At 38.0% G+C, this 143,015-nt stretch overlaps 2 protein-coding genes across 7 annotated transcripts; both read right to left on the bottom strand.

Moving 5' to 3' along the window:
- Positions 1-22,262: 22,262 nt before the first annotated feature.
- LOC309795550 (uncharacterized protein) lies at positions 22,263-53,789 on the bottom strand. Of its 2 annotated transcripts, XM_082607983.1 has the most exons (5): positions 53,678-53,789; positions 44,573-44,658; positions 43,014-43,140; positions 41,121-41,213; positions 22,263-23,940 (listed from the first exon to the last, which is right to left on the bottom strand). In XM_082607983.1, the coding sequence occupies exons 2-5, from the start codon at positions 44,579-44,581 to the stop codon at positions 22,583-22,585; spliced, it is 1,587 nt and encodes a 528-aa protein (XP_082464109.1). In that variant the 5' UTR covers positions 44,582-44,658; positions 53,678-53,789; the 3' UTR covers positions 22,263-22,582. The 2 variants fall into 2 exon arrangements, with proteins under 2 accessions (XP_082464109.1, XP_082464110.1); XM_082607984.1 differs by lacking the exons at positions 41,121-41,213; positions 43,014-43,140; positions 44,573-44,658; positions 53,678-53,789 and adding an exon at positions 25,279-25,314 and having other exon boundaries at positions 22,263-23,932.
- A 17,478-nt stretch (positions 53,790-71,267) lies between these two features.
- LOC309795553 (uncharacterized protein) lies at positions 71,268-132,357 on the bottom strand. 5 transcript variants are annotated; one of them, XM_082607998.1, is made up of 7 exons: positions 131,969-132,357; positions 104,409-105,151; positions 94,720-94,792; positions 92,021-92,195; positions 91,384-91,510; positions 90,985-91,083; positions 71,268-73,324 (listed from the first exon to the last, which is right to left on the bottom strand). In XM_082607998.1, the coding sequence occupies exons 4-7, from the start codon at positions 92,099-92,101 to the stop codon at positions 72,300-72,302; spliced, it is 1,332 nt and encodes a 443-aa protein (XP_082464124.1). In that variant the 5' UTR covers positions 92,102-92,195; positions 94,720-94,792; positions 104,409-105,151; positions 131,969-132,357; the 3' UTR covers positions 71,268-72,299. The 5 variants fall into 5 exon arrangements, with proteins under 5 accessions (XP_082464124.1, XP_082464126.1, XP_082464125.1 ...); XM_082608000.1 differs by having other exon boundaries at positions 90,985-91,080; XM_082607999.1 differs by lacking the exon at positions 131,969-132,357 and adding an exon at positions 107,232-107,316.
- Between the last annotated feature and the right edge of the window lie 10,658 nt (positions 132,358-143,015).

The following is a 143,015-nucleotide window of genomic DNA, read 5'->3' as shown; positions in this document are numbered from 1 at the left end:
TTTTTTATGTATTAGTTCATAGATGGAAGGATTTTTCCCCTCTCAAAAAACTTTAGAAATTATCTGAAAATATCTAGGCTAATCTTAAATCTCATTTTTCGAACAGTAGAATATGTATGAAGTAGGAGATACATGAAAACTGCGATTGTGGATTTGTCTATTTCTACCTTTAGTTCATTCAGTTTTTGCATCATGTATTTTGAAGCTGTTATTATAGTATACGCACATTTATGATTGTTTCTTCCCAATGAATTGACCCTTCTATTATGAAACATTTCTCTGTGTCTCTTGTCTTGACATCTGTTTTATCTAATATTAGTAGAGTCACTCTAGTTTGCTTGTGCTTACTGTGTGCACAAGTATATCCTGTTCTACCTTTTTCCCTTGAACCTGTGACTACATTTAATATACATTTCTGGTAGATAGCATGTAGTTTGGGTTTCACATTTTTTATCCAGTGTGGCAGTCTTGGGGCTTTTCACTGAAATATGTAATCAATTTATATTGGTGTAATTATTAATTTGTTTGGATTTATGTTTACTATTTTGTTGATTTCTATTTGCCACATTAAAAAAATTAACTATTTCTCCTTTCCTGCTTTTTTTTGGGGGGGTTGATTAATTTTTTCTGGTATATTTGAATTCTGTTGGCTCTTCAGCTATACCTCTGTGCATCTTGTTAGAGGTTGCTCCAGGGCTTAAATATGCATCTTTAATATAGTTTACACTAGAATTAATATCATACCACTTCATGTAAAATATAAGAACCTGTAACAATATCATTTCATTTGCACTCCTCATTCTTTTTTTTTTTTTTTCAGCCACACTATGGGGCATGACGATCTTAGTTCCCCAACCAGGGATCGAACCCACACTCCCTAGGGGAAGCATGGAGTCTCAACCACTGGACCACCAGGGAAGTCCCTGAACTTTTTATTCTTTGTCCTACTGTTGTCATTTCAACTACATACCTTATAAAATCCACCATACCATGTTACATTATTTTGCTTTAAACAGTCATATATTTTAATAACATTTAGGAAAGAAAACAAACTTTATAGTTACCCACATATTTTCCATTTCTGATACTCTTCTTTCCTACCTGTTGGTCTTTCCTTCCTGTTTCATCCAATGTCAATTCCCTTCAACCTGAAGAACTCCCTCTAGTGTTTTCTATACTACAGTTCTACTGGTTATGATCTAAATCTTCATTTATCTGAAAATATCTTCATTTCATCTTCATTTTAAAAGGATATTTTTCTCTGGGGGTAGAATTCTGAATTCACATTTTTTCTTTAATACTTTAAAGATGTTATTCCATTGTCTTTTGGCTTTTATTGTTTCTGATTAAGTCAGCATTATTCATATTTTTGTGTCCCAATATGTTATGTATTGTTTTTTTCTATCTGATTACAGGATTTTCTATTTATTAGATTTGGGGGATTTTGGTCATAGTTTTTGTTCTACCACATTCTATCAATCCTCTCATTCTAGGACTCTATTTACAAGTACAGTAGGTCACTTAATATTGTTCCATAAATATCTTTCTTTTTTCAATCTTTTTCCTTTTTGTACTTAAGATTGAATAATTATCACTGATCTATCATGGAGATTACTGACCATTTCTTCTGATGCCCCCCATCTGTCCTTATGCTCATTCAGTGAAATTTTTGTTTGTTTTTTCAGCTATAAAACTCTCATTCCCAATTCTATTTTATCATTTCCATTTTTCTGTTGAAGTTCCTGTCCATTTATTCATTAGGACTATATTTTCCATTAAGTCAATAAACATATTTATACTACCTCCTAATTAATTCCAGTATCTGGGTAATCTCAAGTTCTGTTTCCATTGGTTGCTTTTTTCCTGCTTATGGATCACATTTTCCTGCTTTTTTGAATGAGTAGTCATTTTTGATTGTATGTTGTACATTGTGGATGCTATGTTGTTGAGAGTTCAGATTTTGTTATCTTTCTTTAAAGATTATTGATTTTTTTATAGCAGCCAGTTAATTTACTGGCAGAACAGTCTGATCCCTTCAAGGCCTATTTTAAAACTTTCTTCCCGGGCTTCCCTGGTGGCACAGTGGTTGAGAGTCCGCCTGCCGATGCAGGGGACACGGGTTCGTGCCCCGGTCCAGGAAGATCCCACATGCCGCGGAGCGGCTGGGCCCGTGAGCCATGGCCGCTGAGCCTGTGTGTCCGGAGCCTGCTCCGCAACGGGAGAGGCCACAACAATGAGAGGCCCCCGTACTGCAAACAAACAAATAAAAACACCTTTTTTCCCTTATCTGGAGTAGCCTTTGCTTAGGGCTAGCATAACCGTACTCTAAAGGTGTGGCCTTTTTAGGGTGTGAGCTGACTACTAGGGTGTTCAGAAGTGTCTGTCCACTCTGAATGTTTGGAATTTCCTTTTTCCCAGCACTTCTAGAATCTCTGTGCAGCTCATAACTCCCCAGCAGCTGTTCTCTGCTAGGCTTTGTGGAGTCTCTCCCTGTACATGCACAGATTAGTATTAATTAAAAATGTAAGAAGATCCCTATGCACAGTTCTGAGACTCCTTCTTTGCAGAAAACTATTCTCTTGACTCTACCCCACTAATTCCAGCCACTTAGCATCCCCAAACTCTTAGTCTTAGGCCAAATTCTTAGCCTACTCCGCTCAGTGAGACCCTGAGTTTACTTGAGCTATACCTCTCCATACCATGCTCCAGAAAGTAGCCCCAGGCAGAAAGCAGAGACAATCATGGGCTTACTTCATGTTTTTCTCTTCTATAAGTGATCACAGTCCGGCACTGCCTATTGTCCAAAGTTTGAAAACCATTGCCTCATATATTTTGCCTAGTTTTATGATTGTTTTTGGCAAGAAACCTAGTTTGATATCAGTTACTCCATCATGGTCAGGAGGCTTTAAAATTTTTTAAATTCCTGGAATCCGTACCTCTCTTGTATTTCTAGTTCACTAGGATTGTTGGTTGGAGACTGAACCAACATCCTTTGCTAGTTCACAACCTTAAGTAAGTTAATTAATTAATCTTTTAGTACATTTGACCTATCTAGCACTTAGGAATACATTGATTTTATTACAGTGCTCATGATGTACTTGATTGGATTCAAGAAAAAGAATCTGCAGTTTCGGGCATCTCAGTGGAAAAATGAAACCGTGTCCGGTAGTGATCGTATTTTATTTTTTTAAATCTAAGATAGCTGCATTTTTCTTTTACTTTAATGAGACAGTTAGGCTTTTGATACCACCCTGTCTTTAGGTGTTACTTTTAAAATGTTAATACTTTCTCTTACTCACATTTTACTGAAAGAAAGTCCTTCATAATTTATTCACCAAATACTTATCATACACATAGACCAGGCTTTTTTTTTGGAGGGGGCCATGCTGTGTGGTGCAGCATGTGGGGTCTTAGTTCCTAGACCAGGGATCGAACCCGTGCCCCTTGCATTGGAAGCACAGAGTCTTAACCACTGGACTGCCAGGGAGATCCCAACCAGGCATTATTATGCATCAGATACATTAATTAATTAATAAGTAAAATCACACACAAAAGCCCAGTTTCTACCCTCAATGAGCTCACAGCCAAGAACTGAAAAATGACCATTTTATTTTTTTAATTTTTTTGCCTGCATCAGGTTTTAGTTGTGGAATGTGGGGTCTTCCATTGTGGCATGAGGGCTCTTCGTTGTGGTGTGTGGGCTTCTTTCTAGTTGTGGTGCACAGGCTCAGTAGTTGTGGTGTGTGGGCTCTCTAGTTGTGGCACACAGGCTCCAGAGTGCATGGGCTCTGTAGTTGCGGTGCATGGGCTTAGTTGCCCTGCAGCATGTGGGATCTTAGTTCCCTGATCAGGGATCGAACCCACATACCCTGCACTGGAAGGCAGATTCTTAACCACTGGACCACCAGGGAAGTCCCTGAAAAATGACCATTTTAACACAGTATGTTAAGTACAAAATTAATCTGACAAGACTGGCTTGATCAGGACTCTTATTCACCATTTTATCAGCAGCATCTCACCTAGTTCCTGGCAAATATCAACTGCTTAAACATATGAAAAATGAACACATGGAGACACTAGGGTATAAAAATCTCCTTCTATGATTTGAGTATATAGTATAGTCAATTATTGGGTGAGAATGTTTACATACACAATTCAGATATCAGTTTGTTCCACTGAGAACAGTAGATATTTCTTGACTATCGATTTTGACAACACTGGTAGATTCTGGGCATAAAAATTATAGAAGGAGATTATATTCATATAAGTGCAATAATCAAGTACAGGATGCAATGAGAATTCAAATGATGGGTAAATGGTTTCTAGACCTTATGTTTGAACAGAATCTTAAAGCACAAGTATGATTTTTTCAAGAAATATATATGTTCCAACCAAAAGTATGGAGTTATATAAAAAGATAATGTTTGGAGAACTCATATTACTGATTTCAAGACTTTCTATAATGTAACAGCAATTAAAACAGCATGGTATCAGTAAAAGCATAGATAAAATATCAGTGATACCAAGGAGAGAGCCCAGCAATAGATCCACACAAATATAGTCAACTAATCTTTGACAAAGGAACAAAGGAAATTCAATGGAGAAAGGATAATCTTTTCAACAAATGGTGCAAAACAACTGGATGCCCATATGCAAAAAGAACAAAAAGCAAAATAACACAAAACCTTGATAATCAAAATGGATCATAGCCCTAAATATATAACACAAAACTATAAAACTTTTAGAAAAAAATAAGAGAAAATCTGTGTGACCTTGGGATGGTTGATGAATTTTTAAGTACAACAACAAAAGCATGAGCCATGAAAGAAAAGATCAATAAGTTAGACCTTATTAAAAATCAAAAACATTTGTTGTGTGAAAGACACTAAGAGAATGATAAGCCATAGACTGGAAGAAAATATTTGCAAATACATATCTAATAAAAGATTTGTATCCAGAATATATTTTTAAAATCTTAAAACTCAACAATAAGAAAATAACCCATTTGAAAAATGGGCAAAAGCTTTGAGCATATACCTCACCAGAGAAGATATACAGGTGGCAAATAAGCATATGAAAATATTCTAAACATCATTTGTCATTAGGGAATTGCAAATTAAAACAACGAGATATCACTACTATCTTAGTTTGGGCTGCTATAACAAATTAGGATAGGGACTTCCCTGGTGGTCCAGTGGCTAAGACTCCATGCTCCCAGTGCAGGGGGCCCGGGTTCAATCCCTGGTCAGGGAACTAGATCCCACATGCCACAACTAAGAGTTCGCATGACACAACTAAACATCCCACGTGCCACAGTGAAGATCCTGCACGCGGCAACGAAGATATCGCGTGCCAAAACTAAGACCTGGCGCAGCCAAATAAATAAATAAATAATTATTTTTAAAAACAAGGGGCTTCCCTGGTGGCACAGTGGTTAAGAATCCGCCTGCCAATGCAGAGGACATGGATTCGAGCCCTGGTCCAGGAAGATCCCACATGACGTGGAGCAACTAAGCCCGTGCGCCACAACTACTGAGCCTGCGCTCTAGAGCCCGCGAGCCACAACTACTGAGCCCATGTGCCACAACTACTGAAGCCCACGCACCTAGAGCCTGTGCTCTACAACAAGAGAAGCCACCACAATGAGAAGCCCACGCACCACAACGAAAAGTAGCCCCTGCTCGCCACAACTGGAGAAAGCCCACGCAGAGCAATGAAGACCCAATGCAGCCAAAAATAAATAAATTAATTAATTAAAAAAAAATTCTTAAAATAAATAAATAAAACAGCTGCTCCGTATAAAATAATAAACAAAACCCCAAACCAAATTAGGATGGACTGGGTGGCTAAAACAACAAACACTTATTTCTCAAAGTTCTGGAGGCTAGCCAGCAGATCAAGATCAAGGCATAGGCAGATTTAGTGTCTAGTGAGGGCTTGCTTCCTGGTTTGCAGATGGTTATCTTCTTGTTTCATCTTCACATGGCAGACAGAAAGAAGAAAGAGCTTAAGCAAGCTCTCCTGTCTTCTTATAAGGGTACTAGTCTGAAAAGGCTACATACATACATACATACATTTTATATGACATTCTGAAAAAGGCAAACTATTCAGACATTAAACAGTTCACTGATTGCCAGAGGTTTAGGGATTTGGAAGAGTTGAACATGTGAAGCACAGGGAATTTTTTAGAGTGGTGAAACTATTCTGTATGTTACTGTGGTAGTGGATATATAACACTATGCAGTTGTCCAAATCCATAGAACATCACAGCACAAATAGTGAACCTTAATGTTTACTCATTAAAAAAATTAGGGGCTTCCCTGGTGGCGCAGTGGTTGGAAGTCCGCCTGCCGATGCAGGGGACACGGGTTCGTGCCCCGGTCCGGGAGGATCCCACATGCCGCGGAGCGGCTGGGCCCGTGAGCCATGGCTGCTTAGCCTGTGTGTCCGGAGCCTGTGCTCCACAATGGGAGAGGCCACAACAGTGAGAGGCCCACATATCGCCAAAAAAACAAAAACAACAACAACAAAAAAAAATCAATTAGGGATCCCAGGATGAAATTCAGACAATGACAAAAAATCCAATTCAATCCAATTGAATCCAGTTGTATTAAAAATGTATGCTAGGGGCTTCCCTGGTGGCTCAGTGGTTGAGAGTCCGCCTGCCGAAGCAGGGGACACGGGTTCGTGCCCCGGGCCGGGAGGATCCCCCATGCCGCGGAGCGGCTGGGCCCGTGAGCCATGGCCGCTGAGCCTGCGCGTCCGGAGCCTGTGCTCCACAACGGGAGAGGTCACAACAGTGAGAGGCCCGCGTACTGCAAAAAAAAAAAAAAGTATGATAAACCTCATTGAAGAATATGAGGGGGGGAAAAGATGACTTAAGTAACTTTGGGAATGACTAGAAACTGTAAGTCTAAAGACAAGTGTACATAAACGGTGTATGGGTAAACAATTCTGAAACCACTACATGTAAACAAATAAATAAATGGATGAAAGACAATGAAAGCCAGGTTCCTCAGTCTTGGAGTGGGAAGTTCCAGACCACCCAAGGCAGGGAGGTAAGAGGGCTCTAGTCACCAATTACAATGTGTGCCACCAAGCAATTTTTGGACACCAGCTGGATGTCCTACAATTCAACCCAATTCTGACACCATTTTCCCAGAGATAGCATCAGATTCCACAGGCTGAGGGCTCAGTCTTATAAGACTGCCCACTCCTCACCACTTCGATGCCAATTGCAAGCCCAGATTGTTACCTGTGCTTCTGACCAGTTGGAAGCTAGGTTGTTACCTGTTTCTCACCAATTGGTTATGTTCTCATAACCCCTTCTTCAGGTTTGATTAATTTGCTAGAATGGCTCATAGACCTAAGGAAACTCGTTTACTTACTAGATTACCGATTTATTATGAAGGATATTAAAGGATATGAAGGAACAGCCAAATGAAGAGATATGGAGGGGAACATCCCAAAGGAGCATCTATTCTCATGGAGTTTGGGGCCGGGCACAGTGGCACATGGAAGCATTCTGGTTCCCTAACTTAGAAGCTCTCTGAACTCCCTCCTTTTGGGTTTTTATGGAGGCTTCATTATATAGGCATGATTGAACTCAATCTCCAGCTCCTCTCTCCTCCCCAGAGGTGGGACGGTAGTGAAGGAAAGGAAAAGGGGGACTGAAAGTTTCAACCTCTAATCACAAGGTTGGCTCCACTGGCTACCAGATCTCATCCTTAGGTGCTTTCCAAAAGACACTTCCTTAACAAAAGACACCTTTGTCACTCTCATCACGTAGGAAATTTCAAGGGTTTTAGGAGCTCTGTGCCAGGAATGGGGTATAAGACCAAACATATATTTCTTATTATAACACAATATCACAGAAGGCAGAATGAACTATTTGTTACTGGATTAGAGTCAGAGGAATCAATATGAATTCATATTTAGCTTAATACATACACATATATAAATAATATAGATTTGTATATATATCTGAGTTAGTATACACAAATATATGTTCTCTAGCTCTGTCTGCTGAGAGGGCCTAGAAGCAATCCCAGAAAAAATATGCAATCCCTATGCCCAGCATTTGGTTTCTAATATCATTCAACAATGAAAGAAGTGTGAAATATGAAATAAAATGGAGTCACTAATGTCAAGGGGTTTTAAAATGGAGCCAGAAGGCCATTAGAAGGTGGACCTTATGCACGTCCTCACCAGGTGAAGCCAGGTAAGGCCAAACCACAGATATTCCAAGGACTCTGCAAGAACACCTGCAATTTGTCAGAGTAACGGACTTTTACCTCCCTGCAGTGGTAGCCTTAGCACTCAATCATGTTTAGCCAAAACTAGCTTCTGCCTCCAACTCCAGTTAAGAGTCTGTAATGCAAACTTCCTTTCTTCGCCTTTGAAAGTCCCCGACTTTTACTCCCTAGTGGGACACTGGGTTGTTACCAGAATCTATGTGCCTCAAATTGTAATTCTTTGATCCCAAATAAATGTTTTTTTGCTTGATTATTGCCTCCCAAGTTTATTTAGGTTGACAGGAACCAGAACTCCTTGGAGAAATGGCTGATTCTAAGGCTGGGCAGGAAATATACAAGAAGAGCCTGCAATGTCTTGTAGCACCAGAAAATAAAGGAAGTATTTCAAAAAACAAAATGATGGGGTATGTCAAAGGGACACAGGAGCCAACTGAAAGAGCTCACAATAGCCAAAGCTGGAACAATTTGAGAAAAACAAAAACAAAAATACATAGTATTGAATTATAACCCAAAGTATAAAATAAATATCAATGAGTCCATCCTGACATAAATAAATAGTTGAATAAATAAATGGAGGAGATTGACCAAATCTCCCATATAGAAGAATTCTAAATAATTTGTGTGGATTACCCCTCCTCGAGTAGTTGAAGCATTACTCCCCACCCCTTAAGTGTGGGCTGTGCATAGTGACTTCCTTCCAAAGAGCATAGTCTGGGAAGAGGGATAAGATAACTGTACAGTGGAGAAATCTGGCAAACACTACCTTGGCTAGGAATTCAAGGCTAATATCATCAGTGATAAGTTATGTTGATAGCATATACCTCTAATATGATGTTGTAAGAATGGCAGTTAGTGTGGCCTACCTCCCCCAAATTCAAACCCCCAGTCTAACTAGGAAAAAAAATTAGACAATCACAACTTCAGGGACATTTTATAAAACAACTGACCAGTACTCCTCAAAACTGTCAAGGACATCAAAAGCAAGGAAACTCAGAAACTGTAACAGTCTTGAGGAGCATAAGGACACAGAGGAATAAATGTAATGTGGTATCCTGAATAGGATTCTGGAACAGAAGGACATTAGGTAAAAACTAAGGAGGAAATTTGACTGGAGTATGGGCTTCAGTTAATAAGAATATACAAATATACCATAGTAGTATAAGACGTTAACAAAAGGGAAAACTGGGTGCTCATTATTCGGGAACTCTGAACTATTTTTGCAACTTTTCTGTAAATCTAAAACCATTCTAAAAGAAAAACTTATTTAAAATAAAGTAGGGACTTCCCTGGTGGTCCAGTGGTTAAGAATCTGTCTTGCAATGCAGGGGATGCCGGTTCGATCCCTGCTTGGGGAATTAAGATCCCACATGCTGCAGGGCAACTAAGCTCGCATGCCGCAACTACTGAGCATGTGAGCCACAACAAGAGAGCCCGCGCACCACAGGTACTGAGCCCACTCGCTCTGGAGCCTGCGCACAGCAATGAAAGATTCCTGAGTGCCACAACTAAGACCTGACGCAGCCCATAAATAAATAAATAAATAAATAAATAAATAAATAAATAAATATTTTAAAAAGTAAAATAAAGTATGAGACTATAGAACAAGACAATGGGTGCAGGAAACTTGCATTAGATGTTTTAAATTAAGGAGTAACAGTGAAAAGTGAGATTTATATAACTATACTAGAGTGTTTTAAGGATCCCAATGGCAAAAGAGTGGCTGGACCTCAAGAATTTGGAACAGAACTTTAAAAACTCAATTAGGTCTCTGCCTTGCCCCCCACCCCCGCCCCCCACCTCACTTCTTACCTTATGAAACACCAGAAAAGAAAGAGTATGCATAAACCCAGATTAGGCTTTTCTAAAATCAATCTACTTTCTTGGAGATTAAACACATGAAGTAAATAACTCAACAGCTTGGCTGAATAGTAGAATTAGAGATATGTGGAAGAGTAACTATAAGAATAGAAAAATCATGCTTAGAGTTTCTCCCAAAATTCTGTACAAAAGGATAAAAGTGGAAAACATGAGAGAAAATGATATGTGAAAGGCAGTGCCAGAAATTCTAATGTCTGTCTAATAGGAATTCTACAAGGAGAAACCAATAATACGGAAGAAAGGGGAATTTTAAGAAAAAAGGAAGACAGAAAAATTTTTGGAGGTGAAAAAAGACAAATTTTCAAGTAAAAATTATAAAAGCTAAAATTTAAAGTGCTCTCGTTTTTTTTGGCGGTATGCGGGCCTCTCACTATTGTGGCCTCACCCGTTGCGGAGCACAGGCTCCGGACGTGCAGGCTCAGCGGCCATGGCTCACGGGCCTAGCCGCTCCGCGGCATGTGGGATCTTCCCGGCCCGGGGCACGAACCCGTGTCCCCTGCATCGGCTGGCGGACTCTCAACCACTGTGCCACCAGGGAAGCCCTAAAGTGCTCTTTCTTTTACCAGGCCTAATTTTAAGAATGTTACATGCATTAATTATTTTTCATAACAATCCCATCATGTGGGTACTATTTCGATCCTCGTGTAACAGACACAGAAATACAGAGAGGTGAAGCGACCTGTTCAACATCACAGAGCAATTAATGGAGGAGGCAGAATGCAAACCTGCTTTCTTTGTTAATGAAACTTTTTATTTTGACATAATATCAAATGTACAGAAAAGTTGCAAGAATAGTACAAAGAATTCCTGTATACCCTTCACACAGATTCTGTAAATGCTAACATTTACTGCATTTATTTTACAATCCTATTTTTTTCTGAACACTTGGAATTTCATTCAGAAAAGTCAGATGCCCACGTAAGGCTCCTTTACCCCTAAATGCTTCAGTGTATACATCCTAAAAGCAAAGACATTCTCTCCCGTAATCTCCATAATTACAATGATCAAAATTATGAAATTTACAATGGATATACTTTTATTTTAATATTTACCTATTCAAATTCACAATTGTTCCAATAAAGCCTTTACAGAAAAAAAAAATTTCTGTTCCAGTGTCATATATCACACTTGTCATGTCTCTTTAGTCTCCTTTAACCTGAAACAATTCCTCAAGCTTTGTCCTTCTTGACCCTGACATTTTTGAAGAGCAAAGGCCAGTTATTTTGTAGAGCATTGCTCAATTTGCATTTTTCTGTGATTTCCTTATGATTAAATTCTGGTTATGCCTTTTGGCAGGAATATCACAGGAGTCGCTCTGTTCTGGAGGAACAGGATGTCATTTTGTGCCACACTGGTTTTGTTAACTTTGATAACTGGTCAAGATGCTGTCTGCCAGGTTTCTTCACTGTAATGTTACTACTTTTCCCTTTGTAATTAATATTTGTGGAGAGAGACTTTACAATGGTATCAAATTCTGTTTCTCATCAAATTTTCACCCATTAGTTTTGGCATACATTGATGATTCTTACCAGAATCAATGATTACTGTGATGGTTGATTGATGGTGATTTTCTAATTTCACCATTCCTTCTACATTAGTAAGTTGGCATTCTACTATAAAGCATGTTTCATGGATTCTTCTTTTAGTCACTGTGTTACTCAATGGTTTTATTCAATCTGCTAGTATTATGACCTGTTTTGATGCTCAGATTGTCCAGATTTGGCCAGTGAGAACTCCTTGAGATACTGTGACTTTTTGACATATTTCAACCATTTTTTGAGCACTTCCCTACTTTCTACCCCCTCAGAATGTTCCAATCTCATCTTGTGTTTCCTCTGCTCAGTGTCTTATGCTATTTCTCCAAGGAGTCCTTGTTCCTGGGATCTGGGTGCTGGATATTCTCATTGCTATGGTGGTGTAATTGCTTCTATGTCCTCTCTGCTACGGGGACATACATACACACACCTTTATATGAATTTCTAAATTTATTTTTATTTAAAGCATGACTTTGTAGTGATACCTCCAATTGCAATCCAACACCACAGGGTTCATCCTAGCCTCCTGCTTTCCCTATTGCAACGCCCTTCTCCAGCAACAACAAACTTGGCTCCCATTATATTTATTTACTCCCAAGTACAGTTACTTTTTTGCTTGATTCTAGAATACATGAAATAGTTCCAGAATTACTAATCTATATCACTGTGTAAATCAATCCTACTAACAAGAGTTAATTACTTGTTTACGGGTTTTTTTTCCTTCTTCTGTTTTTATCCTGAGGGGATATGGTCAAATTGTCTTCAAAAGTTGCTTGCCTTTTTTCCCCCTTTAATGTGAAGGAAACTTTTTTTTTTGCTTATATTTCAATTTAGGTTCTCTCCTCTGTTATTCACTTTTTTAAAAAATTGAACTATAGTTGATTTAAAATATTGTGTTAGTTTCAAGTGTATAGCAAAGGGATTCAGTTATACATATATATTCTTTTCCAGATTATTTTTCGTTAGAGGTTATTATAAGATATTGAGCATAGGGACTTCCCTGGTGGTGCAGTGGTTAAGAATCCGCCTGCCAATGCAGGGGACACTGGTTCGATCCCTGGTCTGGGAAGATCCCACATGCCGTGGAGTAACTAAGCCTGCGAGCCACAACTACTGAGCCTGCGTGCCACAACTACTGAAGCCCACGTGCCTAGAGCCTGTACTTCTCAACAAGAGAAGCCACTGCAATGAGAAGTCTGCACACCGCAACAAAGAGTAGACCCTGTTCACTGCAACTAGAGAAAGCCTGCGCACAGCAATGAAGACCCAACGCAGTCAAAAATAAATTGATTTATAAAAAAGATATTGAGTATAGTTCCCTGTGCTATACAGTAAATCCTTGTTGTTTATGTGTTTTATATATAGCTGTATGTTAATCCATACTCTTAATTTATCCCTCCCCACTTTCCCCTTTGGTTGTTATTGACTTCAAAAATTATTTATTTATTTATTTATTGGCTGCATCAGGTCTCAGTTGCAGCACACTGGATCTTTTGCTTCAGCGCATGGGCTGTTTGTTGCAGTGCGCGGGCTTCTCTCTAGTTGTAGCATCCGGGTTCAGCTGCCCCACAGCATGTGGGATCTTAGTTCCCCAACCAGGGATCGAACCAGTGTCCTCTGCATTGCGAGATGGATTCTTAACCACTGGACCACCAGGGAAGTCCCTGTTACTGACTTTTAAAATTTGTAAAACATTAAGATGGTCCCTAAAGTAAAAAAACACAAAAAATAAAAAATAGAATGTGTCACGTCCCTGTCCCTTTATGTACTAAAATCCCTTATGTATTTGGGTCTATTTATGGAATTCTGTTCTATTCCACCGGTCTGTTCATGCATGAGTACCACATCGTTTCGATTATAGGGACTTTTTAGTATTTTTAATTATCTGGTTGGACTAGCACCACTTTGCAGCTTTTCCTTTTCAGTGTTAGCCTGGCTATACTTACATAAAACCTGTATTGCTACCACCATAGATACTGTATACACTTCAGATGAAAAGATTAACTGAATTGTCCCCCTCCAGTAATTCTCCTTCCCAGTATCTTTCTCTTCATGACCCTTATCAATATGTGAAGTTTTCTTAGTTAGGTACTCACTGGTTGTCTGCTTTCCAGATTTTCCTGGAGATTGGGGATCTTGTCTTTAATATCCACTAGCATATTGAAATAGCCAGAGCACACCATGGCACCCTCCAGGTATGCATTATGCACAAGCACTTGCACACATTTTTTAAATTAGCTATTCTGGTGGGTGTACAGCCATATCACATTGTGGTTTTAATTTTTCCATTTTCTTGATAATTAATGAACATGAGCACGGTCTGATATCTTTATTGGCCATTTGGATATCCATTTTTTGGAAGTGCTTTTTTTTTTTTTTTTTTTTTTTGGCCATGCTGCACGGCCTGCAATGGAAGCACGGAGTCTTAACCACTGGACCGCCAGGGAAGTACCCCCATTTCTTATTTGGTTGTCTGTCACTTATTAATTTGTAGTGGTTCTTTATATATTCTTGGTCAAATTTATGTATTGTGAATATAGTCTCCCAGTCTGTGGCTTGCCTTTTCACTTTAATGGTGTCTCTTGATGAAAATAGATTTTTAAATTTAATATAGTAAAATTTACTTTTTTTCTCTATATGGTTAGTGCTTTTTGTGTTGTCTAAGAAATCTTTGCTATCCCAAGGCTAGAAAGATATTCTATGTTTTCTTCTAAAGTCTTTGTCGTATCTTCTACAATTACATAATTAACGCATCTGGAATTGGTTTGTGTGAAGTGTAAGATAGGAGCCAAGGTTAATTTTTTATTGATATGGATATGAAATTGATCCAGTGCTACTTATTGAAAAGAACATCACTTCCTCTGCAACCACACTGCAGAGGAACCTTTGTCATAAATCAGATGACCACATGTATGTAGGTCTGTTTCAGGGCTCTTTATTTTGTTCTGTTGGTCTACTTGTTCGTTTTGCATCAGTATCATGTTGCTTTAATGACCAAAGTACACCTTATCACATTAACAAATTTAAGAAGGAAAATATATCAGTGTGCCAAAAAGGCATCTGACAATATTCAGCAGGCATTTTTAATTTAAAAAAAAGTTAAATAGGGACTGAAGGAAACAAGTGAACCACACAAGGTCTGTTTACCTCAAACATAGAGCAAACATTACACTAAGTGATTTCCATTAAGTTGGGAAAAACAACTAGATGCCCGCTATCACCACTAATCCTAAATCTTGTTCTGGAAATTATTTCTGTTAGAATAAGAATAATAAAATAATCACTATAAATATTCAGGAAAAAATCATATCTATTTGTAGTTAACATAACTGATTGCCTAAAAAATCAAGAGTCTAGTAAAAAATGAATTTTAAAGGTTATTGGGTAATAATGAAAGCAATGATTGTATCCATATTTAAAATTTTAATATGACAATATCACAATAAAAACAAATAAGCCACAGTCTGGGAGAAGGTGAGTCCATCATAATACTAGGTAAAGGATTACTATCTAGAATGTTATTTTTAAGAATCCCACTATTTTTTTTTTTTTTTTTTTCTTTTTGCGGTATGCGGGCCTCTCACTGTTGTGGCCTCTCCCGTTGCGGAGCACAGGCTCCGGACGCGCAGGCCCAGCGGCCATGGCTCACGGGCCCAGCCGCTCCGCGGCATATGGGATCCTCCCAGACCGGGGCACGAACCCGCATCCCCTGCATCGGCAGGCGGACTCTCAACCACTGCGCCACCAGGGAGGCCCAAGAATCCCACTATTTTTATATGAATGTTTTTTAAAAAAAGGAACATGGGCAATACATATGAATTGGCAAGCTATAGTATTTAGCAATAAACATATGTGAAAAGATGCTCAACTCATTATTTACCAGGAAAATATTAAAGCACATACCAGAAGTGGGGATATAAGGAAATAATATTTCACTGGTTGAAGGGGTTGTAAATTGGTACCATAAGGATGTTCTCCTCTTGCAATATCTAGCGAGGTTGAACATGAACATAACCTCTGACTTACCAATCTCACCTTTTGATAAATACCTCAGAGAAACCCTTGTTATGTATAGCAAGAAACTCAGATATTCAATGATATTTTTCAGTGAGAAATTATATATAACCTAAATATTGACCAATAAAAGGCCTCAATACATATGGTGTATTTATATAAAGAAAAGGACTAGGGGTTTTCTATTCTACTGAAAAGAACCATGTTAAATCCAAAAAAAAAGCAAGCAGCTGATTGGACAGCATGCTGAGTTGCTTGCCTTGCTAGATAACCATACACCTGCCACTATGCTGACATTTCTATCCTTGAAGCCTCTCCTTTTGGTTAGGGCAACATCTGCCAAAGTGGAATTACATCTACAATACGTATTGGGAATGGGAGCTCTATAGTGAAGTATGAGATACATTGAGTTAGATAAAATGAAACATTTTTGATAGTCTTTTGATAGGCACTTAATGTGATTTTTTTCTCCCAAGAAATATAGAATATAGAGCTTGCATGCTTGTTTGGCCACAAAATCATTTTCTTCAAGAACCATTAAGTACTGGTGCTTCGTGGAACATACTTTAAGAAATTTTGAGTTAATGTACTGTCCCCAAAAGACTTCAGTTAACAAGAAAATGTTACCAGGGAGAAGAAACACATAATAGCACTTAAAATGCTCATTGTGTATGTTACATTTTTGTGTAAACACTGTGTAATGTCCACAAATTAAAAGCAATTTGAAATCATGAGTAGAGATTTATTATTCTAGATGGTGACTGATTATTCAATGACATCTGCCCAATCTGCCCACTCTGAGCAAAATGGACTTAGAGGTACAAGTCAGTGTATGACAGTGACATTCATTTGGTTGAAAATAAAGTGCTGTGGCAATACTTGTTTTTCTTTTGTAGAAGGTAATAACTTTTAAGTATTGAATGCCTATTTTTCAAATAATTTTTCATTCCTTTTATAAAATTGAAGCTAAAATAAACGAGAAAAAGAAGAGAAACAATCTAACAATGCCTAACTAAATCAATCTAACAATCTAACAATACCTAACTAAATCACAAAAGGTCAGGCCCTGGGTATTCCTGGTAAATCATTTTATGTTTTATAACTGTTTTATTAGACTACTGAGTTCAATTTACTGAACTTTACTTGGAATGTCTGCATGTATCTTAAATGATACTGGTCTAGATTTTGCTTTTTAGGGATTACCCTCGTCTAAAATTTTATTATTGGGATATCTGCCTTATAGAATGATCCTGCAAAATTTTGTTAGAGGTTATCTATTCTTTAAAACTTTATTGCCTGAAAAACTATCGATTCTAGTTTTTAAAAAAACAAGAACATAACTCCATTTAAATTTCCTTTGTTTACAGATCTCATACATTATAAAACTATAAATTATAAAATCTATAAATTATAAATTGTTTCAAATATAAAATAAAATATAAAATCTATAGATTGTTCAGCCTTTCTATAGTCTCTTGAGTCAACTTTGATCATTTTGGTTTCTCTAGATAGCTCATTCTCTATATTTTTATACATACTGAAATATATGTATATAGTAACACATATAAATTTTAAAACTTTTAAATCTCTTTGATATATGTACCTATTTCACCATTCCCATACATAAAGCTGTAATTGAATCATCTTTTGTTCTTCAATAATAACTGCTGGGCTTCCCTGGTGGCGCAGTGGTTGAGAGTCCGCCTGCCGATGCAGGGGACACGGGTTCGTGCCCCGGTCTGGGAAGATCCCACATGCCGTGGAGCGGCCAGGCCCATGAGCCATGGCTGCTGAGCCTGCACGTCCAGAACCTGTGCTCTGCTACGGGAGAAGCCACAACAGTGAGAGGCCCGTGTACCGCAAAAAAAAAAAAAAAAAAAAAAAAAATAATAATAATAATAATAATAATAACTGCTGATTCTATATTAATGGTCTTTTCAAAGAGAATATTCTTGGATAAAATCTACTACTTTATTAACTATTCTTTTACTTTAAAATTATTTATTTATTTATTTATTTATTTTTGGCTGCATTGGGTCTTCGTTGCTGCATTTGGGCTTTCTCTAGTTGCAGTGAGCAGGGGCCACCCTTCGTTGCAGTGCGTGGGCTTCTCATTGCAGTGGCTTCTCTTGTTGCGGAGCACAGGCTCTAGGTACACAGGCTTCAGTAGTTGCAGCACACGGGCTCTAGAGTGCAGGCTCAGTAGTTGTGGCTAAGTAGTTGGGCTTAGTTGCTCCGCAGCATGTGGGATCTTGCCAGACCAGGGCTCAAAGCCATGTCCCCTGCACTGGCAGGTGGATTCTTAACCACTGCACCACCAGGGAAGCCCCTCTTCTACTTTTTGTAAATTGTACTTTTACCTTTATTGTATGAATTACTTCTTGCTATTTACCTTAATTTTAAAAAAAGGGGACTTCCCTGGTGGCACAGAGGTTAAGAATCCACCTACCAATGCAGGGAACAGGGGTTTGAGCCCTGGTCCGGGAAGATCCCACATGCCAGGGAGCAACGAAGCCCGTGCGCCACAACTACTGAGCCTGCACTCTAGAGTCATCGAGCCACAACTACTGAAGCCCATGCGCCTAGAGACCATGCTCCACAAGAGAAGCCACCGCAATGAGAGACCCGCACACCACAACAAAGAGTGGGTCCCGCTCACCGCAACTAGAAAAAGCCCGCGCGCAGCAAGACCCAATGCAGCCAAAAATAAATTAAATAAATAAATAAATGTTTTCTGGGAATTCCCTGGCAGTCCAGTGGTTAGGACTCCATGCTTTCACTGAGAGCCCGTGTAAAAAACACGTTTTCTGTCTTAAGTTAATGCTTTTTTTCCCTAGCACTTTTGTTAACTGCCTGCTATGTGACAGGCACGGTATGTGTGGTAACAGAGTCGTGAACTACCTGCTCAATCCAGGTTTTCTAAATGCATTAAGGTTGTTAACTTCCTACAAAGTAGAGCTATGGTGGCTTCCCACACATTTTTTTAAAATTTATTTATTTAATTTATTTATTTTTGGCTGCGTTGGGTCTTTGTTGCTGTGCGCAGGCTTTCTCTGGTTGCGGTGAGCGGGGGCTTCTCATTGCAGTGGCTTCTCTTGTTACAGAGCACGGGGTCTAGGCGCCCGGGCTTCAGGAGTTGTGGCTCATGGGCTCTGGAGCGCAGGCCCAGTAGTTGTGGTGCATGGGCTTAGTTGCTCCGCTGCATGTGGGATCTTCCTGGACCAGGGCTCGAACCCGAGTCCCCTGCATTGGCAGGTGGATTCTTAACCACTGCGCCACCAGGGAAGCCCTTCCCACAAATTTTTATCTGTAGGGATCAAATTATCATTTATCACTAAGTAGTCTAAAATTTCAGATTTTCTACTTAAACAAAAACTTTATTATGGAAGTTTTCAAATATATGCAAAGTAGTAAGAATAGCACAGTGAACCCTATGTACCCATTACCCGGCTTCAACGATTTACAGCATTTTTCTGATCTTGTTTCATCTATCCTTCCCATTTTTTCTTTAGTATTATAAAGCAAATCATACATATAATTTCATCCTTGAATACTTCAGTATGGCTCTCTAATGCATAAGGATTTATACACACATAAACACACCCACTCCCATGCCATCATCATGCCTAACAAATGAATAATAATTATTTAATATAATTTAATACCCACTCTAGGTTTACTTTTTCACAATAATGTAAAAAGTTGTCTTTATTTGTCCAAATCAGGATTGTATTGCCTGTATTTTCTTATTTTCTGTATTCTTGATGCTCTGGCATTTGGGGACTTCCATCTTGGAGAGACTACCACTTCTAGGGCTAGCAAATTCCTTGACATACGACCCTCCTGGCGACCCTCCTGGCAAGCATGCCATTGATATACAAACCAACCAATCCGAAGTCCACACCCCTTTAACAAACATCTCCTTTATCAAACTCTCATACACCAAGCCAATATTCCTCCTGCCCTAAATCACCCCAGGGCCAGGTACTGGACAACTGAGGACCACCACTGGAGCTCAGAGCCCACAAAATTATTCAATCTACCCAGTCTTAAACTTGCTCAGTGTACCTACCTGGCATCACGTCACCCATTCCTTCCTGGGAAAACTCCAGTAAAGGTTCTGAGTCATGCTCTGCCCTCTTCCGCCTTCTGCCTCCTAACAGGACTAGGTGCTCCTTCCATGTTCTCCTATGTATACTCGGTTCCTCCTGTTTGCAGAAATCTCCAAGTATAAGCGTCTTCCTTCATGATAATCATTTCCATGTCTTCGTGACTTACCATACCTGATTAAAGCAAATCCTAGGTACATTTGAACACAAGAATCTCAATACATTCCATACACTGTATTTAATTAATATGTCTCAAGTCTCTATTAATTTGTAAAATTCTGTTTTTATTCTCTTAACACATATTGGTTAAGAAACTAGGCCTTTTATTTTGTGGAATTTCCCACATTCTGGATTTGGCTGTTTGCTTCTTTGTGTCATGAATTTGTTCATTTACTTCCCAAGTTTCCTGTAAACTGGTAGGTTTAGAGACTAAATTATACTTTTATTTTTTGCGGTACGCGGGCCTCTCACTGTTGTGGCCTCTCCCGTTGTGGAGCACAGGCTCCGGATACGCAGGCTCAGCGGCCATGGCTCACAGGCCTAGCCGCTCCGTGGCATGTGGGATCCTCCTGAACTGGGGCACGAACCCGTGTCCCCTGCATTGGCAGGCGGACTCTCAACCACTGCGCCACCAGGGAGGCCCTAAATTACACTTCTGAATCAATATTTTGGACAAGAATACTCCACAGGTAGTATACATCCATTGCATGACATCAAGAAGCACACAGCCTTGCTGATTTAATTTAGAGATGTTACTATAGGTTAGCGGGTTGTCATTCTGCTCTGTCCTTTAAAATCTTCGAATAATCTCTCACCTAATGGTTTTCACATCCACTGATACCATCAAGATCCATTATTTCATAAATAAAAAGTGTGACTTTTTGGATTCTATCATTCCTTTGACCTTTATTAGCTAGAATTCTCTAATAATAAAGAACTTTCCTTCACCAACTTTTGGTTGTCTTGAAATATAGTTCATAAAGGAAAGGCAGGATAAATGCTCCATTTCCCCCCTTTATTTATTAATAAATGCCCTAATGTGCTCTGTAGCTGACCAATGCATCTTGTTAGAAAGAAAAGAAGCTATCACAGGCTACAGTAATCATGACAAAAGGACATAGGATCCAAACTGAGGGGATTCCCACTGGCCGAATATAGGACAATTTGAGCATTTTTTTAAAAGGCTACAATGGATTTTTAAAAATTGATTCTGGACTTATAGGTGATTTTTAATTTCCAAATAGTTTCTTTTTATCTTATTCTTTGTTAATTTTATTTATTTAATTGAAGTATAGTTGATTTACAATATTGTGTTAGTTTTAGGTGTACAGAACAGTGATTTGGTTACATATACACATGTATATGTATATACATACATACGGTGTATATATATATATATATTCATATATACAGTGAATATATATACATATATTCTTTTAAAAAATTATTTTCCATTATAGGTTATTACAAGATATTGAATATAGTGCCCAATGCTATACAGTAAATCCTTATTGTTTATCTATGTTATATATGGTAGTATGTTATCTGTTAATACCATACTCCTAATTTAATTTATCCCCCCCACTTCCCCTTTGATAATCATGTTTGTTTTCTATGCCTGTGAGTCTGTTTCTCTTTTGCATATAAGTTCATTTGTACTATTTTTAGTTTCCACATACAAGTGATACAATATTTGTCTTACTCTGTCTGACTTACTTCACTTAGTATGACAATCTCTAGGTCCATCCATCCTCTGTTAATTTTAAATCAAATTTATACAGAGGCCAGAGAGTATAGATTGTAGAATATCTTCTTTTTTATGAAAAAATTGAAAAAGGATTTCTCACTTTCACTATTTTAACAAGAGTAAGTTATCTGACATTCAATAATGGATGAGTGTTGGTGGAAGGCATTTCTATATTCACTGTGCCCATAGTCTTTCATATGGATTTTCAAGAGAGTAATATTAATGATGATAATAGTAAAACAATAGTTAGTAGCTTAAAACAACAACCATTTAATTGTATCTCATGATTTTGTGGGTCAGGAATTTGGGCAGGGGCTCAGTTGGTGGATTTTTCTGTTCTACATGGCATCAACTGAGGTTATTCACTGGCATTGAGTTGATGGCTGGTTTGGAGGATCCAAAACTATTTCACTCAAATATCTGGTGTTTTCATGGGCAATCTGGAAGACTGGGCACAGCAGAGTGCCTCTCCTTCTCTATGTAGTCTCAGGGCCTTTCCATGTGGTCTCTTCAGCAGAGTAGCCAGACTTTTTAACATAAAAGTTCAGGTCTGAACTTGAGTGAGTATTCCAAGAGATGAGGCAAAACCTACCAGTAAAGTCCTGGTCCAGAAACTAGCACAGCAGTACTTCTGCTATTCTACTGGTCAAAGTAGTCACAGTCTGCCCAGATTCAAAGGGAAAGGATGTGGATTCCACATCTTGATGGGTGGAGTACCAAAGAATCTGCAGTAATCTTTATTTTGCCACAGTATTATAATTTTATAAATGAAGAAATTATAGCATCAAGCAGTTAAACATCCTGTTCAATATAACACAGGTAGGAAAGTGATGGGCTAGAAATGATGATAAGCATCTTTCCCACATTTGTTATATTAATACGATTAGTTTCTAGAATGAATGTGAAGATTCTCAGGTCTGAGTGATGGTGGAATATATTAAATTAACACATTCTTTTAATGATATAAACCCCGTTATGCCAAGTCAGGTGCATGGAGGAAGCAAAAGGAACTAATTACTACATTCATAGACTAAAAAGGCTTTCTTATATTTTTACATTATGAATTTTCAGATGATGGGTAAGGTGTGAATGTTGTCTAAAGGCCTTCTTACATTCCTTACATTCATAGGGTTTCTCACCAGAATGAATTCTCAGATGCTGAATAAGAGATGAATTAAGCCTAAAGGCCTTCCTACATTCCTTACATTCAAAGGGTTTTTCACCAGTATGAATGCTCTGATGTAGAGTAAGTTTTTGGCGCAATCTAAAGGCCTTCCCGCATTCCTTACATTTATACGGTTTCTCACCAATATGAATACTCTGATGTTGTGTAAGTTGTGAGAGTAGTCTAAAGGCCTTACCACATTCCTTACAGTCATAGGGTTTAACACCAATATGAATACTCTGGTGTGAAATAAGTTGTGAGTAACGACTAAAGGCCTTCCAGCATTCCTTACATTCATAAGGTTTCTCACCAGTATGAATTCTGTGATGTAGAATAAGATGATAACCACGACTAAAAGTCTTTCCACATTCCTTACATTCATAGGGTTTCTCACCAGTATGAATTCTCTGGTGGAGTGTCAGTTGCTGTCGTACTCGAAAGGCCTTCCCACATTCTTTACATTCATAGGGTTTCTCACCAGTATGAAGTTTGTGATGTACCCTAAGGCCAGAGCCACACAAAAAGGCCTTCCCACATTCTTTACATTCATAGAGTTTGTCAGCAATATTAAGCTTCTGATGTCGAGTAAGGTGTGCATACTGTCTAAAGGCCTTCCCACATTCTGTACATACATAGGGTTTCTCACCAGTATGAATCCTCTGATGGAGAGTAAGTTGTCCACGAACTCTGAAGGCTTTCCCACATTCTTTACATTCATAGGGTTTCTCACCAATATGAATTTTTTGATGTACTCTAAGGTCTGGGCCACATATGAAAGATTCTCCACATTCCTTACATTCATGGAGTTTTTCACCAGAATGAAGTCTCTGATGTCGAGTAAGATGTGCAGTCTGTCTAAAGGCCATCCCACACTCCTTACATTCATAAGGTTTCTCACCAGTATGAATTCTGTGATGAAAGGTAAGTTGTTGGCGTACTCTAAAGGCCTTCCCACATTCCTTACATTCATAGGGTTTCTCAATAAAATGAATTCTCTGATGTGAAGAAAAAGATGAGTGTTTTTGGTAAGAGGACACTTTTTGAGATGTAATTTTCACTTGATTGAAATATTCCTCTTGTCCTTCAAATTTTCTTTTGGACTCCCAATCATTTTTTAAAATGAGTCTCTTAAGGCCATGGGTTTTAATTCTCTCCATTACTTTCCACTGGGATAAGTTTATTTCATGAATGTCATTTTCTGAAGATAACTTCTTGGCCTCATAGTTGGTCTCCAAATCTGAAAGAAAACAAGAGAGCAAACATGTAGCTCTCTTTTTCTAAAAGAAGTAAAATTTCTACAGTAGAAGTAAAAGACAACCAAAGTACTACCCAATGAAATTCTAAAAATAGTTACATAATTTAAAAAAGCAAAAGGCGGGCTTCCCTGGTGGCGCAGTGGTTGAGAGTCTGCCTGCCGATGCAGGGGACGCGGGTTCGTGCCCCGGTCCGGGGAGATCCCACGTGCTGCCGAGCGGCTGGGCCCGTGAGCCATGGCCGCTGGGCCTGCGCGTCCGGAGCCTGTGATCCGCAACGAGAGAGGCCACAACAGTGAGAGGCCCGTGTACCAAAAAAAAAAAAAAAAAAAAAAGCAAAAGGCAACACCAGGAAAATGAGAGTTCATGCAGGAAAATGAGATTAGTGACTAAGTAAATATTTTAAGTCAGTGGTTCTCAAACTGAAATGTGAATCAGAATCACAAGGGAGCTTGTTACAAATACTATGATTTAGACACCACCTAAACCACTTGGATCAGATTCTACAGCCCTGGGCAGTCCTATATTTAATATTTTCCATACGATGATTTTGATGGAAATGAAAGGTTGGGAATTCATACTTAAATTCTTTCAGCAATTTCTCTTCATTCTTAGAATAAAATCAAACTTGTTAAAAGGCCTCTGCTTACCTATAACACATCATCTCAAACCACTATTCTCTTTACTGCTACCTGGAGAGGCCTCTTTTCAGATCTTAGAACATGTTCCCACTTACTTCCATTGGACTTTTTAGTCTGCTCTATTTCCCCACAAATCTTCTGTTTGGGCTCTTTGCATGGCTGGCTCCTTCTCACTCTGAGGTCTTAGATTAAGTTACTTACTCTATGGCTGAATCTACTGACAGTACTTAAAGCTATGTGCTTATTATACAGTTGACCCTTGAACAACATGGGTTTGAACTGTGCAGATCCACTATACATGGACCTTTTTCAATAAATATACAAACATATATGTGTAGAACATCGTGCGCAAGACTCGTATCGAAGTGGATAACCTATCCTTACATAGGCATAAGGTGAGTGATATTTAATATAAAATTAATAATGTGCTAGCTTTCTTACTGTTTTACAACTTTGCTTTCAAAGAATCACATTACTATACAGTGTGCTTCTCTCTCTTGTGATTGGATAAACTGCATATCAGCCTATCATCACAGGTAAGTGGTTTTTTAAAAAATGTAACAATGTTTCCAATACTGTTTTATAAATGTGACTGTAATATTGTATGCCATAAAAGTTTTATGCTGATTCATTCATTACTGTATAGGCTAGGCTACCGTGAAGCATTCATATCGATTACACTAGGTTATCTTAAAGCAATCATATTGCTGCTTCTTCATTACCAATGCATGAGTCATTATATCTGTAAATAAATATAAATTTTTTCCACATTATCTTTTCATTTCTGATGTCCAGTGTTAGTAATACATATAATATGTAATGTGTTTATCATATAAGACAATATTGATGTAGGTACTGACAGAAAATTTATCTTATAAACATACAACATAAACTTATGGTATCAATAAATACAGTACAGTACTGTAAATGTATTTTCTCTTCCCTGTGATTTTCTTAATAACATTTTCTTTTCTCTAGCTAACTTTATTATAACACTACAGTATATAATATATATAATATATGTGTTAATCGACTATTTATGTTATTGGTAAGGCTTCCGGGTCAACAATAGGCTAATAAGTAGCTAAGTGTTGGGGGAGTCATATGTTATGTTATATGTGGGGACTTCCCTGGTGGTCCAGTGGTAAAGAATCTGCCTTCCAACGCAGGGGACACAGGTTTGATCCCTGGTCAGGGAACTAAGATCCCACATGCCACGTGGCAACTAAGCCCATGTGCCACAACTACTGAGCTCATGCACCTCAAAAACAGAGCCTGCATGCCACAAACTACAGAGCCCACATGCTCTGGAGCCTGCGCACCACAAATAGAGAGAGAAAACCCCCATGCCACAGCTAGAGAGGAGCCCACATGCCACAAAGAAGACCCAATGGAGCCAAAAAAATAGAAAGAAAGTAAATAAATAAAATAAACAAATATTTCTTTTAAAGTTATATGTGGATTTTTGCATACGCTGGGGGGGCAACACCCTAAACCCTGTGTTGTTCAAGGGTTAACTGTATATCTGCATAGTTATTATACATATATTATATACAACATAGCTCTAGGTTGAAATTATCTACTTATTAATTTTTCCAATTGTTATTCTGCTTATTTTCTTACCCCTAAACCTCATTAAGGGCAGAAACAATCACTGCTTTACTCTCCATTCAATAATAAATCCAGAGCACAAAATAGATTTCACTCATTTAATTCCTATATTTATATATTTATTCTGAATATATTTCTCAGCCTCTAACCTCTCACATCTTACTATAATGATTAAATATTTCCTTTATTCATTCAAGCTAGCCCAGCTGACTATATAAATGAAAAATGGTGGTTGTATTTTCCTGTACATCCTTCCATTGCTTATACCCTTATTTATGCAGTATTCTCTACATTGCCATTCCCTCCTTCACATAGCTATGGGTTGCTCTTTCTTTGTCTCCACATCACAACAAAGCCACTGAGAAACTCTACGTACTTCAGCTCCCTTTAAGCTTATTCTATTACTCATCCATTTTGCAAATGCTCAGTGGGTTTTGTTCCTTCATCCCCTTATTCTGGTCTCCTCCCTTCCGTCCCCTCAGAGGCAAGACCATTCCTTATTTCCTAGAAATGTGACTTTCAGACAGGAAAACATGTTTATACCTTACTGAAGTTTATGAAATCCTTAGCAAAAAAAAAAAGATGTAATTTGTAAGTAACTCACTAATAGGGTCAAAGGGTTTTGCAGTAACTTGAGTGTGAAGAACTAGCTAACAAAGGTCATGATATACGTAAACCAGAGGATAGTAAGCCAGGAGAAGAAATAGCCAGAGGGGAATTTAAGTGCTGAATGAGCTGTGTATGAGAGAGAAAAATGATAATGTTTTCAAGTATTATAATATAGTCTGTATAAGAAAGCTGGAATCATATAGTTTCTACTAAAACTGGGAATTAATAATAACAACAAAAAAGTAAATCCACTTGGAATTTTAGAAGTCTGTCTTAAATAACTCTTAGATCAATACAGAAATAAGATCCCAAATGGTATTTGTTTAAAGAAAACAATAGTAACAATAAAAAAACTACATTAAATTACCTGTAAAACTGTAACCACAGTACTTAGAAGAAAATTCAAAAACTTAAATACATGGGACTTCCCTGGTGGCTCAGTGGTTAAGAATCCACCTGCCAATGCAGGGGACATGGGATCGATCCCTGGTCCGGAAAGATCCCACATGCCGCGGAGCAACTAAGCCCATGCGCCACAACTACTGAGCCTGCACTCTGGAGCCTGAGAGCCACAACTACTGGAGCCTGCGCACCTAGAGCCTGTGCTCTGCAACAAGAGAAGCCACTGCAACGAGAAGCCTGTGCACCACAACAAAGAGTAGCTCCCGCTCACCGCAACTAGAGAAAGCCTGAGCACAGCAATGAAGACCCAACGCAGCCAAAAATAAATAAATAAATTAATTAATTAAAAAAAAACTTAATACATACAGCAAAAAATGAAAGAAAAAATTAACTAAAAATCCCACTCAAAAATATTAGAAAAGCAAACTGAAACAAAGCAGAAAAAAGAAATTAACTATATAAAAGCAGAATTAGAATAGTTAGAAAACAGAAAAAAAGAACTAACACACAAAGTAAAACCAGATTCTTTTTTTATAAATGAATCAGCAAAACAGATAACCATTAGTTAATATAATAAAAATAGCAAGAACGCACAGACATAGAAATTAAAAAATGGCAAAGTGAAAATAATCATGATTAAATACAGAACATAGTTGGAAGAAAGATTACTTTGCCAATAAGTTGTAAAACACAGCTAAAATGAATAATTTTCTAAGAAAATATAATTTACCAAAACTGACCACAAAAGAGATACAATGTTTCAACAGATTAATTTCCACAAAGCAAACAGAGATTGTAGTCAGACTTACCATCTCCTTCTTCAAGGAAAAAGCTTAAAAAGGTTATTAAAGCTTTAAAGAACAGGCCATACAAATTCTGTTTAGACTGAGAACTAAGAAAAAGGAGGACTTCCAAACTATTTTCATGATGTAATAATATCATACTAAATCCTGTTCATAAAAAGAAAACTAAAAAAAAAAAAGAAAACTACACACCAGTTTTCTGAAAACTGATGTAAAAATTCTAAACATCTAATAAACCAGTGTGTCAAAAGACCCAGTGTTGTTTATTCAAAGAATGTTAAAGAGGTCCAGTATGGGGAAATCTATTAAGATAATTCAACACATTTAATACAGCTGAGGAAAGGGAAAAATAAAAATCACATGATCGGGGACTTCTCTGGTGGTCCAGTGGCTAAGACTCCGTGCTTCTTATGCAGGGGGCCTGGGTTCTACCCCTGGTCAAGGAACTAGATCCCACATGCCGCAACTAAAGATCCTGCACGTGTCAACGAAGATCCTGCATGCCACAACTAGGACCTGGCACAGCCAAAGAGATATATTTTAAAAAATATTTATTTATTTGGCTGTGCTGGGTCTTAGTTGTGGCTCACTGGCTCCTTACTTGAGGCATGTGAACTCTTAGTTATGGCATGCATGCAGGATCTAGTTCCCTAACCAGGAATCAAACCTGGGCCCCCTGCATTGGGAGCTTGGAGTCTTAACCACTGCACCACCAGGGAAGTCCCAGTATTTTTTTTTTAATTCACATGATCAACTCCACAGACACTGAAAAGGCAACTAAAAAAGGGAAACATTCCTGATTTTTCAAAAAAGCTCAATAAAGGAGGAATAATTACCTCCCTAAAATGATAAAATATATATTACCTTAACAAAAAGACAGCTTTGGAGTTATTAGTCAAGACACTTAAATATCAGAAAAAAATGAGCAGTAGTCTTAAGAATTTAAACGAAGAGATAAAACTATTTTCAGATGATAATTCATAATTGGAAAACTTAAGAGGTTTAAATAATATAAATGATAACAGAAGTTAATAAGGTAGGAGGATATAAAAAACAAAAACTAATAGCCTTTATACATACATTTAATAACAAAATATGATGGAGATAAAAAAAGATTCCAGTCACAGCAGTTTTAAGAGTAAACTTAAAATGTATATATAACCTTTATGAAGAAAACACTGAAACACTCATGAAGCATCTGGCATTAGATTTTCTAAAGATATCACACATGAAATCACAAGAGGCAGATTACTCTGCACAAGGGGACAGCGGTCTATCAAGGGTGTTCATGCTGAGAAGCTGAGAAGCTGAGAAGCTGAGCAGGTATGGAGACAATGGCAAACAACAGGGCAAATTCTGTATTCAATGTAGCCAGGTATATCGAATCCTGCAGATTATCACCCCTGGGCCAGATAGCAACTTCTGTTGTCTGCCTGCAGAGTAGGCAACAGATATGCGGGCTAGGGCATGAGAGACAGGCCAGTGGCTGGTCACGTCCAGGGGATATGGCCCCCTCCACAGGCCCAGTTGACAAAGCACTCTTATCTCACAAGAGTTAACTGCGTTTGCTCCAAACAAGTTTAGGCCAGTTTCACATTTTCCTGAAAGTACCCAATTTAATTAAACAATATGTAAACTTTTAAGTAACTATGAGAAGAGATTGGTTCTATGAAAATGAAATTGAACACTTTGGAAAAACTGGTCACAAATACATTGTTAAAGATCATGGCTGGGCTTCCCTGGTGGCGCAGTTGTTGAGAGTCCGCCGGCCAATGCAGGGGACACGGGTTCGTGCCCCGGTCCGGGAAGATCCCACATGCCGCAGAGCGGCTAGGCCTGTGAGCCATGGCCGCTGAGCCTGCGCGTCCGGAACCTGTGCTCTGCAACGGGAGAGGCCACATCAGTGAGAGGCCCGCGTACTGCAAAAAAAAAAATTATGGCTAACAGGGACATCCATGGTGGTCCGATGGTTAAGACTCTGTGCTCACAGTGCAGGGCGTACAGATTTAATCCCTGGTCGAGGAACTAAGATCCTTCATGCCACATAGCACAGCCAGAAAAAAAAAACAAAAAAACAAAACATGGCTAACAAAAACTAAGTGTGGGAGGGACAACAGTAAAAGATGGGGAAAACATAATAATCAAGAAGCGTTCTGTACTTGTTGCAAATTTGGTTCTTGTTCTACTTAAAAAATTTTTAACTAGAAATAGTAATAGACTATAAATTGTATGTGTGGTTTAGATGAAAAATTAAATAAGAGACACAATGAAAAGAAAGCCTTAGACACATGTCAAAAGTACTGACAAAGAGCTACATTTTAATGTTGAGAGTAAAAATATTACTTTTATGGTATGTACATAAAATACCTAACCCTTTTTTATGAATAAACAAACCAAATACCAGTCCCAATTCTGTTGGACCAAAGAATTTCTATTCTATTACACAATGTTGATGAGAATATAGAAAAATATAAGCCCTTTCTTTGATCAGTTAAAAATATATAAATATAAAAAATCACAAATGTGATTCCCCTGTTTCAGAGAACCAGCTTTAATTAAATGGAAAATGTCACATAAATTACCTGAACTTAGTACTTAGTCTGTTTAGGCATTTTATTATTAACCACCTTGCTTTGTTGACACAAGAAAGACTAGGATATAGAAGATTTGGTTCCAAGGTAATCCTATTTGCATTTCAACACTGTGGACAGAGTACAAAGATCTGAAAATAATAAAACCTAACATCCAAGGAACTGTACTTCTGAAGTATCAATTTTAGTCACATCCTGAATAAGGCCATAGTGAATGCTACCATTGAATAATCCTCATTCTATTCATGATCATCTTTCTGATTTCACTGGGGAAATAACAATAGAAGAATATGCTGTCCTCTCTCCACTACCCAGACCAACTTACTTGCATTCATAACTATATTGTTTTCCCTTTAATTCTCTCTTGTTCCCTGGATCCTATCCCCTTCTTCCACCCCCACCTCAAGGACACTGCTTCCAAATTTACGCTCTCTCTACTGCATCAATTTCCCCCACCTACAGAATCATTCCCATGGGCACACAAACATGGTCTATAATTGCACACCATAAACTACACTGCTTATAACCCAAATCCCCAGTGTAACTACCAACTCTATTGCCCAGCTTCCTTTCATACATACTTCTTCCAGAGTTGTCTTACACCCATCTCATCACTGCCTTACCTACTCTTTTTTTTTTTTTTTTTTTTTTTTTTGCGGTACACGGGCCTCTCACTGTTGTGGTCTCTCCCGTTGCGGAGCACAGGCTCCGGACATGCAGGCTCAGCAGCCATGGATCATGGGCCTAGCCGCTCCGTGGCATGTGGGATCTTCCCGGACCGGGGCACGAACCCGTGTCCCCTGCATCGGCAGGCGGACTCTCAACCACTGCACCACCAGGCGAGCCCTAGGTACTCTTATTAAGTCACTCCAATCAGGTTTTCACCCTGACTCTACTAAAATCTCTCTTGACAAGGTCACCAGCATTCTCCATCTTGCCAGAATCTGGGGTCAATTCTCATCCTCATTCTCTACCCCTTCCATTTTGAAACATTTTCTTTTGTTTTTATCAGTGGCTGCTCCTTCTGCATGTCCTTTGCAGCCCCCTCTTTCTAACGTCTGAATAGGGGAGTACCCATGAATCAGTCTTTAGGTCTCTTCTCTTTATCTGCTTTCTTCTACCTGCATGTTTTCCTTAGATGAACACATTCAGACCCAGGATTTCAATTTTAACCATAAAGTGAAGACACCCAGATGGACATCAGGCTGTAACCTCTCCCTGAGCTCCATGTGTATATACATATTCAGCTGCCTACTCAACATCTAAAACTGGAAAAATAAAAGACAATTTAAACTTAAAATATCCAAAACAGAAACTCTCACCGTCTACCTGCCAACCTGTTCTTCCTATCTTCCCTACCTCAGTAAACTGTGCTTCCATTCACCTAGCTGTTCAAGCTAACACCCTTATCTCCTCCTTTGATATGTCTTTTTTTTTTCTTTTGCGGTACGCGGGCCTCTCACCGTTGCGGCCTCTCCTCTTGCGGAGCACAGGCTCTGGACGCGCAGGCCCAGCGGCCACGGACCACGGGCCCAGCCGCCCCGCGGCATGTGGGATCCTCCTGGACCGGGGCACGAACCCGTGTCCCCTGCATTGGCAGGCAGATTCCCAACCACTGCGCCACCAGGGAAGCCCTGATATGTCTTTCTTACTTACTGCATTTATAAGTCCATCAGCATGTTCTTTTGGCACTCCCTTCATACATAACCTGAGTCTAACAGCTTCTTACTACCTCCTACGGCTGCCAGCTTTATCCAAACCACCATTACTTCCAGTCTGAACTGAAACTGCTTCCACACTGGTCCTTCCTACTTTTGCACTCGACCAGAGGGATCATTTTGAAACAGAAAGCAGACTATAGCTTCCAATTTCTCTTAATGATTATATTATGTGGCCCTTGACTAACTCTGATCTCATCTCTTATTACTTTCCCTTCCTCTCCCCCATGTTCTAGCCATAATGGCTTTCAAACATGCAAAGCTAACTTCTTCCTTAGGCCTTTTCTATCTGCTCAGAATGCTCTTCCTCTAGAGTCAAATGGCTTGAGCCCTTACTTCACATCTCTCCTCAAATATCGTCTTCTCAAAAAAACCTTCTTTCATTTGTCCACTTTTCTATATGCATTTATACTTCAATAAAACTTAAGGGCTTCCCTGGTGGCGCAGTGGTTGGGAGTCCGCCTGCTGATGCAGGGGGCACGGGTTCGTGCTCCGGTCTGGGAAGATCCCACATGCTGCGGAGCAGCTGGGCCTGTGAGCCATGGCCACTGAGCCTGCGCATCTGGAGACTGTGCTCCGCAACGGGAGAGGCCACAACAGTGAGAGGCCCACGTACCTCAAAAAAAAAAAAAAAAAAAAAGAAAGAAACAAAGAAAGAAAAGGAAAGGAAAAAAATAATGACCTTGTTTAAGATGTCTAACTTTGAATCAACAGTTGTTATTTTGGCTAAGTATTTCCTGACTAAACTGATATTATCTTATTCACTTGGAACCACTGTATTTCATTATTTTTGTAGTATTAACAGTTGTAAATATCATTTAATCAAATGATAGAAAATAAGTTAGGATTGGGAAAACAGCATATTTTTCTTTCCTTTGGTAGAAAGTGAATCAGAAGATATAACCTTATAAACAGTATGGGCACTGAAATGGCTCTGGTGTTACAAAAGAACTTTTAGCCTAAAATGAGTCTCCTCTGTCAGACCTGAATATAACACAGAGCAAAATATAAAATGACAACATATATCTCTATATCAAGAGTTTTAAGGATCTTTCTTTAACAAAAGGTCCAAAGAGAGATGAAAATAGCACAGAGGTAGAAGCTAAACCAAGGGATCATTTTCCATATAGTCTATTACATTCATGTTTCTTCCTGACGTGAAGGTAGATATATACATACACGGAAAAAGGTAAATAAAAATGATATTCTGTAAACTAAGGATCTATCTTCTAGAGTAATTCACATGAAACTTCAGTTGCTGATAAAACGTAAGATATTATTACCACATCAAGAACACTCATCTCGAGGGAACTTCCGGGGAAGATGGCGGAAGAGTAAAATGCGGAGATCACCTTCCTCCCCACAGATACACCAGAAATACAGCTACATGTGGAACAACTCCTACAGAACACCTACTGTATGCTGCCAGAAGACCTCAGACCTCCCAAAAGGCAAGAAACTCCCCACGTACCTGGGTAGGGCAAGGCGGAGAGATTCCCGCACAGAGGATAGGTGCCGACCGGCACTCGCCGGCCCGAGAGGCTTGTCTGCTCGCCCGCCGGGGCGGGCGGTGCTGGGAGCTGAGGCTTGGGCTTCAGTTGGAGCGCAGGGAGAGGACTGGGGTTGGCGGCGTGAACACAGCCTGAAGGGGCTAGTGCGCCACGGCTGGCCGGGAGGGAGTCCGGGAAAAAGTTTGGACCTGCCGAAGAGGCAAGAGACTTTTTCTTCCCTCTTTGTTTCCTGGTGCGCGAGGAGAGGGGAGTAAGAGCGCTGCTTGGAGGAGCTCCAGAGACTGGCGCAAGCCGCGGCTGAAAGCGCGGACCCCAGAGACGGGCGTGGGACGCTGGGGCTGCTGCCGCCTCCGCGAGGCCTGTGTGCGAGCGCAGGTCACTGTCCACGCCCCCCTTCCGGGGAGCCTGTGCGGACCCCAGAGACGGGCGTGGGACGCTGGGGCTGCTGCCGCCTCCGCGAGGCCTGTGTGCGAGCGCAGGTCACTGTCCACGCCCCCCTTCCGGGGAGCCTGTGCATCCCGTCACTGCTGGGGTCCCGGGATCCAGGGACGGCTTCCCTGGGAGAACGCACGGCGCGCCCCGGGCTGGTGCAACATCATGCCGGCCTCTGCCGCTGCAGGCTCCACCTGCATTCCGTGCCCCTCCCTGCCCCCCGGCCTGAGTGAGCCAGAGTCCGCGAAGCGGCTGCTCCTTTAACCCTGTCCTGTCTGAGCGAAGAACAGACGCCCTCCGACGACCTACACGGAGAGGCGGGGCCAAATCCAAAGCTGAGACCCAGGAGCTGTGAGAACAAAGAAGAGAAAGGGAAATCTCTCCCAGCAGCCTCAGAAGCAGTGGATTAAAGCTCCACAATCAACTTGATGTACGCTGCATCTGTGGAATACATGAATAGACAACGAATCATCCCAAATTGAGGAGCCAGGAGTCAGTGCTGTGCCTCTGAGGTGGGAGAGCCAACTTCAGGACACTGGTCCACAAGAGGCCTCCCAGCTCCACATAATATCAAACGGCGAAAATCTTCCAGAGATCTCCATCTCAACACTAGCACCCAGCTTCACTCAACGACCAGCAAGCTACAGTGCTGGACACCCTATGCCAAACAACTAGCAAGACAGGAACACAACGCCACCCACTAGCAGAGAGGCTGCCTAAAATCATAAAAAGTCCACAGACACCCCAAAATACACCACCAGACGTGGACCTGTCCACCAGAAAGACAAGATCCAGCCTCATCCACCAGAACACAGGCACGAGTCCCCTCTACCAGGAAGCCTACACAACCCACTGAACCAACCTTAGCCACTGGGGACAGACACCAAAAACAACGGGAACTATGAACCTGCAGCCTGCAAAAAGGAGACCCCAAACACAGTAACATAAGCAAAATGAGAAGACAGAAAAACACACAGCAGGTGAAGGAGCAAGATAAAAACCCACCAGACCTAACAAATGAAGAGGAAATAGGCAGTCTACCTGAAAAAGAATTCAGAATAATGATAGTAAAGATGATCCAAGATTCTATTTCCAAGATCCAAAATCTTGGAAATAGAATAGACAAAATGCAAGAAACAGTTAACAAGGACCTAGAAGAACTAAAGATGAATCAAGCATCGATTAAAAACACAATAAATGAATGAAAACTACTCTAGATGGGATCAATAGCAGAATAACTGAGGCAGAAGAACGGATAAGTGAGGTGGAAGATAAAATAGTGGAAATAACTGATGCAGAGCAAAATAAAGAAAAAAGAATGAAAAGAACAGAGGACAGTCTCAGAGACTTCTGGGACAACATTAAATGCACCAACATTCAAATTATAGGGGTTCCAGAAGAAGAAGAGAAAAAGAAAGGGACCAAGAAAATATTTGAAGAGATTATAGTTGAAAACTTCCCTAATATGGGAAAGGAAATAGTTAATCAAGTCCAGGACACACAGAGAGTCCCATACAGAATAAATCCAAGGAGAAATACGCCAAGACACATATTAATCAAACTGTCAAAAATTAAACACAAAGAAATATTAAAAGCAGCAAGGGAAAAACAACAAATAACGCACAAGGGAATCCCCATCAGGTTGACAGCCGATCTCTCAGCAGAAACTCTACAAGCCAGAAGGGAGTGGCAGGACATAATTAAAGCGATGAAGGAGAAAAACCTGCAACCAAGACTACTGTACCCAGCAAGGATCTCATTCAGATTTGATGGAGAAATTAAAACCTTTACAGACAAGCAAAAGCTGAGAGAGTTCAGCACCACCAAACCAGCTTTACAACAAATGCTAAAGGAACTTTTCTAGGCAAGAAACACAACAGAAGGAAAATACCTACAATAACGAAACCGAAACAATTAAGGAAATGGGAATAGGAACATACATATCAATAATTACCTTAAATGTAAATGGACTAAATGCTCCCACCAAAAGACACAGATTGGCTGAATGGATACAAAAACAAGACCCATATATATGCTGTCTACAAGAGACCCACTTCAGACCTAGAGACACATACAGATTGAAAGTAAGGGGATGGAAAAAGATATTCCATGCAACTGGAAATCAAAAGAAAGCTGGAGTAGCAATTCTTATATCAGACAAAATACACTTTAAAATAAAGACTATTAGAAGAGACAAAGAAGGACACTACATAATGATAAAGGGATCGATCCAAGAAGAAGATATAACAATTGTAAATATTTATGCACCCAACATAGGAGCACCTCAATACATAAGGCAAATACTAACAGCCATAAAAGGGGACACACTCATAGTAGGGGACTTTAACACCCCACTTTCACCAATGGACAGATCATCCAAAATGAAAATAAATAAGGAAACACAAGCTTTAAATGATACATTAAACAAGATGGACTCAATTGATATTTATAGGACATTCCATCCCAAAACAACAGAATACACATTTTTCTCAAGTGCTCATGGAACATTCTCCAGGATAGATCATATCTTGGGTCACAAATCAAGCCTTGGTAAATTTAAGAAAATTGAAATTGTATCAAGTATCTTTTCTGACCACAATGCTATGAGACTAGACATCAATTACAGGAAAAGATCTGTAAAAAATACAAACACATGGAGGCTAAACAATACACTACTCAATAACGAAGTGACCACTGAAGAAATCAAAGAGGAAATAAAAAAATACCTAGAAACAAATGACAATGGAGACACGACGACCCAAAACCTATGGGACGCAGCAAAAGCAGTTCTAAGGGGGAAGTTTATAGCAATACAATCCCACCTTAAGAAACAGGAAACATCTCGAGTAAACAACCTGACCCTGCACCTAAAGCAATTAGAGAAAGAAGAACAAAAAACTCCCCAAGTTAGCAGAAGGAAAGAAATCATAAAGATCAGATCAGAAATAAATGAAAAAGAAATAAAGGAAACAATAGCAAAGATCAATAAAACTAAAAGCTGGTTCTTTGAGAAGATAAACAAAATTGATAAACCATTAGCCAGACTCATCAAGAAAAAAAGGGAGAAGACTCAAAATAATAGAATTAGAAGTGAAAAAGGAGAAGTAACAACTGACACTGCAGAAATACAAAAGATCATGAGAGATTACTACAAGCAACTCTATGCCAATAAAATGGACAACCTGAAAGAAATGGACAAATTCTTAGAAATGCACAACCTGCCAAGACTGAATCAGGAAGAAATAGAAAATATGAACAGACCAATCACAAGCACTGAAATTGAAACTGTGATTAAAAATCTTCCAACAAACAAAAGCCCAGGACCAGATGGCTTCACAGGCGAATTCTATCAAACATTTAGAGAAGAGCTAACACCCATCCTTCTCAAACTCTTCCAAAATATAGCAGAGGGAGGAACACTCCCAAACTCATTCTACAAGGCCACCATCACCTTGATACCAAAACCAGGTAAGGATGTCACAAAGAAAGAAAACTACAGGCCAATATCACTGATGAACATAGATGCAAAAATCCTCAACAAAATACTAGCAAACAGAATCCAACAGCACATTAAAAGGATCATACACCATGATCAAGTGGGGTTTATTCCAGGAATGCAAGGATTCTTCAATATACACAAATCAATCAATGTGACACACCATATTAACAAAGTGAAGGAGAAAAACCATATGATCATCTCAATAGATGCAGAGAAAGCTTTCGACAAAATTCAACACCCATTTATGATAAAAACCCTGCAGAAAGTAGGCATAGAGGGAACTTTCCTCAACATAATAAAGGCCATATATGACAAACCCACAGCCAACATCGTCCTCAATGGTGAAAAACTGAAACCATTTCCACTAAGATCAGGAACAAGACAAGGCTGCCCACTCTCACCACTCTTATTCAACTTAGTTTTGGAAGTTTTAGCCACAGCAATCAGAGAAGAAAAGGAAATAAAAGGAATCCAAATTGGAAAAGAAGAAGTAAAGCTGTCACTGTTTGCAGATGACATGATACTATACATAGAGAATCCTAAAGATGCTACCAGAAAACTACTAGAGCTAATCAATGAATTTGGTAAAGTAGCAGGATACAAAATTAATGCACAGAAATCTCTGGCATTCCTGTACACTAATGATGAAAAATCTGAAAGTGAAATCAAGAAAACACTCCCATTTACCACTGCAACAAAAAGAATAAAATATCTAGGAATAAAACTACCTAAGGAGACAAAAGACCTGTATGCAGAAAATTATAAGACACTGATGAAAGAAATTAAAGATGATACAAATAGATGGAGAGATATACCATGATCCTGGATTGGAAGAATCAATATTGTGAAAATGACTCTATTACCCAAAGCAATCTACAGATTCAATGCAATCCCTATCAAACTACCACTGGCATTTTTCACAGAACTAGAACAAAAAATTTCAAAATTTGTTTGGAAAAACAGAAGACCCCGAATAGCCAAAACAATCTTGAGAACGAAAAACGGAGCTGGAGGAATCAGGCTCCCTGACTTCAGACTATACTACAAAGCTACAGTAATCAAGACAGTGTGGTTCTGGCACAAAAACAGAAAGATAGATCAATGGAACAGAATAGAAGGCCCAGAGATAAACCCACGCACACATGGTCAACTTATCTTTGATAAAGGAGGCAGGAATGTACAGTGGAGAAAGGACAGCCTCTTCAATAAGTGGTGCTTGGAAAACTGGACAGGGACATGTAAAAGTATGAGATTAGATCATTCCCTAACACCATACACAAAAATAAGCTCAAAATGGATTAAAGACCTAAATGTAAGGCCAGAAACTATAGAACTCTTAGAGGAAAACATAGGCAGAACATTCTATGACATAAATCACAGCAAGATCCTTTTGGACCCTCCTCCTAGAGAAATGGAAATAAAAACAAAGATAAACAAATGGGACCTAATGAAACTTCAAAGCTTTTGCACAGCAAAGGAAACCATAAACAAGACCAAAAGACAACCCTCAGAATGGGAGAAAATATTTGCAAATGAAGCAACTGACAAAGGATTAATCTCCAAAATTTATAAGCAGCTCATGCAGCTCAATAGCAAAAAAACAAACAACCCAATCCAAAAATGGGCAGAAGACCTAAATAGGCATTTCTCCAAAGAAGATATATAGGCTGCCAACAAACACATGAAAGGATGCTCAACATCATTAATCATTAGAGAAATGCAAATCAAAACTACAATGAGATATCATCTCACACCAGTCAGAATGGCCATCATCAAGAAATCTAGAAACAATAAATACTGGAGAGGGTGTGGAGAAAAGGGAACACTCTTGCACTGCTGGTGGGAATGTGAATTGGTACAGCCACTATGGAGAACAGTATGGAGGTTCCTTAAAAAACTAAAAATAGAACTACCATATGACCCAGCAATCCCACTACTAGGCATATACCCTGAGAAAACCATAATTCAAAAAGAGTCATGTACCAAAATGTTCATTGCAGCTCTATTTACAATAGCCCGGAGCTGGAAACAACCTAAGTGTCCATCATCGGATGAATGGATAAAGAAGATGTGGCACATATATACAATGGAATATTACTCAGCCATAAAAAGAAATGAAATTGAGCTATTTGTAATGAGGTGGATAGACCTAGAGTCTGTCTTACAGAGTGAAGTAAGTCAGAAAGAGAAAGACAAATACCGTATGCTAACACATGTATATGGAATTTAAGGGGAAAAAATGTCATGAAGAACCTAGGGGTAAAACAGAAATAAAGACACAGACCTACTTGAGAATGGACTTGAGGATATGGGGAGGGGGAAGGGTAAGCTGTGACAAAGCGAAAGAGAGGCATGGACATATATATATACACTACCAAACGTAAGGTAGATAGATAGTGGGAAGCAGCCGCAGAGCACAGGGAGATCAGCTCGGTGCTTTGTGACTGCCTGGAGGGGTGGGATGGGGAGGGTGGGAGGGAGGGAGATGCATGAGGGAGGGGATGTGGGAACAGATGTATATGTATGACTGATTCACTTTGTTATAAAGCAGAAACTAATAAAAAAAAAAGAATGCAGTGCTGTTAGTGCTATAAAGAAGCCTCATGAAATCAAAATATGTTAAATGTTATTCCTCATGACACTGATTTTTATATTAAATCAGCATTGCATGGACAAAAAAAAAAAGAACACTCATGTCCATAGTCTTCTATTTCCATTTTAAATTTTATGAGAAAAGTTAGGGAAGAAAGGCTTTCCTGACCATAACTAAAACAGTTTTCCCATCCCATCCCATTCTCTATTCCCTTACTGTGCTTACCTTTATTCGTAGTACTCCCTTATTACCTAACATTATATTTTCTATTTACTTACAGTTACTATGTTTCTGTAAATCAGGGTAAATCCTCGTAGGGACAGGGATTCTAGTGGTTTTATTTACCAGTGTATTGATGGTGTCCAGCATAGTGCCCGGCTCAGAGCCCAGTTGGTCGATCAATCTATGTCTGTCTGCCTATCTATCTATACATGCAAAAGAAGAAATTAAAATATAGATAGAATAATATTGGGAACAGAGAGCACCTTTCCATACCTCATGCCCCCTTTAAAGGGGAGGAAAATTAGAGAGAACAACAACAATAAAAAAAGGAGAGTGGTAAACAGGATACAGTAATACTATTAGTAACCCCAGCTAAGTCCTTAATTTGCTCCCAGGGTCTCAGACCTTTTCTCCTTAGGCCATGGTCTTTCAAAGTGGGTTTTCGAAACATCAGAAGGGTGTGCCTCTTCCCTAACTAGCAGGGCAGTTTTCTCTGGTGATGGTTTCCCCTACCCTATTGGCCCTCACTTACCTGGATATCGTCTTCTTCCTTTCCTCACTACTTTCCAGGGCTCTTTTCCTTGCTCCAATAAGGAAATCACATCTGGTTTAGAAACAAAGCATCCTGGACAGAGGAAAAGAAATGTAAGGTAACATGGAAATAAAAAATAAATTCAAAATTACTTTGATTCAGTCTTGGTTAAATTTTTAATAAACTATAGGTCAAATGGTAATTGATAAAGACTTTAGAACAAAGAAAAGTGAGATGATTAAAAAACATCATGTTAATATTACATAAGAAATGGAGATTGCAGAGGGAGGGAAAAGGTCTTATTTTCATTTATATTCACACAAGTACTCCTTTTCTTGAGAGCAATAGTCGTTGACAGACGTCTGGGTTCAAATTTTGCCTTTGCTTTACTTTCCTCACCTATAAAATAGGGATAATTATAGTACCTATCGTACATGATTGTTGTGCAGGTTATATTAATATATATCCATATCTAAACATTGCCTAGAATATACACTGAGTGCTACATATATTTTATTAGCTATTATTTACTATAATTGGTTTTTTTAACATCTTTATTGGAGTGTAATTGTTTTACATTGTTGTGTTAGTTTCTGCTGTATAACAAAGTGAATCAGCTATACATATACTTATATCCCCATATCCCCTCCCTCTTGCGTCTCCCTCCCACCCTCCCTATCCCACCCCTCTAGGTGGTCAAAAAGCACCGAGCTGATCTCCCTATGCTATGCAGCTGCTTCCCACTAGCTATCTATTTTACATTTGGTAGTGTCATATGTCAATGCTCCTCTTCCACTTCGTCCCAGCTTACCTTTCCCCCTCCCTGTGTCCTCAAGTCCATTCTCTATGTCTGCATCTTTATTCCTGTCCTGCCCCTGGGTTTATCAGAACCTTTTTTTTTTTTTTTTTTAGATTCCATATATATGTGTTAGCATACGGTATTTGTTTTTCTCTTTCTGACTTACTCTGTATGACAGACTCTAAGTCCATCCACTTCACTATAAATAACTCAATTTCATTTCTTTGTATGGCTGAGTAATATTCCATTATATATATGTGCCACATCTTCTTTATCCATTCATCAGTCGATGGACACTTAGGTTGTTTCCATGTCCTGGCTATTGTAAATAGAGCTGCAATGAACATTGTTGTACATGACTCCTTTTGAATTATGGTTTTCTCAGGGTATATGCCCAGTAGCGGATTGCTGGGTCATATGGTAGTTCTAGTTTTAGTTTTTTAAGGAACCTCCATACTGTTCTCCATAGTGGCTGTATCATATAATTGCTATTTTAATGAGAGGAAAATAAGAAGTTTCCTGAGGCATTTACTGTTTTTTCTTAGGATATTCATACAATGTTACATGCAAAGTTCTTGGATTTTTAGCTTTTAATCATAAAAGTAGGTTGGAGTGAATATGTTTGTTTATTAATATAAGACATGAGTTCTCCTGAACCGTAAATAAATCCGGTTGATACCACTTACCACTAAAAAAATTATGTGTTCATCTGAAAGTCAGAGAAAAACCAAGAAATAAGGTCTAGCTATTTTCCTTATAGGTGTACCAACAAATAACAAAACACCTACAGCAATTCTGAGTTCAGATACAAAGTGAAGCCTGCTTTCTTTGACACTGGTAAGCTTGTAAATCACCCAGATTTCAAACCCAGTCCTTTCATCATTAAGGAAGGCCTGAAGGCCACATAAGGTTGGGAAAGATGAAGATGCTTAGTAAAGGTGCTCACTTCCAAACAAAAAAAGCTCAAACCATTCCCTTGAGAACAGGGAGCAGAAATTTAGATAGTTTCTTGAAAGATATTCCTGAAATTTCCAGAGAAGAAAGCTAACTTTGCAGAGAACAGAGTCTAAATTTCTAGAGGCAGATAACCTTACCCAATGAGACCAAGTTGCTGTAGTTCTCCAACATTACATCTCTATACAAATCCCTCTGTTCCAAGTCCAGGTAGTCCCACTCCTCCTGAGAGAAGTCTATGGACACATCACTGAACATCACTGATCCCTGAAATGACAAACCATACAACTGAAATTAAAGAATATTTGTTTTAAGATGGGAGAAAAAAATGGAAGCGATATTGCAGGAAATGGATCATAGAGCAAGCAAACAGGCTTGGGCTGGAAGCCCATAACACAGTAGTTAGGAAATGAGTGTGCTTGAAGCAGGATGCCTATATGTTCCTGAAGGATCCTGTTGCTATAGATACAGCCTCTTGTATACTCTAGCATACTTAACTATCCAAACACATCTGGGAAAAAAAATAATCAGTATGTATGTATGTATGTATGTATTTATGCTGTGCCAGGTCTTAGTTGCGGCATGCAGGATCTTTAGTTGCAGTATGAAGACTTCTCAGTTGCAGCATGCGACTCTTAGTTGCGGCATGCATGCGGGACCTAGTTCCCTGACCAGGGCGCAAACCCAGGCCCCTTGCACTGGGAGTGTGGAGTCTTACCCATTGGACCACCAGGGAAGTCCCTCAGTTTTCTAATTAAATGAAATACTGTGTATAAGCCTTCTGCCTGTTGTATGTCTCCCTCACAAATTCTCAAAAAATGTGTTCTTCCACCCTTTCCCCTTAAAGAACAAGATTTAAAAAAAGTTTTCCTATGATATCTCTATGTTGGAAAAGGATCTGAATACAATTAAAACTTTCTTCCAAGTTCATCATTGAATCAGATCATAAACATTTCCCCATTTATGACAAATTCTTTAATGAAATTTTAAAAATTGGTTGTATAATAGTCTATGAAATAGATATCTGCATGATCTTCTTATCTATCATTTTCCATCCCTCACTGTATGCATTCCTTATTCCTGAGTTAGAGGATACTGATGTAGATTCTGGATACTGGTGATCCAGAATCACAAAGATGTCATTCTAGACTAGCTCATCCTGTTCCAATATAAATGGTATACAACTCTTAGGGATTTCCAGAGAAGATACTTGATCTCTCTGCATGCACGACCCAACCATAATCCTACCTAGTCCTAAAAGCCTCATAAAGCATGAGATCTCATCATGTACTGAGGCTGAGGTCAACCAACAGCAAACCTTACCTACTTGGAAAACTCAACTTTGGAAAAATTTAGCGTTTTCCCATGAGCAGTCAAATGGGCCCATACTCTCTCAACTACTCAAAAGAGATGGTGAAACGTCTCCCTAAAGGGATTTCATTTCTGCTCCACTGCAGCTTTTAGCAGAAGACTGAGCACATATAAGAGATGCTGAATGATTTGTTCAATGAATACATGAACAATGACGGGAAAAAAGAGGACTCACAAGAAGGGCATTGTACTATTTATTTGGCCTCATCTCTCACTGGATTTGGAGGAAATGGGTCCTTAGATAGGGCTCTGATAAGTAAGAAGTTTCAGGATAAAGAAAAGTTTATAGGACCTTAACTTCCAGAAGGTGAAAGAAACAGCAACTTACATGGGCCATGGTTTAGAAATTCAAGAACTGGTTAGTCCTCCTTGGGGTTTACTTGTCTGGAGAAGCACACTTCACAGAGGCCAGAGCTAGGGGGAGAAAAAGGGGGCCATGAGATAGGCCTCAGAACTCTCTAAACGACTCAGTTTAATATATTCTTTCCCCTCCCTGGACCTCCCCACCACACCCACCCACCCACCCACCCACCCACACACACACACACACACAAACACACGGAAATTTGGGGAAGTATAGACAAATCTAATCCCTACTTATAAATTTCAGGGCTGATAAGGGACCACATCATCTAAACCAGAATCTCTTTCAAAACCTCACAAGCCTGCTTAAATTAAACAGATACAAAGAGAGAAATTCATAGGACCAATGCTAGCAGCCGTTACCACTGAGAAATTACTGCACTGGCAGCTCTGCCTGCCTGCAGTCATAACAGTAACTTCCAGAAGCCTCTGGGCTCATCACTATTTTCAATCAGAATCATCCACATTGCTTTCCTGGATGACTTCATTTGTCATTCTGTTTCTTACAACCTAGGCTGAAGAGGTGTGGATTCATGTTGTCAGCAGTTAGACAATAACACATATCTATTTATCAAGACTTTTCACAAGAAAATGAAATAAAAGGCATCCAAACTGGAAAGGAAGAAGTAAAACTATCTCTATTTGCAGACATGATATTATATATAGAAAATCCTAAGGACCCCACAGGAAAACTGTTAGAATAAAAGAATTCAGTAAAGTTGCAGGATACAAAATCAATTTACAAAAATCAGGTGCACTTATATCTACTAATAATGAACTATAAGAAAGAGAAATTAAGAAAACAATCCCATTTATAATTGCATCAAAAGAATAAAATAACTAGGAATATATTTAACCAAGGAGGTTAAATAGACTTGTACACTGAAAACTATAAGACACTGATGAAAGAAACTGAAGATGACACAAATAAATAGAAAGATATTCAATGTTCATAAATTAGAAGAATTAATATTGTTAAAATGTCCATACTGCCCAGAGCAATCTACAGATTAAATGCAATCTCTATCAAAATTCCATTGGAATATGCCACAGAACTAGAACAAACAATCCTAAAATTTGTATGGAACCACAAAAGGCCCCAAATAGCCAAAGCAATTGTGAGAAAGAAGAAAAAAGCTGGAGGCATCATGCTTCCTGATTTCAAACTATATTACAAAGCTACAGTAATCAAAACAATATGATATTGCCCCCCCCAAAAAAAAACAGCTATATAGGTCAATGGAACAGAATAGAGAGCCCAGAAATAAAACCCATGTGTACATGATCAATTAATTTACAAAAAGGAGCCAAGAATATACAGTGGGAAAAGGACAGTCTCTTCAATAAATGGTGTTGGGAAAACCAGACAGCCACATGCAAAAGAATGAAACTGGCCCACTATTTCATACCATACACAAAAATGAACTCAAAATGGATTAAAGACTTGAATGTTTAAGACCTGAAACCGTAAAGCTCCTAGAAGACAACACAGGAAGTTAAGTGCCTAGACATAGGTCTTGGTGATGAATTTTTGACACCAAAAATAAAGGCAACAAAAGCAAAAATAAACAAGTGGGATTACATCAAACTAAAAAGCTGCTGCACAGCAAAGGAATCATCAACAAAATGAAAAGGCAACCTACTGAATAGGAGAAAATATTTGCAAATCATATATCTGATAAGGGATCAATTCCAAAATATATAAAGAACCCATACAATAGCAAAAAAATATATCTTGATTAAAAAATGGGCAGATCTAAATAGACATTTTTCCAAAGAAGTTATAACAGATGGCCAACAGGTACATGAAAAGATGCTCAACATCACTAATTGTCAGGGAAATGCAAACTGAAACCACAATGAGATATCGTCATACACCTGTTAGAATGGTTATTATCAAAAAGACAAGAAATAACAAATGTTGGCAAGAATGTGAAGAAAAGGGAACCTTTGTGCACTGTTGGCAGGAATGTAAATTGGTACAGCCATTATGGAAAACAGTATGGAGGTTTCTCAAAATATTAAAAATAGACCTACCATATGATCCAGCAATTGCACTACTAGGTATTTTCTGAAGAAAATGAAAACACTAATTTGAAAAGATTTATGCACCCCCATGTTCACTGCAACATTATTTACAACAGCCAAATTATGGAAACAACCTAAATGTCCATCAATGGATTAATGGATAAAGAAAATGTGAAACACACACACACAGGAATATTATTCAGCCATAAAAAGAATAAAATTTTGCCATTTTCAGCAACACAGATGGACCTTGAGTGCATCATGCTAAGCGGAATAAGTCAGACAGAGAAAGACAAATACTGTATAATCTTGCTTATATGTAAAATCTAAAAAACACAAACAAACAAACTCTAACCAAGCTCACAGATACAAAGAACAGATTAGTAGCTTCCCGAGGTGGGGGGATGGGAGGGGTGGAGAGGGTGATATGGTTGAAGGGGGGGCAAAGGGACAAACTTCTAGTTTTAAAATTAATGTCATGGGTTGTAATGTATAGCATGGTGATATAGTTAATATATATATAATATAGTATTCCATATTTGAAAGTTGTTAAGAGAGTAGTTCTTATCACAAGAAAAAAAAATTGTAACTATGTATGTCCACAGATGTTAACTAGACTTACTGTGATCATTTTGCAATATATGCAAATATCAAATCATTATGTTGTACACTTGAAACTAAAACAGTGTTCTATGTCAATTATACATCAATTAAAAAAAAGAAGAGAAAAAAAGGACTTCTGTATGATAGGTATTTTATATGTTAATTGTATCTGCAGGATTGCTATGTAGTATCGTAATTATCCTATCTATGCAATGGATCAGAAAATTCACACTAAAAGAAGTGAAATCACTTGCAAAAATTCAGTTAATAAGTAGCAAAGCTGCATTTGGAATCCTTACTTTTCTAACCACAAAGTCAGCTCTCTTTCACCTCTAGCTCTTGCCCCTGAAACCCAGAATCTCTTGTCCCAGTGAGAGAAACATGAGGTATGACTCACTAAAAAATAGAAATAACACATCAAATTACCTAAAGATATTAAACCTCATTTTAAGAGTACTGATGCCCATATTAGCAAGTTTGTAAGGATATGAACATTCTAACCTGTAGACTGCACAAAATTTAAAGTAGGTACAAGCAGCATTTAAACCATGAAAACCCTTTGATGCAGAAATTCTAACTTATGGGATTAAAGAAAATATTAAATAATTGTATATATGGACAAAAATGTAAAAGTGTGCTGACAGACATTATTCCTAGGGGAAAAAAGCTTTCCAGAACTGAAGCATCCTTCAGTAGAAATAGATTTAATAAATTATAAAGCATCCATAGAGTGAAAAAACTTTCCATTTAAAAATTATGATGTAGGGCTTCCCTGGTGGCGCAGTGGTTAAGAATCCGCCTGCCAATGCAGGGGACACGGGTTCAAGCCCTGATCCGGGAAGATCCCACATGCCCCAGAGCAACTAAGCCCGTGCGCCACAACTACTAAGCCTGCATGCCTAGAGCCCGCGAGCCACACAACAAGAAAAGCCCCCGCAATGAGAAGCCAGCGCACCACAATGAAGAGTAGCCCCCACTCGCCACAACCAGAGAAAAGCCCACACGCAGCAACGAAGACCCAATGCAGGCAATATAAAATAAATAAATTTTTAAAAAAATTTTTAATAAAAATAAAAAATTAAAATTATGATGTAGATCTTAAATAGGAAAGATGGAAATATGTTTACTACATGTTGCTGTGTGAAGAATGCAGGTAACAACAGTTGTGAGTACTGTGATCCTGTCATGGCAGGTAAAAACACCTATATGTATCTATATATTCATGTATGTGCAAAGTAATCACTAAATGCTAACCTTTATTATTAAAAATTTTTTTTCAATTGAGGCATAGTTGATGTAAAATATTATATAAGTTTAAGCTTTAGAAAATACACAGACATAAAAAATATTCAAGATATGCAGTCTTTAGAAAAATAAAATGAAATGGATGTAATTATATTTGTAAAGTATACATAGATATTGGCATAAAGAGGTACTAACAGGCATCAACAGACAGAAAAAAATCTGCAAAGATTGCTTATTTCTACATTGTGATCTTAATTTTCTTCTTTTTGCTTACATTTACTTCATAATTTTATATGGCCATATACACCCTTGAAATATATATATATTTTAAAAAATTTTATAAACAGGAAGTTTTTCTTCAAGTAGGTGAAAGAGATTTTTTAAAGCAATCATCCCTTGAACTTGGAGGAAAAAAGCTTCTATTTTTTAATTTATTTCAGCTCCCAATATCTGAACCAACTCTATGATTTCTAAGTTTCTGCTGCCTCTCATAACTTTTTGACTGATGAATTTATCTTGGTTCTGAATTAGTCATTTTAGTCACGATGCCCTCCAAAGAGCTAATGAATTGTCTTTTCTGTTGGTCTCGCCCTGCATCAACATCATGAGGAAAAAATAAACTGTGAGACAAAGCTTATTACATAAAATCCATTGACCTCCACAGAAATCTGATGGGTTTGGTACTATTTGGTCACAACCTGATACTGCTTGCTATAATCAGATGATGTTTCCTTTCCAGGAACTCCCAAGCCATGCCATCAGACTTCTTCATTGACTTTATTTTAGTCTTATTCCTGTAGAGGTTTATCTACCTTGATAGATAAAAAGCAACTTAAGGATTTTAGTTACTGTATTTTCCCCAAGCACTAACACAGGATCTGGCATGATATGAGTTCTTTTTAAATGTCTGATAATTTAACCTAGAAATTCCAATTCTAGGAATTTATCCTTAGGGAATATTTGTAAAAGTATACACAAAGAAGTATATGCAAGGAAGTTCTTCAAAGAATAATTTATAACCAAAAGAATACCTAACAATAGTCAACAAGCTAAATAAATTTATGTTACACTGTATGATAGCATATTATATAATTATTAATAATGATGATACTGGTTCATATTAATTAATGAAGAAAGATATCCATGATAAACTACCAAGTACACTAGGCAGACTAAAAAGAATATGCACAATGTTGAGAGGTGATTGACTCTCACATATGAAAAACACAGGCTTTGTTGTCAGGATCCAGGATGTGAATCTAAGCTCTGACAGTTATCAGCTAGGAGGCTTTGGACACGTTACTAATTTTCAGTGCCTCTGTTCCCTCATAGAAAAACTGGAGAATAATAACAGTATCTAGGGGACTTCCCTGGTGGTCCAGTGGTTAAGACTTCGCCTCCCAATTCACGGGGTGCAGGTTCGACCCCTGGTTGGGGAACTAAGATCCCACATGCCTGGAAGCCAAAAAATGAAAACATAAAAACAGAAGCAATACTGTAACAAGTTCAATAAAGACTTTAAAAATGGACCACATCAAAAAAATAACAGTATCTATCTTATACCTATCTTATAGGGTTGTTGTGAACCGTTAATATAATACGTATAAAGAACTTAAAGCAGCTTATTATAAGCACTGAATAAAATGAAAAACATGATATGTTCTTCATTCTATTTATTGAAGAAAATTAACAATTTTTAATTAAAAATTTAAAATTTTTGATAAATCATCTCTAATAATGTTTTTTTTTAAGGAACATTTATTTTTTTTTTTTTTGGCCGCATTGTGTCTTCGTTGCTACGTGCAGGCTTTCTCTAGTTGCGGTGAGTGGGGACTACTCTTCGTTGTGGTGCCCGGGCTTCTCATTATGGTGGTTTCTCATGTTGCAGAGCATGGGCTCCAGGCACACGGGCTTCAGTAGTTGTGGCACGCAGGCTCAGTAGTTGTGGCTCATGGGCTTGGTAGCTGTGGCTCGTGGGCTCTAGAGAGCAGGCTCAGCAGCTGTGGTGCACGGGCCTAGTTGCTCCGCGGCATGTGGGATCCTCCCGGACCAGGGCTCGAACTCGTGTCCCCTGCACTGGCAGGCGGATTCTCAACCACTGAGCCACCAGGGAAGTCCTCTAATAATTTTAATACTAGAATGCCCCTTCTCCTTTTTCTTAACAGTAATTTTTTTGAGATTTTCACAACTGGTCTTTCTTTCTTTTTTTTTTTTTTTGCGGTACGCAGGCCTCTGACTGCTGTGGCCTCTCCTGTTGCAGAGCACAGGCTCCAGACACGCAGGCTCAGTGGCCATGGCTCACGGGCCCAGCCGCTCCGCAGCATGTGGGATCCTCCCGGACCGGGGCGCGAGCCCGCGTCCCCTGCATCAGCAGGCGGACTCCCAATCACTGCGCCACCAGGGAAGCCCCACAACTGGTCTTTCTTAACAGCATCAATAAATTTTAGAACTAGGCTTAAGAAAGTAGTTAACAAAAATCATTGCCTCCATAACTAAAAAGTGTAAATTTTTGAAAAGTTTTTCAAATTAGAGGGGAACCATTGCACTCCCCTTTACCCTGCATAGGCATAACAATATAATAAATCTTATGACTGCACTGGATTGCTTTTTCAAAGTGTTGGAGAGTCTTTATCTCTTTAAATAACCAATTTTTATGATTCTATTTTGCAAACCAAACATATGTACACAAGTGCACAAAAAAATATTTGGAAAAACAAACATCAGAATTGTAATATTCATTAACTCTGGATGATGGGACTAAGGGCATTTAAAATTTTCTTCTTAAAAAAACATCCTTAGGTTCCTGCATTTTTTTTCTTTTTACAATAAACCTGCATGAATTCTATCATCAGAAACAAAAATTAAATTACTATTTCCATATAAATAAAATAGAGTTGGGAGAGGGCGTACCTTCCAGTTGTTAAGAGAAATGTGAGTCATAGGCCTGTGACATGAGAGGGTTCTACACACACACACACATGCACACACAAATTAGTATGGCAGAAATAAATAACTGTTCTTTTACTGTTCATCAAAACAATAAGCTATCTTCACAATCCTTCTCCTGTAACTGAACACAATGAAGGTAAACAGCATTCCCAAGTTTAGAAAGAGTATACCAAAGCAGACAGAACAGTATTTGGTATACAACAGATGCTTTATCTCCTCCTTTCTGAATAACTAAATTTTCATATTAGATATATCGTTGCAAAATGTCACACAAATCCCTAGTTTATTAAAAGGAATTCATACATAACTAAAAATGTCTTGAGTCATCTTGTTCAAAACTGTAACTATTGCTTAAAATTGATCATTTTACTTCTTTTCCTTCTCATGAGTCAATACCAATGGCATAAAATCGCATCACATGGATGGAATGTGATTTATTGAATAATTTCCTATTATTAGACACATTTTATTTTATCTTATCTTACCTTATTTTATTTATTTTTGGCTGCGCCATGCAGCTTACAGAATCTTAGTTCCCCGACCAGGGATTGAACCCAGTGGCCCACGGCAGTGGAGTCTTAACCACTGGTCCCCCAGGTAATTCCCATAGATACTAATTTTATATAGTTCCTATTTCAAAGAACATTCTCAGACATTACAGTCTTTGATTCTAGGCCAATGGATCTGAATCTTTTTGGGTCATGTTTGATAATCTCATTAAATTATGGACTTCCTTCCCAGAAAAATGGCATATTATCAACTATTATAATTTCACATACAATCTCAAGGGGTTTCTGGTAAAGTGAAAGCCCCAAATGGATTTAAATTACCACCAGTTAAGAATTCCTATTCAAACCGTTTGAGAACCTCATTTTTAAAAAAAATTTTTATTGGAGTATAGTTGCTTTACAATGTTGTGTTAGTTTCTACTGTACAGCAAAGTGAATCAGCTATACCTATATATATATCCCCTCTTTTTTGGATTTCCTTCACATCTAGGTCACTGCAGAGCATTGAGTAGAGTTCCCTGGAGCACCTCATTTTTTAAAACTAGGAAATGTTCAACACAATTAGCATGGTATTTCCATTTTTCCTGATCTATTGGAGGCCGATGGGGAATTGCTCCAAATCACCACTTAACAACAAATAGCTAATGTTTATTAAGTACTTATGAAGTATCAGGCACTGTTATAAGACCTTTACACATAGTTAAAAAAAAGAAAGCTCTCAGAAGTAAGGGGAAGTATCTGCCACATGGATATATGCATATAGGCACTAGGGAGGGGAACTACATATCAAATTAATGGACAGGTCATACTAAGAAGAAGGAAGCAAATGTTTCCAGGTCCTAAAAAATAAAAATGCATTTCAGAGAACAAGTGGAAATACCCACTCGTCTTGACCTTGACTTTTAAGTGGGCAATAGAAATTCATTCCTCCTCCTCATCAAAGCCCTTTTCTTAGTTTGACAAGACTGAGGAAGAAGGGAATCTTAAGACAATATAGGCCTTTCTTGGAGCCCTGCCCACGTCGGCTAAATTAGGGCACGCCACGACCGCATCTGTCCCCACCAACCACCACCCACGCACGCCCAGAGAAAGGAAGAGGAAGGGTACTGACTCTTCCCAGTATTAGAGAAAAGCCAGGGTCACAGCTGTGCGGAGAGGGAATTCCGTGGCTCCGAAACCTGCAGGTGGAAAGTGCGGAGCTGTGTGAGCAACCGTGCGTGGGTGTCCGCGCGCGCCCGCCGGAGGATGTAGTGCGCTGGGAATACTCCCAGGAGCCAGCCTGGGGGGCACGTTCAGTTCTAACATTCTTATCCCAAGACGGGTCTGAGTCTTTTTGCTGGGAGTCTTTTCTCTGGCTCTCAGTTACCTGACTGGGGGCCATTTCTCTGCGGCTGGCAGAAGACTCAGCCGTGACGCTGGGGTCGGAGTCACCCAGTCCACGGCAACCGACGGTCACACAAGAGGCTCTGCACCCCATTCAGTCCACAAACGCCATCACCCACTAGTTCCGGCCTCACAACCGCGCACAGTCCCGATGCCATACCCCGGTGCAGTCACGCCCACAGACACACCACACCGTTACACCTCCGCGGTTCTCACGCCCACTCGGGGCTGAGATGCTGGGCTCCCGACACTTTGAGGTGCTGCAGCGCTTCCCTTCCCTCTCCCTCATCCCCGGGCCGCAACGCCTTTCCTACCGATGGCCAGAACAGATGCTCCGAGCCAGGACTGCTCACCTGGGGCGCCGAACCCGTCTCACGGTGATGGCCAGCGGAAGAGAGCGCACGACACCTCAGGTAAGTCCACAGCCCCCGGGGCCTAACGGGCCGCGCGCGGGGCTTGTTGGGAGCGCAGGCTGCACGCACTGAGTGCGCAGGGGCGGCCGAGCCCCAGGGGGCGGAGCATCAGTGAATGAGCTGTTTTGAGTGGGATGTGTTGAGTGAGCCCGAGATCCAGTCGCTCCACAGCGGGGCGGGGTTCTCGGCTCTTTGTCCTGAGGAAGTCGCTGCAGGGCCTGGAGCGGGGCGGGGACGGACGACGGGCGCATTAAAGAGGGATGTGAATGCGAAAATAGGACTCTCCGCGGGGCCAACCGGAGAGTCTATGACCAAGGACAGCGCTTGTGTATCTGTCTTTGGAGTGGTTCTGAGTGCGATTTTTTTCATTGAATGTGGCTGGTTGTGTTTAAGATGGTGCGACTGCTGGGATTGGAATGCGGTTTATGAAGATTTTATGACTGGAATTGTGTCGGGCTGTGTCGGACTGAGAATGTTGTGAGGGCCTGTGAGATAGTGGGGCTGACTGTGAGTGCATGAGGTTGCGTTTCTGTGAACGTGTCTGTAATTGAGCATTTATGTGGCTCGGTTTTGATAGATTTGTTTTCCTTGGGCCTTCTCTGCAGACTCTGGATGTGAGTCACTCAGTGTGTGTGTGTCTGAGAAACGACCTGCCTGATTGTGTGGGCGAGTGTGTGTGCTTCTGGTATGTTCCTGCAGGACTGAGGAGGTGGCTATCTGGATGATTTTTTTTTTTTTTTTTTTTTTTTTTTTTTTTGCGGTACGCGGGCCTCTCACTGATGTGGCCTCTCCCGTTGTGGAGCACAGGCTCCAGATGCGCAGGCTCAGCGGCCATGGCTCACGGGCCTAGCCTCTCCGCGGCATGTGGGATCTTCCCGGACCGGGGCACGAACCCATGTCCCCTGCATCAGCAGGCGGACTCTCAACCACTGCGCCACCAGGGAAGCCCTATCTGGATGATTGGATGTGACCAGGAGCCTCACTCTCCTCAGCTCTGAACAGGGATATTGCATCTTCAAGGAGCATCAACTTTACTGAAGGATTTAGTGAAAAAACGGATTTTTCTGGGAAATTATTTCACATTTAATCACAGGTTTCTTATGGAGAAAAATGCAAATAAGCATTACTTTAAAAATAAGATTTCAAAGGAAATTCCTGCATAAAGTAGTTGATTTGCTTCTGCCCCAAATTCCCATGAGTGGGCTTTCCCTCTTTCATAGTGTTAAGGGGATTTTGTTAGGAAGATTTAAGAAGCCCTAGTCTATGAAAAAAAAAAAAATCTTTACACAAAAGAGAAGCAGTATGGCTAGAGCAGACAGTCCAGGATTAGGAAGTCAGATATCTTGAGTCCTGGATCAGACACTCTTTTCCCTTTGTTAAAGGAGGGCAAGAAAAGACTCAAAGCATGAGTCCATACTGACATTACTAATTCAAATTTAACATTACAGGGTTTTATTCTTTTATATTTCTGCTTCTTTTCTCTAACAGAAATTCTAGTTCCTAGTAATATTAACATATTTATTTATTTCCCTTAGCCTAGAATTGCTATAAAATAGTTTAAAATTGTAATACCAATATTATTACTAACAATCAAGCCAGTAAATATAATTTTAGACTGTAGTTCTTTTAAAGCAGGGGTTGGCAAGCTATAGCCTGCAGGCCAAATCTCGCCTGCCACCTGTTGTATAGCTAGTGAGTGTCTATGGTGTCTGTGTTTTTTTAATGGTTTAAAAAAATCAATGATAATAATCAAGAAGAAGAATATTTCATGAGGTGTGAAAATTATATATTTCAATTTCAGTGTCCTACACAAAGTTTTATTGGGGCGTAGTCATCCTCCTTTATGTACTGTCTATGGCTACATTTGAACTACAAGGGCAGAACTGAGAAGTTAGTGTAGACTGAATGGCCTGTGGATTCTCATTATTCATGGTAGTTATATTCTATACAGTTGTTGCAAACACTGAATTAGTAAACTGTTGCTCCTAGCAGAGATACAAAGTTAGTTTCCTATAAATATCTGGTTACAACATTTTCCTCAACCAGTCAATACATAACATTGTTTTATGTGTTTCTATTTAAAGACACTTTTTATATGTTATTGATTTATTGACATTGAACTCAAGGCCAACAACAGCATAACTCATTCCTGAATGAAGTTTATCTAACACATGTATTGTCTCTGTAAGGCACATCTCTGTAATCCTTCTTGCCCTTAGAAACACTAGCACTTCAGCATAAACTTGGGGACCATTTTAAACAGCAAAATCACCAACAAAAAGCACAAAGTTGAGGGACTTCCCTGGTAGTCCAGGGGGTAAGACTCCGTGCGCCCAATGCAGGGGGCCAGGGTTCAATCCCTGGTCGGGGAACTAGATCCTGCATGCATGCCACAACTAAAGATCCCACATACCACAACTAAGACCCAGCACAGCCAAAAATAATAATAATAAATAAATAAATATTTTTTTAAAAGCACAAAAATGAGAGGAAAAAAGTAATACTAACCACACTGAGAAAAGGATACTTGTTTATGGTATAAGAACCGAAACAAGGGCTTCCCTGGTGGCACAGTGGTTAAGAATCCACCTGCCAATGCAGGAGACACAGGTTCCAGCCCTAGTCTGGGAAGATCCCACATGCCATGGAGCAACTAGGCCCATGCACTGCAACTACTGAGTCTGCGCTCTAGACCCCGCAAGCCACAACTACTGAGCCCGTGTGCCACAACTACTGAAGCCCACACGCCTAGAGCCCATGCTCCACAAAAAGAGAAGCCACCGCAATGAGAAGCCCGCACACCACAACAAAGAGTAGCCCCCATTCGCCACAACCAGAGAAAAGCCCGTGCTCAGCAATGAAGACCCAACTCAGCCAAAAATAAATAAATAAAATAAAATAAATAAATTTACAAAAAAAGAGGGTGAGGGAATAGAGCTATATAGGAGTAACATAAATATATCTCTAAATATGAAATAGATTCTGATAATGTAAGATATGTATGGTAAGCCCTAGAGCAACCACCAAGAAAATAACTTTTAAAATACGGGAAAAAAAATCATTAAAAGAGGGCTTCCCTGGTGGCGCAGTGCTTGAGAGTCCGCCTGCCGACGCAGAGGACACGGGTTCGTGCCCCAGTCTGGGAAGATCCCACATGCCGCGGAGCGGCTGGGCCCGTGAGCCATGGCTGCTGAGCCTGTGCGTCCGGAGCCTGTGCTCCGCAACGGGAGAGCCCACAACAGTGAGAGACCCGCATACCCCCCAAAAAAAAATCATTAAAAGAATTTAAGGGCTTCCCTCGTGGCGCAGTGGTTGAGAGTCCGCCAGCCAATGCAGGGGACACGGGTTCGTGCCCCGGTCCGGGAAGATCCCACATGCTGCGGAGCGGCTGGGCCCGTGAGCCATGGCCGCTGAGCCTGCGCGTCCGGAGCCTGTGCTCTGCAACAGGAGAGGCCACAACAGTGAGAGGCCTATGTACCACACACACACACACACACACAAAAAAGAATTTAAATGTTATGTTAGAAAATATTCACTTAATGCAGAAGGAAGAAGTAAAGAATAATAGAAGAACAAAAAGGGCATAAGATATAGAAAACAAAAGTAACGAGGCAGTAGTAAATGCAACAATATTAATAACATTAGATGTGAATGAATTAAACAATCCAATCAAAAAGCTGAGATTGTCAGACGGTATTTATTTTTTAAAGATCCAACTATATGCTGTCTCTATGAGCTACACTTTTGATTTAAAGATACAGAAAAGTTAGTTATAAACCAACCATAACAAAGCTGGATTGGCTATACTAATACCAGTCAAAGATAGAGTAAAACATGGGAATTCCCTGTCGGTCCAGTGGTTAAGACTTGGCGCTTTCACTGCCGTGGGCCCAGGGTTTGATCCCTGGTCAGGGAACTAAGATCCCACAGGCCCCACGGCGTGGCAAAAAAAAAAAAAAAGCAAAACAAAAATGTTACTAGAGATAAAGAGGGACCATTTATTATGATGAAAGGGGGCTTCCCTGGTGGCACAGTAGTTAAGAATCGGCCTGTCAATGCAGGGGACACGGGTTCGATCCCTGGTCTGGGAAGATCCCACATGCCGCAGAGTAACTAAGCCCATGTGCCGCAACTACTGAGCCTGTGCTCTAGAGCCTGCAAGCCATAACTACGGAGCCCGTGCACCACAACTACTGAAGCCCATGTGCCCTAGAGCCCATGCTCTGCAATGAGAGAAGCCACCACAATGAGAAGCCCACACACCACAACAAAGAGTAGCCCCCCACTCACCACAACTAGAGAAAGCCCATGCACAGCAACAAAGACCCAATGCAGCCAAAAAATTTTTTTAATTTAAAAAATAAAAATAAATAAATAAAAAATAGAAAGTGAAAAGACATCTCACGGAATGGGAAGTAATTTTGCAAGTCATATATCTGATAAGGAACTTACATCTAGAATTATATAAAGAACTCTTACAACTTAATAGTAAAAAGACAGCCCAACTTAAAAATGGACAAAATATCTGAACAGACATTTCTGCAAAGAAGATATATACAGGCCAATAAGCACATGAAAATATGCTCAACGTCACTAGTCACCAGGGAAATGCAAGTCAAAACTATGAGCTACCACTTCATGTATTAGGATAGTTGTAATAAAAAAGACAGATAATAACAAGTGTTGACAAGGCTGTGAAGAAATCAGTACACTCATACACTCCTGGTGGAAATATAAAATGGTGCAGCCTCTTTGGAAAACAGTCTGGAAGTTCCTCGAACTGTTAAAGCCATATAACCATACAACCCAGCAATCCCACTCTTAGATATATATACCCAAGAGAAATGAAACTATATGTCCACAGAAAAATTTCATGAATGCTCATAGCATTATTAATCATAACCAAAAAGTGAAAACAACCTAGATGTCCAACAACTAATGAATGAAGGAATGAAATGTAGTATACATACAACAGGATACTATTCAGCCATGAAAGGAATGAAGTATTGACACAGCTACAACATGGATGAACCTTGAAAACATATTCTGTGAAAGAATGCAGACACAAAAGACAGCATATTATATGATTGCATTTATATTAAACATATTGAATAGGCAAATCTATAAAGATAGAAAATAGATTAGTGGTTGCCTAGTGTTGGAAGCTATGGGGGAAAGCAACCCCAAGTAATTAAAGAATTGTGTTTGAAGTCTCAAAAAAATGTGGGCAAATGAATTTTGATATGCTCATACCATAGACTATTATTATAGAGTAGTCTTCCCTGACTCCCATATTTTTATTATAATTGATATATTACTTAAACTTATGACTTGAGCTTCTTTTTTATTCACTGCCCAACCCTGAATTCTTTCAATCCATTTAAAAATAAAAGTGATAAATCTTAGTTACCCTGGTTTAGGAAATATTTCTTAGATAGGATGTAAAAAGCATGAACCATGAAAGAAAAAAAATGATAAGTTTATTTCATCCAAACTAAAAACGTTTTCTCTTCAAAATCCACTGTTAAGTAAATGAAAAAGCAAGCTACAGATTGGCAGAAAATAGTTGCTGACCATATGTCTAATAAAGGACTTGTATCTTGAATATACAAATAATTCATGACACAATAAGAAGGCAACTAACCCAATAAAGACTGGTAAAAGATTGAACAGATACTACACCAAAAATTATATGTGAATGGCATTACAAAACAAAAAAACCCAAAAACCCACATGAAGAGATGCTCAACATCACTAGTAGATTAAAACAATGAGATGTAAATTAAAATGTAAATAAAATGTAAATTAAAACGAGATGATGCTACACACTCATTAAAATGGTTAAAATTTTTAACTGAAAATATTAAGTGTTGACAAGTTTATGGAACAAATGGAACTCTCAAACATTGATGGTACGTATCAATGTTCTTATAAAGTTAAAGATATACTCAGCATATGACCCAGATATGACTTTTTTTACCCAAGAGAAATGAATACCTGCTTATACAAAGATTTGCACTTTAATGTTCATAGCAGCTTTATTCACACTGCCAAAAAATGGAAACCACCCAATGTGCATCAATTGGTGAAGAGATAAACAAATCAGAGTATTTCTGTACAATGCTGTATTACTCAGAAAGAAAAAAGAATTAGGTAATCTACTTATACACAGAACAACATGAATGAATCTCTAAAGAATTATGTTAAATACAAGAAGTCTTACATAATACATTATGTACTGTATGATTCCATTTATATTAAATTCTAGAAAAGTTGAAATTTTTGTGGACAGAAAGTAGATTAGTGGCTACCAGAGGCCAGGGCCAGGGATTGGGGAAGGGGTTGATGACAAAAAGGCATGAAGGAACTTTTTTTTTTTTTTGGCTGTGCCACACGGTATGTGGGATCTTAGTTCCCCAACCAGTGATCAAACCTGCACCCCCTGCATTGGAAGCATGGAGTCTTAACAACTAGACCACCAGGGAAGTCCCTGAAGGAACTTTTTTTTTTTTTTTTTTTTTTTTTTGCTGTACGCGGGCCTCTCACTGTTGTGGCCTCTCCCATCGCGGAGCACAGGCTCCGGACGCACAGGCCCAGTGGCCATGGCTCACGGGCCCAGCCGCTCCGCAGCATATGGGATCCTCCCAGACCGGGGCACGAACCCGTATCCCCTGCATCGGCAGGCGGACTCTCAACCACTGCGCCACCAGGGAGGCCCTGAAGGAACTTTTTGAAGTGAAGGAAACATTCTAAATCAGCTTGTGGTAACAATTACATGATTGTATACATTTTTCAAAAGTCATCAAATTGTACACTTAAAATTGGTGAATTTTACTACATGTAAATTGTACCTCAATAAAGCTTAAACAACGCCAATAAAAAGTAAAAAAGATTCTAGAAAAATAGGAGTTACATTAGCAAAGTTTTTAAGTCTTCCCAAATCCCCACATAAATATAGAGCAAGCAGCCAGTAAAACCAAAAACCTATCGGCAACATTTAAGTAAAACTGGATGAAACAGTTTTATGGGCTCAATTTCACCTCCCCTCAAATTCATATGTTGAAACCCTAACCCCCAGTACCTCAGAATGTGACCATATTTGAAGACAGGGGCTTTAATGAGATGATTAAATTAAGATGATTAGTGTGGGCCCTAATCCAGTCTCTTCTTATAAGAAGAGGAAATTTGGATACTCTGAAAAACACTAGGGAAGTGCTGGCCCAGTGGAAAGGCTATGTGGGGACACAGTGAGAAGGTGGCCATCTGCAAGCCAAAGAGAGAGGCAGGAAAAGACTTCCTGACATCTAGATCTTGGACTAATAGCAACCAGAACTGCGAGAAAATAAATTTCTGTTGCTTAAGCCACACAGCCTGTGGTAATTTGTTATGACAGCCCCAGCAAACTAATACAGATAACATCCCCATGAATCCCCAAATAAAAGCAGATAGGGAAAAATCATAATGCAATACCTGCATGGTGAATCTGTGCATCTGTGAAGAAGGAAGCCAAGCAAAATAATTGGACATCTGAAGTAACCTGAAAACAAGAGAACACCAAAACATACTCACTGGAAAGCAGAGTGCGCCAAGTTGAGAACAACAGCTGAAATGGGATGTGGCTTTGCACACACCAATGAGAGAGGAGTGCAAGTTGTCCATGATGGAAGATCTGAAGGGGCTTGTGAAGCTTTGTCTGTGAGAACTTTCAAAGTAGACAGCCCAAATTTCTTTCCAGGAGAAAGTTCCTCCCTGAGGAGAAAATGCAAAGAATGGGGAATCATAATTGAGCCGGACAGGGAAAACAGAATTGAAGTCAAGGTCCAGGTAAAAGTGGAAGGGAGGAAGAGAGCAATTAAGTGTCAGAAAGCCCATATACATGTGTGTGTGTGTGTGTGTGTGTGTATTTCTTTTTCAACACTGTGTGAAGCCTACAGAAGGAGCTCTGTAGGTATAAAAAATTACCCTGAATCAAGCCTCCTTCTAAAGTGGTTCAGGGAAACTACTATATAAAAATAAGTAACAGAAAAGTATCAGACCAACTCCATAAAAGTTACTATTTTAAAAGAGAGAGAGAGAGAGAGAGAAAGAATAAGGAATACAATAACATCCTTACAGACAATGAAAGCATATCAGAAAGATCAAAATTGGAACCTACTATTTCAAAATGAGCTAATATTGCATTTAGAAAATGATACAAAATATGAAAGAACAATATAAATTAGAACCAAAAAAAATCAGAAATGGGGTGCTAACTCAGAAAAGAATTAGAAATAAAAGAGTCATTTCAGAAATAAAGACTCTCCTTAAAAAACTAAAAATAGAACTACCATATGACCCAGCAATCCCACTCCTAGGCATATACCCAGAGAAAACCATAATTTGAAAAGATACATGCACCCCAATGTTCATTGCAGTACTATTTACTACTTACAATAGCCAGGACATGGAAGCAAACTAAATGTCCATCAGTAGAAGAATGGGTAAAGAAGATGTGGTACATATATACAATGGAATATTACTCAGCCATAAAAAGAACAAAATAATGCCATTTGCAGCAACATGGATGGATCTAGAGATTGTCATACTGAGTGAAGTAAGTCAGACAAAGACAAATATCATATAATATCACATATGTAGAATCTAAAAAAAACGGTACAAATGAACATATTTACAAAACAGAAATAGAGTCACAGATGTATAAAACAAAACTTATGGTTACCAGGGGATGGGAGGCAAGGGATAAACTGAGAAATTGGGATTGATATATCACACTACTATATATAAAATAGATAACTAATATGGACCTAGTGTATAGCACAGGGAACTCAATACTCTGTAATGGCCTACATGGAAAAAGAATCTAAAAAAAGAGTGGATTTATGTATATGTATAACTGACTCACTTTGCTCTACACCTGAAACTAACACAAGACTGTAAATCAACTATACTCCAATAAAAATTTTTTTAAAAAAGGAAATAAAGACTCAACCAGAAGGAATACAACAATGACTAAACCAGGAAATGCCTAAGAGAAATAGAAGGTAAAAATGAGGAAATTTTCTAAAATTGGAAAGAAATGAAGAAAGAAATTTAAAAAGACTTGAGAGAGAAAAATATTAGAGACAGGCAAAGAAGATCAAACATATTAACTTAAGTTCCTGAAGAAGAAAACAAAAGCAAAGGAACAGAATACTAAAAACTTATAATAATAATAATAATAATACTGATATAAAAAAGATTTGCAATTGCATATTGAAAAAGTAGATGGTGTACCTGAGAATATCAATTCAGAACAACAAACTCCAAGTCATACTAGTAAAATTACTTTAAAGAAAAGAAAAAAATTATTTGGGCACCTAGGGAGAAATAAATATGTGACTTTTTTTTTTTTTTTTTTTTTTGGCCGCACTGCTTGGCATGTGGAACTTCCCCAACCAGGGATCAAACCCGTGCCCCCTGCATTGGAAGCATGGAGTCTTAACCACTGGACCGTCAGGGAAGTCCATAAGTGACTTTTAAAAGGAAAAAAAATGTCAGGTTATCATCAGACATTTTGACAGTAAATACAGCATATTTAGAAGTATAAAATGGAATAGCATATTTTAAATACTCAGCGAAAGAAAATATGAGCCAAATATTTTATAACCAGCAAAACTAAAAAACAATTATTAACATATGGGTATGGAGAAATACTGTATGTTAAAAGAAACTTAAAAGATGTGTCAAATTTTAAAAAAGGGTTAAGGTAAAACATAGTGTTTAGAGATGTACAAATGGATAAATTATAAAGAAACACAAGGTAGAAATAACACAAGGAAGAAAAGTTAGGAGAGTGGTAGTGGTTACTTTTGGAGACAGGGCAAGGTAATGATTGGGACAGAACGTATGGAGGAATTTCTGAATTATCTGGTAAATTTCTATTTTTTGACCTGAGTGATGGTTACAGGGGTATTTGTCTTATAACAATTCATTTGGGTGTATTTTTGTGGTTTTTCTGTGTGTGTTTTATTTTTGCAATAAAAAAAGATTAAAAAACAACAACAACGACAAACAACAGAGTCTCAGGAATTATAACTTTTCTCCTCCTTCACAGCATGTAAACATGGAGCAGAAAGGTCAGTGCTGTTGAAAGCCACTCAAGCCTGAAAACATTTGTATTTGCTGGAAAACTGTTCCAGTTACACAGAGAATGAACAAACACTGGAATTCTAAAAGGATAAGATATCATGCCTACTAGCCCTCAAGCATAGTTAGAGCCTGAGTAGACAAAGCCTGCATGGGACAGGAATTCAAGCCCTGAACATGGTTTAAGGTAATCTCCAACAGGTACCCTTATCTTCCTGGCAGAAGTAATATTAATTGTTTCTTGATCTCAGGGAATCTTCACAAATAATTATTTTCAAGGTCAATGAGAAGCATGTGGTAAAAGAAACTAAGCCCTCAGTGAAACAAGGTATTATGAAAGAGAACCAGCAGAAACACAAGACAGTGACAATAGGCCTTCATTTGAATCATAGATACAAGTTACCAAAGAACTTTGCTTATGTTTAAAGCTCGATTTTATTTCTTTAAAATATGTATAGGGAACTATAAAAATTACAGATCTGAAAAAGAACAAAGTAAAACTTTCATATGGGAAAAGTACAATAACCAAAATTAGATACTTATTGTACAGGTTGGGCACAAAATTGGACAAAACAGAAAAGAGAATTACTTAACTGGAAGAAAGATAAAAATACACAGAATCTATCACAGAGAGACAAAAATGAGGCTATATATAAAAGAGAGTTTAAAGATATGCCAGATAGAGTTGGAGTTGCAACTAAACTCCAATATTAGAAGAAACAATAAATGAACAATTTCCAAAGATGATGACAGTCTCTAAACCATTGACTCAAATCCTTCAACCTAGACCCATTATGGAGAAACTGCATAAAATCAAAGACAATGAGAGAATCTTAAAACAGCAAACAAGGAAGGATAAATTACCTTCAAATTAGCCATTAGACTGACAGCTGACTTTTCACAGCAGCAATGAAAGTTAGGAGAGTGGAATGATAGCTGAAATAAAATACTATCCACTGAAATAAAATAATAATGAGACATAGGGAAAATGATCCCCAATGGAAGTGTTGAGAAACAAGAATGAATGCAAAGCAGTATAGGAATTATGGGGGCAAATGTAAATGAACATTGATTGACTATAAAAAATTATGTCTATGAGGTTAAAAAATGATAATAAATATGCAAGAAAACAATAATCTACATTGGTATATGGGTGGATAAATGTAGCTAAAGTGCTCTAAGTATGTTCTGTTGTCATGGGAGTGAATAAAGATATGAACTGTTTTAGACCTTGATAGGTTTTAGTATTCATGATATTTTCTGAAGTAACCCTTAAAGCATAGAAATAGTATGTAGAATTTCCAATAATAGAAGTAAAAAACAAAATGACAATTTTTAAAATCATGAAGAAAACAAAGAGAAAAAAAGAATATAGAATTGGCAAAATAAACAAAAGATTAAAGATGGTAGATTTAAAGCTAAATATATCAGTAATTACATTGAATAAATTAGATCTAATACTCTATTTAAAAGACAAAGAATGTCATATTGAATTTAAAAATGCAACTATATTGTGTTTAGAAAACACATCTATAACTTAAGGATACAAAAAATTGAAATTAAAAAAATTGAAATTTAATTAATTGAAATTAAATTATATCAAACAATAAACAATTCATGTAACTATACTACTAGCAGACAACCTAAACTTTAAGCCAAGATGCATTAATAGAGATACCTGTTTGAAGATCTTGTCTGATGTAGTTATCTTGCAATAGTGTTACTTTTCTCATGCTCCCCTCCCCTTATATCGAGACCATAAATTATAATCAAATCTCAGCATATTCTGAAAGTCAAACCTAAATATCAAAAACATTGTCTAAGGATAATGTAGAGAATATATGAAGAAATACTTTCACCAGTGGACGCAACAGTGATTCCAGTACAATGTAAAGTGAGCCTATGACTTGGCTATTTAGAGCTCCTTGTGACCCTGGACAACAGACCAAAGGCTGGGGTGGAAGAAGAAGGGTGTAGGTTGGTGTTTGCCAGGCTGATTGATCCTGGCTCTGAAGGGAAAGATAGGTTTGAAATTTCCAAATGGAACATGGATAGAACACAAAGATTCCCCTGGGTCAACTCCTACTTCTAAATCATTTCCAGTAGTAAAAGTTAATAGAAAACTATAATAACCAACAAGGACTCAGATCCTTTTTTCATAAAGGTTTAGGTCACTTTACCTATAAAAACTCCCCAATCTACTAAATTAAAAGGGAGTGTGTCACAACTGTCATTTACAGAGAAGAAGACTGAAGCATCTATCTAATTTATATATACCTACATATTATGATTACATTTCTTTTTACTCTTTTTCTTCTATGTAGGTTGTTACCACTTAAGACAAAATTTAAAGAATGTCTACAAAGGATCATGACAGATGTAGAAGAGGTATAGACATTACCCAGCACATTTTCAGTTGTGTGGGGGAATGGCTATATTATTTTAAGTGAGGTTTTCATTTTCAGCTGTGGGAAGAATTATGTATGATTAATGGGATGCCATCTTATAAACGCTGGCCATTCATTTGGCTGCCCAGTTCATGTGTATCCTTGCTATGATGGGAAACATCCGTCTTTAAGGAGCAGAGGCTGGGGGCTTCCCTGGTGGTGCAGTGGTTAAGAATCCACCTGCCAATGCAGGGGACACGGGTTCGAACTCTGGTCCGGGAAGATCCCACATGCCGCGGAGCAACTAAGCCCGTGCACCACAACTACTGAGCCTGCGCTCTAGGGCCCGTGAACCAAAACTACTGGAGCCCATGTTCCACAACTACTGAAGCCCGCATGCCTAGAGTCCGTGCTCTGCCACAAGAGAAGCCACTGCAATGAGAAGCCCGTGCACCGCAACAAAGAGTAGACGCCGCTTGCCGCAACTAGAGAAAGCCCGCGCACAGCAACAAAGACCCAACACAGCCATAAATAAATAAATAAATAAATAAATGTATATATATATATATATATATATATATATATATATATATATATATATAAAGAAAAAAAAAGCAGCAGAGGCTGATCCTCACTAATCTGAAAATGTATGTGTCTCCCCAGCAGCTAATGCACAGGGATGGAACCTAGGCTTCAGCACTCAAACACACTCCTCTCCAAACGGCAAGCTGATGGTACAAAGGAGCAAGGACTGTGGAAATTCCATCTGGGTGATGGGTAACCCCAGGTACACAGGTGGCAGTAGCAGGAACATCCAGAGCCCAGCACCCATGGTGTCAGTAGTGTAAGCTGGGGATTCTGTGTACAGCAGCAGCAGTGGTGATCTCACCACATAAGCTCTGTGTCATCATTTGGAGCATTGTTTCTGGTTCTGTATCTTTGTTCTTCAGCACATTAAGATTTTCCATGAGCAACTCAAAACCATTTGAATGAATTCTTTATCCACTCAAATTAATAAAATGTAGAACATATTGACTGTAACTAATGTATTTTCACTAAAATTAGAAATAAAACAAAAATGGCTATAGAAAATTTTTTTGTGGGTGATAACTATAACTCTCTCATCCTGATTTCTGGACTGATTGAGAAATAGAACATTTTTTTGGTAATGCTTTATTGAAAGAGGCAGCTTGAACCTGGAGTTAAAATGCACAACCTAATACTTCATTCAAACTCTAGATATTGGGACATATACCAGCAGAGGAATGGGTCTGCAGAGTCAGCATAGAGAATCATAGCCTGCCCCAGGAAACATGAGAAATTCAGGGTCAAATAAAGGGACGTAATTTATGTGTTTTAATACATTTCACCAAGGTAATAAATCATTTCTCTTATGACACACAAACAAGAGTAGGGATGAAAACAGGAAGCAGAAATTATCCTCAAAATCCAACTCTTCAGTCTGTAAAAATGGGGGAAATCTGGTAAAAAAGAAGTCCTGCTCAAAATCCACTGTCATCAGGTCTACAACATGAAATAAGACAAGAAAATAGGTGTAATACTGTGAGATGGGTATATCTTTTATCTGCACATTATAAAAGATCAAAAGAATCTATCACTTTATAATCAATACCCTAATAAAATGTTAAACTTTCAACTATTACTAGCATATCTTAAGGACTATATATTTTTTTATGTACATTATAAAGATATTAGAGAGTAAGGAGGAGGAAGAGCTCTCAAAGAAATTTCAAGACATACATATATATTAATGAATATCCAGTCAGTGGCAATCGTGCATTCATTTGGGATACTCTATATTTAAACTTAATAATTCAAAATATAATCCCAATGAGGATTTTTAGTGAAACTGGGTAACAAAATTTTTAATTCTAATGAGGAAACATTTGTCTTTATTTTCAAATAAAAACTATGTAGTTGTATGTATTTTTATTTACAAGTAATAAGTTACTGAAAAGTATAAATCAAAGATTGCTGGCAAATAGGTCTGAGGATATGAGCATTTAATATATGATAGTATTTTAATTCAGTAGAAGATGAATAGTTTAATAGTTCAATAGTTTAATAATTGTTTCTGGCATAATTGGCTTTATTTCTGGATAAGAACAAGCCAACATACTATATCACACCATATATAATAATCAATCCAGATGGATTGTGTTAAATCTGTGTGTGTACACACCCACATAAACACATGAAAAACTGCACTTTTTTCCTTTATCCTCTTATCCTCTGAAATTTTCTATAAGCAATACTTTTCTAAGAAACATGGAGAACACTGGAAATGTTTTGGGAAACCTATTTTATAGAAATAAAATAAATAGACAAGAATATAATATATGAATGTTTATTGCAGCACTAATTTTAAATGGCAAAGAAGAGGAGATAATATGAAATACCACAACTGGGGAAATACTGTAGTTGAGTAGGTATTGGTACAAGCATACTGTGGAATATACTGTAACCATTAAAACAACTAAGTTTAATCATCATTTACTGACTTGAAAGAAAATCCAAAATGTACTGTTGAATGTAAGAAAGCAAATTACAAAGAAATGTATAAACTATCATCCATTTTGGGGGGTAAAAAATACTAAAATAATTTATTTGTGTTACTGTTTAAGCATGAAGAAGTATATGGGGGAGATACACGAAGTTTAGACATTACTCAGAAGGAAATGGACAGAGGGGAAGGGAGTGAGGAATGGAGAGGAGCAGAGATACTGTTTTTTTCTTTTTACTGGCATTGTTTCATTGGTTCAAGTGCAAATGCATTACTTCTGTAATTTTAGATGAGGAACTCAATAAATGACTTTAAAATGAAAAAAGAATATAAAATTTCACTTAGTTCTCATTTTAGTGTAATGCAAAATATTAGAACAAAACAGCCTCATCTTTACTAATTCTTCCATCTGCAGATATGTTGCTCACTCTACTTATCTCAAATTGATTATTAAATATTTTACTTTTTCATGCCTCGTAAAAAATAAAGTAGCTCAATGTTTTGTTTTGTTTTTTAAAGTCCTCTAATACGGGATCTAAGAAAAAAGAGAGTGGGGCATAGAAGGACAGATCTATAGTAACTTTGGATATATGGATTTTCCTTCCACAGAATGGTACCATTCAATGTAGGAAGCTGCTTGCTGAGCATGAAAATTGAGGCACAGTAAAGGCCCATCTCAAACACTAACCTAAACCTAAACAAAGCTAAGCTGTGGGACTTTTTTTTAAACTTCAGGATTTCTTAAGAAATTTTAGTAGGCTTCCACACTATAATGGCAGAGGTGAGTAGTTGCAACAGAAATAGTATGACATACAGAGTGTAAAATATTTATTTTCCGGTCCTTTACAGAAAGTTTGCTGACCCTTGGTCTAAAACAGAATGCATAATTCCAGTGACATATTTGTTGCTAGAGTGATGGTCTGGCTATTTATTTTTCTCAATAGGTTAACTCGTTATTCTTTTCAGTTGTGTGTGTATACAGTTATATAGCTCAAGGATGGGATTACAACATATAAAATATACCCTAGTTTTTAAATGACATGATGCTGAGAATAAAAAACTGCATGTAGAAAATATGGGACTGGATCAAGTCCTTAAAAAAAAACTGTATTTGGACCTTAGCTACTTTCTCTCTGAAAATACTTTTCACATCTAAGAAATTCCAGGTAAATTATCTTGTATTTCACAATTCCCCTGCCGCCCTTAAGTTTCCTTGGGGCTAAGGGATTTGCACTATTAAAAAGTCCTCCTGTGAGCCTTTTGCACACTCACTGCTCTAGTGTCCAGAACAAAAGCTATGGATCATTTGCTACTTGCAGCATCAATATATCTTTGGTCCATACCATGTTTTAAAAAAAACCAAACAAAACCCTAGCCGCCATTTAAAAAATCAAGGGCTATCACACTGAAAAAAATGTAGATTTCTGGATTTTCCCCAAAAGTCAGAAGAGCTGGCAAAACAAGGCCTGCATTTTCTCATAGCACTCATTAGCTGGAACTGGGCACTGGAGATCCTCTTCAGTTACTGTCCCAATGCAGGTTCATTTCTGTTCACTTAATAGATACCTACAGTTTGCTGTTTTCTTTAGTATGCTTGTATATATCTTCATGGATGACCCTGAAAAATAGCTTCCTGTTTGTGTTCTCCTAATCCATATCTAACATCAGGATTATGTTAGAGTATGTTATGAGATGTCTACTTCTATATAACAAATAGTTCCTTGAATACTTGATAAAGTCTTTCCTGTTCTCATCACAAGAAAAAACATTCTGTAAGTATGCATGGTGGTGGATGTTAACTAGACTTATTATGCTGGTCATTTCCCAATGTATACAAACATCAGATTATTATGTTGTGCACCTGAAACTAATATAATGTTGGTATCAATTATACCCCAATTTTTTAAAAAAAGAGTTCTGCCTGAAAAGAAATTGGGTTTGATGCTTCATTAGTAATAGCTACTATATCTCACGCTAAATTTCCCCTTTTACCTGTGTTTACGAGTCTCCCAAGAGTTTAATTCTCTGAGTCAATACTGTAATTTTTATTTTCCTAAAAAATAATTTTGTTTAGGTTTTCAAATGCATTGGAAGTACTATATTCAGTATAACATTTAAAATCATATTCATTTTCAAACATAATACTGTTTGTCTTTTCATACTTTTTCATCAGTGTCACCAATGTTTTGTCTATATTATCGTCTGTCTTTATATTAGGTATTATATGATGTAGTGAAAAGGATACCAGTCTGAATACAGCCTTTCCTACTCATTACACACATTACTTTCCCCACCAACACCCAGGATTACTTCATGTTCCATAGGAAGTAAGTGATAATGGAAATTTTCTTAATTCATTACCCTCAATGGGTCTTTCTTCAATTATCTGTCCTGTCTGACGTTGAATAAGGTCTGTAGAAACAGTTGCTTTTCAACAAATAATACTAATAATGACAACGATGAATACAATTAACAATGACCAACATTCTGTGGGTATCTATTTATTATATGACAGGCACAATTCTAAGCACTTTGTGTCTCTTTATTTGATCCTCACACAAAATTATGAGGTAGGTATTATAATTATCCCTATTTTATAATTTCTACCAAAACATGTATGTATAAAAACATAGAAAAATGCTCAGGAAGGATAAATACTAAACAAGGAGGGATATGGGTACAAGGATAGTGGTCAAAGGCCTTACTTGTAATGTTTAAACCTATCATAAGGGAAATATATATTGAGGCATTATTTCTGCAATTAAAATAAAAGACATGACACAAAGATATACCTACGGAGAATGCCCGTCAGGGCACTGTGTATAATGGCAAAAATGCTGGAGGAAACTACAATGTCTATCAATAGGGATTTGATGAAATGATATTACAGCAACACAAGGAAAACACCATGAAGATAGTAAAGGATCTCTATTTACTGAGTGGTAAGTCATTACATGAACGTTTTTACAAGAAAGTCTAAATTTTGTAAAGAGCAAAAGGAATAAGCTATCTTCAAAAATAAAGAGGTCACTGCTCTTGGGTACTAAAGGTATCTTAAAAATAAAGATATTTTACAAACCATGATATACACAGATGGACTTTACAGTTATATAAATTTAAATGGATTAAAAGATTAAGAATATTACAACTATAGACAAATTGGGGGAAAATAAAATGAAAATCACAGGATTACATTTCAGCATGTATTCTCTGATGTTTAAGATAAGGTTAGAAAGGTGCCAGAAGTGTTGTCATTTTGAGTATTTACTAGACTGAATTACCTGATGGCAAGGGAAATAGGGGCTTTTATTAAATGGCTTCCAAAACGTATTCTACTCATAGGGTGTTTCTCCTACATGAATTTTCTTGGGTTGAACAAGCTGTAGTCAGCAAATAAGATGTTTTACCTCATTCTATTTAGAGGGATTAATATAGAGATAAATTCTCTTTTGTTAAATAGTTGATGTTAATAGTTTTGAGCTGTAAATAAAAGCATTTGCACACATTTCATATATTCTATGTTTTATCACCAGTACAAATTTTGATGTTGAATCAGCTGTGAGTCATAATTAAAGGTCTTCCCACATTCCCTATATTCATAGGGTTTCTCACTAGTATGAATTCTATGATGACTAATAAGTTGTGAACTCTGAGAATAGGCTTTCCCACATATCTTACATTCATAGGGCTTCTCACCAGTATGAATTCTCTGATGTCGGGTAAGGTCTGAACCAGAACGAAAAGCCTTTTCACATTCCTTACATTCATAGGGTTTCTCACCTGTGTGGATTCTCTGATGTTTAATAAGCTGTGAGCTCTGACTAAAGGCATTGCCACATTCCTTACATTCATAGGGTTTCTCCCCTGTATGAATTCTCTGATGTTGAGTAAAGTTTGAGCCACTACTAAAGGCCTTCCCACATTCTTTACATTCATAGGGCTTTTCACCAGTGTGAATTCTCTGATGTCGAGTGAAGTTGGAGCCACTACTAAAGGCCTTTCCACATTCCTTACATTCATAGGGTTTCTCACCAGTGTGAATTCGGTGATGTCGAGTAAGGTCTGAGCCACAAATAAAGGTTTTTCCACATTCCTTACATTCAAAGGGTTTCTTGCCAGTATGAATTTTCTGATGATGACTGAGTCTTGAGGGATGTCTAAAGGCCTTTCCACATTCCTTACATTCATAGGGTTTCTCAACAGTATGAATTATCTGATGGGTGGTAAGCTGTGAGTCATGTCTAAAGGTTTTCCTATATTCCTTAGTTGCACAGTATTTTTCTTTATTACTAATGATTTGCTGTAATGTAAAGGATGGATGTTGACTAAAAGTGGGCATGCCTTCACGGGTGAATATCAGTTGACTGAAATGTCCCTCCTGAGAGCCATGTTGTTTCTCAAACTGGCCATTACATTCCCAATCATCTCTGAAACTAGAGCACTGAAGGTCATGTCTTGTAAGTCTTTCCATTATCTCCCACTGGGCTGACTCTATTTCATAAATTTCCTTCTTCAGAAATAATTTCTTGGTCTCACATCTTGACTCCAGGACTGAAAGAAAATATGAAAGCAATCACTCACATTTTTCTTGTTTGGGAGAAATAATACTTCAATTTAAATGGGAGAATTAAACTGAAATTTTTAAAAATGGACAAGAAAAGAAGAGTGAAGAGAGATGACATAGTAAGGTGAGGACAGTAAGTAAGCCACTGGTTTCTAAACATTGCTATAAATCAGAATTACTTATGGGAGCTTGCTAAATATACAGATGCCTTAGACTCCCTTGTTACAGGATGGCTCTAATCATACATACACACACACAAAATCTCACAGCATATGCAAACACACATATAAGAGCAGCACACAGCATGAACTCTAAAATAAGGGGAATGATCATATCACTTAATAGGGTGGTTGTCAGGATTAAAAGAATATGTCTAAGGGAGAATGTCCAGGGGTTGGCAGACTATGTACTGTAGCCCTACAATAATTTTTATAAGTAAAGTTTTATTGGAACACAGCCACATTTATTCATTTATGTATTGTCTATGGCTGTTTGTGAGCTTCAGTTGCAACAGAGACCAGATTGACTGCAAGCCTAAAATATTTACTATCTGGCCTGTTGAGAAGTTTTCCAGGCCCTGGTTAGATCTGTATTGTCCATTACAGTAGCTACTAGCATATATGTCTATTTGAATTTAACATAATTAAGATTAAATAAAAATTCAAATTCAGTTCCTCAGTGGCAATATCCACATTTCTAGTGTTAGAAATATCCAAATATGGCTAGTGTCTACCATACTGGAAATCACAAACATCAGACATTTCCATCACTGCTGAAAATTCTAGATTAAGTAACTAGAGGCTTAGGTTCTCTTCAACCATTGACAGGGAAATAGAAGGTGGCAATCCAGATGGGAGAGTACCTTAAGAAAAGTCAGGTGCTGAATAAACCTAGCATGAGTGTTATATAGGGAGGGTTTTCTGTGGCTCGATATGGTATATGCTTGGGGTTTGATGAAAATACTATGCCTTGCAATTCTGTGATTCTGAACTTAGGAAAAAAGAGGAGAGGACTTAACAAGTACACAAGCACTGTAGTAGTGATGACCAACTGACAGGAAGGGCATTTGTAGGTTCAAAGAGAAGTGAAAAGAATATAATGGGAGGCAGTGTATTGCTATGGAAAGATCAGAGGTACAAGATTCAGTTGTACGAGTTTTGAACTCAAACTCAGTTAATTACAAGCTTTGTTTTCTTGGGCAAATTAGTTCATCTTTCTGAGCCCCCAACTGTCTGTCTATATGACAGGAATGATAACTATTATAATCATTGTGAGGACTGGGAATACTACATGAAAAAATACTTGGTATTAAATAATTATTTAGTATCTGGGAGATAATATTATGGAAGAATTTCCATATAAAAATAGGGATGTTAGGCAAGTGAAGTGTTTTGAAGACCACACTATGGACCCAGAGGAAAAACCTCAAGCCAAAAAAGTGAAGATCATTCTAGTACCATCTTATTCATCTTCCTCTCATAAAATTATTTAGCAAATACTGTTTAATACTGTTCCTAAATATATCCTGACACTCTTCCCTTTATATTCAATATAATACCTAATATGAAATATCTCTCCCTTGGAATACTGGAATAGCCTCCAACCTAGTTTCTCCACTTGAGGTTTGTAGTCTTGAATCCGTGTCACTAGAATGGCATTAGCCTGACAATGCTCTGCTTAAAATCCTTTGGTGGTTTCCTATATAATATCGCTCTTACAATAAAAGCCAAACTCCTGAATGTGGTCTACAAAACTCTGAATGATCTGGTTCCTGCCTGCCTTTCAACCAAATCTCACACTATGCTCCATTTTGGTTTCTAAGCTCCATCCACATTGGTCCTATTTTATAGTTCTTCAAATGCTCCTAATTATTAGTCCCTGTTTAGACCTTTCTAGGTACTTTTCCTTATGTATAGAAGGTATTTTCTTTTACTCTTGGTCTTGGTAACTATTACTCATTTTCCAAATCTCTACATAAAGGTCATACTTTTTGAGGTCTTCTCTGATCCTATGACCAAATTACACCCTCCTTGTAATTATATTTTTAGCACTCTGTTCTCTTCCTTAACAGGATTTTCATAATTTGTAATTACATACTTATTTAGGTTCATTTACTATCTTTTCCTTCAATAGGTCTTAAGTTCTGTGAAGGCAAGGAAAATGTGTATTGTCTTCATCAATGTGTATCCAACTCTGAGCATGGTACATGGTACATACTGGAAGATCTACAAGTATTTACTGACTGACTCAATTAGAAAGTATTTAAATATATACTCCTTAATGAAAAATGTCTAAAAATTTCCTCTAGGGAAAAAGAACAGGGACTTCCCTGGTGGCACAATGGTTAAGAATCCATCTGCCAATGCAGGGGACACAGGTTTGATCCCCGGTCTGGGAAGATCCCACGTGCCACGGAGCAACTAAGCCCATGTGCCACAACTACTGAGCCTGTGCTCTAGAGCCCGTTGAGCCACAACTACTGAGCTCGCGTGCGACAACTACTGAAGCCCACGCGTCTAGAGCCTGTGCTCCACAACAACAGAATCCACTGCAATGAGAAGCCCACACACCGCAACAAAGAGCAGCCCCTGCTCGCTGCAACTAGAGAAAGACTGCGCGCAGCAACAAAGACCCAACACGGACAAAAAATTAATTAATTAAAAATTAAAAGGACACACTTTTTGCAAATATGGCACATTGGATATATGCATTTATTACTGCTCTCTCATGAAGTGCCACTAAAGATAGTAATGAGATTCAACAAAAAAAGAAACTCCATGAGGACAATGAGAGTAGGGAAAAAAAAGAGCATCAACAAAAATTTGGAAATTAGAGAACAGATGGAATAGTAATAAATGATGTATTAACCTTGAGCCTTGAAACCTAAGTCACGGATTAGTCTTACTGTAGAATACCAGATATTTTCAAGAATGCAATCACCAGGTACCCTTGAAACTAGGGTGCATAAGGGTTGCAAAAAGGGTAATTAATTGAAAATCTGTAAGAAACAGACAGACTTCAGATTCTCAAACCTACTCCATATAGCAGGCTGATTCCACAGTCCACTATACCCAGTAAACTCTCAAGAATCGGGCAGCCATGCTTATTTTATTAATTCCAGAAAGAAAGTAGAGGATCCTATTCTGGAGAAAATCAGCCCAAGAGAAAAGACCTGATAGATGGTGTCAGCCAATGAACTGTTCTAGGCAGATCACTCTACAGTAACTACCACCAATAAATCTACAAATCCTGTCACAAACAAGCTCAAATCAGCTTTTTAATGCCACAGCTTTATATGAGCAAATAGCTTTGAGTCACTAGCTATTTCAGGAAAACATTAAATATAAGAGCTTAAGGGACTTCCCTGGTGGTGCAGTGGTTAAGAATCTGCCTGCCAATGCAGGGGACACGGGTTCGTGCCCTGGTCCGGAAAGATCCCACATGCCACACTGCAACTAAGCCCATGCGCCACAACTACTAAGCCTGTGCTCTAGAGCCCATGAGCCACACTACTGAGCCCGTGTGCCACAATTACTGGAGCCCGTGTGCCTAGAGCCCATGCTCGGCAACAAGAGAAGCCACCGCAATGAGAAGTCTGTGCGCCACAACGAAGACTAGCCCCCACTCGCCGCAACTAGAAAAAGTCAGTGCGCAGCAATGAAGACCCAACACAGCCAAAAGTAAATAAATAAATAAATAAAAAACAAAAACAAAAAAAAAATAAGAGCTTAAAATACACAGAGAAACAGGAGAGACAATGGAGGGAAAAAAAACAAAATTCAAAAGAAGAATGCTTCTAAAAAAAAAGACAAGAATGCTTCTAAAAACAATATTATATAGCAATTCCATAAGAGAATGATGTCAGAAAAAGAAATACTGAAAATGTTTTTTAAAATAAAAATACAGGGCCTCCCTGGTGGCGCAGTGGTTGAGAGTCCGCCTGCCAATGCAGGGGATACGGGTTCGTGCCCCGGTCTGGGAGGATCCCATGTGCCGCGGAGCGGCTGGGCCCGTGAGCCATGGCCGCTGGGCCTGCGCATCCGGAGCCTGTGCTCCGCAACGGGAGAGGCCGCAACAGTGAGAGGCCCGCATACAGCAAAAAGAAAAAAAAAAAAAAAAATACAAAGATGAGAACTTAATAAAACCTTACAGAAAGTACAACATAAAAAGAGAGATGGAAACTAGAAAAAAAAGAGCAGATACAAACTACTATATATAAAATAGATAAACAACAAGGTCCTACTGTATAGCACAGAGAACTTATTAAAAAATAATATGTATATATACATGTATAACTGAATCATGTCACTATACACCAGAAACTAACACAACATTGTAAATCAACTATACTTCAATTTAAAAAAAAGAAAAAGAAATTCTAGAGGTAGCACAAAAAATTTAAGATCTGAATTATGAGTGTTCAATCATTCAAAAATTTAATGAGCTCTTACTATGTGTCAGACATGGTGCCAAGCACTGGACATAAAAAATGATCAATCAACAGTGAAACATAGGGAACAGAGAAAAAGCGAAAACAATGCGGAACAAATGATCAACAAAATTACAGAAGAAAATTTCAGAGATTTTTTGTTTCTGGAATAAGTGAGTGCCCTGGTACATGAAAGAATAAAATCAACATCATGATACCTCAACACAAAATATTAGAACATCATAAATAAATAACAAATGCTAAAAGCTTCCAAAGAGATTAAACAGGTCACTTAAAAGAATTAAGAACCTGAATGGGTTTTGGACTTCTCTACAACACTAGATAATAGAAGATTTTAGAAATCCTCGGAGCAATGCCTTTAAAAAGTTGAAGTTTTTCAACCTAAAATGACATCTCCAGTCAAATTATCAATCAAATTATGAGAGTGAAATGAAAACATTTTAATTCATGAAAGGATTCACAAAATATATTTTCTATTACTTCTTTTGCATCCTTCCCTTGGTTGCTTTTGAAAGATGTGCTTCAGAATAATAAGGAAACAAATCAAGAAAGAGCAAGGCAAGAGATCCAACAGTCTTGGTATACAAAAGTATCCAAGGCATGGAAATACAGAAGAGAATCAAAATGAATTCAAAGGGGAGGAGTTAAGGGAATCAAAGGGATGATCCTAAGGGAATCCACTGGATGATAATAAAGGAAAATTCTAAAATAAAGTTATGTTACAATCACACCTGGGGAGGAAGAACAGAGGGTTAGAGGAGGGATATCTCAGTTAAAAAACAAACCACAGAACAGGAGAAAATATTTGCAAATGAAGCAACTGACAAGGGATTAATCTCCAAAATATACAAACAGCTCATACAGCTCAATATCAAAAAAACAAACAACCCAATCAAAAACTGGGTACAAGATCTAAATAGACATTTCTCCAAAGAAGACATACAGATGGGCAAAAAACAAATGAAAGACGCTCAATACCACTAATTATTAGAGAAATGCAAATCAAAACTATAATGAGGTATCACCTCACACTGGTCAGAATGGCCATCATGAAAAAATCTACAAACAGTAAATGCTGGAGAGGGTGTGGAGAAAAAGGAACACTCCTATACTGTTGGTGGGAATGTAAATTGGTACAGCCACTATGGAGAACAGTATGGAGGTCCCTTAAAAAACTAAAAATAGAGCTGCCATATGACCCAGCAATCCCACTCCTGGGCATATATCTGGAGAAAACCATAATTCAAAAGGATGCATGCACCCAATGTTCATTGCAGCACCATGTACAATAGCCAGGACATGGCAGCAACCTAAATATCCATCGACAGAGGAATGGATAAAGGAGATGTGGTACATATATACAATGGAATATTACTCAGTCATAAAAAGAAACGAAATAATGCCATTTGCAGTGACATGGATGGACCTAGAGATTGTCATATAAAATAAGTCAGAAAGAGAAAGACAAATATCATATAATATCACTTATATGTGGGATCTAGAAAAATGGTACAGATGAACTTATTTGCAAAGCACAGAGTCACAGATGTAAAAAACAAACTTACTGTTACCAAGGGGGGAAGGGGGGGTGGGATGAATTGGGAGATTGGGACTGACATATATTCACTACTATATATAAAACAGATAACTAGTGAGAACATACTGTATAGCACAGGGAACTCTACTCAATGCTCTGTGGTGACCTAAATGGGAAGGAAATCTAAAAAAGAGTGGATAGGGGGACTTCCCTGGCAGTCCAGTGGTTAAGACTCTGCCTTCCAATGGAGGGAGTGCAGGTTCTATAGGGAAGCTAAGATCCCACATGCCTCAGGGCCAAAAAAACAAAACAAAACAGAAGCAACACTGTAACAAATTCAATAAAGGCGTTAAAAATGGTCCACATGAAAAAAAGTCTTTAAAAATAAATAAATAAATAAAATAAAAGAGTGGATATATGTATAACTGATTCACTTTCCTGTACAATAGAAACTAATACAACATTGTAAAGCCGCTATACTCCAATAAAAATTAAAAAAAAAAAGACACACCAGGCTAGTATACAAAAACAACCAAACAGAACAATACCCCACAGTTACCTGATGTGTCTGAAAAGAGATGAGTGACAGATAAACAGAAAACTAAGCAAACTCTCAATTAAGACAAGGTTTAACTCCATGGAAAAGAAAAGTTGTACAAGGAGTGAAATGTGACTACAGAGCTCAGCAACAAAAAACATTTACAGTCAGTGAGTGAACTGAACAACAATTTAAATGAAAATTGTGATATAGTATATATGGAGGATTATATATACTATATACAGTATATATGGAGGATGAGTTAAGAGGATATAAAGTAAGCTAAATCTTCAAATTCCACAGCAAAAAGTGAATCATTGCTATATCCAGAATTAACTCTTGAAAAAAAAATTCTCAGGAGAGAAAGGATAGAAATGGTGACCCTCCCCCAAAAAAAAGACAGGGTCATGGGGAAGGAAAATTATATAGGAAATAAAATAAATGTAAAATATGAGTTCCAGAAGGAGAATATGGTGATGATGCAAAACCAACAATAAGACAAATTCCCAGAGTCAAAGAAAACTCTTAGTAATAAGATGGTTCCTTTCTGTGCTGAGCAGAATTTATGAGGAAAGACTTTTGTTTTTGTTCTTTTAAATTTATTTACTTATTTATTTGGATGTGTTGGGTCTTAGTTGCATCAGGCAGACTCCTTAGTTGCGGCTCACCGGCTTCTTAGTTGTGACACATGGGCTCCTTAGTTGCAATGGGCTCCTTAATTGCACCTCACCAGCTCATTTGTAGCACGCAAACTCTTAGTTGCAGTATGCATGTGGGATCTAGTTCCCGGACCAGGGATCGAACCCGGGCCCCCTGCATTGGGAGCACAGAGTCTTAACCACTGCACCACCAGGCAAGTCCCAAGGGAAGAGTTTTAACTAGATATACCTTGGTAGAATTTCTGAGGTTCAAAGAAAAAGATAACTCTATATAACTAGAAACCCAATGAATCAGGTTGTATCCTATTCACGTTTGTGTTTGGTGTTGCCCCAATAGTTCTCTAAAGTTCTGAATTAGTTACCAGTGTTGACATATCAGGAGATTTAATACAGAAATCCGGATTTCTGCCTTTCCTTGAAGGACCAGACTATGCGGCAGCACTAGGCCTGTATTCTCATGACAGCTGTCTCCTAGACTTAACAAGTGCTTACTCCTTTGAGACAGGGTACAGACTCACTCTCATTACCCACTGTCCCCAGTATTTCCTAGCCCCACATGGATGCTCAGGCCAGAGTTTCAGTTGCCATGTACATTTGCAATATTGCCTTTTTAAATTTTACTTTCATTTCTGAAGAGTTTTTGCAGGCTATGGAATTCTGGGTTGACAGTCCTTTAGCAAATAAAATATTGTTCCACTTTTTGCTGACCTCCATGGTTTATGAAGATAAATCTAGTCATTCAAATCTTTGTTTCCCTACAAGTAACACATTATTTTTCTATGGTCCTTTCATTTACTATGGTCCTTTTGGGACTTCAGTGATATAAATATGAAAACTTTGTTGTTGTCCCACATGTCCGAGTCACTCTTTTTAAGTTTTCAATCTTTTTTCTGTTATTCATATTGGCTAATTTCTCTTGATCTACCTTCTAGTTCACTAATTTCCCTCTGTTCTCTCCATTCTCCTATTGAGCCTATCCAGTGAGTTTAAAATTTTTGGGCCATTGTATTTTTCAGTTCTACAATTTCCATTTGTTTCTTTTTATATTTTCTTTAAATTGTATTTTTTTTTGCTATTGAGTTGTATGGGTTCTGTGTGTGTGTGTGTGTGTGTGTGTATAAAATGGATATTAACTCCTTATTAGATATATGATTTGCAAATATTTTCTCTCATTCAGTAGGCTGCCTTTTTCACTTATGATTTCCTTTTCTGTGCAGATTTTTAGTTGGATTTCATCCCATTTGTTAATTTTTGCTTTTGCTGCCTTTGCTTTGGTGTCATATCCCAAAAAATACAAGACTAATGTCAAGGAGCTTACCCTCTGTGTTTTCTTCTAGGAGTTTTATGGTTTCAGGTCTTGTATTCAAGTCTTTAATCCATACTGAGTTGATTTTTGTGTAAGGTGTAAGACAGTGGTCCAGTATTTCCAACACCACTTATTGAAGAGACTGTCCTTTTCCCATTGTATATTCTTGGCTTTTTCATTTTAACTGACCATATATATGTGGGTTTATTTCTTGGCTCTCTTTTGTTCCATTGATCTATGTGTTTGTTTTTATGCCAATACCATACTATTTTTACTACAGCTTTGTAATCTAGTTTGAAATCAAGAAGCATGATGTCTCCAGCTTTGTTCTTCTTTCTCAAGATTGCTTTGACAATTTAGGGTCTTTTGTAGGTTTTATACAAATTTTAGAATGGTTTGTTCTATTTCTCTGAAAGATGCCTTGGAATTTTGATAGGAAGTGCACTGAATTTGTAGACTACTTTGGGTTGTATGAACATTTTAACAATATTAATTCTTCCAATCCATGAAGATGGAGTAGCTTTCCATTTATTTGTGACTTCTTCAATTTCTTTCATCAGTGTTTTATAGTTTTCAATGTACAGGTCTTTTCACCTCCTTAGTTAAATTTATTTCTAGGTATTTTATTCTTTTTTTTTTTTTTTTTAGTGTATATTTCTTTTTTGGGGCTGCACCGTGGGGCATGTAGGACCTTAGTTCCCCGACCAAGGATCGAACCCATGCCCCCTGCATTGGGAGCGTGGAGTCTTAACCACTGGACTGCCAGGGAAGTCCCTTTCTTTTTTTTTTTTTTGATGCACTTGTAAATGAGATTTTTTTCTTAATTTCTCTTTCTCAGTGTTCATTACTAGTGTATAGACATGCAACTGATTTTTGTATGTGGATTTTGTATCCTGCAACTTTATTAAATTCATTTATTAATTCTAACAGTTTTTCTAAAAACAGAATTACCATATGATCCAGCAATCCCACTCCTGAGCATTTGGATTAGACAAAACACTAATCCAAAATGATACATGCACCATGTTCATAGCAGCACTATTCACAACAGCCAAGACATGGAAACAATCTAAATTTCCATTGACAGAGGAATGGATAAAGAAGATGTGGTAAATAAATACAATGGAATACTACTCAGCCATAAAAAAGAACGAAATAATGCCATTTGCAGCAACATAGGTGCAACTAGAGATTATCATACTAAGTGAAATCAGAAAAGGAAAGACAAATACCACATGATATCACTTATATGTGGAATCTAAAATATGACACAAATGAACCTATCTATGAAACAGAAACACACTCATGGACATAGAGAACAGACTTGTGGTTGCCAAGGGGGAGGGGATTTGGGAAGGGATGGAGTGGGAGGTTGGGGTTAGCAGATGTAAGCTATTATATATGGAATGGATAAACAACAAGGTCCTGCTGTATAGCACAGAGAACTATATTCAGTATCCTATGATAAACCATAATGGAAAAGAATAGTAAAAAAATGTATATATAGGACTTCCCTGGTTGCACAGTGGTTAAGAATCTACCTGCTAATGCAGGGGACACAGGTTCGAACCCTGGTCCAGGAAGATCCCATGTGCCACGGCGCAACTAAGCCCATGTGCCACAACTACTGAGCCTGCGCTCTAGAGCCCGTGAGCCACAACTGCTGAGGCCGCATGCCACAACTACTGAAACCCATGTGCCTAGAGCCTGTGCTCCGCAACGTGAAGCCACTGCAATGAGAAGCCCGCACACCACAACGAAGAGTAACCCCCAGTCGGTGCAATTAAAGAAAGCCCACGCACAGCAATGAAGACCCAACGCAGCCAAGCAAAATAAATAAATAAAAAATATTTTTAAAAAGAAAACATTAAGGAGAAATAGTGCTTTTAAAAAATGTATATATGTATAACTGAACCACTTTGCTGTACAGCAGAAATTAACACCACATTGTAAATCAACTATACTTCAATAAAAATAAATAAATAATTCTAACTTTTTTTAGTGGAGTCTTTGGGATTTTCTATATATAATATCATGTTATCTGCAATTAGTGACAGTTTTACTTCTTCCTTTCTGATTTGGATGACTTATATTTCTGTTTCTTCTGTAGTTGCTCTGGCTTAGACTTCTGGTACTATGTTGAATAAAAGTGGTGAGAGTGGGGATCCGTGTCTCATTCCTGATCTTAAAGGAAAAGTTTTCAATTTTTTACCACTGAGTATGATGCTAGCTGTGGGCTTGTCACAAATGGCCTTTAGTATGTTGAGATGTTCCCCCTTTGTTCAGAGTTTTCATCATGAATGGATGTTGACAAAAAAACGTAAATGAAAATTTTTTTATTAGTTTCTGCTTTATAACAAAGTGAATCAGTTATACATATACATCTGTTCCCATAACCCTTCCCTCTTGTGTCTCCCTCCCTTCCACCCTCCCTATCCCACCCCTGCAGGTGGTCTCAAAGCACCGAGCTTATCTCCCTGTGCTATGCGGCTGCTTCCATAAATGAAATTTTACTTAATGTAATTTTAAAATTTATATGGAAGACCAAAAAGACAAGTAAAATCAAATACTTCTGAAGAAAAAGGTGGAGGGACCTGTCCCATCAGAGATCAGGACTTTTGATAAAAGCAAGAGTAATTAGGACAGGTATAGATAAAAAGGCCAATGGAATAAGAGTGACCTATGTATACATGGAATTTTAATATGTGACTGTGGATCAGTGGAAAACAAATAGACTCTTCATTCAGTGGGGCAAAAGTAATTTGTTTTCTCTACAGGGAAAAAATTATAACTGATCTCATACTATTTGTGAAAATCAACTCCAGGTACCTTAACAGGGCTTTAATAAGAAAGTAAAAACATAAACATTCTTGGAAGAAAAAATAGGAGAAAATGGGGCTAGGAAAAGATTTCTTATGACCCCAAAGGTGTGAAGCCTGTGAAGGAAAAAAGCAGAATTTTTTAATAAACTTAAATAATTATAATTATGTATAATTATATAAAATTATATAATTATATATAATTTAACTATTAAATATATAATGTAACCAGAATAACAGAATTACTGTTCATCAAAAGATGTCATAAAGAAAATGAATAAATAAGCTACAACAGGAAAAGATGTCTATAAAACATGCTACTGACCAAAAATTAGTACCTAGAAAATATATAAGGGATTCCTATAAATTTTAGGAAAAAGACAAATAGTCTAATAAAAAAATGATCAAAATGGCATTATAGGGACTTCTGTAGTGGTCCAGTCGTAGAGAATCCATCTTACAGTGCGGGGGACATGGGTTTGACCCCTGGTTGGGGAACTGGGACCCCACATGCCATGGGGCAGCTGGGTCCGCATGCCACAACTGCTGAGCTCACACACCACAACTGCTGAGCTCGCGTGCCACAACTGCAGAGCCCATGCGCCCTGGAGCCTGCATGCCACAACTAGAGAGGAGAGGGCCTGCACACCACAACTGGAGAAAGGCATGCGTGCCACAGTGAGGAGCCTGTGCACCACAGCGGAGGATGCTGCATGCCTCAACGAGGATCCGGTGTGCCGCACCTAAGACCCAACACAGCCAAAAATAAATAAAATAAATAATAAATAAATCTTTTTTAAAAGGTGCAGATTATCAAATCAGATGAAGTGGAGCATAGGGTCAGCTACTGCAATTAAGAGAAGGGAGGGATAGCAGTTAAAAAAAATGGCATTACACAGAAGAGACACTATTGGCCAAACATGTGGAAAGATAATCATCTTCAACAGTAACCAGGAAAACTCAATTTAAAACAATGAAATAAGTTGTTTTTTTTTTTTTTTTTTGGCTGCGTTGGGTCTTCATTGCTGCGCACGGCAAGTGGGGGCTACTCTTAGTTGTGGTGCACGGTCTTCTCATTGTGGTGGCTTTTCTTGTTGAGGAGCATGAGCTCTAGGCACGTGGGCCTTAGTAGTTGTGGCATGTGGGCTCTAGAGCACAGGCTCAGTAGTTGTGGCACATGCCTTAGTTGCTCCGTGGCAGGTGGGATGTTCCCAGACCAGGGCTCAAACCCGTGTCCCCTGCATTGGCAGGCAGATTCTATTCTATTTATTTATGGCTACATTGTGTCTTCATTGCTGTGCACAGGCTTCTCATTGCGGTGGCTTCTCTTGCTGTGGAGCATGGGCTCTAAGCATGCGGGCTTCAGCAGTTGTGGCACACAGGCTCAGTAGTTGTGGCGCACGGGCTTAGTTGCTCTGTGGCATGTGGGATCTTCCCGGACCAGGGATCGAACCCATGTCCCCTGCATTGGCAGGCAGATTCTTAACCACTGTGCTACCAGGGAAGTCCCAGCAGGCGGATGCTTTTTGTTTTACATCTTTATTGGAGTATAATTGCTTTACAGTGGTGTGTTAGTTTCTGCTGTATAACAAAGTGAATCAGCTCTACATATACACATATCCCCATATCCCCTCCCTCTTGCGTCTCCCTCCCACCCTCCCTATCCCACCCCTCTAGGTGGTCACAGAGCACCGAGCTGATCTCCCTGTGCTATGCAGCTGCGGCAGGCAGATTCTTAACCACTGTGCCACCAGGGAAGCCCCGAAATGAGATTTTATACTCACCAATCAGATTGTTAAAAAATGAAAAAAATCTTACAATATCAGTTACAGGGAAAGATGGTGATACAGACACTTGGAAAACACTTTGGTATTACCTGGAAAAGCTGAGTAAGAAAGTGTGCCTATTTAAAGTCAACTGGGCTACACAGCCTGTCTGGTGTGTTTTAATGTCCACTAAATTCTCAGACAAAGCCCCAGAAGCCTTTACCCTCTTTTTTGGCTATATGTCTATACAAGCTAAGTGGAATAGAGACTTGAAGTGACTATCTGGAGATATCAGGATCCAACAGGTTAACTGATTTTTTAAAGCAAATTTTAAAAAGTTTAATAAAAATCACTCTTTAAAGGTGGGGGGGGGGGAAATGTATGCCAAGACCCAGCAATTATATTCCTAGGTGTATTTCCTAGCAAATCTCTTGTATATGCAAATCTAAAGATTTACATGTTATTATCTTATAATTTTATGTTAGTTAAATGTTATATATATCCTATTGTGCATGTACTATATTTTATAAATAACTATACTAATTAAATAAAAAAAACTTAGTGGATAAGCTGAAGAGCCAAAAGGTCACACATAACTGAAGAATATATTAGTGAATCAATACAAATCGAGGCAAGGAATTCTATGTAAAGGCAGTATAAATGGAAAAAGAGATGAAGAGTTTAAGCCATTGGAGGTGATCCAGATGTTCTAATGTCTGTTTAATAGGAGCTTAAGAGAGAAAAGAGGAAATGGTAGCAAGGTAATGTTTGAAGAGATGACTGCCAAGGAGTTCCTATCACAAGAAAAAGATATAACTCCTCAGATTTAAAAATACAACCAGAAGCAAATATGGCAGAATAAAGGTAACCACACCTGAATATTACAGTAAAAATTTAGCCCCTTAGAAGAAAAGTTTATAAAGGAACAACAATCATACACCGAGAAGAAAACATTGGAGAATATCTTTATGGTCTTATGGTAAGCAAAGATTTCTTCAACAGGACAAAAAGTACACATAGCATGATCTGTTTATTTAAGATTCAAAAATAGACCAAGGAAGAATTTCTTACATAAGTCCTAATAAGTGTGAAGCACAAAAGGAAAGATTGATAAATTTGACCAAAATTAAGAACTTCTGTTCACAAAAAGAAACCATAAAGAGAGCTAAAAGACAATTCAGAGTAGAAGAAGATATTAGCAATTTTTAGAACATGGAATATACTCATAAGCAAAATATATAAAGAACTCTTACACATCACTAAGAAAAATACAGGCAATCCAACAGAAAAAAGACGAACAGGCAATTGACTAAAGAAGAATTTCAAAAGACGAATAACGATATGAAAATGTGTTCAAGCTCATCAGTAAAAAGGGAAATGCAAATTAAAACCACACTGAAGTATCGCTATATGCTCAACAATTGGTAAAAATCTAAGTTTGACAATACCATACATTAGGAAGCATGTGCAACAATGGGAGCTCCTATATACTGCTGGTGGGATTGTAAACTAGTATACGCATTAAAGAAAAGTTGAAAAATGGACAGCTAAAGATATGATGTCTTATGATCCATTCATTTCTATCCTTTTCAAATAACATAGAAAATGTTCATAGTAGTGATTTATAACTGTCAAAAACTGGAAACAACCTAACTGCCTATGAAAAGTAGAACTGAAAAATAAACTGTGGTATATTCATATAATCAAATGAATCAACTCTGACTATAAAAAGTTGTGTGGCTCTCTTAGGTGGTAAAAGTATAAAGGGACACAAAGATACTATGGACAAAGAGAGACCTGTGCTGATAGTGTTGTAGTCCTTGACCTGGGTGATGGTTCCATAAGAATTCATTCTATAACTGTTTGAATATCTGCCAATAGTTTGTTACTTTTCTGTACTTGAGATAATTTCCAATAAAAAGAATTAAAATATATTAAACTGTCTCCTGGGCCTATCTCTGCAGGTACAAGTGGATAGATGGATAAAAGAAATAGAAAAAGAGGCCCTGAAATACAAACTAACATAAATCAGAACTTATAACTGAACAGGCAGATAAAACAATGATGATATAAGCAGCTGTTCAGTAAATGGTGCTAAAATAAGGTATGGGGGCACGGGAGGGGGGATTGATTTGGACTCTCATTTTACAGCTTATTGTAAAAGAACTTTAAAATGGATTTAAATGCTATTGAAAATAGCAGAAAAATGTTTTAAAAAGAACAAAATATCTATGAAGTTTGTAGAAGTCAGTTAATTTTCTAAAATTAGAAACTGTAATAACCACAAAAGAGCTGACTACAGACACGTTAAAGCATACACTTAAAGATGCCAATCCAAATTAAAATTTAAAAAGTAAAAAGCACCCTGTGGAAATGGGTATATAATGTTTTTATTTCATAAAGTCCATAAAAATTGACTGAAAAAAATTAGGACAGTAATAGATAAAAAGTGTAAAATATAGCGCAAACAAGTTAAAGACAGTAGCACCATTAAGGTGAAAATGTTCACTCTCACTAGCACTCAGTAGAATGACACTAAAACAATCGAGTGTACCAAGAAATCAGTGTAAAAGTTATTAGGGATGATAAAGCATTAAAGTTATATAAGGGAGAAATTTTCCATATTTTTTAGAATTACATATTGAGGTTATACAAGGGTGAAATGACATGAAGTCTTGGATTTGAAAATACTTTAATAATAACAACTGGGATAGATAAAGCACTGGCCTCCTGGCTGCTCCTCACACAGAGCCAATGCATACCTGCCTCAGGCCCTTGAATGTTTGGTTTCCTCTCTCTGGAATGTTCTTCCTCCCAGTAATCACATACAGTGATTTACAGCTATACTTCTTCAGGTCTCTGTCCCAGTGTCATCTTATTGGAAAAAGTTTCTTGTACCATGTCACATAAAATAGCAACCCCCCATCCCCTTTCTCCACCTTGTTTGTCTTTTCAGCACTCACCTTTATATATTATATATTCATTTATTTGTGTATCTCTCCCTGCACCAGAGGGTGAACTCTGGAAATAGAGAGTCTGCATATTCTATTCACTGCTGTAACCTCAGGTTGACAGCAGTGCTGGGCATGCAACAGGTATTCAATAAACATATACTGATCTATCGACAGATGAATGGATAAAGAAGATGTGGTACATATATACAATGGAATACTACTCAGCCATTAAAAAGAATGAAATAATGCCATTTGCAGCAACATGGATGGACCTGAAGATTATCATACTAAGTGAAGTCAGACAGAGAAAGACAAATAACATATGCTATCGCTTATACGTGGAATTTTAAAAAATAATAATACAGATGAACGTAGTTACAAAACAGAAACAGACTCACAGACTTAGAGAATGAACTTATGGTTACCAGGGGGAAGGGTGGGGGGGAGGGATAAATTGGGAGTTTGGGAATGACATGTACACACTGCTATATTTAAAACAGGTAACCAACAAGGACCTACTGTATAGCACAGGGAACTCTGCTCAATATTCTGTAATAACCTAAATGGGAAAAGAATTTGAAAAATAATAGATACATGTATATGTATAAATGAATCACTTTGTTGTACACCTGAAACTAACACAACATTGTTAATCAACTGTTCTTCAATATAAAATAAAAATTTTAAAAAAACCATATATTGAATCAAGGAATGTGCTGTCCTGGTTTTTTCTTTCTTTTTTTTTTTAAATTTATCTTTGCTAGCACTAAGCTGTCAATGGAGGCACAGAGCCTTTTTGCCTTTTTTCCATTAAAGTCAATGACATGCATGCTCAAATCTCCCTCTATGACATCTATGTGATCAACTCCTCTTCTACCTCTTTAGCCCTCACTTTCTGCTGGGCTCCCTATTTTAACCTCACTTATGGTGCTTCTACATTTTAGGAGTTATATATAATATCCTTATTAAGCTATAAACTCTGAAATTGCTTATTCATTTTTTGTTAGGTTTTTTTTTTCGTTTTTGGCTGCACCATGCGGCTTAAGGGATTGTAGTTCCCCAACCAGGGATGGAACCCATGCCCCCTTCAGTGGAAGCATGGAGTCCTAACCACTGGACCACCAGGGAATTCCTGCTTATCTTTTTTTTAATCTCTTCAGTACCTAGCAGAGTACCTCACACACATTAGAAAATCGGTAAATGAATGACTCAATGAGTGTATGAGCTACTGTATCTTAAAAACCCTAAAGGAAATAAGTCTTTGGTAATGTAGAAAAAAAATATTTCAGGACACAGTGATGCTTTTTAAAGACTAAATACAAAAGAGGATGAGAAGCTGATAAGGAAGTAGATCCAAATTTGGAAAGAAAGGACTATTATTAGAGAATGTGGAGGAGGGCACCAGCTGTTTAGAATTGGGACAGAAGTACACGAGGAGAAGAGCAGGTGGAGTGTGTTAAGTAAGGGGAAAAGGTAAGATCATTTGAAAGGTCACGCTGAAAAGGCTTACTTTTGCACAACAGGCCTAAAGTTTTTAAGGGGAGCTTCCCAGATTTCATCTCAAAGGTGCAGTCTCTCCACTGACCAATTGGGTCATTACCTGCCATGCCTCACTTACCTGGCCACTGGTCTCTTGTTAGTTCTCTGTCAACCAACCAGGGTTCCTTCCCTTGCTCCAAGAAGGAGATCACATCTGGCTTAGAAATAGAATGTCCTGCTTACAAAAGAAGTAATGAGATAAGTTTATGATGAGAATGTCCCAGAATTCAAATCCAGTCCCTTCATTATTAAGAAAGAGTCAAAGAAAGATACATCAGATTTATGAAACATAACAGAGGACTTGAAACTTCCCTCATAACTCAATGCAGCTTCCTCTTTCTAACTCTACAGTATTAAAATTATTCCTCTGGAAACAAGCTGTAGAAATCCAAATGGTTACTTGAAAGGTAGGTGAGTATAACACCAGAAGAAGTAGACCTTCTCAAGGCAGAATCTGAATTATTATGGACATCCTTACCCATTGAAACCAGGTTGCTGTAATTCTCCAACATCACCTCTCTGTATAAATCTCTCTGATCATCATTCAGGTACTCCCACTCCTCCTGAGAGAAGTCTATGGACACATCACTGAACATCACTGACTCCTGGAACAACAACCATGTTAAATTGTTAAAAATTAGATTGGATTAATAAACATAAGTGTTTTTGTGACGGAAAGAGAGAAGAAAAAAATAAAGCTGGAAGAGGGAATTCCCCGGTGGCACAGTGGTTAAGAATCTGCCTGCCAATGCAGGGGACACAGGTTCGAGCCCTGGTCCGGGAAGATCCCACATGCTGCGGAGCAACAAAGCCAGTGCGCCACAACTACTGAGCCTGGGCCCTAGAGCCTGCAAGCCACAATTACTGAGCCCACGTGCCACAACTACTGAAGCCCACGTGCCTAGAGCCTGTGCTCTGCAACAAGAGAAACCACCACAGTGAGAAGCCCGGGCACCGCAAGGAAGAGTAGCCCCCGCTCACCGCAACTAGAGAAAGCCCGTGCGCAGCAATGAAGACCCAACACAGCCAAAAATAAATAAATAAATAAATAAATTTATAAAAATAAATAAATTAATTAAAATAAAGCTAGAAGAAGTGAAAACCAGCAAGCATACAGACTGGGGCTGAATGTCTGGGATGCATCTGGAGGACTGTAAACAAATAAGCAGGACTGAATCACTGGGCTTCCACGTCATCTGTTTCCTCCAAGGAAATTGCCTGTGTATAGTGGGACACTTCCATTATCCAAGTAAGTCTGGGAAGGTACAAAATCCAGCCAAGACGAGTTTCCTAATTAAAAGAAATAGTATACAAAAACAACTAGCAAATGCTTGTCATATAATATGTTATGAATACATGTGACTATCTTTTCCAAAATAGCTATAAGTAAACTTTCAGAATAAGGGATAAAAAGAAGACATTAAAAGCAAGTTGGACAAAAGTCATCAAGAATCAGAGAGGCAGGGCTTCCCTGGTGGCGCAGTGGTTAAGAATCCTCCTGCCAAGGCAGGGGACACGGGTTCGAGCTCTGGGCCAGGAAGATCCCACATGCTGCAGAGCAACTAAGCTTGTGAGCCACAACTACTGAGCCCATGTGCCACAACTACTGATGCTTGCGCACCTAGATCCCGTGCTCCGCAACAGAGAAGCCACGGCAATGAGAAGCCCCCGCACCGCAATGAAGAGTAGCCCCTGCTCGCTGCAACTAGAGAAAGCCTGCGCGCAGCAACGAAGACCCAACACAGCCAAAAAAATTAATTAATTAAAAATAAATTTTTAAAAAAGAACCAGAGAGGCAATGGGGTTCTTAAGGAAACCACTAAAAACAAGAAATGATAAGAACAATTCAGTATGCTGATGAAGAAAAGAAATTCTGATCTAGAAATCTATAACCAAATTTTCATTCTGTTGTAACAATTGAAAAAAGGAATTCCTAGACATGGAACGACTCAGCACAATTTCTTAGGAAACTACCAGAGGCTGTGCTCCACCAAAATCAGAGAGTAAACTAGAAAAGAGGAAGACATGGGATTCAAGAAATAAGTGAATTAACATGTGAGAACAGTGAAGGAAAATCCCGGGGCGGGTGGGTGGAAGGAAGCCTTTGGGAAACAGACCTAGAGAGCAACTAGATGGGAGCAGGGTGAAAAAGGGAATAGGGATGCATGTCTCCATGTTCAAAAGGAATTGATGTGTTTGACCAGATGGAAAACGTACTGATTGGCATGTGGCAGTGATTCTGGAGATTTTGGATATAAATACATGGACAACTAAGCAAATGGGGGGAAGAAAGCAGTTAACCCCAGGAAAGATGAAAGGTTGTAACAGAAAAAAGCTATGAGCTGGCTCAGCAGTGAGTGATATTTGCAGTCCTAAGAATGTGTACACTATTGATTTAACCAAAAATTGTGATATAATAACAGAATCAGAGGAAATGAAGGGTGCAATATGTAAGTATAATGTCCTTTCCACTCTGCAGTAAGTCAGGAGATGATGAGTAAAACTGATTATCAATATTCAAGAGCTGAGGGCAGCTACCTTTTGGGAGTGGAACTGGTAGTGGAGCCAAATTGAAATAGCACTACTTTACTTCTGAACATGTATAATATGACTTTAAAAAATATTTTAAATTTGCATATAATTCAAGACTGATTCATTCTAATGTCACGTGACTGTATAATAAGTTATTCCTTGTTAAATTCTTTCCATAAGCATATTTTCTTCACTGAATAATATTCTATAATATGGACATAAATGACAACTTCTTTGCTTTCAGACGTTGAGGCTGAAGGTGATCTTTAAAGACCTTCCCAACGTTGGCCCAATCTCACCTAAAACTGCCCATTGCTCAACTGTAAATTTCCATTGTTCCTGAACTACAGGAATTTGGCAGAACGTGATCCAGTTTCACACAATGGCATTACTGATGTCTATCATGGATGATCTCGTGGGGTGTCGGAGCTTTGTACCAACCACCAGTCATACCTTCAAACCTGAAAGTCTCACACATAGGAGATCTTTCTGTGTGTTAAGAATGAAATCAAACAAAACCATTCCACATACTTTCTTACTGGAAAACCTAGGTCTGTGGAGATGATCAGGGCTTTTCCCTATGAGGTGCCCCTAATTACCCATCTTCATCCTATCAAATCACTGTCCAAAGCAAATTAGATTAACAAATGGAAAACACATTTCTGTTCTACCAAGATTTCTGACACAACTCTGATAGAAGATGCTGAAGGACTTACTAAATGGATTTGTAAACACTGTTTAAAAGAAGAAGGGGGGACTGTGGAGGGCACTGGGTTGTTTAGGAGGAAATAGGGGTCAGGTTCCTCAAGGGGGACCATGTTAACCAGTGAAAAAAAACTTTCTTCCAAACCTGGTCTCAGTCAGACTGTTTTTACATTATGTAATTAACAATTTGTGGGAACAAATAAAGATACTTGATGAACTTCATAAGCAATTTTCTAATGGATTTTAATCTTGTTATCTAACCCCTCAGCCCTCTAACAGTTATCTGTAATTTAAGAGTATAAGGATCTTTAACCAGACATTCCTTCCTTTTTTCCAACAATGATTATCTAACCACTTATTTTTTCTATAAATATTTCCACCAAGAGAGAAATTTTTGAATTGGCTTATTAGAGACCTTTTCTTTAGAGCAAGAGTAAGAGAACTTTGGCATTGCTTATAACTAAACTGTCTGAAAATTGTTTTTTTAAAACACCTAAAAGCTCATGATGAGGAAAGCAAATATTTACACGTATTGGGTAAAAATGACTCTATTTGAGCAAAAGAAACAGCATCTCACCTGAGCCATGGCTTTGATATTTGCAGAAAAGGACCAGTCTTCCTCTGGGTTCCTCTTCTGGAAAAAGGCAGAGCTGGAGGAGACGAAAAGAAGCTATATAAGATCCCACTTGCCTCATAGCTCCCAGAATGATCATTTCCCCTCTGTTCACTCCACAAAAACAGTTGAGGGGTATCAGTGAGAAGAATGGGCAAATCTCTCATTATCACCTACTCCAGAAACCTCAAGCTTTGACTAGAGTCAGATAGATCTGGACAACTTGACATGGTTTAGAGAACATAGCTTGTATATATACACATATACACACAAAAATGTACTTTTTAGAAGTACAAATTATAGCATATTATACACACTGTTACTATTTTTACTTAATATATCTTGCACCAGATCCCAACTAGTACATTCAGAGGTACATAATTCTCTTAGCTACATTGGATTATACTAAATGGATACACTTTAATTTATTCAACCAATTTGCTGCCAATGATCATTTGGGTTGTTTCCAGTCTTTCACTATAACAAACAATGCTGTGATATATATTCTTGTACATATATCATTTTACCTGTATATAAATTCTGAATGATTAACTCCTAAAAGTTGATCATATGCATTTTAATTTGGATATACAATGGTCAAACCAATTTTCAATGACCTTGGATTGTACAATCAGGTCCCAAGTCCTGACCAAGAAACATCTGGTTGATAAACCAGATCCTCTAATCTTGCCTAGTTGAGAAGACTTTTGGGGTTAATGAGCCTTGACTTAAGAAAACTGAAATCTAGAAAAGCAAACAAAGTAATTTTACAGAATTTACAGTAATTTGGGGAAGATATTAAAATTAGCATAACAATATAAAGGAATTAACAACTACAGAAATAACATAGACATGGACTAAACCCACATCACTGATGCTTTAGAATAGCTTTTGACTATAAGTACAGTAATAAAATTCATAATAATTGTGTATATTCTGTGTGCTTCTATACTAATAGAAGTCTAAAACTGTTTAAGGGGAGTAACTGAATTTGTCATCGATGTTTAAATGTTTAAGAAAAATTGTGGTTTTTTGTTTATTGGATATAGGAATGTAATAAACTGAGCATTATAAAAGTGTAAAGGGCAGTGAGCATCCTCTATATATACCAAGCTCCTTGATCATCAAACAATTTATCAATAATTTCATGTAAAACTGACCACTCAGGAAGTAACACCATGGTATCATGTTATAAATTATTTAATGGCTACTTCTACCCCTAGTTACTCACTGCATTCCCCCACAGGTAAACACATTCCAGGAAATGAAAACCAAAGTAATCCACAAATGCCTCTTCCTTAAAACATGAAAGCATTCCTTTAAATAACTATTATTACTACTTACTAAGTTCTTAGTATTTTTATTTGTTTTTTTTGTTTTGTTTTATTTTGTTTTTGCGGCACGCGGGCCTCTCACTGCTGCGGCCTCTCCCGCTGTGGAGTACAGGCTCCAGACGTGAAGGCTCAGAGGCCATGGCTCACGGGCCCAGCCGCTCCGCGGCATGTGGGATCCTCCCAGACCAGGGCACGAACCCGTGTCCCCTGCATCGGCAGGCGGACTCTCAACCAGTGCGCCACCAGGGAAGTCCCAAAGTTCTTAGTATTTTTAAAAACCACATAGCCTCTTACATGCCAGGTATTGTGCTAAAAGAAGAAGGGGGGACTGTGGAGGGCACTGTTGATACTAAAGAATCAACAGTAATCCAGAAAGACTTGAAAAGAGTTCCTTCTGCTATACGCCTTACCTTTAAGTCCCCCTTTCTGGTCTCTCTTCCTGGCCTTTCCCTGATTTTAAAGGGACTTCCTCAAGTGCTGTACCTTCCAAGCAGAATGGGCAGGAAACATCTCACTTCAATAGCTCCATGCTATGTTTGTCATATTCCCAACCCTCTTCATCTTTGCCCCAGATGGTATCCTCCCAGGCTGAATTCTTGCATCTGGAGGATCTGCTCCTCCCTTTTAAAGCCAACAATCTCTGTGGCCAAGACCATCATATATTTGCAACGTGACCACACCTGGGGCATGGAGCACTGCCAAAAGATACCACTACACAGAAGAGAGTCTTACAATCTAATAAGTGATTTAAAATTTTTGAGAATTTTGCACTCTTCTAAATAACACACCTCTTTTAATTAAAAAAAATGTAATGTATTAAATATTTCCAGTAATACCGTGAAAATTTCCTGTATGCTAGGAACTGTAGTTATCTGTTAGTAATAGAGACCTGAAAAGCAGTTTAATTTTTCTTATATAATGAGAAGGCTAGAAGTAGGTAGTGGCTGGCTTTGGTCCCCATGGTTGCTTTAGACACAATATCTATCATACAATTATAGATTACTAGACATGCAAGGAGATAAAAACAGAAAACAGCAGCAGAACCAAAGACAATTTAGATACTGGAGTTGGCAAACAAATAATTTTAAATGGCTATAATTAAAATGTTAAAGGCAACCAAGGAAAAGATAGGCAAATGGATGATAAGACAAAGAAACTAAACAGAATTGAAATCCATAAAATTGTGGCAAATTAAGAAACAAAGAAGTCATTGCATGGTTTTGAGATCAGACAAGCAGAAGACAGGATCACTGAACTCAAAGACAAGCCAACAAAAAATATCCACATGAAGTGTGGGAGAAAAAAAATAACAGGAGTATAAAAGACACACGAGACACAGTTAAAAGATCTACCACAAACGTTAAGTGGAGTCTCAGAAGGAGAAGAGATTGAAGAGGAATTAATATTTGAATAGATGTATACACTGATGTGTATAAAACTGATGACTAATAAGAGCCCGCTGTATAAAATAAATAAATAAAATTAAAATTAAAAATTAAACAACAACAACAACAAAAAAGCCTATGGGGGAGACCGATCTGCAAAAAAATTTTTAATTAAAAAAATTTTTTTTAATTTGAATAGATTAATTGATTAAAAGTCTCAACAAGAGTTTCAAGAAGCTCAGCAAACCTGAAGAATAATATATAAGAAGGTAAACAAAACAAACACACAAAACAAAAGCAAAACCACAACCAAGCATATCAGAGTCAAACTGCTGAAAACCAAAGAGAAAGGAAAAAATTATTGATAGTACCCAGAGGAATGAAAGATCTATTACCAACAGCACTGATAAAAAAGAAAGGGATAACATGAACAAAATCAGGAATGAAAAAGGGAACATTGTTAAAGATAGCATTGACGTTAAAAAGATAATAAGAGAATACTAATAACTTTATGTTCTTAAGTTTGAAAGCTTAGATGAAATGGACAAATTTCTGGAAAAAATGCCAAAACTGACAAAACAAACAGAAACAACAGAATAGCTGAAAAGTTAAATTGATTCCATAATTTAAAATTTACCTATCAAGAAAATTTCAGGCTCAGATAGCTTCATCAGTGAATTCTTCCAAAGTTAAGGATTAACTGTAGTCTTACAATGTAGTGAAAAGAGAACATAAGGAATTCTTCCCAACTCATACGAGGCTAATGTAAGCCTGACACTAAAACTTAATGAAGACATTAGAAGAAAAGAAAATTATAGGCCAATATTTCTCATGAACACACATGCAGAAATTCTACAAAAAGTATTAGCAAATCTAACCCACTGGGGGAAAAATGTAATACATTATGGCTAAGTAGGGTTTATTTCAGGAATAAAAGGTTGGTTCAACTTTTGAAAATCAACATAACTTACCAGATTAATAATAAACAGTACCACATTTGATCCTTTCATAGACACAGAAAACACATTTAACTAAATTCAGCCCTCATTAACGTAAAAAAGTCTTAGCAAATGAGAAAGAGAACTCCCTCAACCTGATAAATAGCATCTACAATAGGTGTTTTTGTAGATGCTAAATACAAGGACAAATACAAAAAGCAATTGTACTTTTAGCAGCAATTGGAAATTTTTCAAAATTTAAATGCTGTTTACAATTTCAGCAGTAAATGTCAAATACCCAGGTATAAATCTACAAAAGATGTGCACTGAAAACCATAGCTAACTGATGAGAGAAATTAAAGACCTTAACAAATGTAGATATAAGCCATATTTAATAGTTGGAAGATATAATATTGATGTCAATTCTCCCCATATTAACAAATAGATACACAAATAAAATCCCAACAATGATTTTTCTTTTTGGTGAGAATTAACAAGTTGATTCTAACATCTACAGGAAATTGATTTCTTGAAAAAGAAAAAAAGTCAGAGGATTAATACTACAGATTTCAAGACAGTGGTACTGACAAAAGACAAAAAATAAAAAAGAATACAGTTCAGAAAGAGAGCCACATATATAATACCACCTGATTTATGATAAAAGCTCCTTGCAATTCAGATGGGTAAGGATGGTATGTTCAATAAAATAGTGGTGGAACAACTGGGTACTTGAATGGAAAAAGAATTAACCTTTATCCTTACCTCTCACCATATACAAAAATTAATTCAATATGGATCATAGTCTTAAATGTGAATGATAAATTTATAAAACTTCTAAAAGAAAGCATAGGAGTGTATCTTCAAGACCTTGGGAATAATCAAAGATTTCTTTTCAAGATATAAAAAAACCACTAACCTTAAAAGACAAAGGGTTAAAAAACTGCTAGAAAAATGGGGCAAGATATAAATAGGCAATCACAAAAAAAAGATTTTAAAATGTTCAAGCACATTCATAATTAAAGAAATTAGAAAACAACACCGAGATACTATGTTTCATGTATTAGATTGGTAAAAACAAAAGGCATGCATGAGGACACATTCTGCTCCTAGGCTGTGGGGAGAAAGAGGCACTCTTACACACTGCAAGTAGGAATGAAAACTGGTACAACAGCTCTCAAGGAGAATTTAGCAATACCTAACAAAACTGCATACACACCTACCTTTTGACCCAGCAATCCCACTTCTAGGACTCTACTCTGAAGATACATCTCCAGCAATACAAAAATACATATATACAAAGTATTCATTGCAACACTATTTCTAGTAGTAAAATATTGACCTAAATGCCCATAATAGGAGAGTGGTTGAATAAACTATGATTAAATCCACATACTGGAATATTATGTCGCTGTAAAAAAAGAATTATTAGTATCTCTTTGAATTGCAGTAGAATGATGTCCAGGATATGTCATTAAGTGAAAGAAGCAATGTTCAAAAGAGTACCTAGGGCCTCCCTGGTGGCGCAGTGGTTGAGAGTCCGCCTGCCGATGCAGGGGATACGGGTTCGTGCCCTGGTCTGGGAGGATCCCATATGCCGCGGAGCGGCTGGGCCCGTGAGCCATGGCCGCTGGGCCTGCGCGTCCGGAGCCTGTGCTCCGCGACGGGAGAGGCCACAACAGTGAGAGGCCCGCATACCGCAAAAAAAAAAAAAAAAAAAAAAAAAAAAAAAAAAAAAAAAAGAGTACCTAGAGGGCTTCCCTGGTGGCGCAGTGGTTGAGAGTCCGCCTGCCGAAGCAGGGGACACGGGTTAGCGCCCTGGTCCGGGAAGATCCCATATGCCGCAGAGTGGCTGGGCCCAGTGAGCCATGGCCGCTGAGCCTGCGCGTCCGGAGCCTGTGCTCCACAACGGGAGAGGCCACAACAGTGAGAGGCCCGCGTACCACACACACACAAAAAAGAGTACCTAGAATATGTTATCTTTAATGCAAAAAAAAGAGGTCATTCAAAAGAGTACCTGTATCTGCTCACTTGTGCAAAGGAAATACCAGGAGGATAAAAACAGAAACTAACCAGACTGATTATGTACAAGAAGTGGGCAGGAACCATGTTAATGTTTTCATACTCAAAATATTATGACATGTTACAATCAACCAGGATGTGAAGGAACCCAAAGTGTAACACACAAAGCTAAATGTAGGAAAAATGAGTAACAAAACTATACTGAAGAGGGTAGTGAAGAAAACTAAATTGAGTAACTTTGGAAACAGTTTTGACTATATAAGGTTAAGTTAAAGAACACAAATACTTTACTGTACTTAGTACATTTATTTTTTACACAAGGATGGGTTAGCAATTCTGCAACTACTTTATATACATTCTAGGATATGTGTAAAAAAATTATTGATACTAAGAAGCAGGTTTCTCACTGTTGGAGAAAAGAGTTACAAATAAGGAAATGGCCAAACCTCAAGGGAGACAATTCTCCATGAGTCTTGCATGTTTCTGCACATGTTGCCAGATCAGAGACTAAGTGCTATTATTCTGGATAATTTCTGCAAGATGTTTACATAATGAACAGCCTTGGAGGACAGAGATAGTCTCTCTCTAGAGCAAAAGCCAGGCATGCTTATTACCCATTATAAAAGATTCAGGTTCCCTGAATTCAAGGGAGCACATAAATACCTGTGTATTTTGTATCACCCTATGGATGCAAGTGAACAAGTGCAAGGAAAATACTGATACTTTGGCTACTGCTACCACAATGAGCAGCAAACTTTCATCTCTGACTCGTAATCTCATGTCTTCTACCAGCAGCCGTGAAGCTGCCCAAGCTAACTTTTAACTTATAAGTAGGGTAAAATCTCAGATATTTCACAGTTCTTGACAGAATCCCATGGTATTGAACTGGAATCGAAAGTACGAGTATGAACTGGTGGTTTTTAAATATATACAAATAAAGATAGATAGATAGATAGATAGATAGATAGATAGAGATGTGTGTATATACATTTGCTTATTTTCTAGCTCTGTCCGTTGCCAGGAACTAGAGGAATTACACCCAGGTAGAAATGAGCACACCAAGTGCCCAGAGCTTGGTTTATAAATCCACTCTCCAATAAAAGAAACCAGGGCTCCTTGGAGAAATTGCTGATTCCAGGGCTAGAGGGGGGGAAAATACAAGCCTGGAACATATTGGTGCCAGAAAGTAAGACAGTGCTCAAAAAAATAATGGCATGTTGAAAGGACACAGAAGTCAAACTGAAGGAGTTCCTAGTGGCCAAATCTGGGACAATTTGAGCAATAAAATATGTAACAATAATAGATTATGAACTCATAGAATAATATATATACATATATATGAGTTCATAAATAAATAATTGAACAAACATATGAGGAATAAGGGACAACTCTTCTTTACACTAGAATTTAAATTAATAAATGTAGAAGGAATGATGGAAAGGGAAAATCACCACTAGGCAAACATCACAGTAATAATTGTTACAGATAAGAATTATCAATGGATATTAAAATTGATGAGTGAAAGTATAATAAGAAACAGTATTTTTGCATAGTCCCAAAGCACCTCCCCACAAGATACTTATTAATTAAAAAGAGGAATACAGTAATTTTACAAAGGAGGAACCAGGCAGACACCACCTTTAACCAAGTGATCAAAGTTAACATTACCAGTAATGAGATATACTGATATAACTCCTGATATGACACATTGAGAAGAACACAACATCATTTCTGTGATCTTTTTGCCAAAAATGCATAGTCTAAATTTAGTCACGAGGAAACAGCAGACAAATCCAAATGAAAGACATTCTACAAAATAACTGGCCAGTGCTCCTCAAAAGTGTCAAGGTCATAAAAGATAAAAAGGACTAAAGAACTATGTCAGATGGGAAGAGACTAACAAAACAAGACAACTAAATCAATCTGGGAACTTAGATTGGATTCTGGAACAGAACAGGGCACTGATAAGACAATTAGCAAAATTTAAATAAGGTTTGTAAATTAGCAAACGTCTTGTATCAGGGTAAATTTCCTGGTTTTCATAATTGTACTGTGGACACCTGAATGAAGAGTATATTGGAATTCTTTGCATTATGTTTACAATATGAAAATAAAGTTTTTTTTAATGAAAAAAATTAAAAGGACAAGAGAACACTTTTAAAAATTGGATATTCAAATGGCCAATAAAGATATGAAAAGGTGCTGAACATCATTACACACCAGGGAAATGCACATTAAAACTGATGAAGTTCCACTACACATCCACCAGAATGGTTAAAAGATTGATAATTTCAAATAATGGAGATGATGTGGAACACCTGAAACGCTCATACATTACTGGATGGAATGTAAATTGGTACAGCAATGAGATATTGGTAGTATCCATTAAACATGCCTGCCCCCAAAAAACAAACAAAACAAAACAAAACAAAAAAATGCCTGCCCAATGATTTAGCAATTCCACTCCTAAATATTTACTCAAGAGAAGAGCATTTACGTGTTCACCAAAACCACAGTAGAATGTTCATAGCAGCAACACAATTCGTAATAGTCCCAAATTAGAAAATATCAAATGTCCCTGAACAGTGTAATCGATTAATAAATTGCAGTATACCCCGAAATGTAATGAGAACTAAGTACAAATTACACTCAACAACATAAGTAAATCTCATAGACATAATGTGGAACAAAAGAAGCCAGGCATAAAAGAACACATGCCATATAATTCCATTTATATATGCAATTCAAGAATGGGTAAAATTAATTAATGGTTATAGAATTCTGAATATTGATTCTGGGAGAGGAATAACTGGGAAGGGGCATGAAGGAACCTTCTGGGGTGCTGGCAAAGTTCTTTATGTTGATCCAGGAAACTGTTTTATCGCTGTATACTGAAGATTTGTGTACTTTACTGTATATATGCTATATGTCATAAAAATGTTTTAAAAAACTATCAGAACCATGTTTTGGTAGGGACATGGAGCAATGAGATGTTTCAAACACTGCTGTGCAAATATAAATCTGGCACCCTCTTTTGTAAATATTTTGGCACTATTTGGTTAAGTGGAAGATATATTACCTAGCAACTCGATTGGTAGGTAAACTCATGCATGTGTACCCTATGTAAAAGAATGCTCCTGGCAGCATAGTCTATAAAGTCAAAAACTAGAAATAACTCAAATGTCCATCATTACTAGAAGGGATGAATAATAGTAGTATACTTTAAAGGATGGAATACAATATAGCAAGGAAAACAAATGAACCACTATTAGATCTAATATGCATAATTCTCAAAAACATAGTTGTACAAATAAGCAAAGTAAGAGATAAAAGACAGTATGGCAGCATTCATATAAAGTTTAAAAACGGGGGAAACTACAGTATAATGCTTAAAGAGGTAAACATAAGCGAAAAAAACTTCATACATTTAGCCAGTCACACAAACATAATCATACACAAATTTAAATCATCATGGTGACATACAGCTAGAGATAACCCACAACCCAACAACAGGGACGCATACCCAGGGCCTCAAATGGTCACATAAGCACAATCACACATTTACCAAGAGGACAGTCAGTCACAACCGGCACTGTCACAGGCACTGCACACCTGCACATGGTCGCACAGTCACAATCACACCAACCACAGATTAAAACCACACAGTATCCACAGGTACCCCCACGTGTACTCTGCAGCCCACAGTCGCACAGTCACACCCCTCTACGGCGACAAACGCTATCACATCCACCGAGTCACAAGCTCCTCACACCCCCACATACAATGCCGCACGTGATTACACGCACATCACCGGGTCGCATCCCATCACACCAGCACAGTCACAGGCTCTCAGATTGTGCTGCACACGATTATCACTGGAACCACACACACGCTCACTACAGGAACAGCCAGACACAATCACGCGTTCATTCATCACATACCACTACACAGACACAATCACACAATTTCAAACTCACCTCCTCAGCGGTACAAAGCCGAGGCTCCGGTCCCGCCCTCTCCTCTGGTTCCCCACTTCAGGTCTTCCAAGCTTCCAAAGCAGCAGAACCTTCCACAGGACTGGAACAGTCACCCGTGCAGACCTCAGGGTCCCGCCAGCGCGTGACTTTGAGGCTGAATTCGAGCGAGAATAACGTTCTTGCCGAGAAGTCCTCTGGGAAGTGTAGTCAGAGACGTCCCTGTGGTGAGCAAGATGGCCGCCGGCCGCCCGGATTCGTCTCAGAGCTCAGCTGCGACCCAGCCGAAAGGATTGCATTCCGTCATCAAACCGCGCATCGGAGGCCTCACGGAGCCTGGCTCAGCCTCGGGCCGTGACTCCCAAATGAAACGTTTGAAAATGGACTTTCCGGGCCCGCCCTATTATCCCCTGGAGTTGAACAGGCTCTGGAAGAAAAGAATTAGTCCGCAAAGGGAGATAATTTGCACAGCCGAGCCTTCTGGGAAATGTAGTTAGGGAGCAGGAAAAGCGGTGGATGGGTCGTTTGAAATTCGTCTTGATTCTTCACAGCCTGCGCTTGGTCACATCCCGGAGACTTCTGGGAGTGTCACTGCGCCCAAGGAGTGCGCAGGCATCCTGGGTCGCCGTTTTGGCTTTTCGGGCATGAGTTTGGTTTGGGGGTTCCTCAGTGCAGAGGGCTTGTGGGACCTGAGCTTCTGAGACCCAAGTCTAGTCAGGGAGGACAAAGGGGAGGAAACCAGGAACCTGCAAAGATATTGCGGAGGTTGAAGGGGGAGGAATCGCTAAACGTGAAACAGGGAGGGGTAAACCAAACGGGATGCGCTTCCGATGCTGCGAAGGGGGTTGATGCTATTCTGTGCTACTTATGATTTATCTGTGGTAGTCGGGGAGTGAGGAGCATGAAGTGGCGTGTGGGGCAGGTTGTGCAGGAGGCAAGTAACGAAAAGCCCGGATGTGTGTGACTTAGGGTGTTGGGGGTAGTAGAGAGGGGCAGGAACAGAATTGTGTGTGTGTGTCTGTGTCTTTGATAATTTAAATGAGTATCACCGTATGTATGACTGGGATTGTATATTGGAAAATAATCTCTGAGCCTCATTGTAAAACAATAACAAGAAGGATAGATCTGGAAGCATTTTCTTTCTCTTTTTTTTTTAGATTTGATGGGAGAAAGGTTACATAATTGAGCTAATAAATTATTGAAACCTTGACTTTTATGTAAAACCAGAAGCGTCAATCATGGAATAGAAATAAAAACAGCGCTTTCGTTAAAAAGAAAGTCGGTTTGAAAGGAACTTTTTTTCTATTTTCTTTTTTTTTTTAATGGGGTGCTTGCTCTTGCTTAGAGCCCAGACCCTGGAGTCATAGCCATTCAATCTTACGTTTTCTTTTAATGGCCTGGGGGAGGGGTTTAGGTCTAAGGGAGCTGATTTGTGAAGTCTTGGACTAAGAAATGACTTTAAAGTTTGATGGGCAGTATCGGCCATTGGAAACAAGCAGAGAAATGAATTAGGGAGTGTTATTCCCATTTTCTGATGAAAACACCATGGTCTAGAGAGATCAAGGAATTTAAGTTTAAAGTTCTTCAAGGAGCCTAGTCAGATCAATGGATTTACTAATTTTTTTCTGTTTACCCCCACCCAGGCCAGGTGGATTTTGTTAGGTGTAGAAATAAATTGCTTCTAATTGCGAAGATACTTTCTCCAAGAATTTTACTACAGTTACTTTTAATGTAGTTTTAAATAAAAGGAGAAAATAAGGTTGTTGGGTATAAAATTCGTATAAATAAACTTCATATGTACAAACAAAACCTTGGAATAGGATAAAATGCTTAAGAATTATCTTAGCAAAAAATAAACAAAACCTACATAAAAACTTAAACATTATGAAGGACACAAAGAATTAACAAATGAAAAGTTATACCATATTCTTGAATAGAAATCTTTAACATCATAAACATGTCATTTAAAATTAATTTATGAATTTAATATGATCCCATTGAAAAGAATATATTTTTTCTAAATAGGGGTTATTCTAAAGTTCAAGTGGAATGACAAAGGTAGGAATAGACAGTATATCTGGGGGAAAAAAAGGCAGTGGGAGGCAGTTGGGGCTAGTCTTACCAGATCACAAAACATACCCTAAAACTTCAAGATTTGAAATAATGCGGGCTTGTTATCTGACTGGACAGACCAGTGGAACAGAACAGAGAATCCAAAAATGGAACCAAATAAAGAGTTTTAGTGTCTGGTGAATGGGGCATCTCAAATCAGTTGGAAAAAATGGACTTTTCATTAACGGTAATAGGAAAAATTTGGTAGCCTTTCTGGAAAAAAGAAAATAGATTATGCCATGTACTGAATCCAGAGTTAACTCCAAATGGGTCAAAACTTAAACAAAAAAAATAAATAAATTACAAAGACTGAAAACTTAAATTAATTTATGACCATGGAATGAGGAAGGCCTTCCTAACTTCAAAATCCCAGAACCAAGACATAAAAGATTGATCATTGCTACTACATGAAAAAAAAAAAAAGTTAAAGTGACAAGCTGGAAAAAATTTGCATTTTTTGTTACAAACAAATAGCTAATCTCCCTAGTATATAAGGAGCACGCAAAAAGTTGATTAAACAAAAAAGACTAATAACCCAATAAGAACAGAATGAGATTAACAAAAAATACTCAGAACAGAGTCTACATATTGTTCTCAAGTATATGAAAATACACTCAACCTCATTCATAAGAAGATAAATGCCATTAAAACTATGTAGAGATACTGTTTCTTATAGACTTGAATGGCAAATATTCCCAAAATTTGAAAACTTACCTTGTTAGAGGGACTGCTGATTGGTACAAACTATTTGGAAGGCAATTTGGCAGCATCTTTCAAAATTCCAATTGCATTTATCCTTTGAGCAATCCCACCTCTGGGATTTTATCCTACAGATCTAGTTATGATGATGCATATCCAAGATCTTTGTGTTCACCACATTTCTTTTCAGAAAGGTATCACAACCCTCTTTTTTTTTTTTTTTTTTTTTGCGGTATGCGGGCCTCTCGCTGTTGTGGCCTCTCCCATTGCGGAGCACAGGCTCAGCGGCCATGGCTCACGGGCCCAGCCGCTCTGAGGCATGTGGGATCTTCCCGGACCGGGGCACGAACCCGTGTCCCCTGCATCAGCAGGCGGACTCTCAACCACTGCGCCACCAGGGAAGACCACAACCCCATTCTTGACAATTTCCTTGACTTCCTTCAAACTTCTCTTTCATTTTTCTAATTCTAATCCTCTGATCACTAAAACAAATAATAACAGCAACAAAAACATTAGTGAATTGGTTTTCCACTTGCCTTCTTAAAGTTAGGATTCTGTTATGACCATCTTCTCTTAATCTGTAATTTTTTTCTTTTTGAGCAACTATATCCCACTACGATTCCTTCAGCAACATTTACTGACTCATGACCAACAGATTTGTTTCCATGCTAGGCCTATCTTTTTTGTGTATGTGATAAATTATGCATAAGATAAAATTTACCATTTTAATCATTTTTAAATGTATAGTTTAGTGGCATTAGTACATTCACATTGTTGTCCAACCACCACCACTATCCATCTCCAGAACTTTTTCATCATCCTAACCTGAAACTCTGTACACACTAAACAATAATTAGTGATCCCCCCTCCCTTCTGGTAACCCCTATACTACTTTCTGTCTCTATGAATCTGACTATTCTAGGTACCTCATGTAAGTAGAACCATACAATATTTGTTCTTTTGTGCCTGGCTTATTTAACTTAGTATATAATGCTTTCATGGTTCACCCATGTTGTAGCCTGTATCAGAATTTCATTCCTTTTGAAGGCTGAATAATATTTCATTGTATGTTTATACCATATTTTGTTTATCCATTTATCTCTTGAAGGACATGTGGGTTGTTTCCATCTTCTGGTTGTTGTGAGTAATGCTGCTGTGAACATGGTATACAAACATCTCTTTGACACCCTGCTTTCAATTAATTTGTGGGTATACCTAGAAGTGGAATTACTGGGTCATATGGTAATTAAATGTTTAATTTTTTTGATGAACCACCATACTGTGTTCCACAGTATGCTGCTTCTGTTTCTGCTGCTGCTTCTCCTTCTTCATACTGTTATCATTGTTGTTATTATAATCATTATTATTATTATTGGAGTATAATTGCTTGACAATGTTGTGTTAGTTTCTGTTGTACAATGAAGTGAATCAGCTATATGTATGCATATATCCCCTCCCTCTTGGACCTCTTTCCCACCCCCCCATCCCACCCATCTAGGTCATCACAGAGCACTGAATTGAGCTTCCTGTGCTTTATAGCAGGTTCTCACTAGCTATCTATCTACACATGGTAATGTATATATGTCAATCCTAATCTCCCAATTTGTCCCACCCTCCCCTTCCCCCCTGTGTCCACATGTCCATTCTCTACTTCTGCGTCTCTATTCCTGCCCTGGAAGTAGGTTCATCTGTACCATGTTTCTAGATTCCACATATATGTATTAATATACAATATTTGTTTTTCTCTTTCTGACTTACTTCACTCTGTATGACAGATTCTTGGTCCACCCACATCTCTACAAATGACCCAATTTTGTTCCTTTTTATGGCTGAGTAATATTCCATTGTATATATGTATCACATCTTCTTTATCCATTCCTCTGTTGATGGACATCTAGGTTGTTTCCATGTCCTGGCTATTGTAAATAGTGCTGCAGTGAACATTGTGGTATTATTATTATTATTATTTCACTGGCTAGGACATCCAGTATGATGTTGAATAGGAGCAATGAGAGTGGACATCATTGTCTTATCCCTGATCTGGGAGAGAAGGCATTCAATCTTTAACCACTAGTGTTAGGTCCTCTATTAGGTTAAGAAAAGTCATTTCTACTCCTAGGTTGCTGAGAGTTTCTATTATGAATAGACCTTAAATTTTGTCAAATGCTTTTTCTGCATAAGTTGATATGATTGTATGGTTTTTCTTTTTTTAGTTTAATATGGTGGATTACATTAATTGATTTCTGAATATTAAACCAGATTTGCATTCCTGGGATAAACCCAACTTGCTTGTGATACATACTGTATTGCTGGTTTTGATTTGCTAACTTTTGTTGAGCAGATTTGTGTCTATGTCAACAAGGGAATTGGTCTGTGCTTTCACTTTTGGGGGGGGGTACTGTCTTTGTCTGGTTTTGGTATCAGAGTAATGCTAGCCTCATAAAATGAGTTAGGACATTTTCCCTTCTGTTTTTTTGGAAGAGATTATGCAGAATTCCCATTATGTATTGTTTAACTATTTGGTGGACTTCAATAGCAAAACCATCTGGGTTGGAATTTTCTCTTTTTGGAATTTTTAAACTATGAATTTAATTTTTTTACATTGAATTATATTTGATGTATAACATTGTGTAAGTTTACGGTATACAACATGATTTGATACATTCATATATTGCAATATGATTGCCATTGTAGCATTAGCTAGCACCTCTATCATGTCAAATAATTATCATTTCGCTTTTGTGGTGGGAATTATTAACAGCTAGTCTGTTAGCTGGTGTGATGTTTATAATACAAATTTGTTGCATATAATCACTGTACTGTGCTAATGTACTGTGCTAATGGTGATCCAGTGATCACCAGGACGTATTTATCTACCAGTTGCAAGTTTGTATCCTTAATCTCTCTCCTATGCCCCCAGCCCCTGGTAACCACCATTTTACTCTTTGTTCTTATGAATTTGGCTTTTTTAAGATTCCATATATGTGATAACATACAGTATTTGTCTTTTTCTCTCTGATTTTTCTTGCTTAGCATAAAGTCCTCAAGGTCCATTCATGTTGTGAAAATGACAGGATTTACTTCTTTCTCATGGCTGAATAATATTCCACTGTGTGTGTGTGTGTGTGTGTGTATGTATGTAGATATATATATATATATATCTCACTTCTTTTTTATCCATTCACTGTTGAAGAGAAATTAGGTTGTTTCCATACCTTGGCTATTGTGAATAACAATGCAGTAAACATGGGAGTGCAAATATCTCTTCAGTATCCTGTTTTCATTATCTTTGGGTATATACCCAGAAGTGGGATTGTTGGATCATATAGTAGTTCTATTTTTTTTTTTTTTTGGCCGTATGCGGGCCTCTCACTGTTGTGGCCTTTCCCATTGCGGAGCACAGGCTCCGGACGTGCAGGCTCAGTGGCCATGGCTCACGGGCCCAGCCGCTCCACGGCATGTGGGATCTTCCCAGACCGGGGCACAAACCCATGTCCCCTGCATCAGTAGGCAGACTCTCAACCACTGCGCCACCAGGGAAGCCCTATTTTTTAACTTTTTGAGGAACTTCCATATTGTTTTCCTTAGTGGCTGTACAAATTTACACTCCTACCAACAGTTTGTAAGAGGTTCCTTTCTCCACATCCTTGTCAACACTTGTTATCTCTCGTCTTCTTTATGATAGCCATTGTAACAAGTGTGAGGTGATGTGTCAATGTGGTTTTCATTTGCATTTTCCTGATGATTAGTGGTGTTGAGCATCTCTTCAGGTACCTGTTAGCCATTTGGATTCCTTCTTTAGAAAAATATCTATGTAGTTCCTCTGCCCATTTCTTTAATCAGATGGTTTATTTGCTATTGAGTAGTATGAAATTCCTTATATATTTTGGATATTAACCCCTTATCAGATATATGATTTGCAGATATTTTCTCCCATTCTTTAGGTTGCTGTTCATTTTGTTTGTTTCTTTTGCTATGCAGAAGCTTTTAAATTTGATGTGGTCCCACTTGTTGATTTTTGCTTGTTGCCTTTGCTTTTGGTGTCCTATCCAAAAAACTGATTACCAAGACCAATGTTGAGGAGCTTCTTCTACATGTTTTCTTCTAGGCATTTTATTGTATCAAGTCTTATGTTTAAGTCTTCCATTCATTTCTAGTTAATTTTTGTTAGTCATGTATGATAGAGATCCAATTTCATTTTTCCGCATGTGGTTATCTAGTTTTCCCGATACCATCTGTTGAAGAGACTATCCTTTTCCCCATTCCAAACCAAGGGTGCTTGGCTCCCTTGTTGAATATTAGTTGACCATATATGTTGGGGTTTAATTCTGTGCTCTCTATTCTATTCCACTGGGCTATGTATCTCTCTTTATGCCACTAGCATACTGTTTTATACTATATAGCTTTGTAGTATAGTTTGAAATCAGGGGGTATGATGCCTCTGGCTTTGTTCTTCTTTCTTGTATTGTGTTGACAGTTTGGGGTCTTTTGTGATTCCCTACAAAATTTAGGATTGTTTTTTCTATTTCTGTGAAAGATGCCACTGAAATTTTGATATGGATTGCATTGAATCTATATATGGCTTTGGGTAGTATGGACATTTTAACAATATTAATTTTTTCAATCTATGAACACAAGATATCTTTCCATTTGTTTGTGTCTTCTTCAATTTCTTTCAACAAAGTCTTATAGTTTTTATTGTAGAGATCTTTCACTTCCTTGGTTAAATTTACTTCTAGATATTTATTGGTTTTGATACTATTGTGAATGGGATATTTCTTTTTCAAATGTTTCATGGATATTGTATAGAAATGCAACTGATTTCTGTTTGTTGATTTTATACCCTGCAACTTTACTGAATTTGTTGATTAGTACCAACAGTTTTTATGGTTGTCTGGGATTTTCTATATATAGAAATTATATAATCTACAAATAAACCCTTTTACTACTTTTTTTCTGACTTGGATGCCTTTTATTTCTTTGTCCTACCTAATTGCTCTAGCTAGGACTTCCAGTACTATATTGAATAGAAGTAGTGAGAGTGGGCATCCTTGTCTTGTTCCTGATCATAGGGGAAAACTTTGAATTTTTCACTGTGGAGTATGATGTTAGCTGTGGTTTTGTCATACATGTCCTTTATTATGTTGAGGTATAGTCCCTCTAAACCCAATCTCTTGAGGGTTTTAACATAGTTAAAAATTTTTATTTATTTATTTATTTTTGGCTGCATTGGGTCTTCATTGCTTCCCATGGGCTTTCTCTAGTTGTGGCGAGTGAGGGCTACTCTTCATTGTGGAGCACGAGCTTCTTATTGCAGTGGCTTCTCTTGTTGCAGAGCATGGGCTCCAGGAGCACAGGCTTCAGTAGTTGTGGCTCATGGGTGGTAGAACACAGGCTCAGTAGTTGTGGCCCACAGGCTTAGTTGCTCCGTGGCATGTGGGATCTTCCTGGACCAAGGCTCGAACCCGTGTCTCCCACATTGGCAGGCAGATTCTTAACCACTGCACCACCAGGGAAGCCCCCTCTTGAGGGTTTTTATCATGAAAGGACATTGTATTTTGTCAAATGATTTTTCTACATCTATTGAGATGATCATGTGATTTTAACCTTTTATTCTATTATTGTGGAGTATCATATTTATTGACTAGTGAATGTTGAACCATCCTTCCATTCCAGGGATAAATTCCACTTGGTCATGATGTTTAATCCTTTAATGTGTTCTTGAATTCAGTTTACTAATATTTTGTTGAGAAGTTTTGCATTTACATTCATCAGGGATATTGATCTACAGTTTTCTTTTCTTGTCCTTTTCTGGCTTTTGTATCAGGTTAATGCTGATGTGGTAAAATGAGTTTGGAAATATTCCTCCTCTTCAGTTTTTGGGAAAAGTTTGAGAACAACTGACATTAATTCTTTAAATGTTTGGTAGAATTTGCCAGTGAAACCATCTGGTCCTGGGGTTCTCTGTGTTGGGAGGTTTTTAATAACTAATTCACTTTTTTTTAACCCATTATTGGCCTGTTCAGATTTTCTATTGCTTCCTAATATAGTCTTTTTATAGATTTTTAAAATTTATTTATTTATTTATTTATTTATTTATTGGCTGCATTCTGTCTTCGTTGCTGTGCACAGGCTTTCTCTAGTTGCGGCGAGTGGGGGCTACTCTTCGTTGCTGTGAGAGGGCTTCTCATTGTGGTGGCTTTTCTTGTTGCAGAGTACAGGGTCTAGGCGCACAGGCTTCAGTAGTTGTGGCACGCAGGCTTCAGTAGTTGTGGCTCATGGGCTCTAGAGCCCAGGCTCAGTAGTTGTGGTGCACGGGCTTAGTTGCTCTGCGGCGTGTGGAATCTTCCTGGACCAGAACCTGTGTCCCCTGCATTGGCAGGCGGATTCTTAACCACTGCACCACCAGGGAAGCCCCTCAGTACAGTCTGGGTCGGTTGTGTGTTTCTAGGAATTTGTTCACTTCTTCTAGATTATCTAACTTGTTGGCATATTCATAGCAGTCTCTTATGATCCTATGTATTTCTGTAGTATCAGTTGTAACATCTCTGTTATTATTTATTTGAGTCTTCTTTTTTTCTTTGTATAGCTAAAGGTTTGTCAATTTTGGTTATGTTTTTAAAAAATCAGCTATTGGTTTTGTTGATATTTCCTATTGTTTTTCTGGTCTTTATTTATTTACTCTGATCTTTATTATTTCCTTCTTTCTGTTAAATTTGGGCTTAATTTGTTCTTCTTCTTGTTTCTTGAGGTGTGAAGTTAGGTTGTTTATTTGAAACTCTAGTCTTTCAGTGAAAGAGGCCTATTTGCTCATCTTAAAAGCTGCAGCCTGAGGGGTATGCTTCTAATTTAACACATATATAGGGGTTAACTGCAATTCTCCCCAGAGACCAGGACACCAGTTGGCCCCATCTTTATGCTCTCCCTCTGCACCTGCATGCTGGAGTCTTCTTGAAAGGAGCTTGTGCACAAGTCTGGCACCCTGGTTATGGTGGCCACTGTCCAGAGGACACATTCCTTATAGCCTGACTCTGGTGGCCAGTGGTGCTTGTGTTCATGGGTTCAATGGGATGGTAGCAAAAAACCAAAACAAAACTAAGCAGTTCTTAACTGGCTATTCCTCCAGGGGTTAATACAGAGGGAGCAGACAGAAACACCCACCTCCTAGTCTTCCCCAGAAGAGGTATATCTGCTACTTTTTTTTTAATTTTAATTTTTTTGGCCATACCATGGGGCATGCGGGGTCTTTAGTTCCCTGACCAGGGATTAAACCTGTGCCCCCTGCAATGGAAGTGCAGAGTCTTAACCATTGGACCACCAGGAAAGTTTATATTTGCATACTTTAAAAGCTGCTGTCTGGCCAACTTCTTTAAGATGAAAGAAAGGGTGCTAATTAGTAACAGGAAAACATATGAAAGTATAAATCTCACTGGTAAAGGTAACTATTTAGTTAAGTTCAGAATAATCTAATGTTGTAACGGTGGTAGGTTAATCACTTATAAATCTAGTATGAAGGTTAAAAGACAAAATTAGTCTGCTGCTTCTGCACCAAGCCCTGGGATAATAGCCACAGTGACTCTTCACAAGACTGTTAAGAACTCTTTCTTAGTTCACTATCGTCTTGTGAGTCTTGTGGACACACCTCATTGGCTTACAGAGCTAGATATTTTGGGGGTCTCTCTCTCAGGTGGAATTCTTAAAAGTTAGGGTGCCAGATATGTGGTCCAAACCTTTTACCCCTCAGGGAGAAGCTGGGAGTTGGGTTCTCTCTTGACTGTGTGTCACTGTGCCAGCAGTGGGGTTTATGGTGAGTTTGTGTCTCAGAATTTCCTACCTGTTTCACTGGGGATTTTTTCTCATTTTCCTGATATGTAGGAGTCACTCAGCTCTTTTCTGGATTTCTTTCAGAGGGAATTATTCCATAGGTGGCTGTAGATTTGGTGTGTCTGTGGGAGGTGGTATATTAAGGAGCCTCTTATGTCAACATCTTGAACTCAAACCTCCACTGGCTTCTTAATCTGAGTCTACCTTTTGAGGGGGCTGAGTGAGCAAAATGTGGGTGTGACAACCGGACTAGAGGCTTGAGTATAGTAGGAAATGCTCACTAATCATTTTCAGTCCTCTCTCTTAACACTTCCAGTTCTGTCCATCCCACTGCTGCCTAATAGAAACTTTTCTTCCATGGTTTCAACTATCTTGGGTCCAAGTATTAAGTCCCCTTGGTCTGGAAAGTGAGCATGGGGTTTTCTCATTCATTCTTATAGATCATGTTGTGGCAAGTCTGGATTTTTCTCCTCCCAAAAGCTATTTATGGAAATCACTATAAGCAAGATCATAAAAGCGTAGGATAGTCTGTAACATTTTTATATCATGTGACATTGTGTGCTGGGGCTTCTGAAGAGGCCAAGTATATATCACCCCATTTCCTCCCATGAATTGTTATTCAACTGAGATTTGGGACAAAGTGTTAAGACATATGGAAGCTAAATATTGCCTTTATTGTAGATAAAGGCAAATTGGAGGATGGTTCATGTGGGAGTCCAATGAGATTCCTGACTGGACTCCAGAAATAAATAGACTGGCTTAGTGAATCATGACAGTGGAAAAAACAGACTCTTAATACCCAGTCCCAAGGCGTGGCTTGGGAATGCATGCTTTGTGCTCTATGCAGACAGGCAGATTCCACAGCAGAAGAGAAAAGAAGCAGGGCCAGGGCAGTATAGGTTTAATCAGAAGACAGGAAACTACACAGTAACTGAAACAGGTAAGTTTAATATAAAGAATTATTAAGCAATAATAGTAATTATATAGAGCTATTTTTATATACTGTTGAGACGGAAAGGGACTCAAGGGTCTCCGGGGCTGAGGCAGTGTACCTAAGGAAGGACCAACTTGGAAGGGGAGGGGTTCATACTTCATGAAAGACCACCGATAGCAGAGAAGTTTGCTCAGTTGCTCAGACCCCAGATATGATTTACACCAGGCAGTGAGATGAGCAGAAGCTGATAGATAGACATGTAGAGGGAGTTGGGGCATCACTATGGACACTACTGGAATGTGGAGCTATAGAGGCCTCCCTTTGTAGGTACCTAGCATATATCCATGTAGGGCTTGGGCCAGGACAGCTCCTGGTAGCTGTCAGCTGATAAAGGCCAGGTACTGGCTTGCTAGATGGCTGGCGGCATGAGGCCCCCAAGTGTGCATCTGTAGGGCTTTAGAAAGGGTATAGGTAGTAGAGCCCTGGCTGGGACACAGACACATTTGTTTGAAGAGCTTGGCTATGATGTCTGTGACTGAGTAAAGAACTAGAGAAAACACGGTGGCCAAATGCTGGAGAAAGCTGTGCCAGAAAAGCACTTTGTACTGGAGAAAACTATGGAACCAAGCAGTAGAGAAGAGAGCCTATTTTCAGGAACTTGGAGAGAGAGCCACACTTGAACCAAGAACTCCTTCCTGCTGCATTGTTTCTCCAGCACCCTCTAATGACGAAACTAAACATCATGCTAGCTGGTGAAAGAAAAAATGTTTAAAAAGAAAGATCTCTTCTCACAGGTCAGGCAACAAAGGGTTAATTTGGAGCTAAGTGGCAATAAATTCTCTAATCAGCTATTTTGCTCCACCTTTCCAGGAGTGAAATAAGAGGTAAGGCAAGAAGCCAAGAATATTTAGGGAAAATCTCTCCTCTTGAAAAATGGATGAGTGGGAAAGAAGCATTGTTCACTAACGTTCCCCAGGTTTTGTTCTGTTAACTTAACGGGTATGGCCAAAACCCTCTGGAGTCAACAATTTATTAGTATAGCCTTGCTTGCATCTTCCTGAGACCACTGCCCCACTACCAACCCTTGTTACTTGGGGCATCCTTTTGGACTGCTAATGAAAATGTATAATTTTCCTCCAGAAGTCTCTGAATTGGGTCATTCATAGCACATTAGTTTAATTAACCCCAAGGTCTTGCTTTGCCCAAATGCCAACAATCCTGTGACAAAGGTTCTTTGCCTAACCAAACTTTAGTCAGATTCTTGAACCATCTCCTAGGTCTATCTGTGCACTTATTATGAAATCTAGATGTAGCAAGAACTCTGCTAAGTCAGTTGAACTAGAACCCTCTACCCTTGACATCTGATCACTCTTGATATCTGATCAGGTTCCTCATCATCCACCATCCCCCAAGTGATGATGGATCATGCTGGCCTGCCTTCAACAAGAATCCTGTTAGGTTGATTTAGCCAGAACCACCCTTACCCCTGATGTTTCCTCTGAGAATTTTTCATCCACTGACCCTCATCCTGTTCCCTGGCTATAAATTTCCACTTGTCCATGCTGTATTCAGAATTGAGCCTGAGGTCTCTTTTCCCCTACTGATATAGTCCTGAATAAAATGTATTTTTACTCTCTTAGCTACTGTTCAGCTCTGGTTTACTACATCAGTCTATAATTTTTTTCCATCCCAAATTATGCTTAGTTCTACTGTCTAATAAAACCCATCACAGAGATTCTGCAATAAGGAATAATGAAATACCCAGCATAAGATGTACCAAATTTGAGAAAATTTTCCTTCCACTCATATTTCCTGTTTAAAGTCTAAAAACTAAAACCACTCAAAAGTTAAAGTCCAAAGTAGTGAACATTCAAAAGAGTTGAATCTGAAAACTAATCCTGTTGCTGCTTTGAAATAGTCCCATGGCTGAAAAATATTCCATTGTATATATACCACGTCTTTTTATTCCATTCATCCATTGACAGACACTTAAGTTGTTTTCATATCTTGGCTATTGTGAATAATGCTGCAATGAACATGGGAGTGCGGATATCTCTTTGAAATCCTGTTTTCATTTCCTTTGGATATACAGTTGACCCTTGAACAATGCAGGGGTTAGGGGCACAAATTCCCAACGCAGTTGAAACTGCACCAGCACAAAGGGATAACACTTAAGGAATATGAGAGAATGCTTAATGAGAAATGGAAGAAAAGAGAGGATAATTTAGATTCACATAGATATACATGTATCTTATTTGGATACATTACCTCACAAAGTCAACCTATGGCATTTATAATCTTATCTCAAGACCAACCTTCAAATATGCTAATAAGCCGTGCAGTGCTATAGTTGTAGTAGCATAGTATTATTCTGAGTTTAAAAGAAATTGATATATTTGAAAGCAGCCTAAGGTTTGTGTTACATACTCATTTTTTATCACTATTCAAAAAGAGAACTGCTTTCTATATGTCAAGTTATTGTGGAAAGGAATCAAAAATCCTCAAAAAGATTTGCTTTTAATAAAAGAATTCTGTTTAGGTCTGAGATCTCCCTTTTCAGTGCCATTTTCCTGAAGGAAACAAACAAACTAGAGGTGGGGGAAACTGAATGACTGTGGCAGCTTAGAGAAAAAAATAGTCTGAGTTTAAAACTCAAGCTGAAATGCAAGAGTTGATGTTTTATTCAATGGCATACACAAAAAAGTAAGAGTGACATGTTTTCCTCATTTAAAAAATGTCAAATTTCTAATGCCAATACTGGTTATGTGGACTATTAAAATTTCTGATAAATGTTCCTGAAAAACTAATTATCTCTAACAAGTCTGTGCATTTATTACTAAGTGATATGATCCTTAAATGTATGTGATTCAATCACCTATTGCAAAATCATGCTATAATCTACTGTGGTCTCAGTAGAGACCACACAGAGATTAGTGATATGACATTTGAGAGTAAATTTAAATAACCAGATTTGTTACCATTCCAATTTTTAAAATTCATATTTTATAGTAAAGATATGATTGTAGAAATTTCTTCTGTAAAATATCTGCATCTAACTGGGAATGTGAATCCACTATAACATGTACTCCATATAGATTCCCTACTCCTATCCCTATCTTTTTTAATTTTCAGAAGTTTAAAAGAAACAGCATAAACAACAGAATAAACTCATATACTATTACAATTCAGAATTAACTAATATTTTGTTTTGTTTACTTGGAATCTTTATTTCTTTATAATGAGATAGATATTTAGATACAAAACTGAAGTATCCTTTAACTACCATGTTTGGCCCCATTTCCCTTCTACTGCCTTTCTTTTTAGAGACAACCACTTTTGGGAATTGAGTGTATTCTTCCAATCCATTCTTCATAGTTTTACATAAAAATGTTCACCCATAACCAATGCTTTAATACTAGTGTTGGTTAGTGTTGATTTAATTCAAATTCATACAGGTATAATTATAATATATTCACTTCATTTGTTTTCACTCTACATGATTTTCATCTTTCTCTATTAATACATATAGATTTAATTTGTTATACTTAACTACTAGAGAATATTATACAGTGTGACTGCATCACATTTTATTCATCCATTTCAAAAGTGACAGACATTTGTTTCCAATATTTTGCTAATATAACTCATGCTGCAATGAACATAAAGGTACAGGACTCCCTGGGTACATGTATCAGTTTCTTTGCTATATGTATGTATACTTAAGAGTGGGTATTCTGGAATCTGTTTTCGAAATTCTTTCCTACCCTGAGGTTTGAAAAAATTCTCCTATAAAATTCTTATGTTACTAAGTTTTGCTCTTTGCATTCTAATCTTCACAACACTTTTGGATTTTTAAATAAATACTTTAATGTATAACAACAGCAAAGATCTAATATTTTTCCATATGAAGAGTCAATTACCCTGAGACCATTTTTTGAATCATCCAGATTTTCCTACCAACTTGTGATTACCACCTCTATCAATTGCCAATTCCCCATGAAGATATGCATATGTTTCTGGATATAATATTCTGTCACAATCTTTGTTTTCTATTACTGCATCAAAAGCAAATAATTTTGATTATACATGTAGCAAAACATATAACAAAAAAATGACAATTCTGTCTCTTAATTTCACATCTTAATACCTCGCATATCTTTGTCTGAATGCATCAGGTAGGCCTTCCAGAACCATGTTGATTAGTGTCCATGACTGGATCCTTACTTTAATGAGAATGCTCCTAAAAGTACAGCAGGAACAATGTTTTTTGTGGGGGTCTTGGGGGTGTAGGTTTTCATGATACTGTGATAGTTATTAAATTCTCAGTATATTACATTTTGAGCTGTTGCTGAAGGATTTTCCACATTCATGTGACTTTACTGTAAAATGAATTTTCTGATATACTGTTTAATATGAATTCTCTTGAAGGTGTTCCCAAATTCAAGGCATTCATAGAGTTTTAATGAGTATGAATTCTCTGGTGTCTAATATGATGTGACTTCTGGCTAAAAGCTTTCCCACATTCATTACACTGATAAGGTTTTTCTCCAGTATGGATTCTCATATGCAGAGCAAGAGTTGAAAACTGAGAGAAGGCTTTCCCACATTCATTACAACCATAGGGTTTCTCACCTGTATGGCTTCTCATATGCACAGTAAGAGATGAGCTTTGACAGAAGGCTTTCCCACATATTTTACATTCATAAGGCTTATCACCTGTATGAATTCTCACATGTACAATGAGAGATGTGATTCGAGAGAAGGCTTTTCCACATTTATTACATTCATAGGGTTTCTCTCCTGTATGAATATTGTGATGTTTAATGAGGTACTGCTTCTGCCTAAAGATTGTTCCACATTCATTACATTTATAGGGTTTCTCTCCAATATGAATTTTCTCATGCTCAGTGAGGTTTGATTTCCCACTGAAGGCTTTTCCACATTCCTTACATATATAAGGTTTCTCTCCTGTATGACTTCTCTGGTGTCTAATGAGGCTTGACTTCTGAATGAAAGCTTTCCCACACCCTTTACATTCATAAGGTTTCTCTCCAGTATGAATTCTTTGATGGATAATGAGGTTTTCCTTCTGGCTAAAGGCTTTTCCACACTCATTACATTTAAAGGGTTTCTTTCCACTATGGATATTCTGATGTTTAACGAGGTATTGCTTCTGGCTGAAGGCTCTTCCACATTGATTACATTCAAATGGTTTCTCTCCTGAATGAATTTTCTCATGCTCAGAGAGATATGATTTGCCACTGAAGGCTTTGCCACATTCCTTACATACATAGGGTTTGTTTCCAATATGATTTCTCTGGTGTTTAATAAGGCTTGGCATCTGAATAGAAGCTTTCCCACATTCATAAGTTTTCTCTCCAGTATGATGTTTTTGATGAGTAAGCAAGTTTCCCTTCTGGCTGAAGGCTTTTCCACATTTATTACATTTATATGGTTTCTTTCCTGTATGACTTCTCAAATGTAGAGTAAGGGATGAGACTCGAGAGAATTCTTTACCACATTCATTACATTCATGTGATTTCTCTCCAGTATGCATTTTCTTATGCTCTATGAGGTTTTGCTTCAGGCTAAATGTTTTTCCACATTCATTACATTCATAAGGTTTCTCTCCAGCATGAATTTGATCATGCTGAAGGAGATCTGATTCAGGCTGAAGGCTTTCCAACATTCTTATCATGCACAGATACCTTCTCCAACAAGAACTCCTTAGTATCTCTTGACATGTGACATGGATGAAAGCTTTTCCACATTCAGTAAATTCATATGGATTCTCTCCAATAGTAATTCTCAGCTATCTAACAAAGTTTAATATATGATGAAAGACTTTTCACATTGGTTATCCTGTGATTAGCTGATTACAAATTGGGATGAAATATAGCATCCTCATTATATTCTTAATGGTTCTTTCTTAGACAGCTTCTCTCATATTTAAGTGTAAATTAAATGTTCCAACTCGTTTAAACTGAGTCCCATACACAGAGGAGTAGTCTTAAAGAATCAACGTCTATGCTCAGAGGAAATACTTTTCTGCTACCTAAGTTTTCTGAGTTTTTCTTTAGCTGTGTTTTCACGGAGAAGGATGAGACTTAACCCAGAAGTCTTTCCTGTTGTGTCTTTATTTACTTATAAATTTCCCAGGCCTTTTCTAAAAAGGAGTACAAAAAAATCATCATTGAAAAGAGTTAATAACTGTAAAATATTTAATGCCTGGCATGTAGTAAAATTCAATAAAGTAGCTATCATCATCATCAATATCACACTTGTAAATTTCCCACTATTTTTAATAAAATTTCAAAAATATGCAATTTAAAAATAGACTCTTTATTTCAAACCTAACCTACCAGTATAAAAGAAAGCTCAAATGCAAATAACATCCATGGGTGTATGTAGCTTAAACTGCTTTTAAATGAAACAATGTATACTTTATAAATCAGTAAAGTAAGGGAAAACATAAAGAACAGGTGACAAACAGGATGAAAGACAAACACGTAACATTTGGAAAGCCTAGGATGAAGGGCTAAAAAATAAAATGATAGGAGTATTAATAAGGGATATGTGGTTAAATAAGATATTTATTTCTATATTTTCCTGAAACTCCATTAAAATGACAATACGGGATGAAGGGCATTACTCATAAAATCTAAAAGGTTGAGGAGACAACAGTGAATAAAAGTATTAGGAAATTTTGAAAGGAAAGCAAATAAAGGACTGTAAATTAACAGGAGAACTGAGTGACTTAAATAAAATGCTAGCAGATGAGGATGCCACTTAGAAGCAAGGTAATCTGTGACACAGCTGTCAACAGAAAGGCACTATAACTGGAGACACTGCATGAGAGTGGAAGGTGGGGCTTATAAAATGAAAGGAGCAGCTGATACACCCAATTCTCCTAACTGGAAAGAAATAGGAATTTATTATCCAGACAAAGTACAACTGAGAAACTCCAAATTTAGTGATGACAGGGAAAGTAGATGAGAGTACCATACTGAAAGAAGGGGATGAGTAAAAGTTTATATATAGTATAGGCTCCCAACTTCTTTCTTCTGCTAGACTCTAAGAATGCTAGTAGTTGTTAGATAATGGAAGGGTTCTTGTTTGAAAAAATGAGCAGATCATGAGAACACCTATAGATACTGACATTTGGAGTCATATAAAAGAAAAACTTAGATATCTGACTGAATGCTGCACAGTGAAGCCCACCATTTTACAAGACCCACCCATGGACACAGAGATTACAATAATCTTTCTGGTACCTCAATGTATTAACGTAGAGTTAAAGATCACAAAAATTGGACAAAAGCCATAATGTGAAAGATCAAACAAATAAGAAAAAACAAGGCAAGGAACAGAAGAGCACATACATATAATATATAATTAGTATCACAGAAAGCTAAGAGATTATATAGCAATGAAATATTAACAGGATTCTATAAATAAGTGCTTTTGGAAATAAACAGTATGGTGCCAACCTTAAAAATTCAATAGGTTGGGAAAAAAATTCCAGAATATCTCCCAGAATAAAAAAATAAAAGGAAGGAAGGGAGAAAGGAATAAAGAAAGAGAGTAATGACTGGGAAATTAGTAGTTTAGTGGAGGAATCCAGGAGGTTCAAGAGAAAATATGAAGCACCAGAGAAAGGAGTTTCAGAGAAAATATGAAGAAAAATGAATGCAGGAAATTTTCTGAACCCCATCTTTCATATTAGCATGTTGATAATGATTAAATTGATTACATTTAAAATAGGTAAAATAGCTGTATAAAATACGGGAATAAACACCAACAGACACAGTCAAAAGAGTTGAAAGTGGCTATCTATGTGGAACAAAAACTGCAGGTGAGGAAGAATGGAGCAAGCATAGCTATAATCCTATTTGACTTTTAAAAGCCCCTATTTGTTATACTTACAGAGATCTTGAAGACTTGGGCCTTTTAACTTGACTCAGTCTACAATTGTATAATAACTATAGACAGTGCTCTTTTTATCTACTTACAACTGAGTTTCACATGGGCTAAACAGCAAAGTACACATATATTTAATGGGAAAGAAAATATGCCAGAAAATAGCCATTTTAGCTTCCAAATCTGATTTTGATCTCTATTTTGATTATTGATACTATCATTTCTTGATACAGAAACTGTCACTGCCATCAAATTCAATTTTCATTTATTTTTCTCCTTTCATTATGCCTGATATACTGGCACCCAAGCTCTTTTCTTGTCAAGAGCACTTTCCTTGGCCTCTCTCTAAATCCTTTCTTTTATAACTGTTTTCCATCCACTCACTGCAAACCTTGGACATTATCCTGATCTATCTGTCTTAAAATTATATCCTCATTTTCTTATAAATCATTTCAAGAACTGATTAGTAATATGCTGCCACTCATCAGTTCTATAACTTCCATAACTAGAAAAAAATACCTCAACCCTCACTGCATACCATAAGCAAAAATTCACTCAAAATCAATTATAGACTTCAGCATAAGCATTAAAATTATTAATATAAAAGAAAAAATGGTAGACTTCATCAAAATTAAAAACTAATTAACGTCCTTCAACAAACACAGTTAAGGACTTCCCTGGTGGCACAGTGGTTAAGAATCCACCTGCCAATGCAGGGGACACGGGTTCGAGCCCTAGTCCGGGAAGCTCCCACATGCCGCGGAGCAACTAAGCCCGTGCGCCACAACTACTGAGCCTGTGCACCAGAGCCCATGAGCCACAACTACTGAGCCTGTGTGCCACAACTACTGAAGTCTGCACACCTAGAGCCCGTGCTCTGCAACAAGAAGCTACTGCATTGAGAAGCCCGTGCACCATGACAAAGAGTAGCCCCTGCTCGACGCAACTAGAGAAAGCCTGCGTACAGCAAGGGAGACCCAACGCAGCCAAAAAAATTTTAATTAATTAATTAATTAAAGAAAAGAAAAGAAAAAAAAAACACAGTTAAGAAAACAAAAAGGAAAGCCATAGACTGGGAGAAACTAATAAAGGGCTTATATCCAGAATATATAGAACTCTTGAAACACAATAATAAAAAGATAAACAATTTAATTTTTAAAATGGGAGAAAGACTAGAGTAGACATTTCACAAAATAAAACATCTTATTTGTGCTCAAGAATGCAGACAAGGATAAAAAACTGGCCTTTCTGCCAATAAGCTTCAATGTATGTCTTAGACATCAAAGCGAAAAATACAAATCTAACAGAGTATATACTTAAGATCCAAGTTGCTCTGGAGGCTACAATAGAAGATGGAGATACAGAGATTAGAGAGATTGGGCTAGAAGTGAGAGACAGTTTAATAAAAATGAAGTTCAAGGTTGAACAGTGGATAGGATTTTGATAGATGGGTCACTGCACAATCAACAGCAAAGATGCAAAGAATTTCATACATATGAAGGGGGAGGTGAGAACAGTGCAACTGTTACTATTTAAAGCTAGAATAATAATCATAATCACCAACTGTGCAGTGAAGGGAAGAGGGAGACTGAAAATATGTATTGTAAAATGTAGAAAATATACATCACTCCTGGTAACAGATTGTAAACAGATATTGTCTCAAATCAAGGATGCAGACTAAGAAAATTATGAATATAAAGGCAACCATAAGAAAAAAATATAAACTTTCCAAATTTTCAGGAAAAAAAGACATATATTCAAAACAAAGAAAGATCCTACAGCAAAAGATACAAAAGATAAAAGATGAGGCAGAATTTAAAACAGTTGGGAATTCCCCGGAGGTCCAGTGGTTAGGACTCCATGCTTTCACTGCCAAGGCATGGGTTCAATCCCTGGTCAGGGAACTAAGATCCCACTAGCTGTGCCGCATGCCCCCCCCCAAATTAAAACAGTATATAGGATAAAATCAGAGAATCAATACCAACCATATTGTTTCTGTCAGTAAGTGCAACTAGAATAAAAATAACTATTAAAAGAGCTATGATAGGATCATACAGAAAATTCTCAGGCCTCAAACCAGACCTCCAGAATCAAAAAACCTGTGGGTAGGGCCCAGCAATCTGTATTTTACAAGCCCTTCAGGTGATTTTGATTCATGCTAAAGTTTAACAACTGATATAGCAAAACCCCCCTAAACTATATATATACAAGATATGAATCTAAAACAATATATAAGAAATGGTGAAAATAAAGACTAAAGATAAAATAAAGAAGATAATCATGAATATATAAAATAATCCAAGATACAAAAACACATTAGCAACTGAGAAGACTACCTCTCTCAACCTAGGAGATCAAATCCATGAAATATGCAAACATATAAAAAATGGGAACATGAAATAAAAATATGCACTTATTTATAATATAGAGCTAACTAGTTTATTCTGCATCTTGAAAATAGATAGCGAACCATCTTTTAAAATGCTCAGAGAACATTCTCAAAATCCGTCCACACAGTAGGCCTATAAAATCTCAAATATTCCACAAAGTAGAAAAGGATAGATAAAATACTGACTAAAAAAAAAATAAAGTCATAAATTAGAAAAATGAAAATCTTTCACATGTAAATTCCAAAATCTATTGGCTTGAACAAACTCTTTGGTCAAAGAAGAAATTAAAATAAATTGTGTAATGTTCAGAATATTATTCAGAATACAATGTATATCAGAACCCAGAACCCACAGAACACATTTGAAAATAATGCTTGGAGAAGTTTTAGCATAAATGTTTACATTATTTTTAAAAGAAATAATCATAATAAACATTCCAACTAAGGAATTACAATAAGGAAAAGTAAATAAAAGACAGAAAAATTAGTAAAGATAAGAAAAGAAATTAATTATTACAAACAAAAATAGAAGTAATAATAGATTCATGAGTTGATTCTTAGGGAAAAACTAAAAGGGAATAAAAGCAAAATTACAAAAATAAAAAATGATTATTTGGAAATAAGGATTGTAGAGATTATTTTGCTCAACCCTACGCAAATAAATTTGAAAACGTAGCAAATATAACCTCTGAAAACTGAGGCCAGAAAAGACAGAAAATCTAAACAGAAAAATAAACATAGGAAAAAAAGAGATAATCATTCATACATTTCATCATCCCAAAGTCCCAGGTATACATGGCTTAAGATGTGAATTTTACTAAACTTTTAACGAAGTACAGTAATACTATATATTTAAAATTTTCCAATTCTTAAATTCATTAAATTTGCAAAAGCATGATGCTCAACAGATCAGGACTAAGTTCTGTATTACTAATAAGCCAAAAGAAAACACAGAAATTATGTCTCCTTGGTAATTAAAGCCCCTTGTATTTTTACAGGGATTGTATCAACATCCTTCACACATACTTATCAAAACTGAATTTTTTTTTAAACTGAATTTTTTAAATACATCTTTAATGGAGTAAATTGCTTCACAATGCTGTGTTAGTTTCTGTTGCACAACAAAGTGAATCAGCCATATGCATACATATATCTCCCAGTCCCTTCCCTCATGAGCCTCCCTCCCACCCTCCCAAAACTGAATTTTTTATACTGTGAAATGACAGTCCTGAACTGAACTAGGCAACACTGTCTGAATACCAGGCAAAATGGTCCTTTCAACCAGCATTTATCTTGTGGTTTAAAAAGTATTTTCAAAGTATAAATCAAAATGCTCTAATGCCAAACAAACTGCTATAATGCCTGAGTTGAGTAGTTGCAACAGAGATCCTATGGCTTACAAAGCCTAAAAAACTTACTACCTGGCCCTTTACAAAATAATTTATTGACCCCCCCCCCCAGAGTGGTGATTGCTCTCTCCTCTACCAGGCTGGAACCAGGATGCATTGTTGATCCAGCTTCAACCACAACTAAATGATAAAGAGACACCTGGAAGAAATCTGGATCTTGAAGTACCACAAAGACCAAAGCTACCATGCAAATTTTGACTACTCACCACATAACTGATATGTGACCAAGAAATGAATTCCTACATTCCTTAAACCAACACATTTTGGGGTTTATTATAGTCACTTAGTTTTACCATGATTAATAACACTTTTTAGTCCAGTTTCATTGCTTTACATATCACGTATCTGCAGATGCCAACTCAACTCAGGCACTGTAGCTTGAAGGTAGTCTCAGACCATAAGAAAATGAATGAACTTTTTTACAAAAACACATAGTAGGGTATAGTTGCTAACCTCTGCTCTTAACAGGTCACCATTTGAACAGAATACATTGAGTTTGCTTAACATTTGAGCATTTTGATATATGTTACAACTCTTCTCAACATAGCAATCACAGTAATCTTGTCACAGTCAAATCATGTCACTGCTCTGCCTGAAAGTCTCCTTGTATACTCATAAAACATTTAGAAGCATACAATGTTAATAATTGCTGCTTCCAGGGAGCAGAAATGGAGAACTGAGAGCCAGGAATAAGGAGACATATCTATTCTTTTAATTTCTATCAAGTATATGTATTAGAGTTTAAAAATAATAGTACTATTTCTCTTTAAAAGTAACAGGGAATTGAACTAGTAGGAAGTCAGCACTCATTTCCAGGCCTGCATTATTGTTAAAAAGCAGGAGGTGGAGAAGAGTTATACTATGATATCTGGAGGTAAGAAGACAATAAGGAATAAGGATAAGGGGGTAAAATTCAACTCTGAGGTATATAACGATAGAAGGAGGGAGAAATGATAGTTAAATTTTAAAGAAAAGAATCTACGTGCTAGTTTTTGAAAGATTACAGATCTATAATCCTTGGCAAGAAGGACTGAATGAAGGAAAGGAGTCTAGGCATATAGGGAGAAGTAAAAAATGGAGAATGTTAGTGAGAGGGAGAAGCACGAAATTTAGGCTGTAGAAGTCATAAAATTGAGACTGCAAATGAGGTAGAGAGGCTGGCGTCCAGAATAGAGGTTAGAGAGGCACCCAGTCCTCCACAATCTGAGAAAAGAGCACCAATCCAGGAAGAACAGGTGGAAATGTTACCTAGGTATCTAAAGAATTCCTAGCAATTTTCACTCCAAAGGATGCGGGCTGATAAGAAAATCTCCTCAAAAAAAGTTTCAGGGGCTTCCCTGGTGGCCCAGTGGTTGAGAGTCCGCCTGCCGGTGCAGGGGACATGGGTTCGTGCCCCGGTCCGGGAAGATCCCACGTGCCGTGGAGCGGCTGGGCCCGTGAGCCATGGCTGCTGAGCCTGCGCGTCCGGAGCCTGTGCTCCGCAACGGGAGAGGCCACAACAGTGAGAGGCCCGCGTACCGCAGGAAAAAAAAAAGTTTCAGATGTTGTAAGCTTACTGAATAACTGTAATGAGCTTTTATTCCATTCATACCTGCTGGGTTCTTCCTAACTCACCTGGAGAACACCTCCTTTACATTTCTTCCTCAATCATCCATTGCTCTTCTTGTTTGAATTGGTGACTTTAAAATTCGAAATACTAACATAGGACTTGGATGTTACTGCTGAAGGTCAAAGCAGCATCCCAGAATTCAGGTTGAGCCCTTAGACCCTCAAAGGAGTTGAAGGATAAGGAAAGTGCAGCTCCTGGGGATGCACAAAGCTGGCTTGTGAAAAAGAACAAAGTAACGCTGACCCTTTGGCTTAGAAACTGGAGCACATACATACATGTGAGCACATGGAAAAAAGAGTATTTGTAATTTGCATCTCAAGCCAAACTCATCATGCCATTTAAAGGCTCCATGCATTTCAAAAAATGGGAAACAGAAGGTATCGTATTTTCAGAAGTTAGGTTATACAGAGAAACTACAAGACTGAGTTGCTAGAGTTCTCTAGAATCACAACCTGTACGGGTACCTTTGAGCAGGTGTCACTTGTAGCCTTGCTCCTGATTGAACAGTCACAGTCACACTTTTGAGTATCATAACGACACTTTTCTCATAAATGTGAAGTCGCCAGCCTTGAGTGATATGGATAAAATATAAAGGAGTGACTCTGAAATAATTCATGAATCAGGGCTCTTAAAATTTTTAGAAGCCTAATATTTTACCTAGGTTATGTTACTCTAGGAGAAATTAAATATTTTAAGCGTCCTATAATTATATGGTCATTCAATTCATTGGTTCAGCAAACATATATATATTTCTCACTTATTATGTGTATTGAAAAGACCATGGTCTCCAATTTGTATGGAGGTATGACAGATAAAAGGATCATACTTCCTCACAAGCTTGATCAAATGTAGTATGCTTAGAATATGCCTGGACAGTGCTATGAATTGATGAAAACAGGTAATACAGAAGGGGGAAAGGATGGAGGCAAACTGCAGGAGGAAAGACATAAGTATGACATTCTGGACATAAAGAGTTTGAAGTTCCTATGCAACCTCCAGATGGTGCTATTAGGCAGTTGGATATATGCATGAGGAGCTCAGGACAAGCCTCAAAGAGGAATGATCATTTGTTAGTCCTGCGTCAGCTGAAGCCACAGCAGTGGAATTTTGTTGCGCATAGAGTTCTTAGAGGTGAAAAAAAATGATCAAAGTCAGAAACCTAAGAACACTAATATTTAAGGGAAAAACAGAAACATAAGTCACTAATGGAGGGTTTTTCTTTTTTGGGGGGGGCGGTGTTGTTCCTTGGTTTTGACCGGAATTATAAAAATGAGAGAAGTATTATGGAACTCAAGGAAACGTTCAAGAATGAGGCAGTGATAAACACCTGAAAAGGAATGGAGTGAACACAGAAATCTAATTCCTCCATCCCAATTAAAAATGGAAGTGTACAAAACACGCAAGCAAAAATGTGACTCTTATCCGTGCCCTAGCTGCTGCATCCCCTCACAGCTATTTTTATTTTCTGTGTAACTACAAATATACATTCCTATCCCCACTTACTAAAAAAAGTAGTGTATTACACCAAATATACACTTTACTTTCTTCATGTAACAAAATACACTGCAGACTTTTAAAATCTATCTAACATATATATTTCTATTTGCTCAAGTCTTCTTTTGGGTCTTTCATTAACATTTAAAAATAATCTTCATAAAGGTTTTATACATTTACTGTTTATCCCTAGGTGTTTTATCTGATTTGTTGCTATTGTAAATAGTCTTCTTTATAACTATTACTTATTATTTTCTGTATGTATCAAAGCTATTATTTCTATACATGAATTTTTGTACTGTGGTACTTTTTCGTTTTATTGAAAAACATGTTAAGTGTGATAAAATACTGGAAGAAATTCTCTTTGTAGATAAAAGAAAAATTTGTTTCGCTACATTTATAAAGGCCATTTCGTTTGGGGAAAACCTGGTCAAATTAGGAGTCAGACTGCCATGCTCACTGACAAACCAGGTAGTCTTAAATCCGTTACTTGATTTCTGCACCAAAGACAGGACAACTTGCTTCCCAATTCCGTCCGTGCTGTCTGCACTAGTGGGAACTACCTCTTAAAGCTATTCCTTAGTCCAGGACTTCTCAAAGCAGCCTTACCAAAATTCCTTCAAAGAATTAAGAAAATTCAATACCTACAGGGAGTCTAGACAATCAATAACAAGTTTCCCGGAAATCTTTCCTCTTTAAAAAAAAAAAAAAAAGGAATGCTGATTTTGTTTTCTACTCCACAATGAGTCTGCTTTTAGCCTTTTCCCTTTCTCATCTTTCACAGAAACGGATGCTCCAGAGAGATGCATCCTTATCATTATTTTAGAAACTAGAAAAGTGAGGTTTACATGGTACTACCCCACTAAGTTCACAATGTCACCCAAACTCACAACCTGGAACCACACAGGTTGCAACTCTACAACCCTCTCACACTCCCTCAAAACCTTTGTCACCCACCGGAGAACCCGCCCGTTTCCTTCTGTACCCCTGCCCCCATCCGCAGAAGCTTTGAACACTGACGTGTCACAGGAGGCGATTCCTCCCCTTCAGTTTCCCCAGCCCGGTAGTAGGCTCCACAAAACCTCCCTTACAGCCTCCCCGACCGGATTCCAAACCCAGAAACCCAGGTCTCGCAACAAGATATGCACTTCGCAGAGCCAAAACCAAACTCACCAGCAGACAAAGACGACGAAGGCGAGCCGGAAAGCCTGCGCCTGCGCTTGCGCCTGCGCACTCCAGGCTGGCGAGCATTCCCAGAGGTCTCCTGGGTTCCACCAAGCTTGGGCTCAGTACCGGGCAGAAACAGTCGATGTTGGCCGGCTGTCCCTTTTTTTTGACTGTGGACTACATTTCCCAGAAGTTTCAGTGGTTCGAGTCGGCTTTTCGAGTCAGCTTTCGCGCTTTCTCAGCTCCACCATAGTTTGTGGGACTGTCTTCCTGGTTGGGGGAGTAGTGTACGTAGGCCGAGCCTCAGGACTTAGGTAACACTCTACCTGTGCTAACTCTACCTCTGGAAGAGGGCAGTTGTGTGCCTTGGGTTATAATAAGCTCAGTTGAAGCACGCCAGGGTGACTCCAACTAGGAGCCACGGTGCAAGGCTACGCCAGGAGCGCCAGAAGACTCCAGGGCGCGATTCGAGGCTGGGGTGGAGTAGGGGTGAGGCAGGGAGTGGTTGTGGGGATCTCTTCGACAGGGCTCAAGCCCAGCGCCATCTTGTCCCTCGCGAGTGCGGCTCTGAACTACATTTCCCAGAGATCGTCGCGTTCTCCGGCCGGCGGCTCTGAGCAGAGCGGTACGCGAGCAGGGTGTTAATCTCTGAACTGTTGGCGGCTGACGCCGCGCACGGCAGATTGGAGGTGAAATGTCCAGAGCTCGGGGCGGGGATGGAGACTGAGCATTAAGTCTGTTCAGGCGGAACGGACGGGGTTGGGGAGGGGAGTGTCGGTTACGAAATTGTGTGTGACTATGTGTCCCAGTGATGTGTGTGTTATTCTGTGTGTGATACCGTGTGTGTGTAGCTTTCTGTGGATGAATCTCCGTGGTATGATTGTTAATGTGTGACCGTGTGTAATACTGTGTGCTGGTGTGGGTTACCTGTGACTGTGTGTCCCCGTGGTGGGTGTGTGGATTGTTTCTGTGGAATCGTGTATTCCTCTTCTGTGCAGGCATAGGGAGCTTTGTTATTGTGCCTCTGTGACTGCGCCCTAGTGGGGATTGTAACTGTGTAGCACTGTGTGCGGAAGGAAGGGGGAGTCTGTGACTGAGGCTGTTAACTTTGTGTCTACTGGTGGGTGTGTGACTATGCAGCACTGGATGTGTGAATTTGGGGAGACTGTGTCAGTTACTGTGTCACATGTAGTCATGTATGAGACACAGGATGGCTCTGCCCCTGTAAAAATCCTGATTCTTCTCTATGACGTTGAGGTTGAGATGGAAGCTCGGGTCTCCTCTGATAGCCTTCCCCTGGTCAGGGAGGGGCAAGTGAGCAAGGTGACCTTGTCTTCTGGACCTCAAGAAAGGTCTGTTGTCTCCTTTCCCCATCTCTGTTACCGGGCTCAATGGGTCTGTCCCTTGTGGTGCATAGCCAGTGAACACACCAAGTACTTTTGAGTAAAGCAGAAGCATTTATTACTTGTGACAAGTAAGGAGACAGAGCTAGCTCTCAAAGTACTGTCTCTCCAAAGCTGGACGGGGAAGTTTTAAACCTGGGGGGCATGCATAGTCCTGAAAGGGCAGGCATGGTAAAGAGATAGAAGTTACTCTAGGTTGCCAAAAACTGCAAGCAAGCAGGTGTTTTGGTTGGTTGTTTGCACTGTAACCTTTTTGAAACATCTGGCGTTTGGAACTTTGCAATTTAACAGTTTCTGCAAAACAAAGCACACTTTGGTGTGCTTTAACCCCATCCTTTCCCTACTGCTGCTTAGCTAACATATCCTCCAAGAGAGATCTCCAAGGAGGAGAAAATAATGGTTGTGACATCTAAAAGTCGTACATAAGGTGGCTTGGTATTTTCTCTTTGTTTGTAAAATGCTTTATTTTTGCAGGAGGTGATTTTTTTTCTTTCTTGGCTAACTCCTAACAAAGACTCATGAAGTAAACTGGAACCTACTATTTCTCTTTGGAAATATCTTCCTTGCATTCGTAATTTTTAAAATTAATATGTATGCTGAGTATTCTGATTTTACATATATGTAACCATGTAGATACATATATGTACACACGTATATATACACACATTTGTATACCTATATATATTTTAAATACTTTCATTTAAGTGACGTTGTAACTTCCCACATAATTGAAAGTTATTTGAGAATATTTTTAATATTAGACAGTGTTGTTTTTTCATGTGTGACTAACCCAATATCCATTCTCTCCTTTATTGCTATAAAAATGCGGATTTTTGATTGAAGGGGCAGTGTGCTCAGCTTAACAAAAAACAGATAGGAAGGGAATTCCCTGGTGGTCCAGTGGTTAGGACTCCCACGCTTCCACTGCAGGGGGCATGGGTTCGATCCCTGGTCAGGGAACTAAGATCCTGTAAGCCGCACAGCACGGCCAAAAACAAACAAACAAAAAACATGTTTTAGTTTCCCTTATAGTTGTAAACAAAAGCTGTTAGATTGGATTCCTTAGTTCTTTAAAGGGGTGGGGATGGGGCAGGCTCAGTGGGTACGTATTCTTTTGGCCTTCCTCCTTTCTCCTTCCTGCCTGGAAAGTGGATATAGTGCTGCATATGGAGCAGCCATCTTATAACCATGTATTTACTAGGAAAGGAAGCATAATAGAATTTACAGTATTGTATTAAATGAAAATAGAGGATTTTAAATGGTATATATTGTATGAAAGTTTTTGGTAAACAAAACAAAATTTACCTATAGGTGCATGAAATGTGTAGTAGCATTTTAATTCTTTTCATTGTAATGTGGACTGAAATAAAAACACACATGAGAACTGTGAGTTTCCGTTTTATTTGGGGACTTACTGAGCACTATACCTTGGGAGACAACCTCTCAGATAGCTCTGAGAAATTACTCTGAAGAGGTGAAGGGGTACACGCAGTTAAGGATACATCTCGGTAGAAGGTTACTGCCAGTCACGAGGAACAAATATCTCAAGTAATGATTTTACTGCTTTTCTGAGTATGGGAAGATGCAAGAATCCAAGTTCATTTAAAAATTCTCCTGAAATAATTCTAACTATCTAAAGGCCCATTTTTTCAGAGCACAGAGTGACTCATCCTGAATTCCTTTCAGTCAGTCAGTGACTATATGGCTAATGGCTTGATTCTTGTAGAACTGGATGGTGGACAATATTTTTTGTTTTACAGTTTCCCCCTTTTGGTCATAAATTCAACCAAGGTTTGGGAGGCATTTTGTGACCAATTTGTCCCATGGTGCTAGGAAGGCTCATTCCTAGGTCTGGCGAGGATTTCATTGATGGGCCACTCAGTGTGCTATTACTGGACTAGGCATTGTTAATGGTAGTCATAAAAGTTTCTGTACCACCTGTCTTACTAGTCTGTTACGGTCTAGGAAATGATTCCCTCTTGCTGCTTCTTCCCATATCTAGAGTTACACTACTACAATCATTTTGATCTTATATGTATATGTAAAACTATACTTAGTTAATTGTTTCAGGTTGCTTAGTCATCATTATCTTTATTGGAGGCTCAGTCACATTTGGTAATGCAAAAAACAGTAATTTTATAAAATAGGCAGAGCATAAGTAATACAGCTAGTAGCATTGATAAGATCATAAGTAAGAATTTAAACCAAGAGCTTCCATTAGGTGTGGCCCAGTATATCCCCAGTCATCTGACCCAGTCTGTTCCTTACCAATTGCTATCTTTAAAGGTAATGATATATAAGCATTGTTCATAAGGCACTCAGCCCAATTTCCTAGTGTTATTAGGCTGGTTATCTTTAGTATGATTTAATGGTTCCCAACAAACAAATTGTTCCCTCTAACTTAAACAACCATAGCCTGGTATTAGCCATATACATCCATCCCATGACTGAGGGAGGGTCCCTCCTAATAATCAGGAGTTTATATTCTTTCACTGAAATTAGCTCATTTCTCTGAGCTTGAGTAACTTTAAAAGAAAATTCATATTTATGTCCAGGGTCAGAGCAAGTATGATTGATTGGCCAACTGAGGGGGTCCCATCTAGTAATATCAACAGTGGCCTGAACAGAACTATAACTTCTTTCTTCTATAATAAATTTCCTAAGGACTATTCAATCATTGCCTTGGAGAGGAGAAATCCACCAAGGTAACCCAAAAATACTGGACATAGGTAATTGACCATAAGCCCAACAATTGGATTAAGTTTTAAACTCTGTATAGAATTTTGCCTGTAATAGAAAACATTTGATTCATATGCAGACGTCCAAGAGATCAAGAGAATGCTATAAATAATCATACAAGTCAGGTCTAACATCTTGGGATAGCTCTCTATTTCTGATGTTGTGCTCTTGTCCTGGTGTGTCATTTCCTCTCTGTTTGAGCATTGTTTTAAGGTGAGTTTGAGGTCAGCAGTCCTCTACATAGACCAGTACAGTGTAGGGGCCCATTTTAAGTGGGAAATATGATTCTAAGAGTGAATTTCTTCACTTTTGCTGCACATCAACTAGTTTAAGGGTCCTTTCATCTAGGTTGGAGACAGTCCTTTAAATCAGGCGTCCCCAACCCCTGGGCTGCGGACCTGTACTGGTCCGTGGCCTGTTAGGAACCGGGCTGAACAGCAGGAGGTGAGCGGCTGGCGGGCGAGTGAAGCTTCATCTGCTGCTCCCCATTGCTCCCCACTGCTCTCATTACTGCCTGAACCATCCCCCTCCCCCTTCCCACTCCATCCGTGGAAAAACTGTCTTCCACAAAACCAGTCCCTGGTGCCAAAAAGGTTAGGAACTGCTGCTTTAAATTATGCTTCTTCATATGTATATAATATCCTGGTTGTAGGTCACAGGGCATCTGATCTTCATCTAAAGAGAGACTGCTGTGATAAGCTTCAGAAACAAACCTAGAATGTCTTTTAATAATTCAATTAAACTTTTGTAATAACACAACATAGTAACAAGGAGTCATCCAGGAAGTGAGTCTTAGGTAGTAAACACAAACCCTCAGAAGCAATTAACAACACTAGAACTTAACATACATAAAGTAATATCACTAAACCATAATTTTTATCTCTAAAATTATCCTCATTTCTACCAATGATAGTCAAATTAAGACTAATTGTTTGCAAAATAAGTTTGGTTTCAATAAACTTAGCCTGATTATTTACATAAGTGTATCCTACAGGCTCTTTTAAATTGGCTGTGCTGGAACTTTTTATAAGGAATCTCAGATTGAACTTTTAAAAGACCTCATAAGGCCAGGAAAGCCATGCCAAGGACTTGCCACCTGTGATGGGTATAGATTTGGATGAATTCCTCCCTTCTCAGGGTCCCCAAAATAACTCAAAATTCCTGTACCCGTCAGGAGGTGGCCTTCCTTATTTACCTGTTAAGGCTGCTGGGAACCTAGGAGTTTCCAATTTCTGGAGGGATCAGGTAGAAAAGATAAAAGTTTCTACTCTGCTTACAAATGTACAGTTTACCAAATTGCTGTCAGTTATAATTAGTTTAAGGGGGAGGGTTTCCTTATATCTGGAAAACAAAGATTAAAAGCCGGTAATATTTCAGACAAAAATCATAAAAACTATCATTCAGCCCTATGTAGCTAATTCTTGTTGATCTTGCTCTTTTGTTAACAGTTTTACGAAGCCATCAGGGTTTCCATTAGAATTCTTTAATTTCTTACCCAGTTCAGTGGTACGATGTAAAAATTATCAGAAACCTGTACTTGTCAAAAGGTCCTTTCTATGAATCTTGAAGATGAAGCATTTTTATAAAAGCATCAGAGTACAATAACTGCCTATAAATGACAAAAGACTTAAAAAGGCATGGTTAAAGATCTGATTACAATGCAATTGGCAAAGAAACTTGGTTACTTCTGTGACATAGAACAATTAAAGATAATAACTAGAATTATGACTGATAACATTATACTAGAACATACCAGACTTTTAGGAATTCCATGTAATTTCTAGAATAGCTATATTAATAACATTTATCCATACAGTATATCCTAAGAGGGTTTATCATCATTCATTTGATAATGCTTCCCATGTTCTTTAAAATACCAAAGAAGCCTAATTAGTTTAATATCTTTCTCTGATAAGGAGAGAAAACAAATCTCTTGAGATGTTCTAGGGGACCTCTGGAAAATGTCAAGTTTATTTCAGGTCAATAACACTTCATTTAGAAGTTGATTTTTGGAAAGTATGTCAAAAACATCAAATAGGATTATAGGTGCTGTGAGACAATACTTTTTCACTTAACTAAAGTGACAATAAAAGATTTCAAAGGCAAATACAGATAGTTACAACAGATTACTTAAAAGGTAAAGAAACTTTTATAATCTGTTATTAAAGCAGATCATTATTCCAGGAAAACTTTGTCCTCTTAACAGAGAGGGAAACAAATTCTAGTTTTGCACCTCCTTACCTTTAATATTAAAATTCATTTACTCAATTAAATTTATTCTAATCTTAGTCCTGATCACACATTAAACTCGTTGCCCAGGGTTTCTTTTCCATTACCTTCTATAATTTCCTTTTTATCTCCATATTTTGTCCATTTCTCTTCTGACCTCTCTTTCAGACAAAATTACTTTCTTTTCCCTTAACAAAATGTATTTCAATTCCTTATACCTTCTTTTTCCTTGCATACAAGGATGTTTCCTAATTAATTTTTTTTAATGTATTTTTGGCTGTTGGGTCTTCGTTGCTGCGTGTGGGCTTTCTCTAGTTGCAGCGAGCGGGGGCAACTCTTTGTTGTGATGTGAGGGCTTCTCATTGCAGTGGCTTCTCTTGTTGCAGAGCACGGGCTCTAGGCGCATGGGCTTCAGTAGTTGCAGCACGTGGGCTCAGTAGTTGTGGCATGTGGGCTCTAGAGCGCAGGCTCAGTATTTGTGGCTCATGGGCTTAGTTGCTCCGTGGCATGTGGGATCTTCCCGGACCAGGGTTCGAACCCATGTCCCCTGCATTGGCAGGCGGATTCTTAACCACTGTGCCAGCAGGGAAGCCCCAGAAGTTTTTAATTTTAATGACATCTGACTTATCAAGTTTTATTTTTCAGGGACCGTACTTTTGGTGTTTCTAAAAAAATCATTGCCAAACCCAAAGTCACCTAGATTTTCTCCCATGTTTTCTTCTACAAGTTTTTGTTTTTGTTTGTTTGTTTTAGTTTTACACTGTAAAGTTAGGCCCATGATTTATTTTGAATTTTTTTAAGTCGTAAAGCCTGGTCCAGATTCATTTTCTTAATGTGGCTATCAAGTTGTTCCAGCAGTATTTGTTGATTGTTACATTTCTCCGTTGATTTGTCTTTGCTGCCTTGTCAAAAATCAGTTGGCTCTATTAGCTTGGATCTATTTCTGAGCTCTCTATTCTATTCCATTTATCTACTTGTCTGTTCTTTTGCAGTACACACTGTCTTGATTACTGTGTCTTTATAGTAAATCTTGAAGGTGATAGTGTGTCCTCCAACTTCTTCATCTTCAATATTGTTTGACTATTCTGGGTCCTTTGTCTTTTCATATGATCTTTAGAATCAGTTTGTCAATATCCACAAAATAACTTGTAATTTTAACTGATATAGCATTGACTCTATAGGTCAAGTTTGGAATACCTGTCATATTAACAATATTGGGTTATGAACATAGAATTTTTTTAATATTTATGAACATAAGATATTAATTTATTTAGTTCTTTGATTTCTTTCATCAGAGTTTTCTAGTTCTTCTCATATATCTCTTGTACATAATTTGTTAGATTTATTCCTCAGTACTTTTTTGGTTCTAATGTAAATAATTATGTTTTTAATTTCAAATTCCTATTTTTCATTGCTGGTGTATAGGAAAGTACTTGACTTTTGTACATTAACCTTATGTTTTGCAACCTTGGCTATAATCACTTATTAGTCCCATGAGTTTTTTGATCATCCTTCAGGATTTTTACACATTCAACCATGTCATCTGCAAATAGCTTTATTTCTTACTTCCCAATCTGTATACGGTTTCCTTTTTTTGTTGCATTACCTAGGACTTCCAGTACAATACTGAATATGAGTGGTGAGAACAGATATCCTTCCCTTGTTCCTGCTCTTAGAGGGAAAGCCTTTAGTTCCTCACCATTAAATATGATGTTACCTGTTAGTTTTTTGGGTTTTTTTTTTTGCTGTACACGGGCCTCTCACTGTTGTGGCCTCTCCCGTTGTGGAGCACAGGCTCTGGACGTGCAGGCTCAGCGGCCATGGCTCATGGGCCCAGCCGCTCCATGGCGTGTGGGATCCTCCCGGACCGGGGCGTGAACACGTGTCCCCTGCATCGGCAGGTGGACTCTCAACCACTGCACCACCAGGGAAGCCCACCTGTTAGTTTTTGGTAGATGTTCTTATCAAATTGAAGAAGTTTCCTCTATTTCCAGTTTCCTGAGAGGGTTTTAATAATGAATGAGTATGGAATCTTTTCATATGCTTTTTCTGCATCTATTGATATGATCATATGATTTTTCTTCTTTAGCCTGTTGATATGATAGATTAATTACTTGATTTTGAAATGTTGAGCCAGTCTTGCATGCATGGGAGAAATCCCACTTGACTGTGGTATGTAATTACTTTTCTACATTTGTTGGATTTGATTTTCTAATAATTTGTTGAGGATGTTTGCTTTTGTATTCAAACAGATATTGAGAGATATTGGTATGTAATTTTCCTTCCTTACAATGTCTTTATCTGATTTTGGTATTAGGTTAATGACAGCCTCATAGAATGAGTTAGGACATCATTCTATTTTCTGGAATAGATCACAGATAATTAGTATTTCTACCTTAGACATTTGGTAGAATTCATCAGTGAAATCATCTGTGCCTGATGCTTTCTGTTTTGAAGGTTGTTATTCATTTCCTCTAACAAATATGGACATATTCATATTATCCATTTTTTGTGTGTGTTTTGGTAGATTTTGTCTTTTTTGGAATTTGTTTTGTAAGTCATCTAATTTGCTGGGATACAGGTATTCATAGCATTTCCTTATTATGCTTTATATTTCTGTGAGGTTGGTAGTTAAGCCCTCTTTTTCATTCTGGATTTTAGTACCTTCTCCCTTTTTATTTTCATGGTGGTTTTAGCCAAATATTTGTCATTTTGTTGATCTTTTACTTGATTTTAAAAAAATTTTTGACTGCGCCTTGCGGCATGTGGGACCTTAGTTCCCCAACCAGGGATCAAACCCATGCCCCCTGCACAGAGTCTAAACCACTGGATCACCAGGGAAGTCCCTTGTTGATCTTTTAAAGAAACAAATTTTGGTTTCATTAATATATTTTTTCTATTATCTCTTCCATTTATTTCTCATCTATTCCTTATTATTTCCTTCCTCCTTCTTGTTTTTGGTTTTTCCCCCTAGCTTCTTAAGCTGCAAAGTTAGGTTACTGATTTGAGATTTTTTTTTCTTTTTTAAAATATAAGCATTTACAGCTATAAATTTACCTCTATGTGCTGCTTTATATGCATCTCATTAGGTTCATTTTCATCTGAAAATATTTTTCTAATTTTCCTTATTTTTTGTTTGACCCTTAGGGTTAATTAGTAATGTGTTTAATTTCCAAATATGTGAATTTCTCGAATTTCTTGGATTTCTAATTTAATATCATGTGACTGAAGGATATACTTTGTATGACTTTAATCCTTTTAAATTTATTAAGATTTGTTTCATGTCTCAGTGTGTTTTATCCTGGAGAATGTTTTATATGTATATGCTTGAGAACAATGTGTATTTTGCTCTTATTGGGTGGAGTTTCTATTAATGCCTATTATCTAAGTGATTCATAGTTTGTTCAAGTCTTCTGTTTTTGACCATCTACCTAGTTGTTCTAGCTGATATTGAAACTGACTTTGAAGGCTCTACCTACTGTGAAATTTTCAATGTTTGCTTCATGTATTTTGGAGCTCTGTTTTTATGTGCATTCCATGTTTATTTGGGCATTTTTATATAGTAACTTTAAAATCCCTATAATTCCAACATCTTTGTCATCTTGGTTTTTTTTGTTTTGTTTTGGTCTTTTTTCATTCAAGTTGAATATTCCTTGTTCTTGCTAGGATGAGTAAGTTTTGACTGTACCCCAATGATTTGGGTTATAATCTTATGACACTCTGGTTCCTATGTAAATCTTGTTTCTTGTTGATAAGCTGGAATTTAGTCATGGCTCTGTTTACACACATAGTATTTGGAGCCCCCACTGGCTGGAAAGGGAAAGGACCTTTGTTACTGCTTCATTGGAGTGATAATTCACTTATTTCCCCTGTAAATGCCTGTCAGTGCCAAGTCGCAACGGTAGTCAATGACCCAGTTGTACTTACACCCTCTCAATGCATCTTCCAGCCAGGAAATGAGGTGTGCTTCATGGTTCTTGGGCTAGGTTGGCAGTCAGTGCTCTAATCACATACACGATCTTTATAGATGCCCATTATTGATGGGCCAGGATGGCAGTCAGGTCTCTGCTCACACACACAGCGTCTGCATATGCCCATTGCTTGGGAGAGTAGGCATTACTGCTGGGCTGGGATCTTAGGCTGTGCACACACAAGGCCTCTGCAGATGCTTACTGGCAAGAAGGGAGGATGGTGCTGCTAGTTGTTGTGCATAATAGTGTGAAAGATTGGCATTTTTAAAGTGTTTAGCTAATGTAGAGTTGGCATTGTCAATAGGGTATTGTTCTGCAGGGCAGCAACCTTCTCAGCCCTTTGGATAGGAAAAGCAAGCATACCTTGGGTGTTTTATTTTTTTGTTATTGTTTGGTGTTTTGGTAGTTGTTTGCCCCTGGTGGTATTCCTAATTTCAAGCCTCTGGTGCTCAGATAGGAATATATGGGAAGACAAAAACAACAAAACACCCAGTGTTCTACCAGGGAACTCACCACTGGGCTGGGTTGTTACTCGAATCCCAAGGTCAATAGAGTTGGCCTTCATTACTCCAACTTTCAGATTCTTCTTAAGTTTATTTCATGTATTTTTTCCATGGATTTTAAGTCTAATAAGTGGAGAGTAATAGGGCAAAATGTGTTTACTCCATCATGTCCAGAAGTATGGTTTCTTATCTTCGCTCTTTTGCACAT

Source organism: Mesoplodon mirus (assembly GCF_964341445.2).
Source record: "Mesoplodon mirus genome assembly, chromosome: 19".
NCBI lineage: Eukaryota > Metazoa > Chordata > Mammalia > Artiodactyla > Ziphiidae > Mesoplodon > Mesoplodon mirus.
The sequence above is the reverse complement of the archived record's forward strand: the minus strand, read 5'-3'. Positions and strand labels throughout refer to the sequence as shown.

What these genes read in the sequence shown, in the direction of transcription:
- LOC309795550 (XM_082607983.1), bottom strand. An exon ending in CAGCAACTTGGTCTCATTGG is followed by an intron (nt 41,214 to 43,013) that starts GTAAGGTTATCT and finishes TCCTCTGTCCAG; the next exon opens with GATGCTTTGTTTCTAAACCA. An exon ending in AGGAAGAAGACGATATCCAG is followed by an intron (nt 23,941 to 41,120) that starts GTAAGTGAGGGC and finishes GTTTTCTTTCAG; the next exon opens with ATTTGGAGACCAACTATGAG.
- LOC309795553 (XM_082607998.1), bottom strand. Translation starts at nt 92,101, where the DNA reads ATGACGTGGAAGCCCAGTGATTCAGTCCTGCTTATTTGTTTACAGTCC. An exon ending in CAGACATTCAGCCCCAGTCT is followed by an intron (nt 91,511 to 92,020) that starts GTATGCTTGCTG and finishes TTGTTGTTCCAG; the next exon opens with GAGTCAGTGATGTTCAGTGA. An exon ending in AACAAGAGACCAGTGGCCAG is followed by an intron (nt 73,325 to 90,984) that starts GTAAGTGAGGCA and finishes ATTTTCTTTCAG; the next exon opens with TCCTGGAGTCAAGATGTGAG.